Below are 121,896 nucleotides of genomic sequence, written 5' to 3'. Positions count from 1 at the left end.
TGTTTTGAGAAAATCTATCTAAAATGGTCTCTCCAGATTTAGGTAACTTCAAACTTTAGACTTTTTGCTAAATTAAGTCAAATGTTAGGGATTCATTGAATACCCAGGTCATTTCCAAATAAGATGCTGGATTGTTAATTACTGAACATAGGCTTCTTTACAGAAAAGCTAAAGATATTTGAGGCTATTAATAAATACGTTTGGTGCCACACTAAGACATTTTCTGCCAAAAAAAAAGGCATATGTTTTCTAGAAACCATAAATAGTATTTATAAGTTTCCTAACTTATGGAATGCTAGTGTAAAAGACAGTTCATAATTGCTTATTTCTTAGTTTTTGCTAGAAACTAGATTTTTAAGGTTAAGAATTATAATACCTGTCTAACTAAAGCTACTAAAATAATAGGAAACATTTCAGTATGCAAGGAAAGTGGATTGAATGATTAGCCACCAACTGTAGGTAAGCAGAATGAAAACACATAGTTATGTGACGATTGTTGAGACATACATTCATAAATCCTATATTATGACACAAGTAACCACTAGAGCAAGCATATTTTAATAAAATGTAAATATCTATATTTAAATAAGATATTCTTCTAGATCTGAGTTATTTTTATATAATATGGGCCTTCTCTCTTATTCTTTCCTTACTTCAGTTTTATTGGCAAAACCAGAGTTCTACTGACATCTTAAGCTAGGCATTACGAGTCGCCTTTTTTCCTAAAAGTAAAGAGCAAGTAGTTTGGGCTAAAGGGCCTCCTTTTTGCATGTGTATATTACAATGTATAACGTGTAAATTTTCATAAGCATTTGAAGAAAGCATTTAGGCCCCACCCAATCTAGAAAAAGTAGCGTCTGAAATATTTATTTACAAGTGAGCTCTTTGAAACTTAGCACATGTTTTCACAAAGAAAGGGTGAGGTAAATAATGGCTCAGTTCCTGGACTAACCTACAAATGTTATTTGATTTATGATGTCATTCAAATAATGTGCATTTGCAATGAAAACTATACTTGAAAGCCATACTTTTGCAGTACTTTATAATTTTTAAAAATGAGAAGGAAAATCTCTTACTACTGAGTGAATAATTTTTTATGAGTGCTGGTACTTAAAGAAAGGTAGGTTTTAAGGGACAAGAACTAAGAGTTGGATGGAAGTTGTGGGGCTCTGGAGCGCAGAGTGGAAAGGAGCGCTCCCTCCAGCCTTGTTGGAGACGGAGCAACGGGAAAAACTTACGCCCTTATATGTTCACAGATCAAAATATCCTTCCGTATATTTTAATCAGTTGGAAAAAGTTATTAAAAGCCCTATAATTGGGAAAAACATAACCAGCTAGCTAGAAAAAGACCCCGTGTTGCCAATCTGTTCGCACACCATGCCAGTCAACCCGCATCAACCCGCCCAGCCCGACGAGTGGGGCGAAGGGTGGGTGGGTAAGGCAGCCACCCGGAGGGAACGAAGGGTTAATTGGAAACGTCTCTTCCCTTAGCTCAGAGACGTGAGGTCGTAAACAAACAAGCAGCAGCCTGTCTTTGTTTACAATGTTAATACTGTATTTTGTTCATCGTGAAATTTTTGCGTTAATTTTTATTTTTATTAAAAATTTTTTTTGATATTAAAAAATGCCTCAAAAATATTGCAACAAGATTGTTTATCATTGTGATTTGTCTTGATTACTGGGGGGTTTGGGTTTTGGTTTTGGTGCCCTGCTGATGCCTCATCTCCGTCAGGGCACTGGTGGGAAGCAAGGAGACAGGAAGCTCCAGGGGCTCCCCAAGGTTAGACTTTCCTTCCTTCCTTTCTCTCTGTTTCTCTCTGTCCCCCTCCCCCCTCCCTCTTTCCTTCTTCCTTCTCTCCCTCTCCTCCTCCCTTTCCCCACTTCCTACTTTTCTTTCTAATTTTTAAAATACTTTTCTTACTTTTGATTTCCAGCGCACCAGCTCTCCCTGGCTGTTACCGAGGCTCTGCTGTGGCCAAGTCCTAACTGGTTTCTAGGGGCTGATAGCTGGGCAGGACTCAGTATTTCTGAGGGGAAGAGGTCTAATCAATTTGCACAGGAATTTAAATGCTTAATTTTTTTATTATTTTATTTTATTTTTTGGTGCCAAAACCCAGGAATGCTTAATTTCTTAAAAGGTTGTTAAACCCTCTAAATTTCAGAAACTTGGGGCCAAGTTTGGTTTGCCCTCCCCTAGCAACTGCTAAGCTTATGTACGTGATAAAGGCAGTTGAAAAGAATGAGAAAAACTTACAAAGTAACTGGGTGAGGAGAAGAAAAACAGATTTTTAAAAAAGGATGTGTGTAGATTTGAGAAAGAGATGACCTGAAGTGGAATCACCTTGGCTGTGAGTGGCAAAGTCCAAAGAAAATTAAGGTAAGTGTGGTAGGAGAGGTTGGAGTTTGGGGGGGGCATTCTCTTGAGGAAAAAAAGTCTGGAGGGAAGAAAAGTTGATTTGGCCAGTTCTCCATCTGGCCACTTAGTGGTGCTGTCGATACAAGGCTGACTGCTTTCTGGAATGAGGGACCAAAGGGGTTCAGGCATCCTAGGGTGGAGATGGGGAGAGAGTCTGACAGAGTCGGCCACAGTTTGTGGGTATCAGAAATTTACAAGTTCAGTTGTGTAAGTTGAGTTCATTTGTATTTACATACCCACAGTATATGCATAGCATGAAAAAGGACGGGTTTCCAGGCTAGACCATTTTACTCTGACAGAGCAAGAAACTTTAGGGCAATGTTAAAGAAGGTTATGAGAGCATTTTAATCCATTTCACAGAAATTAACAATGATGAGTTGTAAAGAGGTACTATTATTCTCTAGTCACCAGCCTGAGCACTTATACAGAAGTGCTTGTACTGGACTAACTGTTCTGATTGTACACTGGCCATGAAAGGCTGCTGGAAAGAAATGCAGGTGGAGTTGAAGACTGCAGATGGAGGACACTCATCTCAGCCTCTACTTTCAGGGCTGCATGCTTCCTATCAGAGAGGAATTTCTTTCATGTGGGTTAGGGTACCATCCTGGGTACCAAGAAATAAAATTCCCATCCATGTACAAGAGAACAGTGTGCTGATTTCAGGGACCCCCTATGTGTTGGGGGCAAAGGTGCTCACAGCACCTGGCTGCTCATTGTGTGGAGCCATGGTTAGGAGCATAGATCCTAGAATTAATACCAGTGGGTTTAAATTCTAATTCTGACACACTCTAAGAAACTTGGAGCAATCTTCAGTCTCCTCATCTAAAATTAGGGGAATAAATATGCCACAGAATTAAATGAGATAATGTATATGAAGTCCTTGATTAGAATAGATCAAAAAATAGTAGCCATATTAGATAGTGAAATGAAAGAAGGGAGGACCCAGAACTGGCATGGAGAGTCTTTGGTATGACATTATCTCCCAACCTTTGATCTATATAAAGAAGGAAAATCGTCAGGTAAGTTTAAAGTTTGGACATTGGAGCTGTACTGCTTTGGTTTAAATCCTGGTTCCACCCCTTTTTTCTTAAGTGTCCTTGAGCAAATTATTTAATGCTTCTGACCACAGAATTGTTATGAGTAAATACAAGTAAACCATGTGTTTGCCTTATTACTATTGTCATTTTTTTTTCGACGTATATCCAGAAGACTTGGACTAAATATGTGACAGGCTGCCTCACCATGAAACCTAATTATGCTATAAATACAAATCTATTCTTTATAAAAAGAACATTAAATCAGTCTTTTTAAAAAAATCATATTATATTGAAAGTCAAAACTTAAATATAAAACTAGTGTCCCCCATTTCATTGAGCACCAGATCATCAGTTCAAGTCATTTCTGAAATTTTCCCTTAATATATTCAGACTTGAGAAATTAAAACAATCATACAAATGCAAATAACAGTTAGTCTGTAGAAGTGTAATTTATTTTTCACTTATACTAGAAGTAGCATCTTTATACTTTCCCTACGTCTACAGATATCCCAAAGATTCCTACAGTTTTAAACAAAGGGTCATTTTTAGGTATGGTGTCAGTATAATTGTATGGTTTCATAAGCTAAGCCAGTTCTGTTACAGGAACAACCTGCAGTTGGATTTCCTTACCTGCTTGTGAAATCGCTTTTAACCTGTTATTGCTTTCCAGTGGTTTTAGAATGTAGACCCACACATATGGAATCACTCAGCATTCTTCAGTGTTCCATCTGTAGTTCACCATTTTGATCCACACCAGGTAAGGCCAGGATGTGAGGAGAGCCTGAATGTGAGTCAGAGTCTAGTATCAGAGCCAGGAGCACAGAATTTAAGGCTTGAAAAGTGTAACTGGGGCATTTGGCATTTCTGAGCAGAAATTCCCAGGCCTCCAATATTGTCCTCTTAAATCAATGAGAATTTGTGCAATTTGGAAATATGGCCATCTTGCTCCACATACTTCTTCAATAACTTAACAGTTTTGAATTTTATTCTTTTTTGAAGGCAGTAGAAATAAAAAATATAACACTGGGATTTACACCATCAACTTCATTGTGAAAACTGATTATAAGTAAACGAATAGCATAGTAACAGACAATAATAATACGATGCAAATAAAGACCACAAGTGCATGTAAAGGTGCAAAAGAGACCCAGATGCCATGTGCTTGCAGTTCTGCTTATTGTCAGCAGACAGCACTCTCAGCATGTGAAACTGTCAAGTTTAAGAACTCCAGGAAGAAGGAAGGCATGGGATTTAAGAATTGTACTCTGTCGTTTTTATTTGGATTGAAGATGATGTCACATTCCTCCAATCAACAAACCAGTGTCACTTACCTATTACTGGTTCATCCTAAATATAATAACTAAATTAAATCTAGGCTTAATAATTAGTAAACAATGAGACCAAACAGAGTTTTTTGTGCTCTTTGTGCAAATGCAATTATCAATGTGTCCTTATTAAATAAAATCTGGGGAATTTAGTAATCTTTGAGCAGCTTTATAAATATTTTCTACTATTTGCTAGTTCAGTAATATTGAGAAAGTTACTTAAACTCTCTAAGATTCAGTTCCCTCATGATTAAGTGGGGATAATAATGGCACTTACTTATTCGTGGAGTTGGAGAGTCAGCATGGAGTCTGGCATGGAGCAAGAACTGACATGGTAGCTGTTACTATGACTATTACTACTGTCCTTTTATCTAAAGCCCCCCCTCCCCACCTTTTTGGAAATAGGCAGGGATATAAATAAACAAACAAATAAATAAATAAATAAATAATCACACTATATGGATTTCATGTGAATGTGTTTTTAAAACTTATTCTTTTTCTACTTTCTTGTTTAGAAAATTCTTAAACACACAAAAATGAACCTTCATATAGCCATCACTCAGCTTACCCAATCATCAGCATTTTTACCAATTTTGTTTCTTTTAACCCCCAACATTATTTTTCTAGAATATTTTAAAGCAAGGATATTAAGTCATTGCATTTGCAAATACTTTAATATTCATCTTTAATCATAGGATTGTTTTAAAAACATAATCATCATGCAAAATTAAAAATGAACTCTTAAGGTCATCTAATATCATATTTAAATGTCCATACTTGTCTCAGAAATGTCACTCTGTAGTTGTTACCAGGGGTTGGGGAGTGGGGGAAATGGGGAAATGTTGGTCAAAGGGTACAAAGTTTGAGATATGCAGGATGAATAAATTCTGGAGCTCTAACGTACAACAGTGTGACTATAGTTAATAATATTGTACTGTATACTTGAAATTTACTAAGAGTAGATCTTAATTGTTCTCACACACACACACAAGTTAACTATGTGAAGGGATAGATGTGTTGATTAGCTTGCTTGTGGTGAACATTTCAAAATACCTTGTACATCTTAAATGTATGCAGTTTTTATTTATCAATTATGTCTCAGCAAAGTTGGGGGGAAAATGTTGTTTTACAGTTAGTTTATTCAGATCAGGGTTCAAACAAGGTCTACATATTGCATTTGTCTGTTGTGTCTCTCAACTTTTTCTTTTCTTTTCTTTTTTTAAATGCCATTGGTTTCTTTAGATAAATCAGGTTATTTGTCCTTACTGATTTATCTGTTTACTTCCTTGTGGTGTTATTTAACTTCTCTGTCCTCTGTATTTCTTGTAATTTGGATTTAGATGTAGATACTTTATTAGATTCAGATTAAATTTTTTTTTCCCTTAGTCAAAAATACATCACAGGTGGTACTGTGCTCTTTCTGTTGTATCCACATCAGGAGGCACATGATGTCTGGATACCCCAAATTTAGTGAAGCTAAGATTGATCAGAAGACTCAACCTTTCACTGCAAAATTCCTTATCAATCTTTCACCTAATCATGTTAGTATCCATTGATGATTGTTGCTTAGATCTATTATTGTATTACAGATTGCATAATAGTGAACTTTCGACTACTGTCATTTCTTCTGCATTTATTAGCTGGAATTCTTCCATGAAGAAGAATTTCCGCCTCATTAACTACTTGATAACCCTGGAAAAATAATTTGTATAGAAAGACAAAATAAATACTTGATTTTTCCCCTTTATCAATATTCCAAGTAATGAATTGCTACATAAGAAACCTTCAAGTGGTTATTTTTATTTACAACCACTATAAAGCTATGGATTTTATGTATTTGGTGTGTTTTATTAATTTGTTGCAGTCATCACTCTTTTTGTATTCAAATTGTCCCATCTTAAGCCAAATGGGAGTCCCTTCAAGTTGGCTCCTGTGTCTTTTTTGACATGACTCCCATTGATTTAAGATGAACCTTGGACAAGTTTCTTCGTAACTTTCTAGATTTCATGCTCCAAATATTCAGCCACCACTTCTCCATGGATCGTTGGTTCTTTTTAATGGAAAATGATATTTAGAGACCACAAGCTAAGCACCAGGATTGCTCATTGCTATTGAGTTGTCATTGTTTCTAGGTCGTTTTGGTTAACAGAGTTTTTTTTTTTTTTTTTAAGGAAAAAGATTATAATCATAAAAAAAATTTATGCCAATATTTTCCAATCAAATTTAAGATCATATAATTTTTACTTGATTTCATCAATTTGGTATTTATGTTTATTTTCTTTTAAGCTGAAACGATTGGTTTCTAATGGCAATAGCATAATTACTTACTTGTTTAATCCTAAAATACACAAATAACAGTTTCAAAATAATAATAATAATATTGCTACTATTGGGAAAACTACTGACTACACACTATTTCCCTTCATTTCTTTGCCACAAAAGGTAACACATTTTGCTTTTTTCACTTAACAATAATTTTGGTGATCCCTGCATGTCATTATATAGAGTTTTTTTTTCACAGCTGCACTTCATTATGTGGATACATATGGACTATTTTTAATGTTTCTGACACAGACTTCACATTTTTTTCTTATGTAATTATCTGTTGAATGTTTGTGATAATCTACATATTCTAGAAAGGTTAAAATTAGACCAAAATTCCTAATAATCTCGTTAGATGAAATAAAGACAGAATGCAAGATTAGAAAAAGTGCAAACTCTCTACTAAACATAACAGTTTGAATACACACCAACTGAAAAAGAAAAAAGGACCACAAAATTGTAGGGTGGGAGAATCTAGTCTGAAATTATTAATAACCTATAATTTTACTGCTAATTTAAAAAAATGGCTACCATTTGTCAATACAGATTCCCTGGAAACAGAGCTTCAAGCAAAAGCTTACATGCAAACACTTAATTTTGGGGTGGAGGGGTTATGTGCAATCCCAGGGAAGTAGAAATGAAGGAGAAAGGAAGTAAAGGAGAGAAGAAGGGAGAGCATAAGTGGCACGTGTTTCTGAGCTGGTTTTAGTTCCGCAACAAACATTGCTGGTTTCATGGTGGAAGTGCATGCCATGGGACTCCCTGCTTTCCTCACTTGTGTCCCTTGGTCCTTGCAGGTAGTTGCTGGAGAAGCCAGAGCCTCTGTTGGTCCATTCAGGCTGGTGGCCAGACACAGGGGTCTCTCCTTGTCAGCTTCTTGTGTGGGGGCTCTTTGGTCTATGAGAGCAGGAGGTGGCAGTAACAGTGGCCGTGCTTCAAGACAGCATAGTGGGTTTCTCCCACTAAGAAGCCAGCCAGGCCCTGAGGTAGGTCTGGCCAACCTGGAGTGGCACATAAACTGGTTCTGATTCACAATTCAAAATGAAATCATCGGCGTTGGTGGAATAGTGGTGAGCATAGCTACCTTCCAAAATGAAATCATCTAAGTCTTCTGTCCTTATTCAAAAATATTTGATAACAAAAATCATTTTGGACAGGGTTTTCTAGCTCCTAAATCATCTAATATTTTTCCTTGACTTTAAACAAGACCATAAATTATTTTATTTTTGAAAATTCTGAGGAGTATTTCACAGTTTCCCCCAGTAGCCCATTCTAGGATCTAAACATAACATTTTAAACCTTAAAGAAATCAGGCTATTCTATTTTAGCAACTCGAGACTTAAATGAATTACCCCCGAGGCTAACGAAAATGCTAACCATTTAAAAACTCTAAAATTATGATAATTAGAGGATGATGAAGAAAAACCGTCTCAAACCTGGTCTGGGATATAACTTTTGTATAATGGAATTCACAATCTTTTAGAAAGAAATCAACATTTCTGATAAAATGTATTATAATCAAATTATGATAAATTCTAATGGAATTAAACATTTTGAGAAACTAGCTTATCTTACTCTCTGCTGATTATTAGTCAAAAGCTTAATACTTTAAGCAAATATTCTTTGAATTGCTAGTCTTTTTTTTTTTTTAACTAAATGTCTCTAATTTGGGTGAATCTCTGAATTGAGCTGTTTTAGGTCTCTTATGGCAATTTTGAAATGAAACTTCATACATGCTCATAATTAAATTATCTGAAAGGTTTTTCTTAAAACAGTGTAAGATTCAGATATCACATATTAATACTGTGATAATAGACATCGCTCATTTTTTTCCTTAATGATTGTGTGTGTGTGTGTGTGTGTCTGGAATATATTCCGTCTCACTCTAATTAGCACATTATCGTGGCAGTAACCTTAGGATTCTATGAGAGAAAGAAGTTCTGTTCAAAGACTGCAAATTAGCTTGAAGTAATTCCTTAACATGTCATGCTATTAATGTAGTAAACATTAATTACATTTATTTGGAAGGAAGGAGGCAAGGAGAAGGAAGGCGAGAGGGAGAGAAGATATTTCATGCAAACTCCTCTCTCTCCACCACTGGGTCACGTTGTTATCTGTTTAGTAATAAGAACAACACAGGCGCTCACTAGATAGTTTTTCAATCAGTGAATGAATGAGCTCCAAGGCAAAGAGATGGAATAGATATCTTCAGCATTCTTCCTGTTCTATGGTTCTGTGGTTTCTCTGACTACTAAAAGTTGGCTAGGTTGCAAATTTATTTTGAAGTCTGAAAAACAAAATACTTTCAGGTGAAAGGCAGGGAGAAAATACTCCTCAATATGTCCACTTTAGCACCAGGAAAGCCTAGTAAATATCGTCATTAATTTGGATAAGTAATTTGGATAATGTAAATTCATAAAACTATGTACACCAGTAGCCCTAACACATGGCTGGAATAAGAACTGTAATTGTATCAAATTTTATTCTATCCAATATTAGGTGTCCTGGTTTCCGTTGTGCATACATGAATGCAGGCAGCCGTCTTTCTGATGTATAGTTTCTTGCACTGAAAAAGAAAAACTGCTGAAGTCATGAGGCTGCTCCAGGCAGAGCCCTCATGTGAGTCATATGAAAGCTCCAGCATTGCTGACCTCTGGCAAAAAGAGAGTGAACAAGGACAGGAGAGGCAGAGGGAGAGAGGTTCAAGTGCGGGTTTTCTCCTTGAACCTAGAAGATTATGGGTCAGGAGCTGTGTGCAAAGACTCTCCAGCCTGGATGCAGCTGCCATCGCTGTTGGGAGGGAGGCGATGCACACAGCTGTCAGAGGAGTGCGCCTGTGACGATGGAGGCTGCGATCGAGGTATTTGTATCCCAGGAGCAGCATCTTCCTCTGTTGATAAACCGAGGAGTTCAGAGGCTCCTCTTTCGTAGCAGGGTCTGATTTTTCTGCCGCAGGTCTAAACCAATAAAAAGAAAATTACTATTAAAGTCACAGAGAATTGGTGGCTCTTGCCATCAAATTTGGGGATTTTCTTTTAAGCCAAAAGGGAAAATAATCCTATCTATGGTTTGGGCTGCACAAAACTCACTTGATTGAAGTCGAGGAAGTTATTCTCTTGAAATCTCTGAAGTACTAAAGAGCTGAACCTTGAAAAGCAAACTGCAGTATTGGTATCCTATGGATTAAAAAATTTCAGTGATTAACTCATGGTTATTAGCAGTGCTGTACTGGAAATTTTTTCCCCTGAAGAGGTAAATCAATGGGACACACACAGAAAAGTCTAGGTTTAACAGAGAAAAATTGGAAACCACCCATCAGAGAAATTTAGGTTAACCTGAGTGTTTAAAGACATATTTTTAGGTGCATGAAGAATGTAGTATTTCAGCAGTTGATATCATTATGGTGTGTTTTTGCTTTTTTATTTTATTTTATTTTTTTAAGGATCTAATGTTCAGGAAAGGTGCCTTTGCAGGTGTAGGAAGCTTAGAAGACATTTGAAGAGTTAACATCAGGCAGATAAAGAAAAAATGGTTTATGCTAGCCATTGAGTTTTGACTTTGCATAAATTTTATTACTGCACTTTCCTTTTTTTCTAGCTAACAGACCTAAAAGAAGCATCATGTTCCATGACTTCATTTCACCCCAGGGGACTTCAGGCTGTCCGTGCCCGGAAGTTCAAGAGTAAAAGGCCACGGAGTAATAGCGATTCTTTTCAGGAAGAGGATCTGAGGCAGGGTTTTCAGTGGGTGAGTGAGCAGCTGATTGTTGATCAGGGAGATTTAATGTGTGCTTGTCTAGGGAGGCTGGCCTTATTTCTAGGACAATTACTGAGCAGACCTTCCCAAGTACACTCTGCAATGCTGTCTAATTTCTCTGTGAAAAAGAAAATCAACACTAAAAAAAAAATGCTGTTTTCTTTCCCACCTCTCATTCCTCCTCATTCCCCTTATGCAGAGGAAAAGCCTTCCCTTTGGGGCAGCCTCATCTTACTTGAACTTGGAGAAGCTGGGTGAAGGCTCTTATGCTACAGTTTACAAGGGGATTAGCAGGTGAGTGACTCATTAGCAGGGAGAGACTTTAGAAAAGAAGATCCCACCCCCCAATTTGACATTACAAAGCCAGGTGACTTATGGCAGAAGCTCAGGACCTGTGCAAGACCCCACAGTCAATAGGGAAAGACATGATGACTGAACTAGCCTTGAAAGAAAACAAATTTCCCCTGCCCCAATTAAAATCAGCCCACTAAGATGTTTATCAGCTTTTCCTCTTTTTGATTCAATTCGAAGTAGACTTCTTCAACTTCTCCCGCAAAGAGCAATTACTGCTCTTCACCTGCTGGGAAGTGCAGTTGGTGAGGCATCATATTCCCCCTAAAATGCAAAGACAGAGGTTTGCAAAGGCAGCCTTGAGTTTGCTCCTTCCTTCTTCCACCTTGCCTTTATAGAAGAAACTGAAGTTGGTTTCTACGAAGTATGACATGGTATGCAAAAAATGATTAATCCTGGCTTTTCTACACTTGCAAATTACACAAAATGGCTAGAGAATAGAAATCTAGAAAGCAAGTGCCCATTTTGGCTAATAAAAACTTTGTTGAACATATTTGAAAGATTCATGAACTCCACTGCATTTAGTCAAGTCAGAAGATTTGATTTCTTTAATTTATGTTACTCCAATGGAGAAAAATAAAGGCTCAAAAGTGGTTAAATGTTAATTTCAAAATTTTAATATAAATACTGTAAGACTAAATATTTTTTATCTTAGTACTTGTGTTATTATTTTTACTTGTTAAACAGGATTTTAGGGGAACTATCATTTTAAACATATTATGTAGAAACAAGATTTAATTAGCTTCCATAAACTATCTTAGGAACTGGAAGTATAAGAGATTTCCTTCAAGGGATTTAGCCTAGTAATAGAACAAAAAATACATTAGAAATAAACACTCTGTCCAAGTGCACAGAAATACATGTAAAAGTATACTAATTGCACCAAGTTTGTAATAGAAAAAGTAAAAACCTTGTCACAAATATCCATTAATGGAGGAGAGGCTAAATAATCACCATATAATGAAATAGTATTCAGCCATCTAAAGTATGAGACAGATGTAGGAAAAGGTGCCCAATATTTTAAAAGACACAAGCAAGTTACAGAATAATCCTTACCCTATGATCTATTTAGAAATAAAACGCTATATACATATAAATTTGTATGTGTTTAGAGGAATCTAGAAAAATACACAAGGGATTGTTAAAAGTAGCTACTTCTAGTGGTTGAAACTGGAGTGGGGAAAGATCACTCAAACTTTTCACTATATTCCTTAACACAAAGGCATGACATTTATAATTTAAAGACAAGTTAAAACATATCATAGAGATAGATGCCAAAAAGGCATTTGGTAAATTCAACATCAATTACTAATTTTTAAAACTCTAAGCAAAATAGGAATCAATGATAATTTCTCATTATGATGTAGAAAAAGTTCAAATAAACAGCCTACATATTTTTTCTTTGTTAAACACTGGAGACATCACCATTAAGCTAGAGACAGGGTGAGACTGCCCGTTATTCTCTGTTGTTAAAGATTATCATAAGCATTCTAGCCAATGCAACGAGGAAAAAGAAGACAGAATACTGTTTTTGTGGATTATAGAATTGTCTACCTAAAAAGCCCAAGAGAATCTAACCTAAGAAACTAGTAGAAGTAGTAAGAACAATAAGGAGATCAGTTACAAAATCAAAATATACCTATCTAAAGTTGTCTTACGTATGAGCAATAACCATTTAATAGGAAATGCAGCAGGGGAATTCTTCTCAAAATAGCAACAACAAAAATAATTAGCATCAAAAATGAGCAGGATTTATGTAAAGATTTACCAAGGCGCATAACAGACTTTAAAAAAAGCCAAGTAGTCATTCATTCATTCTACTCATATTTATTAAGCACCTGCTATGTGCCAGGCACTGTTTTAGCCACTAAGGAGTCATCGGAGAACAAAAGAGACGGAAGTCCCTGCTCTTGTGGAGTGTATCTTCTAGTGGGGTTGAGACAGGCAATAAACAAGTAAATTCCTTGATCAAGTTTGTCAAAAAGTGAAAATGCTTTGTTTGGAAAAGGATAAAACAAGGCAGAGGCATAGTGAGTGCCAGAGTAGGGTAGGGAATTGCTATTTTAAATAGAGTGATGAGAGGAAGGCCTCACTGAGAAGGGAAAACTTGAACAGAGACTCTGACTAAGGTGGGGTGTGAACTGCGTGCATGTATAGTGGAAGAGAGCTTCAGGCAGAGGGAACAGCAAGTAAGAAATCCCTGAGGCAGGAGCAGGGCTGGCATTGGACGGGGAGAGTGGAAGGACGTGAGGACAGGCAGGAGTTGCAGCTGCAGCAGGGCCATTGTATAGGGTCTTGTAGATCATTCCAGAGACCGCTGTAAGGATATTTGGATTAGAAAATCTAACAAGCAAAGATGTCAATGATTTTGTAATTTAGATTTTTAATGTATTCTAAATATGTTCATAAACTGTAATAATTAAAATGGTGTAGCACAAGTATAAGAAAAGATAGGTCAAAGAAATATGATTTGTAAATGTCCAGAACAGTCACAAATCCACGTATTAGTACGATCTAATGTATAATCATGGTGGCATATCTAATCAGCAGGGAAAAGAAGATAGTCCAATAAATGGAACTGGGATGATTGTTAGCAATTTGGAAAAGGCAAATATCACTATAAATTACCAGTGGATTAAAGAATTAAATGAAATACAAGACCTAGAAGAATAGATAAGGGAAATCTGTGCAACGTTTGGGCTGGGAAGCTCTGTTTATACGTAACACTTAAATCAGAACCCGTAAGGGAAGATTGGAAGTGTCCATGGTGTCCCATCTATCCAAGTATGTTCTAAGGACCCCTGATTCTGAGACACCTATTTTAATAGAGGTTTAGTGAAACAATTACCATTGTCAAGTTGACACGGGGAACCCTAGAACAAAATACAATGTGATCCTTTATTGTAAGTGCTCTTGGTATCTTTATAATGTTGACATGTACCATGACTATGTAAAAATGATTAAGGAAAGTTTTAAAGTATAAAGTATTTTCTAAACATACTTGACCCAAAACTTTTGGGATCGAGGATATGGAGAATTTCACAGAGCTATCCTCTGAGTAAAACATTTTGAAAAATACTGAGCATCATAAAAAATTTTAAGTTCAAAATTTCAAAGACATGATAAGGCAAACGAAAGAAATTGGTGAAAAGTGTATGTAAAATATTTCAATAAAAAATGGGCAAATAGGTAAACCACAAATGAACAGAAAAGACCAATAAACTTAATAAAATTCAGTTCTACAGGTAGTTAAAGGAATAGAAGTTAAAATATGATAATCCTTTTTACCTATTAAATAGGCCAAAAAAGGAAAATAAAAACATACTCTCCCAAAACAAACCCCACATTTATGGGGACATGTCAAAGGGAACCAAGAGCCAACTGAAAAAGCTCCTAAAAAACAAAACTGGAAAAAATTTGAGCAACAAAATAAATAAAATAGTACTGGATTATAACCCAAACTATAAAATGAATATCTATGAGTCCATAGTGCTATAAGTGGTTCAGTTAATTAATAAACAGGAGAAAAGAGACGAATTTCCCATGCATAAGAATTCCAAATAATTTATGTAGGTAACCCACCCTCAGTGTGATGGAGCACTCCCCGCTCCTGAAGTGTGGGCTACTCATAGTGACATCCTCCCTAAAGCACTGAATGGAAAGGAGTGGTGGAGGGAGGATAACTTTACAGTGAAGAGACCCAACAAACACTACCTCAGCCAGGTGATTAAGGCTGCATCAAAAGTCATGAATTGTGATGGCCATATATACCTTTAATATGATGTGATGGAAATGACACTTTACTTCCCCCAAACCCGTATCTGCAGTCTAATCATAAGAAAAACACCAGAAAAATTCCGATAGAGAGCAATCCTGCAAAATACTTGACAAGTACTCCTCAAAACTGTCAGTGTCATCAAAAACAAGGAAAGCCTGGGAAACTGTCACAGCCAAGAGGAGTCTTAAGAGATATGACAAATACATGCAGTGTGGTGTCCTGGATGGAATCCTGGAATAGAAAAAGGGCATTCATTGGGTGAAAATTAAGGAAATTCTGATAATCATATTGCAATATATAAATGTATCACATCAACCTGTTGTACACCTTAAACTTAGAGTGTTTTATATATATGCTATACAAATATTCAATGTTATATATCTCAACTTTTTAAAAAAACTAAGATAAATTGATTTTCATGAATTTATACATGTCTGGAAAAAAGTTACTGTAAGAAAGCATTTTGAAATAAGATTGGAAAGCCATTATAAACTTATAAATACTGTAAAAACAAAAAAGGCAATACAGAATAGCAAATGAATTTTTTAAACTTTAAAATCATCTACTGTATAATCAAACCATCACTTTAGCGTAGCAACTTGCACCCGCATATTTTGTCTTCCATACGCACACAGATTGTTTAGTTACAAACATGATATGCTTGCTATTTTGTGTTCTATTTTTCATATTATCATAAATCTTTTCCATGGTTCTTTCTGCATGTCTCTGGACTTTAGTTATGAATGTATGTATATATGTATTGATGTACCACAAATTTTCAAAGTGTTCCTCTAACGCTGAGCACTTCAGTAATTTTTATTTTTTTCTATTATAACTGACACAGTAGACAATATCTTTCATGCATTTGGAATTATTAAAATCTTTGTTAAGTAACTTCATTGGGAAAATTCCTGAATTTGGTACTTTTATAGCTCTTCCTATGTATGATCATGTACTCCCCCAAATTTTACCAGCTTACAATGCAACTGACAACAAATAGTACAATTCTACTGAAAAAAAAAAAAAAGAAAACTAACTAAAGAATTCCTAATAAACTATGGGCTTTAGTTAACGTATCATAAGTGATTCATTAATTCTAGCAAATGTGATACTAATATAAGATGTTAACAATAGAAGAAACTAGATATGAGGTATATAGGAACTTTCTATACTACCTTCTCAACTTTTCTGTAAAACTAAAACTGTTCTGAAAAATGAAATCTTAAAACAACAACAGAAAACACGCAACGCTGGCCGGTGTTAGTCAGGGAGTGCTGGAATGGCCACTCTCACAATCAGTTAGCAGTATGATCACTGTGGCACAACTTGGGAACATGCGTTCAAGACAATAAAAAACATGTGCACTGCATACTCTTTGATTTAGCAATTCCACCTCGACCCTAAGAATATAATAGGGGCTTTGTGTAGAGATTTATCTACAAATATGATCATCAGAATATTTTTATAATAGCCAAAAGTTAGAAACAATGTTAAAATATTTGGAATTGGCAAAACCCACTGTAGCATACTTTCATGATTAAAATGTTATTATTAAATATCACATAATATCAGAATGAATAAGAGAATAAGTTAAATGGAGGAAAAACAGGTTACTAATAATGTGATATGAATCCCACTGTATAAAAAACTATATCTATACTTGCATTAAAACCTCTGTTCTCTGGCACTTAGTTGTATCAGCAAACAGAACAATGAATAAGGGTAGAGTAGGAGGAGATGAAGAGAGAGGGAGAATGCTGAGCTGGGCAGATCAGGTAGCACCTAGGCGGTGATTACAAGAATTTGGCTTTTATTTCGAATGAAATATGGAGATAATGGTGGGTTTTGAGCACAGAAGTGACTTGTTTTGATTTTCACTTTAAAAAGATGCCCTGGGCTACACTGTTGCGAGTAGACAGTAGGGGTACAAATGTACAAGGAGAGAGACTATTAGGAGGTTACTACAATAATTCAGGTGAAAAATAAGGATGACTGGGAGTGGGGATGGTATAGCTCAGTGGTAGAGTGCATGCACGAGGTCCTGGGTTCAATCCTCAGTACCTCTACCTTAAAAACAAACACACAAACAAACTACCTCCTCCCCTAGATAAGGATGAGTCAAATAAGTGTACAAAGGGAAATAAAAGGAACAATATGTATCAAAATATTGTGAGGATGGATTTGTTAGGGTCTTTTTTTCTTTATTTTCCTATATTCTCCATATTTTCCACAATGAATGTATGTCATTTTGGTAAAGAGAAAGAAATGGTTTGATATATACACCTGACTTTTGAAACTTTTTATTTTGAGAAAATTGTAGATTCACATACTGGAATATACTTTGAAGGAAAACTCTCTTTGTTAAGCTATCCTTAGCATGAATTGTTTAGAATAAATCAATGATTTCAACAAATGTGTGCCCTTTTCTTCGACTCTTCTAGGATAAACGGACAACTAGTGGCTTTAAAAGTCATCAGCATGAATGCAGAGGAGGGAGTCCCATTTACAGCCATCCGGGAAGGTAAGAACAATAAAATGGACCCAAGAGATGCATCGAGCCTATCTACTCAGCATCTTGCTTTTGGTATTTATAGAAGTAAAATTATAATTGTAATTTTATTCTTCGTATCAGTTTCCTAAATCATTTTGCTATTTATTCTTGAGGGAATTAGTATTAAAATCTGCTATATTAGTTGACCAAAACTATGAACTCTGTGAGTATTTACTAAACACCTTCTGTGTGTTGGGTCCCACACTAAGGCTGTATCTATATAAGCCTAGAAAAATCCATATAAAAGAGAAAATAAATAATACAATCACACAAATTATCAGTAAGCAGTTTGCCTGAAGCTAACAAGTTGTGTAGATAGCATTTGAAAAACTCCTTGGGAAAGCGTGCATTTTGAGTGCTGTGCCTATATTTTCTCTGAATCCTGGGCAGTAGAGCAAGTGGGTGAGGAGTCTGGTGTCAGATGGGCTTGGGTTTGGGTCTTAGATCTACTAGTTACTACTGGTGTACCGTGGGTAGATTACTTTTCCTATTTAAGACTCAGCTTACTGCAGAGACAGGATAATAGTACTTACTTTGTTGAGTAGTTTTTAAGATTGAATGAGACTGTTCATATAAACACTAATTGCAGAGTTCAAAGTTCAACAAATGTTGGCTATTATTATTGTTATTCCATTTTTGTCTCTTTTCCTTAGTGCTGTCTTATTCACCATCAAGATAACTAATAATTTATAGTTTAAAAATCAATAATTTATAATTTAAAAATCAAGAAGCCATTACAGTGAAAATAAATCATTACAATGCAATTTATTAGCATTTTCACATGAGCCATTTGAAATAAAATGATGATAGGATTGCTCTCCATTTCATCAAAAATGCAGAAAAATGGCTCCTCCCTGGTCTTTCTTTCTCCCCTTTTAGCTACTTCAGCTTCCCTTCTTTATGGAGCGTACCCTGCACACCAGACATATTGCTGGGTGTTGTGAAGGATGAGAAGAAGAAGCCTGACCCTTGTTCTGTATCTTTTCAGTCGTAACCGAGCAGATGATTCACGTTACAACCAGCATTAAGATGGAAGTAAAAGAGACCTTGTGAACTAAGATGAGAACCAGTTAGTCTCAGGGTGGCTAATAGAATCAGTAGATTTTGAACTGAGCTTGGAAAGATAGGTTATGCAAACAGGCATAGAAAAAGCAATTCAGAAAATGAATTTATAACTGAATTTGATGCTATTTTCAAAAGTCTTCCAGGGCCCCTGGGAAATATGGCATTTTGAATTTCCGTAGCAGAGCCAAATGGCTATCAGGTTAGCAGGGATTCCGCCTTGTGGATCAGGTGCATTCCGGAGGAAAGCATGGCTTTAAGTGTTTACCATAATGGAAGTTGCATTTACTAATATACTTATTAGTGGTCCCCATGAAAGGATGATCAGATTTAGAAAGAAATGTGTGGACAGGCTAAGGCATATTTCTGAGCACAATAGACATCCCCAGGTCACTAGCATAAGGGGAGGGTCTTTAGGCCCGGGTTCACCCCATTCTCACGGTGTTTCCTTTGTGAGCTGAGCTCGCCCATTGCTTCAGGCCTTCCTTGCTCAGATTTTGCCCATATCCAACTTTTTCAGATCAACATTTGACTAACAGTGAAACCTTTTGCCTGTTTTGCTAACAGATGGTTCTCAGCATGGTTCAGAAAAGCTGGATCTGTATTGTTCTGTAGGCTAAATGTTTTTTTATTGCATATTTACCGAGGAATTGCCTCTCCCTCACAGGTGTTTGCAATTACACTTAGTATTCAACTGTGGACTTTCTTGGTTTGTTTTATGGACTTACCTTACTGAATGCTTTGCTTGTATAATATGAAAAACCACAAAAGGATTTTTTTTGACACATTGGAGGTTGTTAGGCATCCAGTTTCCAACAATGGATGTTTCCTTTTCCACCAGTGTAAAAGCCAGGAGCCCTTGATAGAGGAGCCCTCTCCCCTCAAGAAGACATGAGGCCTCATTTGAAAACTTTGGCACTGTCCCATTTTTCCCGTAAGAACTTAAAGGATATGAGACCAGGGAGACAGGAGGTTAAATGAGAAGGGCTGGAAGGCAAAATAAGAACAGCTGGAGTTCATTAGTTACAATCCAGGGTCACTAGCTAAAAAGGCAACCAAAATGCCACGTGCAGAAAAACTAAATGAGCAATGCAGACTTCTCTAAAAAGCCTTGAAGTAGGAATGACTTTTCCTGAACAGTTTGGCTGCTCTAATGGTATAGCAGCCAAAGATTTATTGAGTAGGATTTTACATGTATGTTTCTCTGTATAGAGGTAGAAAACACGTGGCAGTTTATTAATCTGATCATTTGGAGTACCATTTGATTGTAACATGTAATATGAAATTAGCAAAAGTATGGACAACACTAGGGGAAACATATCTTAATGTGTGTGCCAGATACTTTTCATGTGTTACCTCTTTCAATCCTCTTAGCAACCTTTGGAGATAGATACTATTATGATTCTAGTACAGAGCTATGATTCAAACCAAATCTCTCTGATTCAAAAATCCATACATTCTCTGTGTGTTCATTCCACGGGAGTTTATGGAGCACCTGCTATGTCCAGGTACTCTGCTGGTTGCTAGAGACACAGCAGTGGTATAGTAGGCATGTTCCTTACCCTCGTTCCTCTGCTAATTAGCCACCTTCACAGCAACTTAGAAAAATTTTCATAACTGGCTCTGTAATTATATTTAAAGTGTTTATTTTTACAATTAGGAGAGAAAGCTTTCATTTGAATATGCTAATATTATAAGTTTTTATATAAGAACACGTTACCTAGTTTTATTAAACTAGGTATCAATGTCTTAATAATGTGCATTGTTTTAAATATCTTTCTATAAAAATATAAACTAGTTTTAAAACAACTTTCCAGGACTTTCATCCTGTTAGCAGCATTTGTTAGGGAGCAGTCAGAGAACTAATCTTTTCTGAGGACTAGGCATATGCCATAATCTTCCCCACTCCTCAATCATTTATATTTTTTGAACCCTCACATCAATTCTAGTTGGTAAAGTGTTATTTTTGTCGTAGTGAATGAAGGAATCTGAACCTCAGAGAAGTTAGGCGACTTGTCTGAAGTCACAGAGCTAGTAATCAGAGCCATTAGGTATTAAAATACATTCTATCTATTCAAAATCCTTTCTACTTTATTATGATAAATTTAGAAATCTTTAATTCAGGCATATTTCCATTAGCAACAGAAAAAATAAAATTAGAACTCTATTTTCATGATACATTTTGTATAAATGTTAAGCAAAATTCAGGAGAAACATTTTCAAGAAAATAATATATAATATTATATATTTGTCAATTCTGAGTCTTTCATCTCTTTCAGTCTTTCAGTCATTCACTCTACAGCTCTGTAATTGCAAGTCTTTAGAAACAGTTTCAGCTGAGAATCTTTTAAGATCATTCTCTAGTAGAAAACATTACAAAGTAATTATTCCCAGTCCACATATGAGAAAACTGAGCCAAAAAAAGAGGAAGGTACAGTGAGGTGGAAGATACAATCACCCTCAACTGATGGTCCGAAGTCAATGTTGGAAATGTGGAAAGTGTGGAAAACTCTAGCAGAAACATGACATAAACAAAATTTAAAATGTTAATCTGGGAGTGGGTTTTAGTGAGGTTCAAAGTGAAAAGGAGGTGAAGAAGCTGATGGCTGGGATATCAATTCTAATTTGCCTTACATTTACCAAGGATTCTACATCCTCATGTTGACCCTGTGAAGTCAGGTCAGGAAAGGGCTTATCTCCTTTTCACAAGGGGTGAGTGGAGACTTGGGTTGAGTTCCTCTCCTGAGCTTCGCTTGGATAGAAAGCTGCAGGGCCAGGATTCACATTAGAGCTTCTGGCTCCACAGTCCATCCTCCGTTAAGACACTCAATAAATGTATATGAAAAATTAAGTGCTTCCTCTCGGCTGAGCATTGTACTAGGCGGTGTGGCAGCATCCGAAAGAGGGGGAGAGTCGCTCCCTCTGTGTCAGGTAGTCTTCGGTCTGGGACTAGGGACAGTAAACAGATGCCTGTGAAAGTGTTTACTAGATTTACAAAGCAGCGTACTTATAAAAGTGAAATAATGAATTTAGCTCGTAAGGATTCAGGAGAAAAAAGTAGAATTAGAGCATTCGTCATCCAAGCAGAGTAGGTCTAGCAGGGGTTGTAGGGACTCCTTTAGAGGTAAGGGGCTCCCAGCTCATACCGACATAACTAATGAAGGAAGTTCACTGGCTCACAGGTCTGATTACGGGCTTGCACGATGCAGAGGACGTCACCAGGAATCCGGGGCTGTCCATCACCCAACACTGTTTTTCTCTGCCTTAGGTTTAGTCTCAGGCATGCTCTCACCAGGCATTGGTAATCTGGCCACAGCAGCTCCTGGCTAAACTCTGCCAACTCAGCCCTCACAGTGGAAACAAGCATGTCTTTCCTCATAGCTCCAGCAAAGTTAGAGCTCTCTCAGGCTTGCATTTTGGAGGGTGCTGTGCTCTAATTGGCTAGACCTGGGTCACATGCCCACTCTTGGGTAGGGGTGGGGTCAGCCCCATCAGAATAGTATGGGGGGAGAAGGGAAATGGATTGTTCCCCAGAGGAAATGGCGGTGTCCCCACTAGAAGGGAGAATGGCCTCCAGGAGGACAAAACCACAAAAGATCATTACAACAGGATAAGCTTCCTGAAGGAAGTAACTGTGTTCCAAAATTTGAGTATTTGAGTTAGTTCATTTATAATTATATGGAATTCTGGGAGAGAGTTTGTGGTAGAGATTTATGATATGCAGGCACACCCTGCAGAATTCTCCTTTCCATAGGTTTGAGGTTCTCCCCTCCACTCTCTATATGACTGCTTCAACAATCTTTCATCCCATACTCTTATCCCTGCCTTCTACCAATCATGTCCACGGGCCCTGCCGACCCCCTGTGGGACTTGGAATTTTACAGAATGGTCATATGTGGCAAAGGCAGAACGCTCCTCCTCTTCCTGCTCCTTCCACTCCTTTGTCTCTCCAGGCCTCCTCTCCTGTAGCTCTGAAGGAGAGATAAGCTTCCCAAAGGAAGGCATTTGCAAAGTGCTCTGAGTGCTTTGATGAAATTGATTGGGTAAATGGAAACATAGTTTTTGCAACTGTTCTAGCCTGTCAGAAAAATAAGTTATGTAAATAGAGTGATTCACCATTTAACAAATAATGAATTTTTTATAGTTTTAAATATTATTTCACAACAAGAGATTCTTTTCCAGCATTAAAAAAAAAACAGAATGCTCGATTTGAACTGTTAAAAAAATAAATACTGCTTGATATACTGCTTGATATCTTAAAGCAGTACTTTCATGATCAATGATTGAATTAACATTTTGTTTAATTTTTCTAGCTTCTCTCCTGAAGGTTTGAAACATGCTAATATTGTGCTCCTGCATGACATAATCCACACCAGAGAGACACTGACATTCGTTTTTGAATACATGGTGAGTTTCTGCAGCATTTCACAAAGCATAAGGGAAAAGCCTGGTGCTTGTATAATGAATCTGTTAATATTTTATGGGATGATAAAACTTCCATTACAATGTGGAAAGTGTCGTGCAAATTTTCATTATTGTGATTGGTGGAGCCTAATGTTCTTATGGTCATTCTTTAGTCCTGCTCCTTTACCTACTATATTTGCTGCCTTTTCCCCCCTCACCAGCAATAATAAATAAACGCTTCAAGTTTCCCTCCTAAATAAAACTTTTGCACTTATTTTTAATCTATTTTTAATCACCATCTAAGCAGAACCCAACGTTTTTTTCCATTGACAATAAAGACATCAATTACAAGGTTTTAAAAAATTGTGTACAAGTTTGTTAAAGAACTCATTTTATATTTAAGAATAAAGAAAAAACTGACACTTCAGGTATTAACAGAAAGAAATCATAAGGTGTGTGTACTTTACTTGCCTCCAAGGACACTTGGAGAGTAAAAAATCGCCATGTCATTGTGTTCAGTGGCAGTCATTTAAAATGAGCCTCTCTTGTGCTGAGAAATAGGCTTCCTTCTAAGAGCAGCCAGTTAGGAAGACACACCGTGTATGACTTTAACAGTGGTGTCTCAGGAAACCTGGTTATGTACCTTTTGCTCCTTATTCTCAAAAATTCTGAACTTTGTAATACTTTGAGAGTCAAGTCTATGGTCTGCTCTGCAACGCTGGCCAAGCCCCACTAACGTCACTCTCTCCACCGCTTTGTGTAGCACACAGACCTGGCCCAGTATATGTCTCAGCACCCAGGAGGGCTTCATCCTTACAACGTCAGGGTGAGTACTTTGAGGGTCAGGACTCTCCTCTGGCTTGCCCACAGCAGAAGAATTTTGAAACAGACTGCCATTGCAAACCAAAGTCCTATGGTCCCATGATACTAAATAAAAAGATGGACATCACTGATATTCTAGAGAGAGGTTTAAAAAAAATAATTGCCCCTCAAGATAATGGAGCAATGTCAAGCTGTTTTCTGTGCAGCCTAGCCCTGTCAGTCATTGCCATCATGCAAATGTATCTTTAGAAGTATAAACCAATTAAAGAGAATTGCATTGAAAGGGAAGAAGTGATGTTAGGCCAGCATAAGATAAATCTTTATAGCAGACTACTGTGGTCTTTGATAAAGTCTGTGTTGTACTTACAGTTCCCCACTAGACCTAGCAAACAGACTATCTTTGTTGGCTCTTCATCAGTTATCTTTTTGCCTGTTCTGTCAGATTCTATCATATATGGGACCGACTTCCATTTTTCCAGTCATTGGAATATACATAATAAAATCTTAACTAGCTATATAATTCTATGTCTGTTAAAAATTTTAGAAACCATTTGTATCTCATACTTTGCATTCCCTAAGGTTTTATTGGCATTAATTAATTGATTGGCCCTCAATATAACCATATGAGATTTGTATCTGATATACTCATTCATTTAACTAATACTTATTTATTGGTTTATTCATTTATTTAATAAATATTTATTGAGTACTTAGTACCATATTAAATCCTAAGGTTTCAATAATGAATAACTTGTGTTTCTTATTTTCAATGAGCTAAAGCTCAGTAGAATGTATGGACTTAAATAGGTAGTGAGAAGCAAAGTAATGAGGGCTATGGCCATGTTAACCAGGAACACTATGAGAACTCATAAGGGGACCGAATCCAGTCTTGGAGGCAAGGGGGAAAGGAAGGTTTTGAGGACAGGGCTTTGAAGAGAGTGAAAATACTAAAAAAAAAAAAAAAGGGGGGGGTGGTGGTAGGAAAATGAGAAGGAATGTCTAGTAATGTGTTAGGGCTCTGGTGAGGACGAAAAGCATCAAATTATCTGCATGATGATGGGATTTCCTTTTTTTTTTTTTTAATGGAAGTGCTTAGCAATTCAAATAGAGGAACAGAGAAAGTAGACAGTGGGATTGATTCAGAGCTGGGGTTTTTTTTGCCAGACGTATGACAGGAAAAGACAGCTGAGCAAGAGATTTGGAGATTGTCAAGAGAGGTGAAAGTGATGGTCAGGCACTTCTAAACTGAGTCCGGTGTGAGGGAAGGAAGTGAAGATAGGCAGGTTGCTGATAGTTAGGAGAGGGCAGAAGGGTCAGGGAGCTAGAGGTGCTGATTGCATAGAAGAGCAGTTGGAAAAAGAGTAACCGTGAGAAAGAGGGAACATTTTCAGGCTTGAGTGACTCTCATACCAAGCATTGTGCTAAGTGCTTAGCAGGATAGAAAGATGTAGAAGATATAATTCCTGCCCTCAAGGGACTTAGAGCCAAAACCAGGAGATAAGACATACACACCAGTACTATTACAGGACATCTATGAATAATATCAGGTAAGAAATAAGGCCTAATGTTGCAGACATGCAAAGAAGTAAAAGTTATCTCCTCATTTTATGAGGTTTAATAAGCCAGACCTTAAAAGATTGCAAGAGGCTGGATAGAGGAAGATGTTTTTGGCAAAGGTACAGACCAGGGAAATAGATGATGTATTCAAGGAAGAGGATCCCCAGGGTCATGGACTGTTAGGGTTGAAGGGACCACAGTATTTTTCACTCTTCCAGTTCTGACCCATTAGGGCTATTGAATCAATTGGTGACTAGCAATTAGCATTTTAGAAAATGAAATGGAATGGATGAGAAGAGAATAGAAAATATTATAGTATATTATACTTAATAAGAATGAGTATTATTTTGTGCAGTTGTTTTTCCAGTTGAAACTATACTTTTATCTACGTATAAATGTGAAAACTGGAAACATGTATATTTCTTACTGTGGGTTGCAGAAAAAAAAAAAGCCTTAAAAACATTAGGTTGGTCTAACTTCCTTATTTTACAGAATCAGAATCCAAAGTTTGAAAGGACAAATAATATTTTTCCTGAAGTTTTAGAACCAAATTTTGCCGTTGATGAAAGAGATTCTTCGTTAAGATTCTTTTCCATGAGTGCCTTGCTACATCTCTGGTCCCGTTGGCCTGAAATATAAACTGTATTAGTGAAATGGGGTACATTAATCTAGGGAAACAGATTGGTTAGGTGGCTGAGAGCCTTACATTCTAAGATGTGGACTTTATTCCTTAGACAGTTGAGTCTTTAAAGAGGTTTGATTGAAAAAGAATGACACGATCAGAAGGAAGTTTATGTAATTGTGGTCTGTGGGATGGATGAAAGAGAGGAGACTGGAGTCAGGGATTCCAGTTAGGAGTTTATTGATGTGGGCTAGCCCAGTGGTTCTCAAGCTTCGACCAGCAGACAAATGACCCAGGAATCTGATTCAGTAAGTCTAGGGGGAGGCCTGAGCTCCGCATTTCTAACATGCGCCAAGGTGATACAGACACTGCTTGGTCAAGGACCAAACTTTGAGTAGCAAGATTTCTAGATTAGAAGTGATAAAAGCCTAAATTATTATTTTTTTATTAATAGACTTTATTTTTTTTAGAGCAGTTTCAGGTTCACAGCAGAATTGAGCAGAAAATACAGAGAGTTCACACATATCCCTCCCCACCCATACATATATACTCCCCTACCCTCAACATCCCTCAGCAGTGTGGCATGTTTGGTACAATTGATGAACCAACATGGACACATTATTATCAACCAAAGTCCATAGTTTACATTAGGGTTTACTCTTGATGTTGTACATTCTATGGGTTTTGACAAATGCATAATGACATGTAACCACTACTGTAGTATCATACAGAATAATTTCATTGCCCTAAAAATCCCTTGTACTCTATCTATTCATTCCTCCCTCCCTCCCTTTCCCCAAACCCTTGAAAACCGCAATCTTTTTATTATTTCTGTAGCTGTGCCTTTTCCAGAATTTCATTCGGTTGGAATCATACAGTTTGTAAAGGCCTAAATTATGATAGCAAAGGTACGAATGGAAAGGAATGTGAAAAACAGAAACAAAGAAGAGTCCAGCCAGGACATGGTGACTACGTGGGCATGAGGAGGGAAAGGAGGAGGCCAAACGTGACTGATTTTGAGTGTGACTGAGCAGGAGAATTCTAGCTCTATGAACTGAAATAAAAGAAGCTGACTTAGGGAGGAGGGGTCGGAGTCCTGTTTCAGGACATGATGAGCTCCTCACTGAGATGGGGTGGCCGAAGGAGATGAGCAGCAGGCAACTGAAGACGAGACTGGTTCTCAGGAGGATGATACAAACTGGAGACGTAGATCTGAGGGTAATTGGCACATGGAGTTTGTAGTTAAATACAAGTGAGTGGATGATCAAAAGAGCAAATACACAAAAAGAAAAGGACTGATGATAGAACTTTTGCCTTTAGGGGACAAGCAATAGGATAAGAGTAATGGAACAGCAAGGGACAAAGGGAAGCGGCTTTTAGGAATGTAGAAGATCCAGAAAAATGCATTTTTCTGGAAGCCAAGGAAAGAGAGTTTTTCAAGGAGGGCATGATTGAGAGTGCCACGAGGACCAGGAATACAGTTAAAAATCATACCTGACTGCAAGGACTTTGTGGATTTGTAGGGGATGCACTAATAAATAGAGGAATTTATTGGGAGTATTTATTTGGAAGCACAAAGGAAGATACTATGCAATCAAAGCAGGTAGGAGTAGGGATGAGATCCCCATGGTAGAGGCCGCAGTGAAAATGCTGGGATGCCAGGGAGGGTATAGTATATTCCAAGAACTGCAGATAATTCAATAAAGCTGGAGTTTAGAATTAACAGAATTGGGGGTGGTTAGAGATGAGACTTGAGAGGTGAGTAGGAGCCAGAGCATGAAGGGCCCAGCTGTGTCATGCTGTGCAACATGAGGAGCTGTTTAATGGTTTCGCTGAGTTTGAGGTGATTATGGGATGTCCAGGTAAACTTCAGGCTACATGGGTCTAAAAGTTCAGGAAAGAGATCTGAGGTGGAGCTAACTATTTTGAAATAATCAGAATACAGTTGTTTATCAAAGCGATGTCAATGGATAAGATGGCTAAGGGAGAGGGTAAGGTGATGAAAGAAGAAGGTCAGGGATGGAGTCCTAAGGAATCTCAATATATTAAATGTCAGTAGAGAAAATGGGACCTAGAAAAAGAAGAGGAGAAAAATTAAGAGATTGAGGCACCAAGGGGGTGGGAGCTTTCAGGAAGGAAGACAGGATCAGTAATGCCGGATGCTGCAAAGAGAAGGAGTGAAAGGTTTCTATTGGGTTTTTGTCACCAAAGGCATTGGTGACCACGGGAAAAACATTATGGATAAAGTGATCACGGCAGAAGCCATTTTTGTAGGGGGATGAATTTCACATTTCAGAGGACAAACAGTTCCATATGATGGCAAGACCCAGTGTGTGACCGTGGGAGTGAGGGGCTAAAGTGGATTGGAGAAGCACATCAGTGGAGGCAGAGGTTGGCTGGAGATGTCCACACGGGTGCTGATGTCAAGGAAGCAATAGCTGTGATCCAGGTACCCAAGTCTTGTGTGGATGATGGAGAGTGGTGGGGAGTTGAGTAGAAGACAGTGAAAAGACGGGGAGAGGAAGGTGTAGCTGGATGGCATGAAAGTCCAAAGGACAAGGGTTTTTACTTTAGGGTGGAGAAACAGTGATTTTGAAGTGGTATTGGGGAGTCAGGAGGTAGCTGGCCCCACCTCTCAGCGATCAAAGGTATGAGTGAGTTGTAGAAAAGCTAACATCCAGTTGAGAATGCCGTAGGGAAGAGGTGAACTCAAGGTCTCATTTATGGAAAAGGAGACAGAAGGAAATTCATCAGAAGCTGGGTTTTAGGAAGTTTTTAAACCAGGATTGAAGAGTGAACTGTGGAAAGGTTTGAGAGAGAGAGAAACAATGGATGCTGGGTTACATGAGAGCAGTATGGAGATGAGCTTTAGGGAGGAAAGAGGAGTAGTCCCAGAGGCTCTGTTTTTTGTGACTGCAGAAGATAGGGTGGGAATCATAGTGAGATCAGCCTGTGTCAGATTTCTAATAGAACAAGTCCTAGAGATCCCTGGTAAGTGGAAGGACTGGGGCTTCCCTGGAAGAGTTGGCTGACTGATCTGATTGTGTTTTTGAGGGACTCCTAGCCCAGATGGCACTAGCCCAATGGAATTATTTTGTCCCCAAGAGCCTCATTGCGTTGGAAACAGGACTAACCCCTGGGGATTGGGGAATCTCAGGAGTTACCCGCAACCTGGCTTGACAGTGACTGAGGAAATATCACCAGAGTGGGTCATATCACTGCTACGTTCTGGCAGTGTGGAAGCAGGAATCCACGTTGTAAGGGGTAAAGAGCAAGTGGGTGGTGCGGCTACTCCGCACACACTGCAGCTTTGACAGGGGTGGCTGTGGAATACCACACCTTAAGGCCACAGTGTTTCACCGTTTACAAATGAGTGTAGACATTAGCGGAGCCAGGGAGGGAAGGGGCTGAAGAACAAGAAGGTGGGCGGTGGGTGTGACTAATTATCGAGGACAGTCTATACCTGGGACATGAAAGGGACTTCAGGCTGGCCCACCAAGACGCTCTGCCTCTGACTCAGCCGGCCTTCCCTGTCTGGCTTTAATCTTCTGTCTTTTCTCTGGTTTCTCAGGATGGTGTAGTGGTGTCAGGCAGGTCTGGATTTGAGACCTGGACTTGACTCTTTCTATACATGTTTTTAACGTTTCCCTGAGTCCTGTTTTTCTCATCTGTGAATCAAAGACAAGCATATCTTCCTCACAGGGTTGTTTTGAGAATTAAAAAGGTGCTGTGTATTCAACAAGTGTTATCTTCCCTCCCTTCCTCTGTCTCTGTCCCTTGCTGATCACCATCTCTCTGTCTTCTGTCTGTCACCTGTCTCCATCTCCCTGTTTCCTTAGTACTATCACATTGGAAAACACATTCTTAAGCACCTACTATGGCATCTTATCTTTTACCTGGAATTTAAGTTGGTCCTTTATATTGTCTTTTCTATGAACACTTATGTTTATAACCGATTGAGGGGTTTAAATGTTGCTATAGGACTTTTGTGCTTTGGCCGCTGAGTGATATGATGGATGGTAGAATGAACAGAGTGTGTTTGAAGCACCAGGAAGAGAAAGCACTGGGAAGATGCATAGAACCAGCAAGCATTTGAAGTAGGAGTCTCAAGAAAATGTTGGCATTCTTAAATGGCTTGGGCCCCTGGTGTGCTGTGGGAGGTAAACTCCCCAGGCTCCTGCTTCTATCAGTCCGCAGCGCAGCGCTCGTCAGCTTAACTCCAGAATCGCCAAGTCATTGTTAGGTCATTAAAGAGTCTAACATCTCTGAAGTTCTTAGTTTGCAAGATGTGTTGGGAAAAGTGGCTTTATCCACACAGCTCTGCATCTGCTCTTTTGCCCATGTCCCCAAGAATGCTAGGGGCTGATCCTTTCTTTTCAAAACTGCCAGAACATGTTCTCCGTTGGCATAGGACTTTGTAAATACTACTGTTGGTGTTTGGATTCTCGCTTGTCAGTGGCACTGGAAAACAGGAAAAGACACTCGGAATACTAAGCATTCTCCCCCATCCCCTCTAAGGTGCTATATTGATGGGAACTGAAGAAGCCTTTGGTTTCTGGGCCTTGTAACCACGTGCAACATTTTAAAATTTGGGCCCAGAATATATTTTTCCTTTTGTTTTTCTCCCCCCTTTTTTCTTCTCTTTACTTTTTTTTTTCTTTCTTCAAATCAAACAAGTGTCTTTCTTCATGTTTTGTACAAAAAGAGGGTAGGAGATTCTCTTTACTATGTGTTCCTTATTCTCTTTTGAATTTTTTTGGTTTAATTTATTTTGGTATCTTTTCCCTTTTAATCTGTACTATATATTTCCCTTGTTTTCACTTTGAACTCAAGACTTTAAAAATAGGTTTAAAAAGATAATGGTTCCTTTATTTCCCAATACCATCTAAGGATATATTTCCCAGTCTGGTCTCCCTGTGTTCTGTTTTTAAAAGGGTTTTATATCAGAGAGCCTGGAAAACTTAAGCAGTTGTAAACCCTAGAATATCATTTCCAGGTCAACTTTGATCTTATACGCCAAGTTCATCAGTGGGGGAAAAAATTAAATCTTTCACATCTAAATCAATAACTAGTGTTCCAAAGGAAACTTCAAAGTTTCAGTTTAGATTTTTAAGGAAGAGTAATTCCTTCAGTATCAAAGAAATGAGATGTCAGGAAAAGCCACAATCCCTTTGTTTAGGACATAGTCTACTTACTTGACTTTCCTTGTCCTTCCCACCCCTCCTTTGAATGTAAAACCTTCATTTTTCGTCTCTCCAGAGACACTTTTACTATATTCTTCTTTACTACTAAACAGATGACTGTTTCTGATTTAGAGGAGAAATCAACACATAGTGGCTCAAATCTGCCTAGTTAAGGTGTTCATTCCTTGCAGCTTTTCATGTTTCAACTTTTGCGGGGCCTGGCGTACATCCACCACCAACACGTTCTTCACAGGGACCTGAAACCTCAGAACTTACTCATCAGTCACCTGGGAGAGCTCAAGCTGGCTGATTTTGGTAAGCCGCCCCCCAGTCTCGTTCTGGGCTGTGAGCAGTGATACTTTTGTGTGCACATGTTTAAAGCATGGACTTAGGCCTGGCCTTTGAAAAGTGGAGACTGGGGAACATGATGCTTTGTGATGATATCTAACGACCAAATAGGAAGAGTGAGGCAAGAAATAGGGTGAGATTGGTGGCTTTTTAGGTTTCCACCCAGCCAAGTCTAAGCAGATCCTAAAACTTGGGCACCCCTATGCCCTCACTGCTATTTTTGATGTAGAGAGTTTTGTAGAGTGAAAGGTACTTAGTAGGTTTCCCTGAATCTAGGTGGGTGTATATAAATTCTATGAGACTTGATAAAAGTCGTCCCAGGATGGCAGGATAAAGAGGTTAACCCCAGGCTGTAGGATGGACTCCTGCTGGAATGGAGGCTCCAGGACACTTGTTCCTGCTCACCCAGGTCTCTATATAGGTGGGACTGTGTGGGTACCTGATGCTTTTGTTCCATCTAAGTGATGCAGTTTCCCCTGAGTATTACTGTATCTTTCCGTTTTAGCACTTACAAGAGTTCATAGTTAAACACACACACATGTATTTATCTGATGCTTTTGTCTCCTCCACTAGACTGTAAGCATTATGAGGGCAGCCTGGCTCCATTTTTGCTTATCATTATATCCCTAGTACCTGGCAGCGTAATAGGTGCTCTGTAAATTTTTGTTGAAGAACTAGTTCCATCTGAGCTGAGGATCTGCTCTCCTCTGTTTGGCAGATGTCCAGTGGTGCTACTGTAGCTGCAGAAAGCATTTAACAGACATTCATTCATTGGTTCCCCACCGCAGTGAACTCGTCTATTGAGGTTTCTCATGTGATTCTGTGAGCTAAGTAGCTAACTAACAAGAGTACTCTCATTTTGCTGAAAAACACTTGGGAATAACTCATCTAAGTTCCTACTAAGCTAATCTGGACTAACAGTCTCCACCCTTTATCTACTAAATGAGGGATTCCCGGACTGCAGAAGTGGAGGGTGGCCATGTTAGTCGTGAACTGATGTTTCACTGCTGTTGGAAACCCCAAATTACAGAGGTGTAAATGTGCTTACACTTTCTCTCACCTAACAGTCTGACCTAAGCAGTCAGGCTATGTGGTGGCCTCCTGGTGTCTGGACCCATGGTCCCTCTGCCATGTGGCCCCGCCACCCCTAGGTGTTTCCCAGCTGCACATTTCAGGATGGCTGACACCTCCTCACCATAGCCTGGAGGAAGGAGAAGAGGGACCGACACTCAGCCCCCCATTTAGTGCACCATCTGGAAGTTCACACATCACTTCTGTTCATATCATATAGGCAAACATTCAGTTACCTTTCTATACTTAGCTGCGAGGAAGGCCACATCCAGCTGCAAAGTAGGCCAAAATTGGAGAAATTTGCTTGGTGAAGTAATACCCAAGAATCAAGATAGTTGAGTACTTCCATTAAAAGTATCAGAGCTTGTGTATTATTTTTTAAATGTTGTTTACTCTGCCAGTTCTACTCTCCTTGGCAGACTATGTCCCTGTGGCTCTCCAGGAAGTCCCAGGACAATGAGTTCTGTGCTTTCCCCCTTCCATCAGGTCTTGCTCGGGCCAAGTCCATTCCCAGCCAGACATACTCTTCAGAAGTTGTGACTCTCTGGTACCGCCCTCCTGATGCCTTGCTGGGAGCCACTGAATATTCCTCTGAACTGGACATATGGTAAGAGCTAGTGCCAGGAAAATGTGAGTCATCCTACCCGTGAAGTTTGCTTTATTATCTGTATTACATTGTAAGTAATAATTCTAATAATGATCATCACATTTGTATATGGAAACACAAAGCACTTTCAAATACATGTCTCATTTGATTTTTTGCAATCATTCTATGAGTTTTTGCAATTAAAGAAGTTGAGACTCAAGGAGACATCTTCTGGATCCTGTGCTCTTTCTACCATGCCCCTCCTCCTAGCTCTTCTCTTCAATCCTTTGTCTTTTCCCTTCTTTCAGAGAAACATACTTATACTCTCAAACCACAGATACACACACACACGCTTGTCTGCACATGCTCAAACACAGTTCAGAGTCTGGTGAAAAAAAACATAAATACTAAGATTCTGTAGACTTGGTTTTCATGCCAGTTCTGCTCCTAATCAGTTACTCTGGATCGTCATCTTGAAAAAGCCATGTATCCTCTTTGTGTCTATGTTTCTTCGTTTTAAAAATAAGGGTAATAAATTCTCCCCATGACAGATTAAGTAAGCCTATAGTGCAAGTTTAAGAACCAGATGGATGCTACCAAGTAACCACATCCTTGGAGAGGCTCTTGGGTAACTGGGTGCCGGGGTGTGTGTGGAATCCCAGCCCTTCATCAACCTGCAGCAGCAGTGTTATGTTATCAGGATCTGAGTCCAGGAAATGTACAAATGATTTGTGTGGTGACCTGCAGTCACAGCCACCTCCTCAAAGGTAACAAAATATATGGACTTCTTTCAGTTCCTTAGAAGGTCTTATATAAACAAAAGGCTCTATTTAAAAAAAAAAAAAAAAACTCTAAAAGGCTAAACTAAGCTTTTGGATTTCCTGAAGAATTGAGAAGAGTTGAAGAAAATTTCCTCCAGTGTATCTGGAGTCACTGATTTCCTGATACTGGGTACCATTTCTAGAAGCGCCGCCTGCTAGTTGCCACCCCCATGAAGCCATCAGCTCTCACTGCTCTGCTGTGTCACGTCAAGGACCCTCGATGGGGCCTGGCTTTCTCACCTCTTAATGATCACCTCCTAGTTGTGCTTCACAGACAGTGAAACTTCTGCTTATCACTTTTAAATTTTGTTTTATCATGGAACATTCAAAACATGGAAATACATACATCAGTGCGTCTCAACCAGGATCAATTTTGTTTCCCAGGGACCTTCGTAATGTCTGGAGACATTTATTGTCACAGCTGGGTGAGGGGTGCTCCCGGCACCTAGGATAGAGTCAGGGATGCTACTAAATATCTTATAATGCACAGGACAGCTCCCTACAGCAAAGATGCATCCAGTCCAAAATGTCAGTAGTGTCAAGACTGAGAAACTCAACATCGATTAAGAATCATAATAAGGTGAACTCCATGAACCCACTGCCCAGTGTGACAACAGACACCATCAGTACTGCCACGTCCACTTGTGTCCCTTTCCCACCTGAAGCTCCTCCCATAGGGGCTCCTACCCTGAATTATTTTTCTTGTTATCATCCCCTTACCCTTTTTTAAAATATTTTTACATTTTTTAATGTATTTTCAAAATATTATTTGATTTTACCACCTTCTTTTTAGTTTTTATGAGAATGGTATTACATTGTTTTTAGTCTTCTGTGACTTGCTTTTTTTCACTCAGTGTGTTTCTAAGATTCATCCATGTTGATCTAGATGGCTACGCTTTATTTTCTGTTGATGAACACTTGTTATTTAGTTTTGTTTTTTGTTTTGTTTGTTTTTGCTATTTTGAATCTCCTTGGTACTTATATTTAAGGTTTTCCCTAGAGCACTTACTTAAGAGTAGATTTGCTGTGTCACAGGGTGTATGAATATTCAATTTAATGAAATAGCGTCAAATTGTTCTCCAAGTGGTTGCAACAATTAATATACCAGTAGTGTATTATAGCCCCTTATTGACCTCTGCACTTTATATTATCGGATTTCTTAATTTTTGCTAGTCTAGTGGGTAAAATGGTAGCATGTGGTAATCAATTGCATTTCCCTAATTACTAATGAGGTTGGATGTCTTTTCATGGATTATTTGCCATCTGTGTTTTTCCTCCCATGAAATACCTGTTGTGTGTCTTTTGCTTATTTCCTTTTTGGTCTCTCTGTCTCTCTGTCCCTGTCTCTGACTGTCTCTCCCTTTCTCTCCCTCACTCCCTTTCTTTATTGACTTATAGGTGTTCTTATACTCTAAATACTAATTTTTTTTAATTGAAGTATAGTTGATTTACAATGTGTTAGTTTCAGGTGTACAGTAAAGTGATTCAGGTGTGTGTGTGTGTGTGTGTATAGATATAGATATAGATATATGTATAGATATTCTTTTTCAGATTCTTTTCCATTATAGGTTATTACAAGGTATTGAATACAGTTCCCTGTGCTATAAAGTAGGTCCTTGTTGGTTATCTATTTTATATATAGTAATATGTGTATGTTAATCTCAAACTCCTAATTTATCTTCTCCTTCTTTCCCTTTGGTAACCATAAGTTTGATTTCTATGTCTATTAGTCTGTTTCTGTTTTATAAATAATTTCATTTGTATTGCTTTTCTAGATTCCACATACAAATGATATCATATGATATTTACCTTTCTCTATCTGACTTACTTCTCTTAATATGATAATCTCTGGGTCCATCCATGTTGCTGCAAATGGCATTATTTCATTCTTTTTTATGGCTGAGTAATAGTATTGAATTGAGGATAATCTTTTATCAGTTATGTGTGTTGCAAGTAGCCTCCCCAGTTCATGGCTTGTGTTTTCCTATCTCTATGTTGTCTTCTTAAACAAAAATTTTTTATTTTAATACTGCTGATCTCTTCAGTCTTTTCTTTTATGGTTAGCCCTTTTATTTCTTATTTTTAAAAAATCTTTCCCTCTCTGAGGTCAGAATATTATCTAATACATTTTTTTTAAAGTTGTAAAATGTTCCCTTTCACTTTAAATCTTTAATACACTGGAAATTCACTTTTTCTATGCTAACCAATTGTCTCACCCTAATTTATTCAGTGGGCTGCCATGCCAAATCTCTCATTTATCTAATTTCTGTAAATGCATAGGTCTGTTCTGGGCTCTCCACTCTGTTCCACTGGGCTCAGTTCATCCGTCCCTGTACCAGTGTCCCACTTTATTAATTTCTGAAGCTCTACAATAGTACTTGATATCTGCTAGGACAGGTCTCACCACTTGCTTTATCTTCTTCCTCAGGAGTGTCTTGGCTATTTTTCCCCTTGAATTTTCCATATAAATTTTAGATTCAGTGTTTCGAGTTTCATGAAAAATCCTAGTGGAATTTTCATTGGAATTGCATTGAAATTACAGAATATTTTGAGGATAATTAACACCTTTGTAATATTGTCTTCCAATTTTTAAACACAGTATATCTTTTCATCTGTTTAGTTCATCTTTGATGCCTTTTAGTGAAGTTTTATCATTTTCTCCCTGAGCTCTTACATATCTAGAGTAAAGGTCCTTGTAAGTCCATTTCTGTTGTTTTTTATTTATTGTGGTTCTCGCATATGGTATCTTTTTTCCATGCATATTTAGTTGTTTTTGACAATGATATGCTAATTCTCCTTGGAATTTTATTTGTGAGATTTTTTTTCTTTTTCTTTCTCTTTTTTTTTTTTTTTTTTTTTTGAGGCACTGAATGAGGTGTGTTCTCTCAGGGAGGATTTGCATTTGATTCTGCTAGATACACTTTTTTTTTTTAATGTATTATTTTACTTAAGTGTTGGTCTGCTACTCAGATATTGATTTCTTAATACCATTCCCTACTGAAAAGAGCTAGGACTTTTTGGAGAAGTGGCCAATACTAAGGCTGGGAAAGGGAAAGTACAAGATGAGCCAGGAACATCCTGTTAGGCCAGAACATTTTTCAACAAAGTGATCAAAAAATGATGGGAATATGTCAAAAGGACGTGGGAAGCAGCTTGAAGAGACTGCCACTGACCAAAGCTGGTACATTCTGCACATCCTAGTAAATAGGGAGAGTAATGTATTGTATGTAACATCGAACAGCATAAGAATACATAAGTCCATACTGAAGGTAGGTAGATAGGTAGGTAGGTAGATAGGTAGGTAGGTAGGTAGGTAGGTAGGTAGGTAGGTAGGTGGATGGATGGATAGATAGATAGATAGATAGATAGATAGATAGATAGATAGATAGGAAGGCAAGTTCCTTTTTACAGAAGAATACCAGTTAATAACTGGAGAAGAAATGATGGAATTAGAAAATCACTATTTTGCATGTAGTAGTAATTGGTTCAAACAAGAATCATCAGTGCTAAACTAGAGGGGAAGGTTTGATGAGGAATAAAATATTTATTTATAGTTTCAAAGTACCTCTCTACAACTTAGTTATTAATTACAAGAGAAAAAATATTAACTTCATAGTAGCAAAACTTGGCAGACATCACCTTACCCAAGTGATTAGATTTAGAATTATTAATAATGGGACTGACTGACATTGTGTGCCTCCTAATATGATGCACCAAGAAGGAGACAGTATTACCTATGTGGTTTTTCTGCAAAAAAAAGAAAAAAAAAAGCACAACTTGAGTCAAATCATGAGGAAGCATCAGATAAACTCAATTTGAGGAACATTCTAACTAGACTGTACTCTTTAAAGGGGTTGTAGGGGAGGAAAAAATTTCCTCTATCTTCTTAGGTTCAGCAGATGGGTCTGTGAAATAAATTGACAAAAGACAGATTCGCAGGAGGAAAGCATATACGTTTTATTTGATTTTAGAAGTTTTATGCTACACAGGGGAAGTGCCTACATAGAAAGAGAAAATCCTCAAAGAAACAGCTTGGCTTGGAGGGTTTTTTGTTTTTGTTTTACCATTCTGACAAAGGACGATACACTTGTAGGGAAGTAACAAGACAAGTAGCAAGACAAAGGAAACGGGTTTCTGGGCTCTGTAGGGGTGATAATTGTGGGAAATATATATATGGGGGACCCTAATGGTAGATAATAGGTTATTTAGCAAGGTTTATTTATGTGGATTCTTCTTGGTGCCATCTCTGCATCTGGTGATAAGGCTGTTCTCCCCTCCTGGGCTGGGAAGTGGAGAGACATCTTCACAAGGGGATTTTATGCCCTCTTTTCGGGCAGATAGGGAGAGGCAAAGAGCTCATCTTGTGTTTGCTTTTTCTCAGTTGCCTTGAGCTCAGAATAATCCTTATGCCAGAATGGCATATTTTAGGATGGTATTTTCTGTTCCCCTTCTGAGTCAAGGTTTTAAAAGGCAAAGAAACATCCCAGATTAAAAAAGGCTAGAGACATGCCAGCTAAACATAATGCATGGTCCTCGTTTGGATGCTGGGGGATATGGAGCTGAAGAGAACTACTGGGGTAATAAGTCAAATTTAAATATGGGCTGTAGGGCTGTATTTGTTCAATGTTCAATTTCCTGATTTTGATAACTGCACTGTTTTTATGTAAAAGAACATTTTTGTTCTCAGAAAATATGTTTGGAAGTATTTAAGGGTGAAGAATCATGGTATCTTCAACTTACTCTCCACTGCTTCAGAAAAAAATAGGTGATAGATAGATAATAGATAGATAGATAGATAGATAGATAGATAGATAGATAGATAGATAGATAGATAGATAGATAATAGATAATAAAATGATAAAACCAAAGAGGCAAAATGTTGGCATTTGGTGGATCTGTTTGAAGGGTATAAGAGAGTTCTTTCTACTATTCTTGCAACTTTAAATTTGAAATTATTTCAAAGTTAAGTTAGCAAAAAAATTGAGAAAAGCCTGACATTTTACCAAAGACAGTGAAGTAGCACTGGCCTTGTAAGAAGCACTGGCCCAGTACATGATTACAGTTTGCAGTCATTTCCTGTGTGTTTGAGAAAAATGTGTATTTCTGAATTGTTGGGTATGAGTTTTTACATATGTTTAAAACTTTTAAGGTTGTTTATTAATTGTGTTATTCACATCTTCTTTATATCATTTTTGTCAGTTTAAACTATCAGTGAAAGATGTATTGAAATTGTTCAATATATTGTTGATTTGTCATACTTCTATCCATTTTTGCTTTATACATTTTGAATCTTTTCATTAAGTGCAAATAAATTTAAAACTGTTTATCATTTCTTCATGCACTTTAAATCTTACTTTTAGCATAATTTTCCTTTATTTTGACATAAATCTTTTAGAATTTTCTTTAGTGTTGGCCAGTTGGTAGCAAACTCAGTTTTTGTTTCTTAAGATAAAGTCTCATTTGTTGAAAGGTAGTCTTGCTGGGGATGCAACTCTAGATTGGCAGTTACTTTCTCTCAGTACTGGGGGACATCATTTCCCCTTTGTCTTCCATTGCTGTTCTTGTGAACATTGCTTTCAGCCTACTTGTAGAGAAGTTTGCTTTTAGCTTTATTGCCTTTCCCTTTTGCAGGTGATCTCTCATTTTCTCTGAATGTTTTAATGAATTCTTTTCTTTGCCTTTGTTATTATTTACAGTTTTCACTATAAGATTTCTTTTTACTTATCCTGCTTGGTGTATATGGTGCTTCTTCCAGTGATGAATTCATCTTTTTCATCAGCCATTTTCTTATTTGAGTGTTGCCTCTCTTCCATCCTCTCTTTCCGGAGCTCCAGTGAAAGATTCTTAGACTGTGTCTTTCTGTCATTCACAGCTCTTATCCTCTCTTTGAAAATTTCATTCTCCTTAAATTTCTGTGCTGCATTTGGATAATTTCTTCAGCTTGTCTACCAGTTCTTGAGATCAGTCTTAAACTATATGTCCCTTACTTTTCATTGCATATACAAAAATGTCTGTTATTCCATTGATTAGTGTTTCATTAACTTAACCACAGATAATGATGATACAGAAAAAATTCAATTGTCAGTTAAAATTATTGTCATTACTCTTATTGATTTTATTATTATTGTTGTTTGTCCAGTAAAACTCAAAAAGTAATGCAGAAATAGAATAATAGGCATATTCCACTGTTTATCATATTTCTTCATGCTCTACATAACTGTTAGATATTGGGTGTTTACATTGGAATATCCTCTTCCCCCATTTTTTTTTTTTCTTTTCAGGGTGATGAGAGAAATGAGCAGGGAAAAGATCTCCAGTTCAGAAGGAAAGGAAAAAAAATTCTATTCTCCTAGGCCATGCAACCCTATAGGGTACAAACTGACTGCCTTTGTAGGAGGCAGATGACAGTAGGTGATCATTAGAGCCTTTGTCTTTTTTTTTTTTTTTTTTTTTGATGCGAATTGCCTTGTGTAATAAATGCTTAATGATTTTTTTTTTTTGGTGGGGAGAGATTTATTTATTTATTAGGCTTAATTAATTTGTATATTTTTAATGGAAGTACTAGAGATTGAACCTAGGACCTCATGCATGCTAGGCATGCACTCTACCACTGAGCCATACCCTCCCTCCAATTTTTTTGTGTGTGTGTGGGGAGGTAATTAGGTTTTCTATTTATTTGTTTAATGGAGGTACCAGGGATTGAACCCAGGACTTCGTGCATGCTAAGCATGCGCTCTACCACTTGAGCTATTCCCCCTAGAGCCTTTGTCTTAATGAAACTAATTATAACATGTAGTGCAAGAGCCTCTCATTCACAATAAACCCTGGTAGCAGCAGTGTCAGTGGGAGGCCTAGAGCAAATAGTTAGATTATGGAAAATATACAAGACATATTGGTTATTCCCAGCACTGACAACCAGCGTTCTCTAATCTCCCATCATCTTTTCTTCTCTTTCTGCTACTTTTTCAGAACTTCAATAAGAAAAACTCAATGTTTTAGGAAGATTACACTTATTTTTTGTTTTTACTTTTTCGTATTATGTTAAAATATACATAACATAACATACAGGTTACCATTTTAATGATTTTCAAAGGTACAATTCAGTGGCATCAAGTATACTCACAGTGTTGTGCAACCATCACCACTATCCATCTCCAGAACTTTTCATCATCCCACAGTGAATCTCTGTGCCCATCAAACAGTCACTCCCTATTACTCCCTCCCCTCAGCCCCTGGTAATCACTCTTCTATTTTCTGTCTCTCTGAATTTGGCTACTCTAGTACCTCATGTAAGTGAAATCATATGATATTTATCCTTCTGTGTCTGTCTTATTTCACTTAATATAATGTTTTCAAGGTTATTCATGCTGTGATAAACTGGGTTTTGAAGAAGGATTTACTTTGGTAGACAAATTCTCTTTTCAAAACTAACTGCAGGCAGCTGCTGGATATAGGACTACGGAGAGTTGGTCAGTACTCGAGAGATTCTTTCTGGTCAGATTTCTTGCTGTAAACTTCCAAATATAAAGAGTGGCCCAGGGAAAAGCAAATGGAACTGTCATGTCACTGCCATACATCATGTTGTTCTGAATTAACTTTAATAGTGAAAAATAAAATAGTGATTCACAGTATTTTCTCCTTCTCCCAGCAACGTTCTTATATACTCCTTGCACCTCCCAAAACCTAAAACTCCTGAGATGGTTTATTTCTCCAGAGATTGCCTAAGGAATTTGAGGAATCTTTTTCTCTCTTATGGAAGAATTTGTTCATGCTCAGAATAGAGAAAAGGCTAGGAAGAGAGCCAGAAAAAGCAGAAAACATGTAAGCTGTTTCCTCTAACTTGACTGAAGAACCACAGTTGGAGCAATAATATGACCCAGTGTATCTCTCCCTTCTGGGAGGATTTACTGTTTGATGTCACCAGGTCTTTTTTTCCCCCTGTGTGTGAAGTTCCCCTTCATCTACATGGGCTGCCCCAAGGGTATCTCCAACAGAGCCGAAATCCTCTGAGAAGCCTAAAGATATGTAGTGTGAGAAGAGCCACAGGAATGAAGATTTAAGAACAAAACAGAGGAATAAAAGGAAACAGGAGCTGGTTCCCTATCTGGACCTGAATGGTTCAGAATATTTTAAATGTTTGCTTTAAGGCTAGTCTGGGCTGGGCAAAATAGATGGTAGCCACACAGCTTGTTTAAGAAGCAAATAAAAAAATATGAAGTCACATGACTTGTTTACAAAGAAAAAACAGTTCTAAAGAATAAATGAAAATAAAAGGGAGATGAATTGTATAGCCTTTAAAGAACAATGCTTATGCCTAAAAACCTCTTTCGTCTTTCAAATTTAAGGTGCACAGACTTATTTTCTTACTAACGCACTGGTATTTTTGGTACTTATGGGTAGTCCAGGTCCTGAAACGGAACTGATTTAGGAATTTTGCTTGTCTTGTAAGTGTTCCTAAGTGCACTGCATATATGCACATGTGTGCATGCACATGACACACACACACTATATATATAGTTTGTGTATGTGTATATATATAGTATGTGTGTGTGTGTGTGTGTGTGTGTGTAGTGTGTGTGTGTATACTGTGTATGTGTATATTAAATCTTAGAATCTAAGATTGCTAGGTAAGGAAGGTTTTAACCTACCCCTCAGTGAAGCTTAAAAAGAAAGACTCAAACGAATGCCTATATGGCACCAACTACACAAATGCAAGTGGGAATTTCAACCAAATATTAGCATTTTATTCTTTAATACAAGCATCTTGTGTAACTTTGTAGTACTTACATAATGGCCTTAATGTCCAGATTTCTCCAGCGTATTTTACATAATTGTACACTGTCCTAGTGGTGTAGAAGATAAAGGGCATTAAGAAATTGTTTAACAAAAAGGACTTCCTTCTTGGTTCCCAACAGCAACCAGGATAAAAAGACATGAAAAGGCAACAAGCTTTTTCTAAGCAATAAAAGCCTTTTGAGGGGATGGGAAAAAAAGTGGACTACAGGTTTAAACTAGCAATGTCTACGGTTTGAACCTTATTTAAAATGTCTTCGGGCCTTCTAGTGACTTGTGAGCCCCTTGGGTTTCTGGAAGGTGTTGGTACTGGATGGATGGTTGGTGCAAGTATTCAAAACCCAGTACATTTACGTTTCTATTTTGTGTCAGTTAATAACAATTACATATGTTTTATATGCACAGATACATAAGTATACATGTGTATGTGTGTGTATATGTATATATTTTCCACTTCAAAATGAAATGATTTGAGACCTTTCAAGTACATACGGAGAAAGTGGGAGGAGTGGTGGGTGGAGACCATCTGATGGTATCACCACCCCAGTTTTTTTTCAGCTGGCTTATCTCATGGTTGACCACTACTAGCAACCAGGAGGTTTTTTGGGTTTTTTTTTTACTTTATTTACGTATGCATTTATTTTACAATATCATATTTTTTAAATTGAAGTACAGTTAATGTACAACATTGTATGTTACAGGTATACAATATAATGATTCACAATTTTAAAGGTTATAGTCCATTTGTAGTTATTATAAAATATTGGCTATATTCCCCATGTTGTACAATACAACCTTGCAGTTTATTTTGTACCTGATAGAGCAACCAGGATTTTTTTAACCATTTGACAGTTTTCTATTACTTTTATTATTCTCCATGTATTGTTTAATTTATACCTTTTGTATCTGTTGCTTTAAAGACAAGAAGCAAAAAGAACATGGATGTTTAAAGTCCAAGCTAATAAGGAGCCTTAAAATGGCCATTTTAATTCTAAAAATTCACCTCAGGATACTATTCGCCAGATTTTTAAGTTGTATTTATCTATTATATATCAAGTTATATATCAAGATGTCTCTTGTATGTGAAAAATCAGTAAAAAGAAAATATGGTGGCCATTATATCCAAATTCACCTTTAACAATTGAGGATAAAGACAACCTGTTGTTTGAAGGGAAGAAAAAAAAAACTGCTGGGCAAACTCAGTCTGATATCTCTTATTTGTATATGTACAAAAGTCTAAGAATAAGCCAGTTGATTATTTTACATGCAAACTAAATATTAGGTCATTAAAATAGTTTTTGCCTCTTTTGAGATGATAAGATACAGTTAAATTTCAGTCTTTCTAAAACCAGACACAAGATAAAAATTATTCTTGTTTATCAAAAAACCTGCTTTCTCCTGTACAAAGTAAATTAAGTAGCGTGTGTCCACAGACAGGTGGAAAAATAAAAATTTATCATATGTAAAAAATATATATGAACCATATTAGGGACCACTTTAAAACAGAACTTTATAGTGAATCTTTAATGATACGATGATCTGTAATAAAATGTTTTACTTAAATTTCCTTCTTTATCATGCCACACAAAAATGTCTAGATGATTAAGACAGTTTGCAAAGTTATGGTGAAAGAGGTGTGGAGTCAAAATATTGGGAAGTATTAGACCTTGGGGACCAAATCTATAATCAGTCACCTCAACCATTTTTATCACTCAAAGATTTGTAAGAGTAAGAATGTGCATTACTAGCAAAATAAATCTTACTCCTTACTGTTCCAGTTATCCTCCAGTTTGACTAAGCAGGAAACAAGTTTTATATTTCACTTTGTTGAATCTATTTTAAGATGCACATCTGTTAATCAGGATGCGTCTTACAATCAGTACCATCTTACCATAGCCATCAGCCATGCTGCTGTGGTGACTGTAGTTACCATTGTACATGTGTGAACATCAAACACGCCAGCGTCAAAACTTGCAGGATGGATGTCAGTGGCTTGGAAGACAGGAGAGCTTTTTTTGCCTCCTTTTTTAACCTCTAGGAACTAAATGGTTGTGGAAAGGGAGTGAATCAGATGTGTTCAGCAACATTCTTTAAGCTGGAGTGAAAAGTAGGCTAATTATGTAATTGCAAGGTCAGCATAGGAACCCAGCACCAATGACTCTTAGTTCTTTTATGGATTATTTTAAGAAATACTGCATCATCCAACTCCTGGATGATACCATCAAAGGGTGATACCATGGATAAACACAGACATCAAAGAGTCTGAGTCAAATGCTGAATGTGAAAAAGTTTTACCTAAACCAATTTCTTTCATTTAATATTCCATTTTTTAACATGGATATATAATGAGATATAATGAAATAATGTCTAATTAAATTTGTAACAGCCCTTTCAATAAGTGTAAGAGAAACATTCTGATCATGATATAGTTTAACTTTTTTTGTTGTTTCTTAAAAGTACATACAATAATGATGCTTCTTACAATGATAGCATCTTAGAGTCAGTGAAAGAGGGTGTTCAGTTTGGAGGTTCCATACTTCCCCCTCTTCTCATAAAAGGTATTGTTAATGAGCTTGAATGATCTAAAATGTTTGCTATCTATTACTGTGTTCCTAAATGCTGGTTGCATTCCATTTTAACAAAAAGTGGCAGACTCTTCTTATATTTGTTTAATATAGGGACTTTTTTTTGCCCAAGACTTTTCATAGTATGTAGCCCCTATTTAATTGTCCTTAAAATATTTCTTGGGAGGAGAAATGTTAGTAGTTCAGTTTTGCATTATGGTTTCCTTGAAAATATCAGTTTGACTCTTATTTCCTTTGTTAGGGGTGCAGGCTGCATCTTTATTGAAATGTTCCAGGGTCAGCCCTTGTTTCCTGGAGTTTCCAACATCCTTGAACAGCTGGAGAAGATCTGGGAGGTAAGAGAAGAATTCCTCTTAGGAAGAAAAAATATAGTATTTCAAACTTTGAACCAAATTTGCCTTAGAGACGAGCGAAGCAGTCCATCTGCTTTGAAGGATTAAGCCATATATTAAGGTTGTGGAAACTGTGATATTTGCCAGGGGCATAAGCACCTTGGGAATGAGTGGTCAGGAAACCCCCATTGTCCCGTGGCAGCCCACAAACCCACCTGCTCCCTGGTTTTACTGTCTTAGGGCGGTTTCTGCCATTACTACATAAACATGTCCCTGCCTTGCCACCCCCAGCTCTAATTCTACCGTGTATTTGGCCCTGGATCTTTGTCAACCAAAGACAAGACACTAAATTTTCATAGAACTCTGGTAAAACAAAAGGCTTTCCATGTTAGTGTGAAAGAAATATACTATTTATCATGCTCCCCCCAGACCGAATTCCTAAGGCGCTTTTGTGTGTGTGGTTCATTTCTTTATTCATTATTAATCCCTCTCTCATTTGTGCCGTTATGTATTTCGTGTTTATGCCCCTCATAGCTTATATGCCATGTATTATAGTCATTTACATGTTACTCTCTCTTTGTGATGATTTTTAAATTGTGGTTAAGCATATATAGCATTAAATTTACCATTCTAACCATTTTTAGTACAGTTCATAGCATTAAATACATTCTCATTGCTGTGCAGCCATCACCTCCATCCGTTTCCAAAGCTTTTTCATCATCCCGAACAGAAGCTCTGTATCCATTCAACCTGCTCCCCATCTTCCCTTCCCCCAGCCCCTAGTAACCTCTCATCTACCTTCTGTCTCTATGAATTTGCCTATTCTAGGTTCTCACATAAGTGGAATCATACAGTATTTGTCCTTCATGTCTGACTTATTTCACTTAGATCCCGTCCATATTGTATAGCACGTGTCATAGTGCTTTAAACTGGGGGAGGCGGGTATCACATGTATCCTGGGCTCTGCTCCCTTTCAAGTTCCCTTGCTTCAAGCAGGCACCTAGAGCATTCTTGCTAACAGCCTCCCAATCAGGTATCTTGCAGAAACATTTTATAGGGAAATATTGCAGAGTGGGGTTTTGTGTGGAAGTGAGAAGACTTGTCTTTTCTTGAACTCTTTTATGATTTTGATTTAGTGGCCCCAACCATTTTGCCTTTCCGGGAATGATATAAAATTTTTATTTTTGAATTGTATTTCCACTGTGGAGTCCTTCATTTACTTAAAAAAAAAAAAGTCGAGTTTATCTTTAATATACACATGAAGGTGCAGAAAATCCTTAGGGAACATTTAGGAAAAGGAGAGAGTTAGTTGCTAGTATAGAGGGTCATTGGCTCACCTTTATGAAGACATTCTGTGCAAACCAGTCTAGTGCTATAGATTCGTGACCCAGAAACACTGTGCTTGGTAAATGTCAAAGTAAAATAAAATATGCTTTGTGAAATTTAGACATTTTTTAATAGAGATTAATCAATGCCATTAAGCTTTGGAAACATGGCAAATATCAAGGGGAAACATAGGGAAAACTGGGAAGCATTCACAAACTAAAAAAACATTCTTCAAGACAAAAGATTTTTTTCTCAAAACTCCCCTGCAAGACAGATAAATGCTACCTTCAAAAAGCATCACTGGGTGCTGTAACATCTAAGCTGGAGGCGGCATAATGTAATTGATGGCTTTAGAGTCGTAAGACCAGGATTCGAATTCTAGCCACTTTTTAGTTAAATGAATGTGTACAAGTTATACAGACCCTCTGAGCTTCAGTTTCCTTGTTTGTTAACTGGGGTTGGCGACAATGACTTTTCTAACCTTGCTGTGAGAATTTCATGAGATCAAATGCATAACAGCTCCAGGTGCCATACGTGCTTGATAAATGTTTGCTGTCTTTCTCTCTCATAGAAATTGTCACCGTAGAGATGCTTCAGTGACCCAGCTGGTAACAGGCGTTCCCTAATATTTAACCTAATCGTTCTGTGCCCCACTTAGTAGTGCTTCTTGTCCCCAACAGAGGAAGCACAATTAGCGCTGCCTCGTCCTGACCCTGCAGGGCTCTTTTACACATTTGAAAAGTTTGTTCTAGTCATTTAACACTTTAACAATACTTATTGGACACCCACCATATAAAATACACTACAAGGTCTTGTAAGACATTACAAGGCATGGAAAAAAGGGAAGAATAGGAAAAATGCATGATCTGTGCTTTTTTCATTTTTTATTTTTGAGGGGGATGTAATTAGGTTTACTTATTTATTTATTTTTAGAGGAGATACTGGGGATTGAACCCAGGACCTTGTGTATGCTAAACATGCGCTCTACCACTTGAGCTATAGCCTCCCCTGATTTGTGCTTTCAGGTGTTGTTCATTCTAGGTGGGGTGATGGGTGAAATATAAGTAAATACATGTAAAACAAACATGAACTCCATAGAGATATAAAATGATGTATGTATATGGAGATAGTTAATAAAAATTGTAATATTGAGATAAGGTATGCTATTAGGATATTTGAAAAGCTATATATAAACTGATTTTTTTACATGATCATGTCCTTAAATCATTTTACAGTTCTTTGCATTTAGCACAGCACTTAGAAATCATAGAACAGAAATCATAGAACATTTCCCAGGACCTGATGGCTCTCTAGCTGTTGGCTCAAGTTTCCGAGACAGGACTTGGTGACTGACACTGGCCATCTGAAGGATGTTTTAGGTAAATTCAGTAAGTGAAAATTTTGGACTTGTGTCTAGACATAAAATATTAAAACATGAGTGAAGCAGCCAAAACAAACATGTCTTAACAAATCAGTCCAACAAGTCCTGCCCAGGAAGCCATGTTCGTGCCCACCATTATTCTTACCACACTGCAATAAATCAGAAAGACTTTATTTTGACATTTATGATAACTCGTTACAAATTTAAAACAAGTAAATATATTAGAAATGACACTGGCTTGGAGTCAGGAGTCTGAACCCAGCTCTAACTTCAGGTTAAGAGGTAAAGCAAGTCTCATAACCTACCTCCCTGGGTCTCCAGTGTCTTCAGGTGTATTTGGTTTTCTGACTTCATGAACTTGTGACTTCTTTGAACAAAGTGTAAAGAGAGTATTGTAGCTCCTATTATTTTTAATTATAATACTCTCCTCTGTTTATTGTTCCCCCTCACCCCTGCAGTTATTTCTCAAGTTTATCGACTTGTGTAGCTCATTGTTGACTTTCAATCTGTACTGATCAGGAGATAGTTCCACATTGCTTAGCTATCCTTTATGGGCACCTAGAGGTCAGATTCATTACAGCTCATTTTCCCCCTGGTTCTGTGCAAGTAGTTAGAGACCACAGTTTGTTATCCCATCTGTAGTTCCATACTCTGAGGACAAAGAAAGTCACCGAATTCAGCAGTACGTTGTCTTTTATACTGCTACACCCCAAGCAACTTGGAAATTCAGACATTACAAATGGCTCCTGAATTTGTGTTTTAATAAATGTGGTCTACAAAGACAAAAAAGGAAAGATATTTCAGATTCTATGATATTTGACGTAGGAATTGCTTCTTTGAAAGCAATAGGAAGCACTACATCTCCCAACCTCTAACCACAACTTTTCTTTACATTTATCCTGAGATCTCACTCTTAGGAATAGAGACATGCTGAGAAATCCTGAATCTTTATTTTACCATCTTTCTGAAATGCATCTGTGTGTGTGTTTACATCTGAACAACTGTCATTACTTTTTTGATCAATTTTTAAGAAATCTAATTCTTTCAGTAAGTATTTTTAGCAAATAATCCTGGATGTGGTCTTAAAATCAGAATAAAATAAACTATGCAGACTTTAAATCCATTAATCAACATGCCTTCAGTTTCCATCCCAACAAAGGCAGAAAGCAGCCCCAGCAGCCCACTGTGGTTTCAATCATAGCACTCACTAGCTGCCTTTTAAGAGCCTACAGGGAGGGAGTAAATAACAATTTTTGGTTTTCAGTTTCCCAGTCACTGAAGTGGAGATTTAGTAATTTTCTCAAGTGAAAATGAATTCAGTAACCTTCAAATAGAAACCGAGCATCAAATTTCCTAAGTAAAGGATGTTGAATTTTTGTTTAAACTTTTAAAATCTCAAGCTTAAAGCTGTTAGCGTAATATTTTTTAAAGTTTGGTATCCATTTTGTTGGCTTTAATTACACATAATGCAAAGTAACCAACAATTCTGGTAACTTTCACATTAGAGAAAATATGGATGTGGTTGTAATTTATTTCCCTTATTGCTTTCTCTTCAATCTTTGCTTTCTTTTCGTTGTGCTTTGCCAGGCAACAGAAGTTATAGGGGTATGTGTGAATCATCCCACCCACATGTTTACATGCACATCTGTACAAATACATAAGATGGTAGATTAACAAAGAAGAGCTAGCTTCCCATCCTCTGGCCCTCTCCCACAAAAGAAGACCTAGTCCAGTGGGTTTTTCAAAATGGATTCCAGAATTCTTAGTGTTCCTTCAGGCTCAGGGTGGCTGATAGGAAAAGCCTGTAATCCTCTCAGTAGCTTTTCAGTTTGTTTAGAGAAAGGATCAAAGAAAGATTCTACTGGGTGGCTTAATTTTTTTTTATTATACAAGGAAAAATGGCACTTCAGTGTCTTTTGTTCGAGGACAAGCTTGGTAGGCACCACAAAGTATAATTCTGAGCCAGAATCCTAGTCAGCAAGCTAGCAGATATTAAGAGCCTTCTGGATTCCTCATTGATTATTATCTGTCATTGTTGGGCAGGTGACTTGCTGCCATAACAATTGGGCCAGCATCTGTATTCAGCATTTTACAAATGGATTCACTAGGCTCTTTCTGTGAGAAATGCTTCTAAAAAGACTTATACTGAGGGTACGCTTCTAGAAGAGCTATGTTGTAGTGGTGTATGAAAGCCACTGCTGTTTTACTAATATTTCACAAAAACAATCTTATTCTCGTTCCCAGAAATAACTGATGTTGGGCTTTTGCAATTTTATCTTGAAAGAATGGTGGGATTATGCCTACGAGAGTAACAGCACCATCCAAAATCTGATGTGTTTTGAATCTATGTTCCAAAACACGTTTCTTTTCAAAGTAATTAAAAACTAGAGCTTCAATTTGGTGATCCAAAGCATAAGTGAGCTCTTTTTCAAGTAATGTTGTTATTATTATGATCCAGTAAAAACCAAATACCATAGTCCAAGCTGCTAAGCTGCAGAGAAAACAAGCAGATGAGATGAATTTGGTAGAAAAGACTAGAGGTAGATTTGGGATCATTTTTAGGCAACATTCCATTTCCTAAAGGTCAGTAATCTGAGTCCTTTTTAATTTGAGCACATCAGGGAACAGCTGAATGCCCATGCTGAGGCATAACTTAAACTGTCAAGTGTCTCCTGTGTGTGTGTGTGTATATATATAAATACAGTCATCTGATGTAAGGCAAAGGGACTCTTTGCGAGTTCTGCTGTTTTATATTCTTGACTTTCAGCATAGCATCCTCGTGTATGGTGATCACGCAGTACAGGCGTACTCGTTTTGCTGTGCTTCACTTTATTGCACTTTGCAGATATTGCTTTTTTTTTTTTTTTTACAAATTGAAGGTTTGTGGCAACCCTGTGTTGTCAGATGATGGTTAACATTTTTTATTTTTAGCAAGGAAACATTTTTAAATTAAGGCATGTACATTGTTGTTTTTTTTTAAATTAAGATATGTACATCGGTCTATTGCACACTTAATAGATCACAGTATAGTGTACACATAACTTTTATATGCACTGGGAAACCAAAAAAATTTGCGTGACTCACTTTATGGCAATATTTGCTTTATTTCAGTGTTCTGGAACCAAACCCATAATATCTCCGAGATATGCCTGTAGAATTTTAGAGATAAGAATCTGATTTTAAGCAAGGTTATAGGGTCTGCCTAAGAATAACAAGTGAGTTAGTGAAGACACAGGCTTAGGATCTGTATTAATCACGATTCTCCAGAGAAACAGAACCATATACATCTCCTGTAATAGGAGACCCAAGGAAGCTGGTGGTATAATTCAGTCTGAGAGAGGCCGCTGGTATATGTCCCAGAATCTGGCCAGAGAACTAGGAGCTCCCATATCCAAAGACAAGAGAAGATGGATGTCCCAGCTCAAGAAGACAGAGAGAAAATTTGCCCTTCCTCCACCCTTTTGTTCTATTCAGGTCCTCTACCTGATTAGATGATGCCGCCCACATTGGTGAGGGCCAGTCTCTTTATTCGGTCTACTGATTCAAATACTGATCTCTTCCACAAACACCATTGCAGACACACCCGGAAATAAAGTTTTACCAGCTGTCTGGGCATCCTTTAGCCCAGTCAAGTTGACACATACAATTAACCATCACAGGACCATAGGAACACACTCCAGTTTCACCCATGAAACTATAAATGTTGGAAGCGCAAAAGTTTCTTTCTGTACACATCAGCTGGCATAATGTGATATACATGGAATTCTTCCCTGTTCCTCCCTGATGTGTCCTTCGTGTCTTTGTACCTGCTCCATCCACTTCATTTCCCCTTCACCTCTCTTTGTCTTTCTTTGTCTTTCTGTAGGTGCTGGGAGTCCCTACGGAGGATACCTGGCCAGGAGTTTCCAAGCTACCTAACTACAATCCAGGTAATATTGATTTGAGCTTCCAGATGCTCTGAGAACTAGCAGTGTGAGAGCACTGGCCACAAAAACAGACTCTCCTTCTTTAATTGTTAACTCAACAGTGTAGATAGGTCTAGAAAGAGTTTTAGATTGACTAATCTTTTTACAAGGAGGACATTAAAATAGTAGTTGAGGTTAGATCAGTTCTCCAACTCTGTAAAACTCAACTAACAAACTGAATAAGAATTTGGAATGACTGTTACTATGGATTCCACATCCACTTCTGAATACCCAATGGCTTAAAAGGACAACTTAAAAGATGGTCTCATTTTTTAGCCCTGTCAGTGACTATCATTGAGTCTATCTGCTAGGTTATTGTACCTCATATGGTATAAAAAGAAAGCTAATACCACAGAGGGGAAGTAAAGGCTCGCTAGGCCTACAGCAGGCCAAGGACGATATCTCTAGATTATACAAGAGTTCATCCAGTGTCTCTCGACCTGACACAGTGGTCATTTCCTGTCACATATTTGGTCCTCCGAGACCGGCTCCTGGGGTGGATTTGGAAGTGCTGGAAGTTTTGCCATGGGGGATTTCTTTGAGAAATTCTCTCAAGGACATGCCAGAGAGGTCAGATTACCCAGCAGTCACTTGAAGGATGCTGAGACAGAAGAGAGGAGATAAGCAGTGAGCTATACAATGAAGGACCAGAGCAGATGATGAGAAACAAGTAATGACCATACCAGAGCTGGCCTCTGGCAGGCAGGATTAAAGGGGAGACAGAGATGTATAAGATAAGGGAGAATGTGGCCCAAGTCTGATATTCTAGTCTTTATATTCTTACACTTTCCCATAACTAAAAATGGAATTTCCCTATACTGTTGTCATTGCTAACTTTGGTATGAGGTTGTCCAGGAAGGGTTTTATGAGAACAGAAATTATAGGGAGATTTAAAAGGCAGTTAAGGTGGAAGACAAAAGACATAGGAGGTTGGAAATTTTTTTTTTTTCTCCAGCATCTAATACTTTTGCTCAAACAGCTGTACAGTTCAGGCATCTTGAACTGACCAGGATTATGGAAAACCTACCACAGCTAAAGACTAACTGTAAAGTCATTTCAGCTGCTTTGTGAACGATCCTGTGCATTGCTAAATGGTGTTAGGATCATTATTTACAAATAGTTTAGCATTTCAAAGGATTTTGCTTGAGTTTAGCGCTTGAGAAAAATGCCACTCTCTGGCCACAGGGCTTGGAATAATGCCTTTTCCCTTTGGTCTGGGACAGAAAGAAAAAAGAACAGGCTTTTTGTAGAGACCATGGTCCAATCTGCAATAAATTCTATCTCCAGTTGCTACAGTTTCTAGGAGAACCTGGGTCTCATCCTTTTCTACCCTGCCTATACCTCTCCCTACCTACTCTCCTCTCCAGGTGAAAATGGGGACTCCTCAGCTTCCTAACATGGAAGCAAGCAGAAGTTTAGGGTCACAGATGGGTTGTAGAAAACAGTTTGGATGATATCAATACAGAGCTGCCATGGTGAGCAGAAGCTGTTCCCCCAAACTTCAAACATTTGGGTTTCAGGTTGATTCAGGCAATAAACAGTGATACTTGGTGAGAACAATAATGATAGAAACTTGTCCAAAATGCTTCCCTGCCAGATTCTGTACCAAATAAGATAACTGGGTTCCAATAAAACAGTGAGAAATACGTTGCATTTTTCATTTTGCTGTCATTTCAAAGTAATGTGCAATTTTTTATTTATGAAGAGAATTCTCCAAGCCCAACATCAATAGGGTTCATACTTTGCATTGTTTTTCTAGTAAGGATTCAATTTAATTTAAATCAGCCAAAAATTTCAGAGCATCTACTGTCTGCCAGGCACTGTGTTATGTGCTGGGTCTGCATAGATGAACACGGCACATTCTTGGCCCTCTAAGAGTTTGGGTGTATATTCATTCATCTACACTTTTTCACCAGCTCTCTTTATCAGGGGGTGCTCATTTGTGAGCCCCGCTTCTTCGGGCTTGGGAAAGTGTGTAGCTGTGAGCCAGACTAGGCTTACAGAAGGAAGGGAGTTGTAACCTTAGTTACAGCCAGGATGTCTAAACTTGTATTTGTAAATCTTAAAAGTCCAGCAGCATATCTTGGGCATGGGGGGTCATACTATTGATAACTCCATCACAAGGACTATGTTTTAAAACCATCACCCACATCTATGTTCCAGGAACGTCCCCTTATGTGAATTAAGAAGTCCCTTTGAGCCACCCAACCCCCCACCCCCACCCCTGAGCTGTTGCTCCTGCTTCCACAGACTTAAACTCCAGTGATCGAGGGAACAGAAGAGGGGATGGGAGCCAGAAAAATGTCACAGAGGAGAACTGTTAACACCATTCTTGATGAGATTTCCATTCTTTTCCTTTCCTTTCCTTTCCAAGTAGCAGTAAGAGCCCCCAAACTTTGAATTGAGCCACACGACAACTATGGGAGAGCTCAGAACTTGAGACGATCATCCGGTGTCGGTCTGTGCCCACTCTGCCCTTTCCAGACCTTTGTATAAATAATACAGTTTCTGTTTGTACAGGGTTTAAAAAAAAAACACCTGGTGCTGACCTAGCTGGGCAGGTTTCTCTGACCAGGTGACTGTTTTCCTGGGGCGCTGATGAGCAGGGCTGTAGGGTTTCTCGCTGTCATTTCAGACTCTTGTGCCTGATTAAATCCAGGCAAGGGAAGAAAGGTATATAATTTTAGGTGCTGCTCTTTCTTTTTCTTTCTTTCTTCTTTATTTTCTTTCTTTTTTGCTTTCTCTTCCTTTCTTTCTTTCTTTCCTTCCTTTTCTTCCTTCCTTCCTTCTCTCCCCCCCAATTTTAAGCAAGCTGCCTGAGAACTCTGTGTCTTCCACTTCAAAGGGCCAGTTGTCTTATTTTGATGTGGGCAGATTGAGAAGTAGGCTTTGAAAAGTAGGCTTTTTTTTGTTTAATCTTTTCTCCTGGGATAGCTTTCAGAGCAATATATCCAAGTGTCAGTGAGGGGGTTCTGACGAGCGCGGATTCCCAGACTCTCAGCAGGATCATTCTCTAACAGAAATATAAAAGTGAAATATTAAAAACCCTGGAACGTGAACTCCATCTGCAGAGTAGCCAGTGTCTTGCCTTGCTTGTACCATGGGAAAAAAAGATCTCCTTGAAAAAAGAGGGAGGAGAAAAAAAGTGCTTTGAGTAAGAGGTTTACAGGTTTAGTAGAGCATAGTAACATCCCCTCAAAGAAGTGGGTGTTGCTCTGTGACCCCCCAAAATGCTCCTCCTTTGACTCAGCCGCCAGAACACTCACCCTCCCTGACAACACACCCCCTTTTCACATGCTAACCGAGGCGCCTGTGATTGGCTGAACAATAAACTGGTCACACTTGCTAAAGGCCTGCCATCTTGCACACAATTAGCCAAGACACATTAATCAAACTGGCGGGAACGGGGCTGTGCTGGCCTCCTGCAGTGGGGGAGGGGAGAAGTGTGGGGATCCTTAGCAAGAGTCCACAGGAAGCAGTAATAAAGAAGGCATGCTGGAGGGGATTCTGCTATCAGAAAGTCTAAAAAGGTTAAAGCCCCAATTGATGCCATATCTGGGATGTACTGGGTTTGTGACACACAGGATCTCAGAAGCTTAGAGCAAACTGAATATTGGTCTTGGCTAAAATCTGCTAATGCAGGATGGTAGTGTGAATTTAAAGGGTGGACCCCTGTAGACATTTTTACAAAGTTCCCTCAGCCTTCTTAGATTCCCCTCCAGCTCCCAGGAAAATGCACTCAGGAGTCCCTCCCGTTTCCAGCCTGAAGCACTTCGGACCTACCTGGAGCCAATGAGAATAAAGTGTATGTAAGAGGTAGAGAACCATTTAGGATTAATTAAGAGAAAGTATTCACTGGCAAGGTGTTGGTCGTAAACTAAATATTTGGAAGACATCAAAAATAGTTAATTTTGAGAGAAAAAGATAAGTTAACATTTGTACTTTCACTAGTAATATCTTCTGACTTTTCCAAATTCCTTTTAAATAGCTTTCCCAATGGCAGTTTACAGCCAATAAGATCATACCTTAGAGACCAGTTTGCTACAGAATCGTGTAAGGCTTTTAAGAGAATCAACTAAATATTTAGACATTTCTCAGCTAAAGTAAACAGAGGCCTCACTCCTCTGGAGGTTGTCCAGTCACCATCTCATTAGATGCAAAGATCCTGTGATAAAGAAAGACTTTTTTCCCCCTACCCACATGATTGCAGCCCAGTTGTGGTTTTTAATGTGTCATTGATTGTTTCATCCAACGCCTTTTGCTCCCCTGAAAGGGTCTGTCGTGGCTCTGTTTGCTTCCTTAAACATGGTTTTTTGAAAGCGCTCATGCTGTGTGAGCTCAAATCCTAGCATTAATGTACTGCTGGGTTCATTTCACCACACTCAAAAGCGCCGAGTTTAAATCCCTCTCAATTCCATTTGAGGCACCAGAAGACTTTATCCTTCTCCACTAATGGTTCCAAGTTTACATCTAGATACTGGGGGTCAAGGACAGGAGAGGATTTAGAAATAACAGTGCATGACATTAGTCAATGCATTTGCCAAATTGGCAATTAGTTCCTGATGTGCGTGCAAAGCATTTTATTCCTGCCTCTTTGATGCTCGTTCCCGTTGAGCAGGGAATAGAGTCCACAGAGGCCTTCAAACTTTTAAAGAAATATCTGCTGAAAATCATGCCTGATTTGTGACATGAGCTCAGCTGCAGGGAAGCATCCGGGATTATCCTGGTTCTTTCAGCCCCAGGAAAGAACACTGCACATGGAAAGATTTTTCCACTGGAGGAACTTAGTAGAAATCAAAAGGCAGGAAAGCGGTACTAAAAGCCCTGCAGGGATCCAGATTCAGATGTCCTATAAACGATAGGCAAATGGATCCTGTTGACACCTAGTTGTTTTCAGTACGCCTGCTTTTGCAACTTTTGACCACCAGGTGGAAGCAAGAAATAACGGGGACGGAATACTGGCATCAGCATGACAGCACAGCAATCTAGCTTTACTCTTGGAATGTTTTATTTCGACCTGAAATCCACTATGAGAGCTTCACTTCATCTGACACCACGATGGGACAGAGGATGATTAAAGTCTAAGATGATCCTTGTTCACGTTGGTATGACAGAGTTACCACGCTTTGGGCTCAAAGTGTTCTGAGTAGGTCTTTGTGTATTTGCTGAGAACACAAAGGTCTGCATCTGTGTCCACTTAGTCCAATGAGCTACTAGCCGAGGGAGTTATTCAGTGGACTGAACTAAGAGGAAGGATATTGATAAGAGAGATTTTAATTGTCGACATCAATTCAGGGAGCAGCAAATCCATTTCCATCTTGCACTCTCTGGGGGCACTTGAGGAAGTTACTTATTTCCCAGTTCCCTAATCTGCAAAATGGGAGCAATCTTATCATTTAAGAAGTGTCCCCTATGTGCCAGGCACATAATTGCTTGTCTTTATACAGTCTGCCTGAGTCCCTGCTGGTCAGACTAGCACGATTTTACACATGAGGAAACAGGCTTTCTCCCAGGTCCACATAGAGGCATTTCCTAGGTTGGAGATGGGTCAGTCCACAGCCAAACCGGGTTCTCCTTCTGTTAACCGTGTTATGTCCCCCTGTCTCACTTTGCAAACATAATGACTTGATATTTGTATATATTGCAAAATGATTGCCACCATAAGTTTACTTACCATTCATGATGCCTGACTTCTAGGGGGTACTGTACAAAAATTAGTTCCTGTCTTTTTTTTTTAAAACACAGCGTGGAAGTTCATTCAGCTGCTCAGTGACTCACCAGAATTCAGACTCAATGACAGGTGTTGAGAACTGATGCTGTGCCTGTTTCTTTCTGTTTAGCTCCCTTAGGATTCTTGGCTTCCTTCTCGATGTCAGGCACACCTCCTAGGCCAGAACTGACTTAGGTTTTTGCTTGCTTGGGCCTGAGTACTGCCGGAATTCACACACCCTAAGCGCTAACCTGCAGCTTTCAAACACCTACCCGAGTCAGTTTGAGCACCTGTTAAGCTGTCCCTTCTGGTGAAGGCTCTTTTCTGCTCCCTGTCCTGAACTGCTGTGAGATGCCTGCCCATGCTGTGGCCATAGGGCTCTTCTGAGGGAGAATTCGTCCTACCTACATGCTACGTAATTGGTGTCCAGTAAGGGCTATGAAATCACAGACACATTCGTGTTGTCATTGTCAGTTTCACCCAAAGCATGATACAGCAGTACATGGTTTCCCACAAAGCAAACTTGACCACTTCCAGTGTTCACAGTATTTTACACCTGCCCCCGTAACCAGCACACAATAGTCAGTAAATATTTGTTAAATGAAATCAACGACCAGAAGTTAGAAAACCTGTGTTCTAGTTCCAACTGTACCCTTTGGACTAATCCTTGTTCTGCCTGCTTTGCCAAGAAAGTACCTGTAGGTTATTATTGTAGGTTATTATTCACCTTGTTGCCGGTAAAATAACTGCTGTTTATGAGCACTAACAATAAGCTGGGCACTTTACATACATCACTCTACTTGGATTCACAGCACCCCTGTTGGTTAGAGGCAATGTTGTCATTCCCACTTTATAGACGAGAGGGCTAAGGCTTGGGGGGGTATGTGTGTTGCCCGGGATGACCTCGCCCAGAGCGGGCTGACCCAGAATATCCACCCTGTTGCACTCCAAGTTGGTGCTCCTCAGTAATTTCACATTACCTTCCAAGGACAAATGTGATGATTTGGTAATAAAACAGTGCCCTAGACTGGGGAGCAGGCAATAACATTCTCCCAATGACTATGTCCTTTAACCCAGACTTGCTTTTAGAGTCTGTGAGCTTGGTGACATGATGACTTGTTTCTGGAGTGTGATGTGAGTGGAGCCCCTGCCCTGCAACTCCAGCAGCACCCCCCGCCCCCCACCCCCACCCCCCAGCAAATGAAGCCGCGATGTTCATGCAGTCTGTGAACCACCCTTAGGCTCATTCCTGTCACACTTCTGGAGCATGGCCACAAGCTCCTGGGAGTCACTATTAACATCTTCATTAACCCGTCCCCCAAATCAGGCAGTAAAATTCATTTAGATACACAGCCCACTTTGATCTTCATTAATAGTTTCTTCTAGCTTGTACATTTATTTTTAGTTTTCTCATCTTTAATTTATTTGGTGGCAATTATTAGTTTTTACTGAGGAGAACCAGATGATCTTAAAGTAGGTAAGATTAGGAAAATTTGTGAATGAGGGAAAGCAGGTTAAAAAAAGGTTTTTTTTTCACCTAAAATCCTGCTGTGTTTCTTCCCAGTTCAAGAAAAAGGCCTTAAGTTCACAAATATCATGGATCCGGTTCAAACCAGAGACTCCTTCCCCACCTTCATGGCCAGTGTCTGGCATCATCGGTCTCTGTAAGCTATAGAGCAGGAAACACAAGTGGGCTCTCCTGGGTTACTTTTACGGTTTAGCAAAATTATTTCATCTTCATTTTTCATCCAAGCATCAATTTTTCATTCATTCAACAAATATTCAGCGAATGCTAGGTGTTGTGACTGAGAGAGTAAAAAATAAATAAGACATTGATACCTGCCTTCAAGAAATACAGTCTAGAGAGGGAGATAAATAAATAATACAGTGTGGAAAGTATTATAGCAGGCTCCCCTGGGGACCCCTAGGAACACTAGGGAAGAGGCCCTGGTTTGGCTGGGGAATTTAGGGACTATTCAAGAGAAAGAGACATGAGCCAGGTTTCAAGGATGATGGAGTGGGCTTTCTCCAGATAAGCAAAAGGGGAAGGATGCTCCAGACAAAGGAACTTGATGCAGGAGTGGGAAGGCAGGTGTGTTTGGTAATATACCAGAAGGTGAGTTGCTCAGGGAAGCTAGAACGTTGGCTTTGTGTGGGCCACTGTTGGAGATTAACCTGGAAGGGAAGATGGGGTCCAGATTGGAAAGTGATTTGTAATCATCCTAAGGCTTTGGACTTGACCAATAAGCAAAGAGAAGGCACTGGATGATTGTTAGCAGGGAAGTCATATGGCAGATTCAAACTCTAGAATAACTGCTTGGAAGACTTTATGTAGAATTAACTTGGTGGTCGTCCAGACCAGAAGCAATGTGGCAGTGCTCTAGATTCTGGAAGATAAACAGGAAGTCTACCTGGAGCAGTGGCAATGGATAAGGAGTGCTGGGGCAAATCTAGAAAGCATGTAGGAGGTAGAATCAAGGGGAGGTTGTAACAGATTGAATTCGAATTGTGAAGGAGAAACCTAAATCCAGTGGGTAAGAAAACGATAGTACGCACCATTTACTGGCACAGGAAATAAAAGGAGAAAGGAACAGATTTGTGGGGAACGTAATGACTGTAAGATTTGAACATTTCAAGATTAATGTACCTGTGGGACCACCAAATGGAGATATCTAAAAAGCAATTAGAAATAGAAGCCTGTGATTACAGGGGTCTGACCTAGAAATACAAAATTGCAAGTCATCTGCTTGAAGTGGTACTTAAAGTTCCAGGAGTGAATTCAGTTGCCCAAGGGACAGTGTATAGAGGAAGAAGGCTCTGATGGAAACCAGGAGTGGGGGTGAGAAGGGAAACCAGTGCTAAGGGATCAGGTGGAGGGAAAGGGGGCTTTGGAAGCTGAGAACAGCCAGAGAGGCTGGAGAAGACCAGAAGATGATGATAATCATCACTGTCGTCCCATGGATCACATGGCTATAAACTTGGTGGGGAATACTGTGTATTTCCAGTGCTGAGCACAACACCTGCATGTGGTGGCCCTTAAACATTTGTAGAGACCATGGGGAGTGATACATGTCGTCAAATGACGCATCATTAAATACCAAAAACACCGAGTGGCAGGATCAAGCTATAGCTCAAATATTGTTTGTGGACAATTAACATGAATGGACAGACATTAAACACGGAGACTCCTGACTGTGCCTGTCCCCTCCACCTTCTCCATTCACCAACCAGGAGCCAGGCCTGGCTTCCCCTTCCTCTACAGAGAACATTATCTTAGGAAGAAGCTTGAGAGGATAGAATATTTTCTTAGAAACGAAAAGTTTTGGTGCAGGGTGGGAAAAGTGATAAGCCCCAAACGTGAGCGGTAGTGCTGGGGTGTTCGAGCACCGAGGGGCACCCTCCGAGAGAGCTTCGGCTTTTGGCATCCCCAGGACACCCAAATAGGAATCGAAAGCCTGGTAACGCAAAGCCAAGTTTAGGCTCCTTGAGGAGAAGACCAAGGAAACTTCCAAGCCAGCTACCTGAGGGAGAGGGAAGCGAGCAGCAGTGAGGGCGTGAGTGTGTGTATGTGAGGCTAGGGTGAGGTGGAGGTAGGGGAAGAGCTACAGATTCTTGCAAAGCCGCTTTAAAGTTCCTGCTGGAGATAGCGAAATAAGGCTAACAGCATTATCAACTCTCCAAATATATGGTCTCTCAGAATGCATTGTGTTCGGGAAATTCCAGAGGTGGAGTTCAGTAGACCGCGCTATAAGATAACCTTCGGGTGACTGTGGTTAAGACTATAGTAACTAGAAAATGTTTTACTTGAGCTAAGGCTTAAAATGGTCCTGGTGATATTTTATCATTCAACCAACAAATCTCTGTTGACTTGACTCAGTTGTGAAATGAGCTTTCTTAAAGGTTTATGGGAGAAATGTGCTATTTCACTATGGTAGCAACAGGCCCTCATTTTAATTTTACTCCGTTTGGAAGGGGGAGGGAATAGCTCAGTGGTAGAGTCCATGCTTAGCATACGCGAGGCCGTGGGTTCTATCCCCAGTACCTCCGTTAAATCTAAAAATTAAAAAATAATAAATTTACTCATTTAGTTGAGAAATTAAAGCGTTCAGCTTTTAAACTTGCCGTTTGCAACTTACTTTGCTTTTGCTGCCTTTAATTCCAATTGAGCTCAAATGAAAACTCTTTTAAAGAGAACTGCAGCAGGAGCAGGTGGAGAAGAATCTGGTCTTATGATTTACTATCATCTTTGGAAGGAGAAGGGAAATAAGCTACCTATAGACAAGCCAGAGAAACGGACTCCTCTTGAAATGGTGCTGTGTAAAATGCCTGTTCGTGGATCCTTCTCTCATTGATCGCTGGCAGTTAACTACTGGGAAAAATCAATGGGAGAGGCAAGGTCACTCAGCATTAGGTTATCTGCATAAGAGCGGGAGGACTGGCTGCAAACAGGGACTGGGCTTTGGCTTTGCTTCAAACAGCAACCTCACTGACCCTGGACACCTCAATCCCTAGATCTGGGCTAACGTGGCTACAAAACAGATGTGGGAGGAGAGTCAGGCACAGTCTACACAACGCATAGAACCTCAGTTTCACTGTTGTTGCATTGCCTCCTGGGGCCATTCTTACAGGTCATCCTTTACTGGTGGATTTTATGAGGACTGATTTTTTTTTTCCCTTGTCATGCTTCCTCTCACATCCTTGAAAAACATGCAGTATGCGTCAGACACAATGTCCTGCAATTTTTATAGACGCTGATTAATTGAATTTTCACAGGCCCACTTGAGGAAATGAGCCTCAGAGAAGCGTGTGGGAGTCGCCAGGTGAGTGGTCGACCCTGCCTGCCTTGCTAGACCAGCGTCCTGTCTCATTTAGCGCTACTCTAGAAACATCTGGAGACCATTAAAGATAATGATAACAACACAACAGCGGACCAATGCTGGGCATTCCCCAGCCTCATTGAATCAGACTCTGTAGGGTGGAGCCTTGCATTTCAGAACTCTCCCAGGTGATGCTAGTGTGGTGCTCAGCTTGAGGACCACTGTGTGAGACCATGCTTCCTCTCCAAAATGAGGTAGAAACAAGAAAAGAGAATAAGACTAACATTGACTGAGCACTTAACTACAGGCATAGTGCTTATTCTTAGCTAATCCTCCCAAGCAACTGGAAAAGTGTTCCCATTTTACAGATTTGGAAGCTTCTGAGTTACTTAACCAGAGAAGTGAAGTAATTTCTCCCAGATCCCAGAGCTCCTAAGAGGCAGAAAGGAGATATGAGCCCAGGCTTGTGTTCAGGTTACTACGCCACTCGGCTGGGACACACACCTCTGGCCCACATTGAAGGCTCAAGAGAAATTAAGCCAGGCTTGTAAAAACTCAAGCTTGGAACACATTAGAATTTCAAGAGAAGGAAACAGCAAGTTATGGGTTTCCAAGGAGAACAATAAGGCAGAAATACCTGAGAGGAGAGAGAAAGGCATAGTACATCACACAAGAGAAAGAGGCAGAAAGACAAGAGGCAAAGGGGGAGGAAACACATACCACACTCACTGCTCTGATTCTCACGACAGCCCTGTGCGGCAGGAGCTGTAAAGATCTCCCTTCAGCCGGTGGGAAGGCTGAGGCCCAGCGATGCTGAGCAACACCCTCACGTTACACAGCTGGTGAAGTGGCATAGCGTGGACTCAAAGCCCAGGTCCGGGGTCCTAACTACACTCTACACTGCCCACCGCTTTTCAAGGGAAGAGAAAGAAGGAGAAGCAAATAGGATTTATTTTGTTTAATGCTCGGAGGCAGGCACTTTACATTCATTATCTCGCCGAATCAATACATCCAACAAATTCCTTAGTCCTTGTGAGGTGAAAATAACCTCCAACTTGAGTTAAGGAAACAGGCTGGCCATGGTGACAGTGTCTTGCTTAAGGTCTCAGTGAACTGGAAGCAGCAGTTTTAAACTCTAGCTCCAGGGTTCAAACCCTAATTCAGCTAATTTCAAACCCACCTTCCACAAGAAATAGAAATAGTATATATTTTAATACTATTTCTAGAGTATTAGAAAGGCTAGAAACCCCAGCACAGAGAGCTCTAGCAAGGGCGGAAACAAAACACGGGACAGCAGTGAAATGGATTTCACTCTATTGATTGGAAATGGGGATATGACTGAATGAGGAAATATTTTAATTTTGTGTGGCCAGGGAAAATTGTCAATGGGCAGCAGAAAGTGGCTTGGAAATAAACATTCTGAACAAATGCCAGGTATTCTTATCTTTACTGGTTATTTGAATTTAGGCACAATCACCCGAAGGGAGGGTAAATAACCGGTCCACACAAGTGCGTCCCCGAGTGCCCACCTGGGACTATAAAACGCCAGCAGGGCGGTTCACGTTTGATGGCACCTGACCTTGAAAACTCAGCTTAAATCACTTTCTTTGATCACGCCTTTCACTCTACAACTCTTAGCACCATAAAGTCCATCTTTAATTGAACTTACTTTTGAAGTTCCAAAGTTTTTTATTTAAAAAAATAAATTTAAGAAAATAGGTATAGACATGAAAAGGGTAAGCCGCAGTAACCATTATCATGATCAGGGGAGAGTGGTTCTGCAGGGCTTTCCTATGCACATACAGACTTGAATAGGTCAGTATTATCAAAATCATTTTTTGCCCAACTACGATTGAATTCTTTGTTGGATAAACAGTCTTGGTGTATTCTATGCCCGTAGGAGCTGGAGGAAGAGAGCGTTTAAAACTAAAACAACTACATTTCAGGCCCAAGGAAAGTATAAAACAGAAACACCCTTTTAAATGAGAGCGGAAACACTCTTTTCTCACTGTGGAGTGGGAAATAGGATTTGAGAAGCAGCATCAGCTTATGTTTTCTTCAGCCCCTTTCATCACTGTTACATAGAGTAAGCATTAGATTAGTATTTCTTGAGTGAATGAGAAATTGTCTTCTTTTATAGTGGCTTTACTTTGGGTTAAATACTGTCAATATCAAAAAAGTTATAGAAACACATGTATCCACATGGAAATGTTATAAAGAGTGCTCCAAAGAAGATTATAAATCTTATTATCATCCATTTTGGATTATTCAAGCCAGGATTCACTTCTGTTTTTACTGTAACTGACATATGAAATTAGCCCTGTTGCTTTTTGCCACTTTGGAGTTTTTGAGACTTTGCCCCCTCATTCTGTGACATGAATTTTCATGTGTGCACGTGTGCACACGTGTGTATGTGTATGCGTGTGTATGCAAGCTTGTTTTGTTCTCTGAAGTGAATTGTAAGCTCTGTAAGAGTGGGGAAGTTTCTTTTGATTACTTTTGTATTCTCCCAGCACTTGGCACATGTTCTGCACACTGTAGACGTTAAATTAAAGTTCGTTGACTTTACGGAGTATTCTGACTGTATTAGTTTAGTTTGCTAGGGAGGCCGAAACAAAGTAGCACAAACTGGGTGGCTTAAGCCACAGAAATGTATTGTCTCACTGTTCTGGAGGCCAGATCTGAAGTTGAGGTGTTGGCAGGACTGGTTCCTTCTGAGGGCTCTGAGGGAAGGATTGTTCCAGGCCTGTCTCCTTGGATTGCAGATAGCTGTCTTCTTCTGTCTCTTCACATCATCTTCATCTTCCCTTAGACATATCCGTCTGTGTCCACATTTTCCCTTTTTATGCAGACACCAGCTGGATTAGGGCCCATCCCAATCACCTCATTTTAACTAATTATACCTGCAACGGCCCTTTTTCCAAATAAGGTCAAATTCCTGAGGTACTTGGGGTTAGGACTTTGATATATAAATTTGGGAGAAGGACACAATTCACAGGTAGTGACCTTCCGCAGAATCTTAAAAATTCAGAGTGAGAAGAGGCTTTTAAATTTTAAACATCACTGAGTTTGCCTACCTGATACCTGAATTCTCTCTTCCCCCAAGCCAAGAAGAGCATTTAGAATTTTAATATTTTTGGCAACAGGATTTTAGGGTTGTTTTTGTCTTTTAACGTGTCTGCGTTTGCTTTCCAGAATGGTTCCCACTGCCGAAGCCTCAGAGCCTTCAGAATGTCTGCAACAGGTACGCACCACCTTGGAAAGCCTATCTTTCAGCAGAGTTGAAGGGACATTTCCCCCAGACCTCAGTCTGCTGAACACCCCACCCCTGAGCACCTTGAGCAGGGGGGCCCTCAGCACCAGGAAGATGCCTCTGGGAGAGGCAGCCACCTGTGAGTCTGTTAGTTTTTCTCTATGAACCATTTTACTTTCAGTGAGTTTGGTCATTAAAATTGTTTTGTGCCCCTCAACCATGCCCAAGGCTCTGAGAGCGAGGGAGTGTTGGCCTGTAAGAAAACCTAGTGGGTTTATTATTCTCCAACACAGAGAAACCAAATAACATCATTGAGTGGCTATTGGAGGTGGGGGACAACGTGATTCATGGAGGTCATGCTTTCCCAGGCCCTCTCTACGCAGTCTCGGCTCAGACCAGGGCAGACTTTTATTACCAGCTTTCAACAAATCCCTAGTTTCTTTTGCAAAGTAAAACAGATAATAGAGACATTCCCGGAATAGTTCGCTAACTAAGCCGTGCCAGGCAACCTCAGGGCTAAGAAGAACTCAGTGTTTTCGGACAATGACCAATTACAATAACCAGTATTATTTGATCTGAGAGTAATTAGCCGAGGCTCTGTTCTTTTTGCTTCAGTGAGGAGGCAAAAAGGGCAGTGAGGAAAACATCAGAGACAGGGGAAAGGAGCTCAAATGTCAAAGAAAAACACACTCTCGCAGGTGGGGAGAAGGGAAAGAGATCCTAACGGAACGTTTGAACGTTGTTCTGCCCTGAAAAATGTGGTAGGGTTTAACCCAACCGAATTTTGTTTGATTTTCTCCCTACTTACTGTTCATGGGCTTTAAAAAGCCTCCATGGAGAGTGAATGTCAGAGCACAAAGAGTAAGATAGGTCGGAACAGAGAACTGTAGACTAGCAAAGGATCTTTTTCGGGAGGAACAATTTTCCCCAGGGTGTCCACACCCTCCACTCTTATTTTCAAATGCACTGTGTCACCTGAAACTCCCCACTGTTTTGGAGACAGGTTCCAGGGAACTGTTTATCTTCTCGTTCAAGATGTGCAGACTTCATCTCGCCAGCATAGTCAGGCTCCCTAACCCCTCACTAGAGAGATTTGGATTTTAGCGCTCTCCTGTGGCTTTCTTCCGTTTCACCATTAGCTTCCAAAATAAATGGTAACTCCAAACCTGCAGACCACTTTAATACCCACTGCTGCTGTCGTTGGCGCTGCCCCCCGGCAGAAGAAAGCACCATGAGCCCCTTGCAGTCACCTTACTGGCCCTTCCTTCCAGGCTGAGCAGGACTTGGATTCACTGAATGTCCCTCTGGCTTTTCTGATCCACACAACACGCACTCTGCCTTCACTCAGACTTCTGGCTTCTCTCTGCTCAAATTCTCAAAGCAAGGAGTCATGTCTAGAGATGTGCTGCCTAATATAGTAGCCACTAACCATGTGCGGCTATTCTAATTTAAACTAGCTTAAATTTAATTTAAAATTCAGTTACTCCAAGGATTTACTATGTCGCACAAGGAATTACATTCAATGTCTTGTAATAACCTATAATGGAATATAATCTGCAACAGAAAACCCCCAAAACTGAATCGCTATGCTGTACACTTGAAACGAATGCAAAATTGTAAATCAACTATACTTCAATTAAAAAAAAAAAACTTAGTTGCTCAATTGCACTAGCCACATTTCAAGGGCTCGATAGCCACATGTGAGTAGAGGCTATCGTATGGGACATGGCAGAAATAGAATATGCTCGTCATCAAGGAAAGTTCTGTTAGACAGCATGGGCCTACATTATCACGAGAGAAAATTCTTGGCTCTGAGAAGGGCTTTGTCATTGAAAGAGGACTAAGGTTAGGTGGGATGTTTGCTCTGAGCCTAACAGGGGGCTACATGTATTATTTTATTCCTCACAAATCTCCCCCTCGTTTTAAAGAGGAGGAAACTGAAGCGCAAGGAAGTTCAGTAACTTGGCCAAAGTCATCAAGCTAGGTAAGCAGCAGGGGCTGGGATTCATCTGGTCGCAGGTCTCTGTGGCTTTGTCAATTGAGTCAGGTTGCAAGTGTGATGAGTAAAGAGCAACCTAGTTGTCACTGGCTTTTTTACAAGATTTCTGCAGAGGGACTGTGCCCAGGCCTGGAAATGCACCTTGGGGCCTTGTCTGGGGTTTGATGGTGACCCGATTAACGTGGGCCTAGGAAGTGCACACTCACTCATTAGATTGATTGGAAAATTATCAGGCAGCTTCTCTGATGGTGTTTCCCCCTAGTGTTGAGTACAGTTCTTATCTGCAGATATCTTCTTTACCATATCTTTAACTGACAACTTTGAAAAAGTACCCAGTCTCCTGAAAAAACAACAGAAAGGTCATTACTGAAGAAAAAAAAAAAGATGACATTTGAGTAAAGAATAAAGCCCACAGTTTACTTAATAGTATTGTGGCAATATTAATGACTCAGTTTTGAGAATTTTATTCTGACTGTGTAAAATCTTAACATGAGGGGAAACTAGGGAAACATAAAAGATAACTCTCTGCATTACTCCTAAACCTCTTCTGCAAACCTAAAATTACTTCAAAATAAAAACAATTTGAAAAATGAGGGGGGAAAATGCCTACTCTATCCCTGCCCTTTTTCTCTTTCTATAGATCTAGAGAAAAACAACAAAGAACTCAGCTGAACTCACAGTGACTAGTCTTGTGCTGCAGATAAAGCCCTTCCACCGTCACCCTGGTGGCAGCAGTGGCAGTGGGAGACTTTCATGCTCAGAGCCAGGCTGTGCTAAGAAATCAAGGCTGTTGCCTCAGGCCCCTGAGAACCACCAAATTCCAAATGTGTTGAGTGACAGGCTGGTTGATGGTGCTTTACACAACCACAGAGCCTCATTTTCATTTTTTCTTATTGTTTGTGTGTCCAATCTGGACTTCTAAAATTAAATGTGGATGTCCTTACACCCAGGACAACTTTTAGGGGTGACTGACAATTGTAATCCTTTTTACCATTTTTATAAGCAGTAGGGCCCCTGGCAATTCAGGTTGGGTGGAATGAATTTGTTTCCTTTGCACGCACAGACAGGAACTCTCCTGGGCTTCTGGTGGACATGGAAATTGGCACAACTAGCCGATATTCTTAATCAAGAAGTTTAACATGTGTAGTATCCTTCTACCTGGGAGTTTCAACTTTCAGAATTACTACTAAGGAAATCATTGCACAAGTACACAGAGGTTTCTCTTTGAAGATATTTGTTGCAGCATGATTTTAGTAGTAGCCCCTCACACGCCAACAGGAAAGGAAACAACTTCGGTAAGGGTTTGGCTATGTGGATTATGGTATATCTACATAAAGGAATGCTATGTAGTCATTAAAACTATGTCCTAGAAGGCTCTTCAAAGTCCTGGGAATATGAGCAAGATAGTCAAGTGCATAAAGTGGGTTAGCACAGCATGTAGAGGATGATCCCATTGGTTTGTTTCCTTTTTGTAAAACAAAAAATATATCTGCATAAAAATAAAGAGATAAAGAAGAATAAGCAGTAAAGCTGATGGTGATTATCTTTGTGGGAAGGAGGGTACCTCAGAGTGATGGGATAGTTCTCATCTTCATTCTCTGCATTTTCTAAGTGTCCTACAAAAAACACATATTATTTTGGTAATGGAACACTTCTCACTTCTGGAAATGTTACTAGAAGGAGAGGTTCATGAGAGGATGCTTTGTCTTTGTTAACAGACTCATTGATTGGGTGGGTGGGTTCTCACTTTGCAAGGTACTCCTGGCGTGTTCTGTAGCTAACATCACAATTCTAACGAATGAAATCGATTAACATTTAGCGTACATGGAAGGTGCCAGTGGCCGGTAGGCAAGTTAATTCTGTGATACTTGCTTTTTGTGCCAACTTTCATTTCCAAAGTAGGGATTGTAACCAGTGAAGACTATTCCGATAGGAGTTAGAGGAGGTGGCCAGCTGTAGAAATGTGACAATAAAGGCAGTGGATAGTAAGGAAGACTACAGATGGCAGGAAGAAGCAGAATGATACAAACATGGAAGTAAATTAATGTTTATGCCTGGAGAGGCAACATCTGTATTCCTGAGGCTCTTTTCTCAGCTCCCAATAAGAGTGCATTGTGCTAATAGCAAGGTAGAGAGTCTGGACGCTTGTCTAGATCAGGTGGTGCTACTATGAGTGCCGCTCCTCAAGGCTTATGGCCAGGAGGGAGCGTATTTGGTTTACACAGGGAAGACCAAAGTGAAATTGGCTCACAGGAAGAAAAGCCTTCATTTGTGTACTTTACTCCAGTCACTGCCTCTGCCAGTTAAGGAACAGAGGCAGGCAGTGGCAGTCATGGTTTGAAGGCCATGAGGCTGAAATAAATCCCAGCACCTCTAAAAGCCTTGATACAACCTTGTGGGGAGGGCCGGGGGAGGGCTGTTCAGTTGAAGAGGAAAATCCTAAAAAGGAAGTCCTCATGTTACTGACAGATTCCTACTCTCCTTTCTCTCATTTGTCTGGCAAAAGTGGCCTGTTCTTCTTATATGTGTCCCTACTACCCTGGTAAGCTCCATTCGCCTTTCCTGGCTTCCCCAGCCACCCAACATAAATACAGTCTAAATAAAACCAGTATGTATGCTGTGCTAACATGAGATCAAAACAGGTCCCCTAGCCTTCCTTGTCCAATCAGATTGCAGCTCCTTAATGGGTGGGTGTGCTCAGAGGGAACAAATCTGTTGGGGGTGGGGAGTGTGGAGGTGGACGCTGATAGAGGCATTGCTCCCCCCTCACTGTAACCGCCTATGCACCCACCCACCCCCTAGGAAGTTCAGAGAGTGGGTTCAGGCCCGAATTTTGGCACACATCCCACCCTACCACCTTGATAGTGAGAATGAACTGGTTAAAATTTTTTTCACAAGGTTTTTCATGAATCTCCTTCCAGATGGATACCAGGTCCTAGGGATTTGTACCAGCTTCCCCACTCCAGACTCCTATCTCACTGGCCCTGAAAACCTGCACCCGGGCAGGGCATCCTGGTTGGAGAACATATCCGCCAGCTCTTCAGGTTACAAACTACCAAGCAGGACTCCACCCCAGGTTCCCTTCTCTCCTAACTGGCCTGGGAATTTGCAAATTTCTTCTCTACCTTAAGTCTATGAAGCAATTACTCTTGAGTTTGAGGGTAAAGTTACATGTTTGTAGAAACAATTTTATGTCATGGGAATCAGATACCTAAAAGTTTTTTAATGTAAATCTTATGCAAAAGTCAGGCAAATTACACCTCTGGGCCAGGACTTCCAGCATCACTGCATCATGGCACCTGAGAAGGAAAAGGATATCTGTTTGTCACTTCAGGTGGCTGCATACCAACATTATGTCCATCTATTTTTGCTTAATTGGGCAGTTGCATGGACATGCAACTTAATTCTGAATGTCAGGCATCAGTTCTGTAGATAATTGCTTCTCAAGATCTGCACAGTTTTCTGCCTTGTGATTTCCACTGGTAAACCTGTCCATGGGCTCTAGAGATGGATGTGCTTAAATGATGGACACTAGATTAGCAAAGCTTTTCAGACATTGTCCATAAATAGGAAGCATAAACACCTACAGGGCCAGCAGGACCAGCCTCAGTCCCTCCCCAGCTTCATATCAGGCCCCGCTCCTCTTCTTAGTCCCAGGCAGCCAACTGGCCTTTCTTCCCTTCTTTAAAATCGCTCTGCAACACCTGCCCCTCCCCTGCCCCAGTTCAGCTCTCAGCTCAAATGCTGCTTCCTCGGGGAAGTCCTCCCTGATCACCTCCTAAGTTAGAAATCTGGACCTTTTTCTTCACAGTTGTACTTATGCATTTGTATGATCATTTGGTTAGTGCCTGAACTCCTCTACTAGATTACGCTACCAGAAGGCAGTCTTTCCTGTAGCACCCAGATCCAACTACCTACATAATGGTTGCTCAGCTAATGGATTTGCTCATCTCCAAATTTGTAATTCAACATAAAGTCAACTTGAGGATTTGTTTCCATTGTAATTTGGATACTTAACTGTCTTTGTTTCCTATGTTCCATCTCAAGGGAAACCAATAGAGCTTCTTAGAGAATAACCCTGGGGACACTGTAAATAAGGGTGTTTTCCACCCAAGTTTCACCCTCCAGAGTCTCCTCTCTCCCTCTTCCCCTTCCAGGATTCTATGCTTGCAGTTCTTGGAGCGTATTTCCAACCGGGCTTTTCTGCTTGCTAGGGGCTGCTGTGTTCCTCAAGGAAAAATCCTTAATTATATATTTCTGTTTCTATAATTACAATTCCAGGTCCTTTATGCATACATGGTACCCAGAACCATAGTGGAGGGGGTCGGGTAGGGGATGAATGATAGAATCCTGAAATTACCCCTTCATCTTAGTAACAGGACAAGGTGAGGGTTTTGGTGTGGGGGTTGTTTTCCCACTTGCCATCAACTTCACTAATCCCAGGAAAATTCTATCTGAAGCTCTTCTCACCATCTCCTTTTCTTTACTTTTCTTCTTTCCTATTTTTCAGAAGGGAGGCCTCTGGAGAAACTCTTTTTCTCTTTCACTTTTCCAGGTTGGGCAGGGCTCCGGAAGCCGAAGACCTGGCCTCCCAAATGCTGAAAGGCTTTCCGAGAGACCGCGTCTCCGCCCAGGAAGCACTGGTTCACAGTTATTTCAGTGCCCTGCCGGCTCAGCTGCACCAGCTGCCTGATGGTGAGCGAGGGTGTGTGTGTGTGTGTGTGTGTATGTGTGTGTGTGTGTGTGTGTGTGTGTGTGTGTGTGTGTGTGTGTGTGTGCGCGCACATACACATATAAGTCTCAGTGCCTACGTGTTTTCTCTGAGCATTGAAGAAGCATAGACTTTGCAACCAGAAGTGAGCTTAGATCTGGGAGAAGCAAGATGGGACCAAATCTTGCCTGAGTTTTGTTTGAGATTTTCTAAAACTCAGAAGTTGAGGGTTGAGGTGACACAGACCTCCTTGTAATGATCCAAATATTTCCCACCTACACACATGTAGAAATTGGATGAGATGAAAGTTGCCTCTGAGTTTGCTTTCACTCGCATCTGCCAGGAGAGGCAAAACCAAAGTTTCTAACAATCCCTTTTTCCCTTTCCGTGGAGAGTAAGATGACAGGAGACACTGGTGTATCGGGAGAGGAGAGCTGGGCCTGTCTTGATTGGTAACCTGACGCCGCCGAAGGAAGTCCGGGCAGGGCGGGGCGCGGGGAGAGGGGAGCGCCCTCTCAGGCTGGCTGCCCACGGGAAACACAAGTTACCCTGAAATCAGCTTTGCTGCCTGGGCCTGAAGTCATCCTCCAAATCTGAAAACTGCTGAGGGATCATGTGGCTGGAGCACTCCTCGTGTTTCTCAGAACGTGGCCAGGAAGGGCTGTGCGGAGGATGTGGGCAGTGCAGTCACGGCCCCGGCTGTTGGCGGGGGACTGTCAGGAAGGTCTAGGGACTCAGACTGGAAACAGGGTACTGGGATGGGGTGGGGAGCTACCGTCCAGGAGGCTTGGACATACGGTCTGGCCAAAGTCCCCAGGGTTTGCAAACACAGCTCCACTGTATCTGGGACATTGCCCTGCTTCAGTCCAGAGCTCCTAGTTTGGGACTTCTTGAGGTATTTTATTATTAAAGTAGCCATTTAGGATCTCCAAAAATAACCATAATCATACAACTGGGGTTAATGTCTTACTTAACCCTGTAAGAGGAGTCAGTCATCAGTATTTATTAAGTTGCTATTAAGTGTCAAGAACATATTAAGTGCTATAAAATTTGAGGCAAAAAGGAGGCTTGTCCTTGACCTCAAGGATCCTATGAAGTGGGAGGAAAAGAGGGTGAAGAAGAGGAAACAGGACACCCTCATACACATATTAGCACAAATCATATCTAAACAGCTGAAGTCTGTGCATAATCAGCTGCAGATGTTCAGAGAATATGTGTGTGCTAAAGGCAATTCTTTGGAGGAACTAGAATAACTCAAGTAATATGGATTAAACTGGAGGTGACTCTGGATTGGAATTTGGAAGGAGGGGAGGGACATGGCTTGGCATATGAGTAGAATAACAGACATTCCAGGGGACCTACAAGTCTTACTCCCTTCCTGGTACCTCACCCCCAGCTTCCTCCTCATCGCCGCCCCCACTCCCATCTCAATACTCTTCCCAGTCCCAACCCCTAGATCCCTTCTTCTTAGCTTTCTTCTCTTGGGCTTGGGGTTTCTAACTACCACTTCACGAACGTGTACGCACTGAGGGTGTACATAGCCACCCACCAACCCACACACACACTCACATCCCCTTTCTCCACTTAAAGAAATTTCTCCCACAGGCCCCCTCCCAGGATCTATCATTCTATGTACTGAGAACCACTGGGGATCCTCAGAGTTTTCTGGGCACCAGCTTTTCCTTGATGAAGAGTAATTAGGAGGAAACAATCACTGTGCACACTGATGTGTTGTTAGAAACTTGAGTTTTGATTCCTCCTGGTCGTCTGAAACAGATATGCTGTCTCTACTTGTGTGTGTGTGTGAGAGAGAGAGAGAGAGAGAGAGCGCATGTGCGCGTGTGGGTGTACCATGAGAGGGACCGATCTGTATTCCTTCTCTGTTCACCCAGCCACAGAGCCCAAATCTACTTTGACACTTTTAGAAAAATGAAAAGATGGACTCTTGCAGGAGCCTGCCTGTGCTGGGGGGAGACGAGGAGTGCTCACAGCAGGAGGGAAGTTGACTTTTCTTTATACATATAGGGGTTTTTCCATGCAGAGTTTAAATTATGCCTGATAAAAGGAGTTTCGTGGATGTTTCAGTTCTTTCAAATTCTCCTGGCTTCCTCCCAATTAAATGAGGTTTGTCAAAGCCACGGGGCTCTGCTGCTGCTGCCTCGGCCGACAAGCACTTCCTGCAGCGACATCTCAAATCCCCGAGGGAGAAGATGAAAGGGCCAGCACCAAGAGACGGGGAAGGGGGGCAGATCAGGGATGTGTGTGTGTGTGCGCGTGTGCACGTGCGCGCGCGTGCATGTGGGGGGGTGCAGAAATAGGTTTAGAGACAGATCGATAGATAGGATGTGGACAAGAAGACAGGGAAAGCAAAGCTACTGAGAAAATTGGAAAGGAAAATAGAGGAAGAAAGAGCAGCCCCTGGGGCCAGTTTGTGCACCTTGGGAACAGTGGCCCTCACCAAGGGCACATCTTCTAAGGGTGCACTCCCTTGGCCTGGCAGTGCCAGCCTACTTTTCCATTGTCCATGGCAATGAGCCTTTATTAACAGCCTCCTTTGCATACGGGGAGCACCAGCCAGTTATCACAGTTCCCAGCCCACAGGGACACAGACTTTCCATCCCCGGGGTGGGTGGCCCCAGGCATAAAAATTGTGCAAAAAAACGACTTGCTATTGTGAATGGCTTGTAAGGAGAGTTTCCCTGCTGTAATTATACAAGAAATTTTGCTCTCTGGTGGCAGTATGGAATCACTTAGGGGGTTGTATTTGTATCATTTTATTATTCCAGTTTTACTCTGGTTGCAGGATAACAAAGTTGACACTTTAAAATATCTTCTATTTCCCCTTTGATCTGGGAGATGCCAGCTCTCATTGTCTGCCCTCTGAGGAAGACAATTTAAGCTTGAAACCTGAGGCTGGGAACTGTATGAAGAGTGGAAGGACAGCTTAAACCCAGCAGAAGAGTGGCACAGAAACTGCTCCCAAATGCAAGGGTAGCTCCCATCCATCCATGTCTATTTCCATGGAGCCGAGAGGTCCCGAACAACACTGTCTCTAGGTTGTGGCAGTAAGCTTATGGCCAGAGGAAATCAAGGGGTCACTTGCCACGAAAATCCAGGAATTCTAGGGTTAGTTCCCTTTCGGAGACCATTTTAAGTGGAGTAGCATGAATACTAGAATGGCAAACGTGTGGGAATTTCTGCCAAGTGCTGACATTTTCCCTTATTGACTCTTGAACACCTGAAGAAACATTTGTTGAAGGAGAAATTATTGGTAGTCTCTCTTAAAAACACACCCAACAGCAAGCTAATTGCTTTTGCAGATGGCCGGGGAGACTCTCGTCCCGCTCAGTCATCGGCTTATGGCCACACTTGCCGGCCTCGTGGCTGAGCCAGCAGCGCAGGACGTCAGCTGGGGCAGCTAGGACCTAAAATTAGGCCCTTGGCAACTCTCTAATCTTAGCTGCAGGTTCAGCGTCTTCGTTTAATTCCCTTTGCCCTCAACATGAACTTGGGCTCTCGGAAAAGAACGCCACTTAATGATTTGGGAGTGGGGGGAGCAGAAAATCATTAAGCTGCCCCTTCAAGAAACTGGCTCCACTCTGTTCTTGCAGGGAGCCTTCCAAATGTTACCCTTGCAGAGTTAAGACTGATTTTGGAACCCTGCCATTTTGAACCACAGACACTGATCCACAAAAGTATTTTTTCATCTCGGGCAGTCAGTGCCACGTGATTTAAGAGTCTGGTCCTTAAGCCATGGTTCTTGGTCGTCAGGACATCAAAGGCTGTCTCTCTCTGTGGGTTGGTCCCATTTTACTTTCCAAATTCTGGACTTGAGTCTCTCCCGTTCCTTCCTAGACTAAATCCCCCTTCTCCTTTAAAACAGGTTTCAGCATCTTAAGAAAAAATCCAAAAACTTAAAAGCTCGCAATTGTTTCACAAGTAATTTTGCAGAAACAATTTGCCAAAGTCCTTCTTGTCGTCATAGACTTTGGTACCTGTGGGAATGGAAGAAAGTGCGCCATTTACCTCTACCCTTCATCACATCATCCTAGTGTTTACACTTGGTGGTTCTTCAACAGGCCTTATTCATACTGCCCCATTAATATATGAGTAATTTTTTGTCTCATGCCTTCTCTTTTTTATAATATTTTATTTTTCTAAATTTCTTTTGAGGGGAGGTAAGTAGGCTTTTATTCATTTATTTATTTCAATGGAGGTACTAGGGATTGAACCCAGGAACCAGGACTTTATGCATGCTAAGCATGTGCTCTACCACTGAGCTATACCTTCCCCTGCTGTCTCAGGCCTTCGCTTAATATTATCTCTCTAATATATTTGAAGTTCCCTTGCTATCACTTTCCAAAGGCTGAGTTCCTTTGACCACCACCCCCAACGCACCCATTATAGATTCTATTTCTTTTACCTTTAAATTATTTTGTTTCATTATTCTATTGTGAACCTATTCCAATTATTTTGCTTATCTCTGAGACCATGGACCCATCCTAGACTCATGTTTCCAACATAGTTGGATAATTACATTCCAGTTCATTCATGGAAGATTTACTGAGGGCTTGTTAGATAAGAGACTGAGGGAGGCAGAAATGAATTAGTCATGGACTCTGTCCTCAAAGAGCTTACAGTCCTTAAGGAAATGAGACAAGTATATAAAAAATGTGAAGTGCTCTGGGAGTCCAAAGGATGTGAGATTAAACTCCAGCTGTGGGGATCCAGGATGGCATTGTGAGTGGGTCTTGAAAGCTGATGGTCGCTGGGTGGTTGGGAGGAAGGATATCCAGGGAGAGGAATGACATCCTCCTCTTAATGCCAGCTACTATCATCGAAGGTGTTTTCTCTTTAATATGAATAGTTCATTCCTGACTCATATTCCATCCTAGGTTTCCATCCACTCCTTACCATTGTCTGCCTTCTTGCAACAATTTAAACATTCTTTAACATGTAATAGTAAAGCTTAGTTTAGCTCTTTGTGTGCTGATGATTTCAAATCTACTCTGTTTATTGCTTTTATTGTCTAGTCTATTCAAAGTTTAACCAGAATATTTTGTCATTCTACAGGCCAGGTTTCCAAGGTTGGGTTTGGTGGGGAAGAGGGGAGAAGGATTCTGAGCCAGGTGTCTTGACCCTATTCTGCTTCTAAGAGTTTATAACCTAACTCAGACCACTCTCTCTGCCTTTTAAATCCTCCATTAATCAATACTTAAGAAGCAAGTTAGGAAGTGTCCTCCATAACACACTTCTTCATCTTCCATGTTCAGTGTTGTCCTCAACCCACTCTAACACATTAGAACACAGATGTTGGGTTGAGACATGGCTGATGCTGCTGCATAGAGTCATGTTGGTAGGAGAAGTCTGAGTAAACCAAGTCCCTCAGCCCTACCAGGCTCTTAAGTTGGTTGAAGTTGTTAGCATCATGGTCTGAAAGAATCTCCAAATAAAGATAAGTGCTTCGGGAAAGAGTTAGAGACTCTGTGAGTAGAAAAGGGTCTTGAGACTCCCTATTCTATATCTTCATTATATAGATGAGTCCCTGACAGCCAGGGAAGAATAATCGTGGCTGCTCTTTATTGGGTAGCTAGTACATTACATAAATTCTCATTCAATCTATATGCCAACTGACAAGGCTCAGTTATTATCCTTATTACATATTAGAAAGCTGGGACCAAGAGAGGCGCTAAGTAAATTGCTCAAAGTCATACAGCTGGTAAGTAGGAGAGCCACGATTTGACTGCTGGTCAGACTCCACAAGCCACTTTCTCCTCTGTCTTCATTGCTGCTTGACAAAGATCACATGAGAATTTAGTAGCAAAACAGGGATTAGAACCAAGATCTTGATTCCCAGTCCTGTGACCTTTCTACTGTCTCATGCTCTGTGTTTAATTTAAAGCCTTCCCAGGGAAGATTCCCCATGTCCCCAGGTAACATGTTTAATATCTCACAATTGAGAGGGCTCAATTTTATGTTTAATAAAGACTCATGCCTTTGACCTCTTCCTTAATACTCAATGTCATCTTGTCTTTGGTTGTTTTTTTTTTTAAAGACAGTCACCCTTGGGTTTTAGAATTTCTTAATCAGTGGTGGCTATTATTTTTTCTTACTCTCACTCAATTTTGTAAGAAAAACATCAAGAATCCAATGGAAAATTGGGCAAAGGCATAAAATAGCAATTTGCACAAAGGAAACCAAAAGAACATACCAACACATGGAATAAATAGTCTTAGTAGTGATTAAATAAATACAAATAACTGTTAAAGTAGTTATTTTTCCCCCTCAACTTAATGACTCCCAGTGCTGGGGAGGTTGTGGTAAATTGATTCTCTGCAGATGGTGGTATATGCGGGGACAACCTTTACAAAGCATTCTGCCATACCTATTAGGAGCCATAAAAGTGGTCACAACATTCAACCCTATACTTTGGTTCCTGGAAATTATCCAAAGAAACAACTGAACAGGAGAAAAAAAAAAAAAACTCTAGATGCATAAAAATATTCATTGCAGTGTTGTCTGCAATTTTAAAAATTCTAAAATAAGGATAAAAGAAACGATCCTAAGTATTCAACACAAGAGAACTGATTGAATAAATGCTGTGATATTGACTGAGCATACAGTACTATGTAACCATGCAAAACGATAATTCCCAGGAGCATGGGCTAATATGGAAACATTTATGCTATGACACAAGTTCAAAGAACGTCGAGTATGAAAATTGCATATTATAATGCACCTGTGAAAACGTATTATGCACATCAACAAAACAGAAAGGTAGAGTACAAAAATAAAATGCTCTCCTAGTTGATGGGGATTGTGGGTAATTTTTCCCCTTTTTTCAAAGTTTTCTTTAATGTTGATGTTATACTGCCTTCATTGTTTAAGGGAATGAGGTAAGACCCATGGTACAGGAAGTCAAGCTCTGGATTAAGAATTAAAGAACCTGTGTTTTCTTTTTTTTTCCCCCAGCATCACATGCGTTATTGGTCTTCATAAACCTCAATTTCTCGATCTGCACAATGGGTTAACACTAGTTTCCTGTACCCCAGATTGACAGAATGTTTATTTTATAAAGCTTTTAACTCACTGAATTCAAGGGTTCGTATAAATGCGGTCCTGGGAGGATGAGAGGAGGGAGGGAGAGGAAAAGATAAATAGGCACTAATTAATTTTAAAAGGAAAGATCATCTGCTTTAATCGGAAATGCATATGTGCTGTGCCCCTAGTCAGAGTTTTAAGTGCACTCCATGTTAGTTAGCAACTTCAATTTAAAGTACTGTGTGATCCTTTGGGCTTTGAAGATATGAAGCGTGTATACATACACATGAGCTAAAATTACCACGTAGTCACGGAGGCTGTGTGCACTCTGCATAATTAAATGCACTAAGCAACTCCAGCTGATGGATTGATGATGTGTAAGAGTAGCAGAGAAACCACGTGACGAGGGAAATTATAAGACATTTTGAAATGACGGTTTAATTTCCAAGCTTTCTTTTCAACTTGTGCTTTCTCTTTCAGCCATTACAGGCAAGTGGAAGAGATTTGATTATCTTGTTTCCTGTGAAGGGTTATTTAGCTCCTCAATCCCATTCAGTCACTTTCTGCACTCGAGTGCACCAAGCCTTCACCAGGTTATCAGCCCAGGAAGAGTAAATGGAGACACCAGGATCAGATTTCTAAAGGGAGGAAAGTTAAAGCAGAGTTGGAAAGCGGTGACAGCCAACAGCCAGAAGCGCAGGAACTCAATTAGACTGAAAGACAACTATCTCATTATCTCATTCCGAAATGATCTAAATACATAAGAATCTAAAAGTTTTAAATAAACTTGTCCTACTGACTGTCTAGATGCCTGAATTTCCCTTCTCAAAATATTTTTTAAACACCTACTTTTGTATTTATTTATTCTAAGCACAAAGCAGCTGCGATAATTATGCTGTCAGATTCAGTAAGCTAATGAGGAGTCAGCGAATGGAAGGTTTTGCATTTGTGAGATTGCTGTGGGAGAACCACTCGGCTGCTTTTTTCCTCCTTTTTTTTTTTTTCCTCTTGTTTTCCTTTTCTTTTTCTATGAGTTGGGGAGGAGAGTCGGGCAGTCCACGGCCAAATTGGAATCTCTTTGATTAACTGGTTGCTTTCCCAGCACGGTTCTGCCACACAATGTTCCTCCCTCTCTCTTTCCTTTTCTCTCCCTCCCTCCTTTTTTCTCTCTCCCTCTGTCTCCCCCCTTCTCTCTTCTCCCTCCCTCCTTGCTATTGAGGAGCTGCTGCTTTTGAGGGAAGTCTTCCTGTCACTGTCCCCAAGACAAGAGGACACTTCTCCCTGAGGGAAGTTCTCAAGATGGTTTGGACTTGAGTCAATTCAAGAGTAATCTAAGGTTTAACATGCACTGTTTATTTGAACTGTTTGACTGTTTAGGCTGTGACATGAGCTAAAAGAAAGTTGAATACAAAATTGTGCATTAAAATGCACCTGGGAAAATACATTAGCACATCAACCAAACTTGATGTCTCCCCTTTCCAGTCTAGCAAATGCATAATTCCAAACCGACCGCAGAGTCAGGACCACAGATTACCCAAGGCAGTGAAGACAGAGCCGGTGTTGTAGGTCTATTTCTTCCCCTAGGGTGTGAGCAGCTTCGAGCAAACAATATTATGAAGGCATTTTCTGGTGCACGAAAGCTGGAGCTTCTCTTATTGTTAAATTGTGCGATATTTAGAGCAACCCTGGTTTGTACAGCTTGTGAGCCTTAGAAAAGCAATGCCTGAGTACAAGGATGTCCTGAACTGGTTTTGTGGATGTGCTTTGCTGACAATGTGGCTGTTGATTCTTGATGTTTTTCTCAAGTGGTATCTATGCTGAAGCTTGTAACGGTGGCTACTAGTTATTAAAAATATATTGTGCTTCAAGAACAACCCAGGATGCTTAGCATAGATTATCTTCTTTAAACTTAGAGCAGCCTGCCTGGAAGTTTTATTATCCTTATTTTGCAGATGAGCCCCTTAAAATGTTAACTTTCGGAGGACTTGGGCCATAACTTTAGCATAGTAAGCACCCAGGGACAACACACATTTAACAAACACAGGCACTTATAAAAATGCAAACTGTCAGCATTCTGAGCTAACCAAATACATGGGTCAGAGGCACAGGCAGTATACATATATTTCAAAATATTTTTCTTAATTTACAAAAATTGTACCTTTGAGTCTATTTAAATAGATTGCCACATGTACTAATGTAACAGAATTTGAAACTTCCCAAAACATAGTATCCCAGCACGATGCTCATGACCTGTCATCACTGGGACTCACGTCCAGACTCCTTGGCTTGATACTAACTTCCTTCCATTTTCCCAACTTTATCTTCTAGTCTGTCTTGCCCTAACCTTGCAAGACGACTTGCAGTTCTCTCGAACGCTTTCTTTCCTCTATGCCTTTGTTCGCACTGATCCCTCAGCCAGGAGTACTCTCCCTGGAAGTCCTTGAACGTTGAGAGCATCGTCATCCTTCAAGGTTCAGAAGGCACTTGTCCCTGCTTTTCCTGTGCTCCTTGGGAGACTTAGGACAAGGGCTGCCATTAGTCTTTGTTTGCACCTCTCTTTTGGCCCTTGTTATTGTGTGTGTGTGGCTCCCAGTTCTATTCCTATTTTTACCATCTTCAACATCAAGCATAATGCCTTACCCAAGCGTTCATTCGGTAAATATGCATTGAACTGAATTGAATGGGAGGCACTTGACAGCTGTTCAGTAAAGTGAGTTTTCCATGAGTCAGTATAAATTATTGGTGGCTAAGTCTGGCTCACATTTTGACATCTCTTCGGGTGACAAATATTGAAACAGACATGAAAAATACACCATGAAAGATCCCAGGAAATAATATGTTGGTGCTTTTCTCTCTTCTTCCCTACAGAAGAGTCTTTGTTTACAGTTTCGGGAGTGAGGCTAAAGCCAGAAATGTGTGACCTTTTGGCCTCCTACCGGAAAGGTCACCACCCAGCTGGGTTTAGCAAATGCTGGTGAAAAGAAAAGGCGAGATCACCAAGATCCTTGCAGGTAAGTGGTTCCACCAGTGAGGCTCCTCATGGATGGAAATGAAGATCCATCACTGTCGGGTGAAGACCTGATCCACGGGTTCAGAGCCCCTCTTCTGTGCCCACCTCTTCATTCCCACTCTGGGGACCGGGGCCTTGGGTTTGCAGGCTGTGAAAAAGGGATGGCAGCGTGCACCACCTCCCACTCCCAGAGGAGTGATAAGACTTCTGAGACAGCATTTACAGGTCACCCACCGTAAGGCCTTCAACTGATCTATGTGGAATACTTGACTTCACTGGCATGTTAATTCCCTTAACTACAGAGTTCTGCTGTCAGCTGATAAGACAAAAATCAGAGGTCAGGGTGACCAGCTGTCCCCATTTGCTCGACTCAGCGGTGTCCCAGGATTTGGGATGTTCAGTGCTAAAACTGACACAGTCCCAAGTAAACTAGGATGGTTGGTCACCATAGTGGTGCAAATTACCACCTGGCCTGCCACCAGGAGCCAAAGAAGACCTGGGTCAGAGTCTGGCTCCACCCAGAAGGTAGACCCAGTCATCACTGCTACAGGCTTCCTAGGCTACACCTTTTGTACCATCAGTTACAGGGAGTCGTCTCCAGGGTGAGTTCTGGGAACCACAAAGACCTGGTAGGGAGGCAGGAGCCACCCACAATGTCACAGACTCAGCTGCCCTTGGGAGTCTCCTCTGTCAGCCCAGGGCAGCCAGTCTTCTGAAGTGGAGGAGGGGACGGGGTGCTGTGGAGGATTTTCCCAAAGCAACCACACCCTAAAGAGTTCTGCTGCTGGGCACAGAAAGCCAGGTGGGGTGACTCCAAAAGCCACCGTCGTACAGACATCCCTAGAAGTTACAAAAACACTTCTCATCCTGGGGATTCCATGGTGGGTAGAGGGGACAGAAGTCTAGATAGAGGAATCAAAGTGGAACCCATGCACAGAGCCAGCCAGCCCTAGAGGTGATTTGGCTGAGCATCTGGCAGCCATAGCTCACCGTGCTTCCTAACAGGACTTTTGGGGCCTGGATGGTAACAACTGGCATGCTCCCTGCACCACCCCTGCCCCAATGTTACATGGCAGGATTCAGCTCTTTGCCAATTTCTCTATTAAAGGCACATACACATCAAGGATGTCTGCCTTTTGGATCTTCTAAGATCATTGTGTTTAGAAATTTGGAAAGATCGAGGAAGTTTAGAATTATAGCTGTTCCTCAGAGCATTTTGTGAAATACTGAAGTTTGTATTTTGACAATATACAATTGGAATTACAACAGGCAATACAATAATAATGTGGAATTTCCCAAGTAAAATATTTTCTAGAGCAGAGATTTTACTGTGTAATTATGCCCTTTAAAACCCACTAGTTATGAGGATAGACTGTACTTGAGCTACAATCTATAACATGAAGGATTTGCCCTTCATAAAATTATCAAAGACATTGATGGAAATGGTCCCAGATGGTGGAACTCCATAAGCAGTGACAGTGATTTCTCTTGGTGTTGTTATTTTGTTTTACTAAGCAGCCAGAAGGCAGGGAGATAACCCTGCCTCTCTGATCTATAGTCACTTTCCACAAAGAATCATTACCTGTAGGTATAAATTGGTCACAATTGAAAATCAATTAAATGCAGTGTGACAAACTTGGTGCCTGTGCCGCAGTTGAAGAAGGGAGGCGGGAGATTTAGCCTCTGTTGGAGCAATCTCCTGATGTCCCTAGGCCTGGGTGCTAATGTAAGGAGATAAAACCCATGGGAGATGAACCACAATAGGGAAAAGCTGGAGCAATTAAACTGTTTAATAAACGGCTTGGGATCAGCGAAATCTGGGAGTGCTGGAGTCAGGGACTAAGAGTGGTAATCACAGGGACACTTGGGGCCTGTAAATCTTTTCCACTAAATTGAATTTATGTTAAAATATTCACTTTCCAGGAGATTCAAAATGTCAATTGGGATATTAGGACTTATAACTAGCAGCAATGGCTCAAAATTAGGACTCTCAAAAGAGCCTCAAAAATGTAAGCTTCAGGTATATGGGGAAAAAAATGGATACTAATGTCTACAATAGAGAAATGAATCTAAAATTTACTGGGTAAATACCACGTGCCGAGCCCTTTATACACATATTACTTCAAAGCTGGGTGTGTTTTGAGCAGAGTGTGGTGAGGTACAACTGTAGTTTGTATATCTGGAGATAGATTTTGACTATTTTTAAAGAGGCTGCCTCTGTTAAAATCTATTATCACCTTTTCTACCCATATCTATATATAATTCCATTAATAACTTTGCAATAGTACTTAAGAGGATTCTTTACTCAATCTGTAAAATGTTATTCATTATTTTGATTTTTTAAAATAACTTTTCATTCACTTTCAGGGCTACCTTACTGCTGTTTCCGTTTTAATTTGCTTCATCTTCCTAAGAAACTCCAAATCTAACTCTACACTGGACCAAGGGTTTTATACCATCATCTTCAGTATGATGTCCAAGGCAACAGTACATAATACTTGAAGAAAAAGCAATGAAAGGTTGTTGCTGTTGCCATTTGCCTAGAATTTAATTGAGTGATTGGCTCAAAAATTAGATATAGACTGAAATCACCTGAAAAGAGGACTTCTGAATAATTTCATCCATTTCATTATTTGATAGATCCCTGGGCCAGAAGAGAACAGGACAGATGGGAAGCTGACAGTTGAAAGAATTTGGAGACAGAGCTGGTGCTTACAGAGGCCTGTCACTCTTGTGTTCACTTACAATTTTCCCCCAACAAAAGGACTTCTGTGGCAAGGGCAGGATTAGCCTAAAGTTTAGAAAAGTCTCCAGGGAAGGTGGTGTCTTGGATAAAGTTGCCAACAAAAGGACCTGCTTAAGACTCTTTGTTATGACTTCCTAGGGGCGCTTCTTTCAATAACTAGATTATCAAACACATTGCCACCCCACCCCAGCCAAATTTCAGGAGTTTGGATTGACCTGCTGGTTAGAATTACATTTCAGCCCATCTCCTTCTACTGAACCCTAATTGTCTGTGATGATAGCAAAAGTGATGAGAAATCTCAGCTCTGATTTGATGGTAGAGATACTGAATAGATAGGAGCAAAGAGTTCCAAAGCTGTAATTCCAGTCCTCTTGCACCATCAGACACACACGTGTGTGTGCACACACATGAGTCTCAAACAAAATGAGAGATCTGTCTCAGCTAACACGTGCTCATTTTCTACAATGGGTCCTTCTGAAAGAAGCCAGGGAGACTCAAATTACTTCATCTAGGGATCATCTACTCAGGAGATCAGAAATCTAGTAGCCTAGAAACCAGAGACTCTATATTTCCTTCCAAAGAACAAGGAGGATCTAATTAAGAGAGGATTTTAAAAAATAGTGCCTATGCACTCAAAGTCTGAGATGGAAGAAGGAAAAATGCATACAAATAGTCCAAAAAAATCTACCTTACTGACTACTGACTTTAGTAAGGCCTTTGCCGCAGCCTGCCCAGATATACCTGAAAGATGAAACTGGATGGGCTGGATGATGGGGCAGATATACGTGCTCCAAAAACAGTGGTCACACAACCTAGACAAAGGCCGGCAGTGCTGTGGTACAAGGTTCACTCCCGAGTCAAATGTTTTTATTAATCCCTTGAATAAAATCAGAGAAGGCACACAATTTATTCATATAATTCATTGAAGTCAGTATTGTTATTATTCATTTATTACTTCCATTTTACAAAAAAGGAAACTGAGGATCAGAGAAGTTAAACTCACTCCTCCATGATAGTACACCAGAGTTAAGGTGTGAACCTCATGTCTGGCTGTCTCCAACATCTGCGATCTTTCCAGTCATCACAAACCTATCAAATCTGTAGAATACATAACTCTTTAAGAGGCAGCTGACATTTAGCATTGAATCATTATTCCAGAGACTGAGATCTTACTAAGAGCTAATGTGTACCACTACACACCTATGAGAATGACCAAATTCCAGAACACTAACAACACCAAATGCTGCCAGGGATGTGGAGCAACAGGAAATCTTACTGCTGGTGGGAATGCAAAATGGTGCAGCCACTTTGGAAGACAGTTTGGCTTATAAAACTAAGCACACTCTTACCATAGTTCTAGCAGTTGTGCACTTTGGTATTCACCCAGAGGAGCTGAAAAATTACGTTCCCACAAAAACCTATACACAGTTGTTTATAGCAGCTTTATTCATAATCACCAAAACTTCAAAACAACCAAGATGTCCTTCAGTAGGTGAGTGGATAAATAAACTGTGGTACTTCCAGACAATAGAATATTATTCAACACTAAAAGAAATGGAAAAAAAAAAAAAAAAGAATGGTGCTATCAAACCATAAAAAGACTTGCAGGAACTTTAAACGTGTATTACTGAGTGAAAGAGGCCAGACTGAAAAGGCTACATACTACATGATTACAACGATTTGACATTCTGGAAAAGGCAAAATTATAGACACAGTAAAAAGACCAGTGTTTGCTTAGGGGTTAGGAGGGAGAGAGTGATGAACAGATGGAGCACAGAGGATTTTTAGGACAGTGAAACTATGCATGATAGTATAACGGTGCCTCCGTGTCATTATAAATTTGTCCAGACCCATAGAATGTACAACACCAAGAGTGCACTCTAATGTAAACTACAGCCTTTGGATAATGATAATGATGAGTCAGTGTAGGTTCATAGAGTGTAACAAAGGTAGCACTCTGTGGGGGATGTTGATAATGCGGGAGGCTGTGCACGTGTGGGGGAAGAGGGTATATGGGAAATCTCTGTACCTTCTGCTGAATATTGCCGTGAATCTAAAATTGCTTGAAAAAATAGTCTGTAAAATAAACCAAAAAACCGCCCCCAGCAAACTAAAAAAGCTAATGAGCAACAAGTCAATACAACATTTATTCCTATCAAATTTCATCTGGTTTAATTTCTTACTCTTTAGGCTTAATGTGTCAACAAGTTAAGTAAGGCTGTGACTTCGTGGAAATTGGCACTTTTAAGTATAATATTTATTAATAGTATGCCTGGCTGCCCACAAAAGATAATGCTAATACTTGTAGGCGATATAAATGAAGGAATAAGATAAGGTCCCAGAGAAGGGAATTAGATCACATCTAAACAATTGTTAAGTTTAACTCTACCCATCACACTTGAAAAGAAACATCATATTGAAGTAAATATTTATTGTGCATCTATTAGTTTACAGATCTAATCCTGTTTAATCCTCTTAACAAGATAAGAGGTAGATGTAATTATTCCCTACCTTACAGAGAAGAACACAGAATCCAAATTAAGCAGCTAGGATTTGATGCTCAGGCTCTGTCTCCGAAGTCTGTGCTTTCCCCACCCCCAGCTCTGGGCTGCGTGCTCCAAGGAGGGCTGCCAGGAGAATAGAGGGCATGGAGACCGGGGCACAAGGAGGAATCATCCAAAAAGAGAAAACCCAGGGGCAGAGAAATTCTCTTCAAGGAACTAAGGGTTCTCACAGAGCAAGGGCTGACGCTCCGCAGGGCAGCCTTAGTGCCAGTTACAGACACACACATTGAAAGCTCAGGGGTGCTACTTTTGATACAGCTAGAAGAGTTCAACAATTTCACCTCCTCACCAGTGAAATGAGCTCCCACAACAGCAGCAGACTTCCTTTGTGCCCTGGAAGACATGAGAGTTTCCCATATTGGAAATTAGAATAGCTGACCCCTAGGGTCCCATCTAATTCCAAGATTGTCTAATAAGGGCTTTTAAACAGCTGTGGACTTGGAATTATATTCAGTAAGATCCTATTGTTGCAAAAACAGCTAGGCTTGCTTTTTTTTTCTAAGGACTTTTTAAAAAGTAGAAATTGACAAAATTATTCTCTTTAATTATAATGAAAGATAAATCATGCTCATGCTTCCTTCTTTTTCTCCTTTAATGAATGGATTTGCCTATTCAAAAGCTTAATAAAAATTATATACGAAACACCAAAACGTCATTCCAGTCTTCCTCTCTTCCTTGATTTTGTAAAAGGAACATTCCTGGTGTTTGTGCATGTTCTTTCCCCTTATGTTTTTGTTGATTCTTTTGTATAGACATACACCTGACTTTTAAAAACATGATTTATTTTTGTTCAATTAGCTGTATGAGTTATTTTAGCGATACTTGCTTTTCCAGTCACTAGTGCTACTCTCCTATTATATCTGTCTTCCAATCTCCATAATGGAAGGCACTTCCTGGCCCTCTGGTGGGTGAATAGGGCTGTATGATTGCTGGTCAGTGACTTGTGAGCGGAAGTGATATGTGTCACTTCTCAGTCAAGCATTCAATTGATTGCTAGTGCAAGACCCTCCAGGTCTCTTTTTATTTTTCCTTCTGTTGTAGCAACCAGCGGTGTTCAAGATGATCCCAGACTGGGGAGATGTAGAACAGTCCCCAGATGACATATGATGACTATATAACAAGAAAGAGAAATAAAACTTCGTTTTAATCCATCAATATTTGGAAGTTGTTACTGCAGTATAACCGAGCCTATCCTGACTAGTACTGGGCCACATAAAACGTAGTCCTGCACTGTCCAACCTGGTAGTTACTAGCTTCGTGTGACTATTTATATTTAAATTTAAATTTAATTAAGGTAAAATTTAGTTCCTTGGTCACATTAACCACATTTAAAGGGCTCAATAGCCATGTATGGCTGCTGGCTACCACAATACAGGATGCAGATACAGAAGAACATATCCATTATTGCAGAAAATTTTGTTGATTGGTGCTGACATAGAGTGGTAGGATTTTTATGAGTTGGTAATGTTGTCTTCTAACATTTCTCTTTATTTTAAGTACACATCTAATGCCACGTTGGAGTTATTCTCAAAAAATTTTGCCTTTTTATAACAAAATCTCTGGAGCATCCAGTGGAGGTTGCCTTCTGGAAGAAAATAAATTACTCTGAGCAGTTACATTTCTTAGAACCAAAGTGCTCAGACTTTCCTGAAGGTTACATTGACTGACACCTTTTTGTTACTCTCCACACCTTCCATAAATGAATTCCTAGAGTGGTTTTACTTTAATCTATCCTTTCTGAACCTATTCACATTTTCTCCATTCCTAAGTATGTTAATAGGCACCTGGTATAAGATCTTAGGCACTTGGTAGTGAATTCACCCAAGTTTATTAGCATCCTTGTAAACAATTGTTTCTTTTGTAAGAAATGTCATTGGATATTACAAGAAAATCTTGTGGGAGCCCAAAACTGAACCAATAGATAAAATAATCCTTCCATCTGTTCATTAATACAAACATCCGGACAATAAATATAAAAATTAAAGTTCCCCTAAGGATCTGGTAGTCGAATGGTGCATTAGGTGAAAACAAATACAAGATTCAGTGACAGCATATCAGTCCCCCTGTCATAAAGGAGATGACAATCAATCTTTATCTTCAACTGAGAGTTTGACAGGCAGGCAGTTGTGGATGGGGTGAAAAGAAGACAGCCCTGTGTGAGGGAAAGAATGTTTTTGGTCATAAGGAATTGGAAGCCCCCATTCAGTGGCTTAATCCATAAGGATATCAGTTCACATAGGAAGTCCAGAAGTAGGTGGTTCCAGGATTGATTAACTTGATGAGTCAATGACATCGTCAACAACCCAGGTTCCTTCCATCTTTCTTCACTGTATATTCATTGTCCTTTGTCGTCTTCATTCTCAGACTGGCTCCCATCGTGGTCACAAGATGCTGCCACTGTTCCAGGTATCCCATGCAGGTATGACACTGTCCAGTTGAAGAAGAGGGTGTCTCTTCCTGTGTGCTTCCTTTTCAAAGAAAGCATAGTTGTTTTCACATCTTACTGATCAGACTGTCACATATCCATTCCTAGGGAAATTAGATGACTGCTTAGAATGGTCAGGATTAGCTACTGATCTGAAGCCAGAATCGCCTTTCCTGAGGGGCAAATTCCTGAATAATCAGTTTTCTTTTAACTGGGGAAGAAGTGGGGATTGACTGTTGGACAGTCAACCAAAGAATTTGCCACAGCATATAATTGACTATGGGGTCTATTTGTGCAGGGAGTTGAAGAATGGCTGTAAGGTTTCCAGTCTAGGGGCCTGGATGACTTGTTATATTATTTTTAATCAAGCAATTAGTTCCAGAAAGGAGGTTATGAGCTCATTTCTAGACAGCTTGAGTTGGAGGTGTGCATCAGAAAAGTGGAACTGCTGACCTGGGGCTAGGAAATGAAGACCGGCTCTATGCGGGCATCACTTCCATAAATGTCCCAGAAGTCCCTGAGGTGTGATTGCCCAAGAGGATGTAAAGAAAGAGAAGAAGCACAAGGATGGGAGAAGGAAGAATCTGCAAAGGAGACAAAGTGTTAATGGCTAGAGAGTTGGGGCAGAAAACTAGAATCATTCTGGGTGACAAAAGTTCAGGATAGTGTTCCAAGACTGGCCTACAGAGAAAATATCAGGAGGGTAAAGATTAAAGCAGGCCATGGACTTTGGTGGCTACTGGTCAGGGGTGACCTCTAAGGGAGCAGTTTCCATGGAACGGTGGTCATAGTAAAATACAATGGGTCAAAGAGAGAGTGAGTGATAAGAAAGTAGAGGCAGGAATTATCCTTCAGAAACTCTGTCATAAAAGGTGGAAAAGGTGGAAGAGTGTGGAAGCACCAAGAGAGTTCCTTACTTTTTTTTTTTTTTTTCAGTTTTTAGTTTTTAGTTTTTTTTTAAAGCAGAAGAGAGATTGAAGCATTTTATGGGCTGAAGGAAAAAGAAAGAAAGAAGTTGGGAGAATCAGTGGATAGTCTAAACACGCCAAGCATGCTCCCTCCTTGGGCTTCTGCCTGACTCTTTCCTCTGTCTGGAACACTTTTCTCCCAAAGAGCTACACAGCCAACTCCCTTGCCTACTTCAACCCTTTGTTCCAATATCAGTGAAACCTACCCCAGCCACCCTATTCAACAATCAAGCCTCCTGTGCACAAATCCCCCTTACCCTATTCAACTTTTCTAAAGCATGTTATTACTGAATTTCACACTCTATAATTTATGGTTTACACATTTATGATGTGAATTGTTTTTCTCACTTCTGCTAAAATGTAAGCTCCATGAGGACAGGAAACTTTGTCTTATTCACTGATGTATTTTAAGTACCTTGAACAGTCCATTGCACATAGTACGTGATTGATCATTGAATCAATGAACTCCTCTGCCTTTGCAGCCCAACACTCATTTACTCTGTTGACCTGATCTGGGTTTGTTGTGGTTTTCTTCATTTGTTTATATAAAACATACTGATGTTTTACCTTTGTTTACAGTTAACCCTTGAACAGCCCTGGGGGTTAGAAGCACCAACCCTCTGCACAGTCAAAAATTTGAATGTAACTTATAATCAGTCCTCCATATCAGTGTTCCTCCATATCCACATTTCTACATCCACAGATTCAACCAACTGAAGATTTTGTAGCACTGTAGTATTTACCTTTGAAAAAAAATCCACATATAAGTGGACCTATGTTCAAACTCATGTTGTTCAAGGGTCAACTGTATTTTCTCTCTTCCCCCACTAGAAAGTAAGCCCTGTAGGAAAAAGGATTTAGTATGTTCTGTTCACTGACGTATCAAAAGCATCTAGAATTGTGCATGACACATAGTGTTCAACAAATATTTGTGGAATATATAAATGAATGAATCAGTGAAGATTCAGAGATTGAAGAAAATGAGATTAAGAGCCCATGTTTGAGGTGAAGAGGATAAGAGACACATATTCTCTGTAACAGGAAAAAAGAGAAGTATGTAGGTAAAGATTTAGGAAAGTTCTGAAGAGTGCTCAGCTGGTGGGCAGGTGTGCAGAATCAGGAGCCAGACTGCTTTGGATCTGGCTCTGCACTAACTACCTTTGTGACCTTGGGCAAGTTACTTTACTTCTCTGTGCACTCATTTCATCCTTTGTAAAACAAGGATAATCATAATATCTGTCTCACAGAGTTGCTTCTGAGGATCAAATGAGTTAAGACATTTCAAGTATTTTAAACAGTGCCTGACGGATGGGAAGCACTATGAAAATCAGCTAACTTGTGCTAGTGGTGATGTTCAAGGGGGTGGTGGTTGTAGTGGTGGTGGTTGTGATGGTGGAGATGGTTGTGACGGTGGTGGTTGTTGTGATGGTGGTTGTGATGGTGGTGGTAGTGATGGTGGTGATGGCTGTGATGGTGGCGGTGGTTGTGATGGTGGTGGTAGTAGTCATAGGAAAGCAGAAGATAAAGGAACCAGGGAAATGAAAGTTTCAAAGCCATGGGATTCTAGGTAACCAGGTAAGGCAGGAGGACAATTAGAAACCAAGTTAAAGAGTAAAAGGGTTGGATTGGAGTTCAGTTTAGAACGAAGTTGGGGGAGGAAAAGCCACAACTGGTTCTGGTTGTTTGTGACCGTGGTGAGCCTGGCTAGTTAAAGTTGCAGGCACTCTTATAATGAAGTGTACTGGGGTTTTATTAACCTCCTGCTCTAATAACCATTCAAAAATTAAGATTGTGTTTTAAAAAATAGGTATTTTCTCTCCCAATTCCAATTCCTGCAAACTTGTATGACATATAATAATGGCACTGATTTTTTTTTTTTGTCCTCTCTGAGATTTTTTTGTTTGCTCTTTTTTTAAGTTTTGCAGGTGTTTTGTAATTTATTATGTTTAAACAATGTTTGAGGAGAGATCTAGGGGATTCGAGGCAGGAAATGCAAAAGGCCAGGCTAATGGCACTAACAGAACCCACAACAATGGCCACCACGGGCCACACATCTCTGGAAAAGACAATTCCCCACAAGGGCGGCTGGGGAAGGCAGATAAAAGACCGAAGTTGGGTCATGTGACAGGTGTCACTTGAGTAACGGTACTGGGGCTTGAGATAAAAGCCCACTCCTTCTGGTCATGTGACACAGCTTCATTACGCTCCCAGCGGGGGGTTAGAGAGTCTGTATGCCATTTTACTTATTTATTTATTTGTGTTTTTTCCCCCCATATTCTGTGATAATGAGAAAATGTTTAAACTCCCATCTCTGTGTTTAAACATTTCTCCCTGCTGACAGCAGCGGGATACCCCTTGATCAACTGTCAGATTGGAAAGTGCAATTTTTCTGGAAAGTAAACAGCATGTTAGCTGGTTGGAAATAATTTTCTGTTTATTGGTAGCTGTTAGTCCAGGAGTGATGGAACTCCATGACAGCACTTGTCAAGGGAGGAATAAGAAACAAGTTTGGAAATACCTTTAAGACTGAGCTCTGACAAGAGGGCCTTACTATTTTTTGAAAGAAATGTGCTCTAAAAAAGTTAAATTCAAATGTGGAAAAAAAAAACTTTTCCAGTGTTGCCAACTCCTGGAGATTCTTCTGGCAACAGTGATACCAAGTCAAAGGTAAACTCACAGAATGCTGGGATTGGAAGGGTCCTTGGCAGTTACTAAATCCAACCCACTGGGGAAACTGAGGCCCGGCCAAATGCCTTGGATTTTTCTCACAAATAAAAGGAAAACATAAGAATCACTAATATAAAGAAATAAAGATTATTTTTGCTTTTCAATTTCATGTATAAAGATAAATGGAAAAACCAAGGGGAGGCAGTTTAAACATTTGGCCTATGTGTACTTAACAACCAGGTTTAATAGCTTTTGTATAATTTAGATTATTTTTTTGCAGAGTGGTTAAAAAGGCATCACAATAGTCTTACTGATTAAGCAGATCAGAAAAAAAAAGGCTCCAATAGAAATAATATGTAGACTTTAAGCTATATGTAGTCATCAGTTCATATAGATCTGTTTTTTTTAAATTGAAGTATAGTCAGTTTACGATGTTGTGTCAATTTCTGGTGTATAACATGTTTCAGCTATACGTACACATACGTATATTCATTTTCATATTCTTATTCATTACAGGTTACTACAAGATATTGAATATAGTTCCTTGTGGTATACAGGAGAAACTTGCTGTTAATCTATTTCATATAGTTAATATTTATAGTTATTTATAATTAATATTTGCAAATTGATCTTGAATTAGGCTAAATCAGTTTCTGGTTTGCCCCAGATTTTGTAAATTTACAAATCACTTCTTCCCGATATCTAGAAAAGTATTTCCAGCTGCTGACTAGGTGCCTTCACCTAGGTCTCTCCAACAAATATATCTAGTACTGCACGTCCAAACATCTTCTCCCCCAAGTCATAAGCAACGTGAATAGGCCTTTCAGTTCCTGTTTTGGTTAATAGTCTTGCCTTGCCATTCACCCAGTTGCCTGATCCCCCCTCACCCTCCCTATTTTCTCTTCCCCATCCACTGCCCGGCCACACACCTGTGGTCCTCTGCAGGCTTGCACCAACAAAATCAGCATCACCTGGGAAATGGTCAGAAATACAGATTCTTGGCCATGCCCCAGACCTGCTGCATCGAAAGCTAGGGCTGGGGCCCAGCAAGTTAACAAGCCTTCCAGGGGATTCTGATGCACTGAAGTTTGAGAACCACTGCCCCAGAGGTGTTCTCCAGACCTTGTCCAGTGGTCCCCTGCCTGGCCTCCCAGTCCCAGTTTCTTTCTTTTCTGGAGTATGCTCCCCACCAGTGGCTCTCAACCTTGGCTGCACTTTGGCATCACCTGGAGAGTTTTATTTTTAAATACCAAATGCCTGAGTCCTGGGAATTCTTGTTTAATTGATCTGGTGTTGCAGCGTTAGATGTCAGAATTTTTAAAAGCTCCTCGTGTAATTCTGATGTGCAGCCAGGACTGATAATCACTGCTCCACAATGAAGCAAATCGATGATGTCACTAGTCCCCTTGTAAAGTCTCCATCGGTCAAGATAAATTCTGAACAGGACTCTCCAACACGGCCCCCACCCAAACTCTCCATCTGGCTTCACCATCCTCAAGGCTCATTCACTTCCTCTACTCTCAGCCACACGGAATGTCTCATCATCCCCCAAACGCAGTGTTCTGTTCATCCCATTAGACTTTTGTACTTCCTATTCCCTCTGCTTGGAGTATCCTCCTTCATTCTGCCTGATGAATTCTGGCCCATTCTTCAAAACTCAGCTCAAAAGTCACTTTCCCTGACTACTCCAGCCTCAAGTTAGCCATTCTCTCCTCTAGGACCCCAGAACACTCTGTCCCTACTATATCAGAGTATAGGTCCCATTTCAGTGTAATCATTGTCAACACTTTTTCTTTTTCGCTAAAACTGCATCAGGAACAAGTCAGAAGAATACTTAGCTTTTTAATTTTATGGACACTGAGAAGATACTCAATAAATGTTGGTTATGTGAGTGAACTAAAAATAAAGTCAACCACACTTGTTGCCTATCACTGAGATCGAATCATGGTGCCATTTGGCTTTTCTTTCCAGAAACAGTAAGGCTCATATAACTCCTGTGACATGTAAGGACGAGGAGTTAACCTGATCTAGGTTCTTGGCCTTCGTTTTTTAATCTTTAAAATAATATCAATAATACTACTTTGTAGAGTGAGTGTGAGGACTCGCTTCATAACACCCAGCAGAGTGCTTGACGCAGAGCAGGCACGAAATAAATTAAAGTTTTTGTTATCATAATAAGTAAAACTAACTGAAAACAAAGAAAGTCGAACTGAGCAGCACATCTGTTTACACATCTTGTCTCCCTCTTCAGAGCGTGAGCTCCTGACAGTCAGAAACTGTCTTATTATCTGCGTGTTCCCTGGGGCTGGGAACCCAGTGGGCATTCATTAATTGATTCAGTTCCTCACTCAACAGCATTTATTAAGCTAATAAATGAAACAAATACTATCTGGGTTAGAATGATGGCTTGCTGTTTGGGGGCACAGAAAGACTCACACATCTGCCCATCTTACAAAGCAGAATCACAGTCTTGGCAGCTGGAAGGTATCATGGAGATCACTTTAAAGCTCCTTATTTACAGATGAGGAAATGGAAATAACCCAACAGTAAAAGCCATTTTAATTTCAATATTCAATAAAGAATCCAGGTTACAAATTGATGCTGACCAAACAGGAATACAAGTCCATGTTTGTATAGGCTTGTTGAGTGAGCACTGTAACTGGGACAGCACCTGAGTTTTCAGTGGGTGAGAAATTGGCAGGTGGAGAAGAATCTCAGTGGGGAGAAAAATCACAAGTGGCACCCTTGAGTATCGTTAACTCCAGATCATATGGTTCCTTTCTTGGAAAAGAAAGCACCTTTTGCCCAATATGCATTTAAATTTATGTTACTCTGTCCTTTCAAAAGGCAGGTAGAAGGCACAGTTTGGTCATTTAACAGGTTCTTATTCAAGCAACAACAAAGAACAGATAAAAGCGTTTAGTAGATATGATCATGTATGTAAGCCTCCTTTTAAAAATGAATCACTTCAGTAGAGTGGCCTGTAGGTCTGAGTCACTTCCAAAAGGTCTGAAAGCCACTTTCAGCTTTCAGGGCAGTCTGGTGTGGAGTTTCCCGGTGAGCCAAAGTGAGGCGGTGCAAACGTGACAGCCAGGGGTATTGGTCACTGATGTGTGGGCGGAAAATCCGGGAGGCTCTTTGTGCCAAACATCCAGCGTCACTTGGCCTTGGTGCCCTCATGTCCAGGAAGCATCTCAGTGCAGAGCTCTCCCTGGGGGGCATCCACACCTTCCCCTAACCCTTGCGCACAAGTTTGAAAATGAAACCAAGGTGTCCGCAGGGTTGGTTTCTTCTGAGGCCTCCCCTTGGCTTGCAGAGGATGCCTTCTCATTGTGTCCTCTTATAGTTCCTCAGTCTGTCATCTGTGTAAGGACACCAGACATGTTAGATTAGGGCCTACCCATGTGACTTCATTTTACCTTAATTACCTCTTTAAAGGCTTATCTCCAAATGCAGTCAAATTCTGCAGTGTTGGAGGTTAGGACTTCAACATAGAATTTTGGGGGGGACACAGTCCAGCCATAATAAGCCTCTTAGCTGCAAGACTAGTTGCTGACTTCTCTCCTGCAGAAGACGAGTGAAGGAAGGAGGGAAGACAGGCAGGCAGGCAGGCAGGCAGGCAGGCGGGCAGGCTCTAGACCAGCCAGACACTAAGCTGCAAGCAATGCCATGTTTCCTCCGGCCACTCAGGGATTGTCGTAAGTCACGATGTGAGAAGGGACTGTGAGGGGAGGTGGGGGGCCGTTCCAGGCAGGAGTTGGGGTGGGCAGGCAGCCCCCAACCCAGATAACAAGCGGCTCTCCAGGAACACGTGTTAGGAAAAGTGCTTGATCAGAGTGTCAACTCGGGGGCCGAGTAGGAATACTAAGTGGTTTTGTCTGTCACCTCCTCCGCCCACTGGAATTCGGCCATAATCTGATGGAAACACTTTGTGCCCACTTTCAGGAGAAGTCTCTGCTATCAGTAAGGCTGGCTTTCATACTCAGGCTATCACCAGAAGCTTTCAGAGCCTCGATACTGCTCTTCCCAGCAGGCGTGTGAATCTCAAGTGTAGAGGGTGTGTCACCAAAAGCCACTCTGTGCAGAATGTTCCGTTAATTGGGGTTTTCGTTCGCATTTAATTCTGAGCACCAACTCTGCCCCAGACACTACTCCTGCAGCGTCTCTTCATTGGTCTCACGTTACAGTGGAGAAAACTGATCAGGGCCGCATGACAGATCAGTGGGTGAGCTGGGATTCAAACTCAAATCCAGTCCATGTGGCTCCAAAGCCCAGGCTTGAAGCCCTACTCATGCTGTCCTCACGTCACAGAGAAGAGGACCCACGGACCTTCATAAACAGCTGTGTGAGAAAGGGTTAAAATGCCGGTGTGGGAGTCCAGGTGTCCTGACTCTGCAGCTTTGTAGCTGAATGCTTCAGGGCAAGTTGCTTAACTCATTAGGCTTCCATTTCCTCATCTGTTAAAATGGGTCCGACAATAGTATCTACTTCTAAGAGGGTTCTAGTGAGGCTTGAAAGGGTTTTATCCCCTACGGGTGTTTAATAAATGATAGTTACTAGTACTATCATAAATGCAATCAATATTTTGAATGTGCTCCCACCTAGAGGTGAAGAGGCCTGGATGTTTTTGTGCCCCTGATGTGTTGATGAAGAAAAACAATAGCCGTTATTAATTGAGCACCTACAACGTATAATATACATGACCTTGTGTTTTATGTATATGACCTGATTTATTCCTTGTAGCCATCCTCTGAGTTAGTTTACAGGATAAGTCTCCTATTCAGATGAAGAAAATGAAGCTCAGAGAGGGTGAGTGACTTGCTGGAAGTCACACTGCTAAAAAATTATGGAGCTGATTGTTAGTTCCAGGACTGACTTCAGTACCCATGCTTTTAATCACTAAGATACAATATCTCTGAAGTAGTAAACTTAAAAAAAAAATTCCAGAAATTACTACTCTCAACTGCATGTAATCTTTTAAAAAGATCACTTTGAAAGGTGCCAGCTAATACCATCAATGCAGCCATTGTTCTTACTCTTTGGCCCTCAGAACCATCCAAAACCCTCAGGGGAAAACTAGTCTCATTCAATTATATCAGACTCATCTTTTAATCTAAAATGGTAGTACTTAATTTGATTATTCACCTTATTCCCCAGACTTTGATACAAATGAATCTTGGCTGTTGGTAAAAATCAAATCCACCTTTAAAGGATAAATATTTGTCCCCATCAAGATACTCCAAAGTATGCACTTAAGTGTCTGAAGAGAAATGATCCAGACTGTTTTTAACAGTATCTTTGGAATAAGTGATTTATCTTCCAAGAAGACTGCTTTAAAGGGGAGACTCATGTGGGATGCATAAGCTCTGGTATGTTTATTTAAAACATACCTGAAATTTCCTTATATATAGTCACAAGTAACTTGCCTGGAAGCCCCAGACACTCAACTCTGCTAAGGCAGAGGAAACTGATCAGGTCATGAGTCCTTTTCAGTTGTGTCTTGCTTGGACTTTTAAACTTTTACTCAGTGGATTATAAACATGTGCAAAGGGTTCACTTAGGGAAGGGACACCCCCACACATACACCATGAACCAGCTCTCTGCTCTGCAATGCTAAGCCCTCAACCAGAGGTGGTAGTTAGTAAGTAGTGGGAGAGTCTTGGGCTCTAAAGTGACAAATGAGAGTATTGTGTACAGCTTTTTTGATAGGAAGTCAGCAATTCTGTCATTCATGGAGCTACCCTGAGCTTAAATGCCTCCCAGTTGCTAGAAACCTGGTGTTGCATCTGATTCCGGACAGTGCTGGTTAACTTTAGACAAAATTCCTCCATGTGATTTTTATGTGGCCAGCCATTTGACAGTGTTTCATGTCGGGCACATGGGATCATCCTTCTGTAGCCTTTCTCGGTCTCCAACACTTGATGAGTCAGGGTGGCTGATGCAGCCCAAAGACGTTCTAATTGGGTTTAGTTATTACATCAGACCCTACTTAAATCCCTCCTTTCAAAAGCACTCAAAGCACAGCCCTTCTACTTTCTGCATTGCATAAGTTAGATTTCTTTAAGCTCTTGTCCCTTTTAGTTTTGCCTGCACTGCTGCCCAGTTCCTCCCAAAGCTCCCCCTCTCACCAGACTGTGCGTCCAGCTGTTTGCAACCCTGAAACATCCCAGATGACAAAATGTATACACATTGTAATTGTCCAAGTAAGTCCCTTTTCACTTACTTGGCTCTGATTCCTATTTGTCTTTTCAAGTTAAATAGTAAAACTTTGATTCATATGGTAGGCGGAATAATGACCCCCTAAAGATGTCCACATCCTAATCCAGGAATCTTGTGAATATGTTACATTACATGGCAAAGGGGAATTAAAGTTGCAGATGGAATTAAGGTTGCTAATCAGCTGACCTTAAAACAGGGAGATAATCCTGGATTAACCAGACAAGCCTAATGTTATCCCAAAGTACTTAAAAGTATAAGACAGGGTTCTAGAAGGGGAGGTCAGCATGATATAATATTTAACTGGACCCACTATTGCTGGCTTTGAAGATAGAGGAAGAAAGCTGTGAGCCAAGGAGCTTGGGCAGCTTCAAGAAGCTGGAGAGGGCAAGGAAACAGACTGTCCCCTAGAACCTCTGAAAGGGAGCATAGTCCTGCTGAGACCTTGATTTTAGTCCAGTGAGACCCACTTCAGACTTACGGATTACAGAATTTAAGATAATGAATTTGTGTTTTCTTAAGCCTCTAGATCTATGATTATATGATTTGTTACAGCAGCAATAGGAAACAAATACAGTTAGCTGGGACCTAAGTAACCAGAAAATACAATTCACTGACATTTTTTCTGCTTACCATTTTCAGGAGAAATAACCAAATCTCAAGAAAAGTTTAAATCAACAATTTACATTTAAGCAAGATCTTTGATTGAGACAGACCTCACAGGGAAAAGTTGGGGGTGCAGTTTACTGGGGAGAGCTCTCAGGAGATGCACCTGTAAGAGGGGAGGACCCAGCAGAGGGAGACGCTAGCCGGCACCACAACTGCATCTGAGGCCTTAGCTGATCCTACAGGCAACTCTGGAGCTGGGGCGGCCCTTCAAAATTGTCCAAATTGAAGCGATGTGGCTGAACTTTTGTCTCCACATCATCCAGCCTGGGAGGGAGTATAACCTTGTGCGAGGTGGTTCCTGATGGCTGAGGGCCATGCCTGGCTAGGAACACAGGTGTGAGTTGTCAGCAGCTGATCTTCCCAGCTGCCAGGGGACAGGTGAGTTGGCCCTGAGGAGGGGATCTGGGCAGGCATAACAGTATTCACTCCAGCAATCGATATTTCTAGGGTGTGTGAGATCAGCTGAGATCTAGCTACATTCCATCTCGTCTTGACACAACAGACAAGAAGAACTCATATTTATTTGATGCTTCTTAAGCACCAAAGCAGACACTATGATGCTTAAGGACTTTACACTCATCTTCTCTAATCCTAGCAAAGGAACTACTGTTAGTTCCATTTTACAGATGAGAACACTAAGAAGCTCAGGCTGGTGAACAACTTGTCCCAGGCACCCCAGCCCGTTAAGAGGCAGAGCCAGATTCTGACATCAAAGCCGGCTCCCTTAATCCCCAGTCCGCCACGAGCTCACGGAGCAAATGAACATTTACAAACATCAATCTGACACCGCAAGATTCTTGGCCATCAAAGAAAGATAAGATTATATTCAGTAAACTCTGCTTCCCAGATAGGAAAAGGGGCCCAAGACGGATTGATAAGATATTAAACAAAGATTGAAACAAAAAAGGACTTCTGGTGGCCCAGAAGGGTTGAATAGATCAAGGCTTGTACTACATGCTATAAATCAAAGTTAATTACATTTTTGCTCCACACTGTACATGGTGAATTGGGTCATATGCCTCTGTGTTCACTTTCCAAATGGGAGCTCCTAGGGGAAAAGCATCAAGACGGTCTACCTTTCCTTGTATGGCCCCTGGCACCACATCAACACAGGACCGCACATCATAAATACCGGTCGATGATTTTCTTCCCCGCCGCCGTGGCCCAGACCCCATGGAACAGCCTCTAGTGCAATATCACTCCCTGTAGCACTCTCCCTGTGGGCTGGGTCTAGAAAATATGGTGCTCTGGAAAACGCTGTAAAAGCTCTCTTCTTTAATAAGGATCCTGGTGTCCCGTGATGGATGCTATAAAATCATGGACCGGCTGGTGTGTTCATAGCCGTGTGGGCCCATTAACGGCGTCTGGTTCTGTGGTAACAGACTTCATATCCTGGGAAGGAGAAGGTGGTCAGCAGAGAGCAAAAGCGAAAGCATTTATTATAAATAACACGAGGTGACCCTGGAGTAAACACAGCTGTGCCCTCACGGTGTCTTGTCAGCGCTGCTCCCTCAGTAGATTAAAGAAATCCATGTTTTATGGGGCCATCACTTATTCTGTATATACACCACAAAAGGCAGCTTTTCCCTCAAACCCTGCTTGCTGCGTATAAGGTTTCAAGCCCCGGAATTGCACGGAGTGGAGATGCTTCACAAAAACACTTACTCTTAAATGTTCTAATATTTTCAAAGGGAAATAAGGATCAGTTCCTATTTGTTCCTAAGTGATTTACACAGTATTTCTGGCTCTGTGCAACTTGTAGCTGCCCTTCTGATTTCTTACATTCTTCTCAAGCGCCACCTCCCCAGCCCCACCACCGGGCCCTCCCCTGCAGCGGGGCAATGGGGTGTGCAGGAAACTTTATCTAGAAGGGCTGGGGGCCTGGCTGTGTCATCTACCATCTGTGGGCCTCCGACGACTCCTTCAACTCACTGAGCCTTATTTTTCTCATCCGTGAGTGGGACAGTGGGCTCTACTTCCTGGCGTTGGGTCGTTCAGTGAGTTCTATGAGTTCAATGATTCGTCCCGAAATTGGTGGGCAGTATGGGAAGGGAGTAGCAACACAGAGGAAGGCTTTTTAAGCTGCTGGGGGAAAAACTTAGAATACATATGAATATTATTACATTTATATCATATAACATTATTATATTATTATACACATGCTAATAAATATGTTTATTAAGACAAATATTTAAAATCACACAAGGGTTATATAGATATTTTATATATGTGTGCATGTGTATAAAATCCTCAAGTGATGTCACCTGTGTGCAATCAGCACAGCAGGACACACATAACATAACCACATGTGCTGGGGGACCACAGGGCCACCGCACAGCACAGATAGGGCTGCAGACTTAGCTGCCCTGGGTGGTGATGAGCCGTCGGCCATGTGGTAAGTTTCTCTCCAGGTTTCCATCGCCTCTCCAACCACTTCCTCCTCATTGGTCAGAATTAGACCCAGAGAAACTGGCCCTTTCTTTGTCTTCTCTACCTTCAACAAACTGAGGCGATCAAGAATTTTCCTCAACATTGAGGAGGGTTGTCCTGAGTCAAAGGAGGAGACAGCCCTAATTAAGTGGGTGGTGTGTCTGTAATTCCACACGACAACTGGATTTTTACAGAAAGTTATTAGCCATCGCTGTAATGAAAACAGACTATCGAAGGTTCTGTTCATACTGAACTTGGTTGCCTCTCCACTGTTCCAAAAGAAACATGGCGTATCACCTACTCAAACAATGCTGTTTTACTGTCACAAGCTCAGAGCCACTGAGTGTTACTTATTCACTTGTGTTCCCAGGCCCCGCTGTGTGTCAGGTGTGCTGCTCCGTCCCAGGATTGCAGAAGCTTCCATGACACCACCTCTGCCCTTGCTGAGGGGAGATGGACAAGTCCTCAACGCATGTGTCAGAGATGAGATCCGTACAGAGTTATGGGCACAAGTCACTTGCCTGGGGATCCAGAGCTGGCTTCCCATGGGCTTCAGCTTCCTAAGGAGTGAGTTGGATTTTGCCAGATAAGGAAGAGTAGAGTAGACGGAGCAAGGCATAAAGGACAGTGGGAACCGCACATCCGAAGGCATGGAGTTGTGGAATTGCTCAGGATGACCGTGCAGCAGGGGTGCACCATTCTGAGTGACCAGAGAGCAAAAGGGGTTAGCGGCAGTGTCAGGAGATGACCTAGTAAATTAAGGGAGGGCAGCTTGTGAAGACTTGTACGTGTCCTGACCTTGTCTTATGTGCAGAGAAGAGGGATTGCAGGCTTGCAAGGAGGAGACAGCATGATAGTACAATGGGTTCCCCTACTGAGGATTAAACATATTTTCCCCTTTTCTTCAGCAAGTTAACTGGGACACATTAGTCAAATCTTTAAAAATCAGATCAGTGTTTGGTCATGTTAATCATCAGGCGATCATAGGACACTGTAGGATGCTATTCTTTCGTCACTGTTAGGGCACACAGACACACAAACACACAAACGCAACATCACGGCTAGCTTGCCACATTAAGATTTCCTCAAAACTGAAAAAGAACCTACTCATCTTATTTTTTTTTAATTTTTTAATATAACAGTTTTGCTTTTTAATGGCTTTCTTCAGATATAATTCACATATAGTACAATTCACCTGTTTAAAGTATACAATTCAACGGCTTTTGGTACATTCACAGAGTTGTGCAACCAACATCACAGTCAATTTTAGAACATTTTTATCCTCCCAAAAGCCGTGCAGCCCTTACCCATCAGTCCCCAGCTCTCCAAGTCCCTCAGCTCTAGGCAACCACCAATCTCTCTGTCTTTATAGATTTGCCTGTTCTGGACATTTCATGTAAATGAAATCAGACACTGTGTGATCTTTTGTGAATGGCTTCTTTCACTTAGTATAAGGTTTTCAAGGTTTATGCATGCATGTAACAGTACTCTATTCCTTTTTATGGTTGAATAATATTCCATTGTATGGATATAGCACATTTTATTTATCTGTTCATCAATTGATGGACATTTTGATTGTTTCTACTTTTTGGCTGTTTAATTGACAATGCTACTATGAACACTCACGTACAAGTTTTTATGTGGACACGTGTGTTTATTTCTCTTGGGTATACACCTAGGAGTAGAATTGCTGGGTCATATGATAACTTTATATTTAACATTTTGAGGAACAGCCAGACAGTTTTCCAAAGCAGTAGCACCATTTCACATTCCCACCAGCAGTGAATGAGAGGAACCTATTCATTTTAATGCCAAATTCTCATTAGCTCCTACAGGAATTCCCCTTTGGATAGAAGGATCTGGCTCCCAGCCCTCAATGCTGAAGGAAGAAATAGGAAGAATTTGTCGAGGATGCCTTTGCTCTCAGTCCTGCTTGGAACTTGTTTTAGAGTGTCTAGGCCACCCCCTTTGTTTCAGGCAGACTCAACCTCTGGGACGGTTGGAATGGAATGCTTATTTTCCTATTTCTCAGGAGTATTTTGAGGAGGGAAATTCTGTGTGATCCTTGGAATGAAATAGCACAATTTTATTAAGACTGTTGGTGGTGGTTGCTACAACAAAAGGAATAGCTGTAATACTTAACATTATTGAACGTTAGGTTTGGAAGGGCATGGTCAACAAGCGGCAGCTCACAAGGCAATCTGATCCATTGTAGGCACATGGGATTATGGAACTCGTTCCAGGTTCAGCAAAGGGGCTGGGATTGATTAACAATGTCTGCCCTGGTGACAGGAGGGCATCAGTGGTGGCACATATGCTACCTATTTGCTTTCCCTGATTGAAGCCATAGTACAGCTGAGGCTGCAGCCAAGGTCACACAGCTGGTGAATGACAGAGTTGGAACAAGAATCAATTCAGTGTTTTTTTCATCTGTGCCATACTGCCCCCAGTTCTGAAAAGTGCCTCATAAAGGGACCTGTTTAGGGACAGGACTATGGTTACCAAGTTAGCAGATCAATTTCCATCCTGCTATGTTTCGACAATTCTCATCAGTGCCCATGGGAATTACTCCATCAGGGTAACTAGTTAATGATTAGAAAGTCTTAGTAAATGCTAACTAATAAAGAGGGGCCGTTGCCACCTCCTGAACCCCCATATCTCCAGCACTCAAGTGGAACGCCGTTTGAAGTCTACGAACTTGATGCTTTTGTACACAGGGAGTGTTGAGGGGGATGGGTTTGGACCAAAGAAAAGAAGTTAAGCCTCTTCTGATTTGAAAGGCAACGACTACATGTGTGCTTTCCACTTGAACAAAGAGAAAGAAACTCCATATTCAGCCCTTAGGTCAATCAAACCCCATTTTCCTGGAAACAGGAAAGATCAAGGTCATTCTGGGGGGAGAAAAATGATTTTTCTGTAGGGGAGAAATGAATATTGGCTATAAAAAAATAACTTATTTTTTAACTCTCAAATCTATTTGAGTTTTACTAGAATGTAAAATGTGCCTGAGTTTCTCCTTTTTCACCTTATTAATGAATTAAATTAGACATCAATAAAAAATTACATAGAAGAATTCAGAGACCTTTTGTAAGTAATTCCTTTTCTTCTTAACTGTTATTATATACAAATAGAAATAATATAAAAATGATCTCCCTTTTTCTTCAGTCCCTCTACCTCTTTATTTTTTTCTTTCCATCATCATTTGAGCACAGACCAAATGTCCTGCATTCCACCAGGATCCAGGGGAGTGAGCCACAGTCCATGCCCCTGAAGAGCTGAGTCCCAGGGGGCCTGTGCCTGTTCCCTACTCAGGAGGAGGCAGAGACCAACTGCTTCCAGGGAAAGGCTCTGGAAGACCAGGAGGTGGTCCATGGGCAGAGACACAGCAGAAAAGCATTGCGTGGTCCGGATGCAAGAAGGCATGGAAGGCTTCCAGAACTGCACAAAGTTGAAGCTACTGAAGCAGAAGATGAATGTGGAGGAGGGACATTAGAGGAGCAGCAGGAGGTGACGCTGGGAGAAGGGACCTCTCTTCTCATGCTCCTTGCTGAACCTGGCTCCAAACCCCTTGTATGGAGAAGACTGGTTTTTTCATCAACCTGCTGAAACTAAATCCTGAATGCAGGCAGGGGTGTGTGTGTGTGTGTGTGTGTGTGTGTGTGTGTGTGTGTGTGTGTGTGTGTGTCTGAGAGAGAGACAGAGCACATTTTATTTATCCATTCGTTCTTTGATGGGCATTTGGGTTGTTTTCACTTTTTGGCTACTGTGAATAATGCCACTATGAACTTTCACGTATAAGTTTTCACGTGGCCCTGCGTTTCATTTCCTTAAGTTATAGCTGTAGGAGTGGAATTGCTGGGTCATACAGAACTCTTTGAAATGTGGAGACATTACCAAAGAACCCAGATATCTTTTAAATCTGAATTTAAAAGGTAACTTTAAACCTTCAAAATATATGACTTCCCTCTAACAATTATACACAGCAACTCATGCTCCTCAAGGATTATGTGTATATTGTTGTCAAATGACAAAACTAAAGCAACTTCATAATGAGTTTGATGCCCTTTATGTTTCCATGGAAAACAATCTGTGGATTGGGGGAATACAGCCCCTAAAAAACAGTGGCGCACTCTTCCTGAGGGATTTTGGTCAAGAGTGGGTTTTATAGTGTGTATGTTAGAGGCAACAAGGGGCACCTTGTAACTAGGGCGTGATTGGCTAGGAGGCTGGGGCTCCCTTCTAAGGCTCCAGGTCCTGTTTTCTAGAGTAAGCTGAGCCACCTGAAGTGGAGTTGGGGGTTGTGATTGGTGTTAGTTTTCCTTGACAGAGAGGCGTTTCCTGTAAGTGCAGGCTGACTTAGGTTTAGCTTTGTGACAGAGGCTGGGCCCTGGGGAAGCCTCCATGTTGTGGGTCCCGATATATGGATTAACTTTATCATTCTATAAATGCCTGCAGTTCAGGGCTGGAGCATCCTGGGACTCAGGGGGGCGATGCCTAAAGAGATCTCCATCCTCCCAGGAAAGCCCAGGTTAGTGCCTCCAACTCATGGAGGAGGAGTTTTCTTCCTGCCTGGCCTACAATTTTTTTCTTGGTTTTATATCAAAATATTGGCTTCGATCAACGCTCACATACCTCAGATTCTCCCTCCCCCCTATAATTGACTGATGTCTATGGATCAATTAGGTGGAAGGCAAAAGCCTAGATAGTTCCAGGGCTTCTGAATTCCCACAGCATTGCAGGAAATGAAATACCAAGTGAGACCTCCATCATGGCCAGAAGATCTGGGCTGTACTTCCTTGACTGGTTGGGTCCCAGTCCCCAAATTGGGAAGGCCAATGGGTTGAAGAAAGGGGTCATTGAGCCAGACAGCAAGCGTGGGGTGGGGAAGGCCCAGCCTGCAGAGCTGACTGCTCACCTACTACACCAGGTGCTCTGGGTCCAGCTCCTAATTTATCCCCATTTTTATAGAGAAGAAAACCAAGAGCTCGGATGCCCCACAGCAGTAAAAGGCAAAACTGAATTGAAAACAGGTTAGGTCAGTGTCCCCAGATTGGCCTCCCAGCTGGAGCCTAGAGGCTGGAACAGGAGCGTGGACTGGGCTCCATTTGCCCCAGCATCCACTCCACATCATTCAGGGCACCTGGTCCTGCCCAGCGAAGCGGCTGCCACTCAATTTTGGAGGCAATCATATATTTTTAATGACCTGCAAAATCTCCCTGTGAGAAGGGAGGGAGAGTTGAAATTACAGCCAACAATTTGCATTGCGAATCAAGTTATCCTCCCTCCTGCTCTCCAAGAATATGCAGAAATAAATGCCTTCTAATGAACCCTGGGGGGTTGAGGCTTTGATATGAATTCTGCTGGAAGGGTAAAGAGTTCTAGCCAGACTGAAACCCAGCGTGAAGTTGGAGCAGGAGGGCCAGGGCAGTCCCCTTCAGAGCAAGGGAGAAAGGAAATTGGATTATCTTGCTAGCAGTTGGTGTTTTTCTATCTCTTAGAACCACAGATTAGAGCTCTCCTCCTTCAGATGGGGTGGGGGTGGTGTGGGAGGGTGGGGGGAAGGGGGGAATTCAATTGAGCTCTATTTAACCAGCCGGCTCCTCACTCAAATTCAACACTTCTACCCTGGCCTCACTCACTAATCCTCAAGCTCCCTCTAGACTCCCTGGGCCTATGAGACCAGGAGCTCCAAAGCCTTTGCCTTTTCCAGAACTAAAGAAGACCTATTAAAGATAGATGATAGATAGATAGATGGATAGATAGATAGAAATACAAGCTTTCTAACTGAAGTCAGATAGCCTTTGGTTCTGGCTGCTCCCAGGGAAACTCTGGCCCTCCTCCCCCAGCCCCACCACCTCCAGGGTCTGTGTTTATTTCACACAATGAGGTGCGTGTGCAGGCAAGTATGTGCTTGTAGGACTGAGCTGTGTGGGGGCTGGCCTGTGAGCGAGTGGTGTGGGTCTGAGGGCATGTGGATGTGGTAGTTGTGTGGGCTTGAGTGTGTGGTAATGATGGTTTGTGTGGACTTGTGAGAGGGCGGGGGTGGGGAGGCCTGTTCACAGTCTCCCTGGGGGAACTGGTGGGGACATGAACAAGCCCAGCTTGGACAAAAGGAGTCGACAGTGGATCCGGAGCTCTGGGCCCGCTCTGCCTCTCTGCTGCCTCCTTGCCCCAGTCTCTCCCTAGAGCTGCAGGCACATCCTCATGATGCCGATTCTCATCTCTCCCCTCTGGCCCTGCCTGAGCCAAGCCAGTGAATCCCCTGGTGGGAAATGAGACTTGAACTTCGAGGCAAGAAGTGGGCATGTCCACCAGACAAGTTGAGTTCAAACCCCTTATCCACTGGTTAGCAAGTCGAGAACAGATTATTCTATCCCTGTGTCCTCATCTGGGAAAATAGGGATGGTAAAGGACCAATCATGGTGGGTTGTGGTGAACACTTATGTGCTAATAAACATGAGCTATTATTGGGGCAAATGGGTTGGTAACTGCTCAGCACTCTAGGATCCCAATATTGCAACCAGTATTGGGGTAAGATGATTTAACCTTCTTTTTTTAATTAAATGAATGAGTCTTTCAATTCTATAGTGCTTTACAATTTTCAAAAGTTTCACAAGCATGATTTCATATAACCCAATAACCCTTTTTTTCCCTATTCCTCTATTGCCCCTCCCCCTTCTTTATCGCCACTGGTAACCACTAGTTTGTTCTCTATGTCTGAGTCTGTTTCTGTTCTGTTGTATACATCTGTTTGTTTTATTTTTTAGATTCCACATATAAATGCCATCATAGAGTATTTGTCTTTCTCTGACTTATTTCACTTAGCAAAATGCTCTCCAAGTCCATGCATGTTGCTGCAAATGACAAAATTTTCATTCTTTTTTATGGCTGAGTAGTATTCCATTGTATATACAAACAACCTCTTCTTCATCCATTCATCCATTGATAGACACTTAGGTTGCTTCTATATCTTGGCAATTTCAGTAATGCTGCTATGAGCATTGGGGTGTATATATCTTTTCAAATTAGTGTTTTTGTTTTTTTCAGACACATACCCAGGAGTGGAATTGCTGGGTCAGAGGCTAGTTCTATTTTTAGCTTTTTGAGAAAACTCCATACTGTTTTCCACAGTGGCTGCACCAGTTTACATTCCCACCAACAGTGTACAAGTGTCCCCTTTTCCCCACATCCTCACCAACATTTGTTATTTGTGTTCTTTTTGATGATGGCTATTCTGACAGGTGCGAGGTGGTATCTCATTGTGGTCTTGATTTGCATTTCCCTGATGAGTAGCAATGTTGAGTTTGTTTTTTTTTTTTTTTTTTCAAGTCTAATTCAACCTTGTTAAGGTGCTCTGAGGGACGATAGGCAGAGGCCTGGGGGTTAGGACCATACTCAAGGACATAAATAACTTAACCCAAGGTATAAGGAAGGTCTGTGCTGACAAGGGTGCTTTTAGGATTTCCTTGCCGGTGATGGCACAGTGTACATATATTTTGGGAACTTGTCTACATCAAGAAGTCCTTGAAAAGTAAAAAAAAAAAAAAAAAAGAGGAGAGGAATTGTTATAGATTAAAAAGAAATTTGAGTCATATTAAATCAAATGCAGTTGGGAACACTGATAAGATCCTGTTTTAAATGAATCAGATATTTTAAAATTATAATACAAGAAAATTTGAACATTGAATAGATACTAGATAATATTAAAGAATTATTGTGACTATTTTCAGATATGTTCATGGCATTGTGGTTACAGTTAAAAGGCCAGATAGTCTTTATCTCTTAGAAAATATACTGATATGGGTGAAATGATAAAATGTTTGGGATTTAATTTAAAATAATCTAGCTGGTGGGGCTAGCTTGGGAAACAAATATAACAAAATTGGCAAGGGGCTCCATTACATTATTGTCTCTAATTTTGTGTGTCTGACAATTTCCAAAATTAAAATATTAAGAAGAAAAGAAAAGAAAAAGCCCCCTCTAAGCTGCCACTTGGAGGGTGGCTTCTGCCCTCCCATGGTGTCACCAGGACACGATGCTTCAGTCAGGCCCGGGGACCGATGGGGAGGGGCACGCTGAGCAGCACTTTCTAAGCCCTATAAATCAACAAGCACAGCTGAAGCCATTTAGTAGGAAGCTTGTTAATAAGAAAAATCTGGTTTAAATGGGTCATTTTATTGGGGCGAGGGAGCAGAGGATGATGGAGAACAGGGCCGCCCTGGCAATGAGGAGGTTTATAACTAGTGCCAAGCTCTTCCTCACAGGCAAGGGTTGGATTGCATTAACTCTATCGCCACCTCCAGTCTTTCCTAGGAGGACGGTGAGCCCAAGGTGGGAGCAACAGGCGTGGGGGATGGGCCTGGAGCACGTGCCGGGGAGGGTGCTGTTGGGTGGTCTATGTCATCATGGGCGTGGGGCCTCCACGAGGGTGCTGGGAGTTTTCGTGTTCCAGGGAGGACATGTCTGGGGTCTATATACACTCCTAGACCCGGGGCAGAAAAGTGAAGGGGAAAACAGTCAGCTCCACAGGCAAGAAGGTTTTAAGTAGAATAACCTGAGCCAAAGAGAGAAGGAAGGCCTCCTGCAGAAGTGGGACTTTGAGGGAAAACCTTAATGAAGGACCCTGAGAAATAAATCATGCAGCCAAACTCAGGTGAGGACGCTTGTGGTTCAATTGCACTGCAAAGTGGTTTTTAATGAAAGGGGCTTTGGAGGGTCACATGACTTCACTTGCTCAGCCCAAGGGCTAAGAAGTCCCAGGCACCTGAGTCAGGGTCTGGGGAGTGACAGGTCAGGGCAAGGGGCCCTGCGGGCACTATGAACTCAGCTTTCTCTCTTTTCTTTGTTTGCCAGTGACCCCAGGCTGCTGCAAGGGTCAGTGGGATAGCACTGAATTTGGAGTAAAGAAACTCAAGTCTCAGTCCCAGCTTTGCTGTTTCCTACTGGTAAAACGCTGGGTAGTCAATCACTTGCTCTGCCTCAGCCTCAGATTCCCTGTTGGCAATGGAATGAACAATACCTGTTTTACAGGTTGCTGTAGAGGAGTATTTGTGCAGTAAAGAGTGTGTAGGATCTGGAGACAAGGCTATGGAGGCTCACGTACTGGCCTCACCAACTTTGAGCTGTGTTCCTTCAAGCCAGTCAGTTGATGCCTCTGAACCCCTATTTCCTCCTCTGAAAAATGGGAGAATACCAGCTTCATAGGAAGACATAAAGGGAAAACATAAGTAAAGGGGCTTATTGCAGTGCCCAGTACAGGAAAACGCTCAATAATGCTAGAAATCAGAATTAATGATATAAAATCAAAGAACATAAATGAGGTTAAACATGGGGAATCTCTAAGAATGACACAGAGAAAGCACCCTGGGCTGAGAGAAGGGAGCTCAGCTCTCCCCAGACTTCTGGCCATCTCAGCATTGACATCTTGGACCTTGTTTTTATCTTTTCAGTTGGAGTGCGGGGACCACCTGGATTTAATGCAGGCACCCTTCTGCTTTGACACGCGAAAGACTTGGTGGTATATCTATTAGATCAATAAAGGCACTCAATTGATTGGGATCATTCTCCACAGGAAGAAAATGTACAGTAACTGTAGCCTGGACATGATCGAGATTTAAGAGAAGAGAAAGGGAGCTTAGAAATCGGGAAAATAAAGGCAGAATATGGTTGTTTTAATCTTGAGTTGAACTGGGTGGCTGCAGAAGAATCTTTAACATGAACAGTGATTTGTAAGTCAAAACTCTTAGGAAAAAAAGAGGAGTCCTGTTGGCATTATTAATACTCATGGGGATATATACGGATCTTTAAATAAGGGTGTGCAGTCATCTTTCCCAGAGTTTGTACCTTGTGGTTACTAAAGAGACAGTTATGACACTTCCTTTGCTAAATTAAACCTCATCCACTTCACCCACATTTGTTCCTGGCTCCTGCCACACAGTAACACCCCTCCCTGTCCTGGCTCAGACCGCTGCCCTGGCTGGTCCCCAACCCTCCCACAGAGCAGGAGGCAACCCCCGGCGATCGCGGGATGTTTTCCTTCCCGTCTGCCCTATGGTCCCCTGATGGTAGGCGCCCGGGGTGTGAAAGTGCACACCTCCAAAGTCGGCCTCCTAGTCCGAGAGGCCTCCGGAGGAAACCAGCAGTCCCTCCACTTCCTGTGGATGAAGGATTATGTGATTGAAACAGATCGCGCCCTCATTCCTGTTCCCAAGTCACACGCCCAGCCCAGCGCCTGAGAGTTAACAAGCATGTGACATCAAATTACGACTGGGCTGAGACCCCAGAATTTAAAAATAGGTGTTTGGACTTCCAGATGCTTGTGTGTCTCCTTCCGGCTCCATGTCCACACTCTCTCCCTGCTGGTAACTTCTCTGTAGGAAGACAGAGAGCTGGGACCACCCCCTGTGTGCAGAAAGGGTTAATCCCCTCTTGGGGGGATTCTACTGCCCCCACTGGCTTGCTTGCTGCTGTGTTCCTGTTGCTTTTTTTCCATTTTCTTCTCTCTTGCAGGCTCATTAAAACCTCTGAGTTTGAAGGGGTTTGTGTCACACAGCTCTGCACAGCCAGCTGGGCACCAGGCAGGGATTATGCACCCTGTTGACATGGACAGCACAGGCCAGGGGGCCCCAAGGACCCAGAGCACTTTTTACACAGAGATGAGCTGCCACTTGGCTCCTTCTGTAACTAATCACCACTGTTGTTGAAATATTACTTCTTCTGTTACAACCACTAATACCCCAAATGAGGAACAGGTGCTTTGGGGTAACATCAAACACGATGGTCACTTCTCATTTGGGATCTCCCAGCCGGCCCAGTGAACATCCGGAAAACCCGTTTAATTGCAGGGCTGCGTTGCTGCCTCTGTTGGCAGAGTTGGAACTGTGCTGGGATTTGCCTGTATCCTGTTTAAACCAAGGCTTCCCTGAGGAAGGTTTTGGTACAGAATCTCAAAAACAGACTTATGAGGGAGCGAGTGCAAAGAGCATGAGACTCGGAGTTCACTCAGCCTGAGGTTGAGTCTTGGCTTCAGCCCTCACTAGTTGTGTGACCTTGGATAGTTAATTGCCCTCACTGGGCTAGGTGTTTCATCAAAAAAACAGAAACCTTAATAATATTAATAATATCGGGATTGTTATGAGGGCTCAAAGTAATGTAGACAGTGGTTAGCACAGTGCCCGGCATCCAGTAGAGGCTCCATCATGAAAGCCATTGCAGTTATGTTGATCTCGGCGTCTGATGCCTTTCGCAGACACCACCCGCTTCCACACACACACACCATGCCTGACACACCCAGTGTCCCTAGCAAAGCAGCTAACTTGTGGTTTACACTTCCCTCCATGCTGGCCCTGCATCCTGGGAAACCAGATGGAGATCACAGTAATGACAACAATATTTGCATTTCCTTTCTTGGTTTATAAAGCACAAACACCCATGCCTTACGGCTTCATCCTCAGAACTGCCTTGTAGGGTACACGTGCATCCTTACTTTTTTCCAGAAGAGAAAGCTAAGGCCCAAGGGGTTAAGCGAGGCACCCAAGGTCGCACATTTCACAAGTGGCAGATCCAGGACGGAAGTCCGTGCTCTTTCTCCCACAGCCATCTCCTTGTTGCCCAGCACCCTGCCCATGCTCATCCCCCCAGACAACACCTCCTGTCTCCCGGGGGCCATCTGCTAAGGATTTAACTAACTTACCTGTGAGGACGCACCAACAGCTGTCAGCGGGTTACATATCTGTACCTGATGGGGATCTTCTGTTGACTAGGCCTTGACCCAAAGGACTTACTTTCAGTCTTACGCAGTGAATTATATGAAACCTGTAGGTGATTGCCTCTTCCTTCTATATGGAAGATTTGTTACAGGCACCAAGGCTATGACCACATGAAATAAAGGGGAGATATCATACAATTGTAAAGTTGTCAGCAACCTTTAACTCAGTAGAGCATAGCCCAATATCCTAGACTTAAGTCCATCTTCTCACCCAACTAGACTCAGCCCCCGGGTTCTGGCCAGAGGAGGCCAGCTTAGCCTTTCTGGCCTGAGCTGAGGGAACCATGAGCTTTTCAATGACGTCCACATCTCTGATCTTTATACTACCCTGTGAGGTCGTGTGAGGTCTTGTGAGGTAGATGCCATTGTCCCTTACATAGATAAGGAAACAGAGAGGTTCAGAAGGCTTGGCTAGGGTGCCCAAGGCCCCGGGCCAGCATGCAGTGGTGTCCAGACCAGTCCAGCCCTTTCAGAATGGTGCCTCTCCCACTGCTTCCTGCAGACCCTGTACTTCCTGGGTGTTTATGGAATGAAGCAAGCATAAGTTTGTCCTCCCATAACACTAGGCACAGGCCAACCCTTGACTCTGCACATGAAACAGTGAATCATGAAGACTGGTAGAACCCACGGAGACCACCCTGTACACCGCCACATTATGTCCGGGTGTGGACACTGGAACTCCACTGTGATGTGGGTTTGGAGAGGGCTCAGAGACAGCTCCCTCCCCAAAAGGAAGCACTGAGAAGTAAGCCCTGACTGTCTTGGCAGCTGGAGGGGGAGGTTAGGGGTTGACCCAGTTATACTCTCTAAGAATGTGAAGGGTTAGCTGTATCTGTCATTCTCCTAGGACAAGGCAAGAAGTTGAGGGTTTAAATCACGGCACAAAGAGTTGAGGTAGATGTTAGAAAGAACCTTCTGACCTTGGAGGCCACTGAAGCAAATTCATACAAGGGAGGAGAGGAAGCTGCTTCTATGGAGATTTGTAGGAAATTGGTTAGCTGCTGGGTAGGGTAGCATACCCACCATGGAGAAGAGGAGATTAAAGTCCAGGATTACTAGATTTCCCTTTGAGCCTCATGGCTAAAAACTGCTAGAAGACATCGTATAAAGAGAAAGTGTAACGACACATTTTTAATTGAATAATCATTGCTTCTAATTTGGGTGATTTCAACAATGCTCCTTCTTGTATTTCTATTTTGGCTCTCTAGGGGAAATTTGAAGTTTCCTGGTAATTTATAATTTTAACCACAGTTTTCCTGAGGCAGTAAGTTTATATGGGAAAATAGTTTACTCTGAATCTTAAAATTTTTTCCTATGGTATAATTTGCCATCACACTAAACACACATGTCATTATCTCATAAGTTCATAATTGCTGACTCCTCTAGACTTGACATCTCCAGAACAGGTAGTTCTCCTTCAAAGAACATATCATTTCAGTACCAAGGCAAAATTCAGGTGTCCCTGCATGACAGATGGGAAGGTTTTTTAACAATGAAAGTTACCCCCAAGAAATAGAGAAATAAAGGATGCTCTGTGACTCTGACCCTGAGGCTTTCTCTTCCATGGATTGGAAGGTCCTGCCTTTCATATATGCAGATGAGAATGCTGACCTGTGTCCAGAGGACATGTGTTCCACAGCCCTTCTGGGGGGTAATAGGTTTACACAGATCCAGACATAGTCTTGCCCTCTCACCCTTGTGTTTATGAGGTGGTTCCCAGGGGAGCTAATGGCATCTAGGGGATTAAATCACCAGCCTGGGGGGCTAGCCCTGTGGCCTTATTTTATCCTGAGCTAACCAAACAGCATGAACTATATAGAAATGAACTGAATCATTCATTGAGACTATGTAACAGAACAGAACAGAGCTTCCCAACCTTTCTAACATGGAGGCACATGGAGGCACACGGAGACAATAATACAATATAACAATTACACAATAATAATAATTCCAGGTAAACAGACAAGGTTGTTTGTAACCAACCAGGTGGCTCCTGCCACTCCAAGGTTTGCCTGGACACCCACTGGCTAAAAGGCCATTATTTTGTGCCATCTATTGGAGGGAGCAAAATGGTTAGGGCAGAATGGCGCCAGGTGGGAGAGGGCTGTTCAGTTAGATGGCTTGGATTTGAGTCCTGACTCAGTCATTCATGGCCTTAGGTGTGTTATTTAATCTCTCTTTGCCTCAGTTTTCTCACAGGTAATAGGGTTAATAATAGTGTGTACTTCATGACTATTCTAAGGACTGTTCTAAGAATTAAATGAGTTGATCCATACAGAGTGCTTAAAGGAGTGTCTGGCATAGAGCAAGCCCTGGATAAATGGCGTCTGCTGCTGTTACTGCTGTGTTTGTTCCAGAATCCCAGGGTCTGCTTCCCAGCAGAGAAGAGTGAGATGTAAACAGTAACGTGCTCCAAATGCACTTAGAAATCAAAGTAGATGACTCACTGCTTTCTCAAAATCTGTGCCTCTTCTCTCTTCCCTCTCACCCTCTTTCTTTCTCCCCCTCTCTAATGTGTCTGTAGATGCCCTAGAGATAGCAGCAAAAGAGGAAAGAGAATTGACCTGGGAGCAGGAAATTCATATCCCAATCCTGGTTCTTCTGCCCACTTGTGGGCTCCTGCTGGGTAAATCACCTCACCTTTCTGGCCCTCAGACTCCTCATGGACTGAGAGATGGCGGTTGACCAGATGACCACAGAGCTCTCTTTCTACTGCAAGACATCATGACTGTTTTGTGGTATAGATTTATAGAGACTGGGGGGTGTGTGTGTGGTAGCTGGTGCCTAAATCTGCACCACTGATGTTTACAGAGATTAATACAAAATGAGTTAGTGTTTTCTCTGAATTAAAACATCTAACACATCCCCACCTGCCTTGAGAACATACCTTCAACTTGCCATGGTTGCCCTCCCAGTAGCAGAATTCTAAATTGGAGCATTTTTTTTACCTTAAGAAAGGTAAAATGTAAAAAAAAAAAAAAAAGAAAGGTAAAATGTAAATGTGTCTCCTAGGTAACATCTTGTTAGCTTCATTGCTCAAAGCTCTTGAACATAATAAAGCTGCATTTCTTTTTAAAAACAGTAATTCAGACATCTCACTCAGGCCTCCCAACCAATTAGTCTGAATTAGTAAAGTGTGTTCATTTCTGGCCAGATGAGGACGTTGGATACATATATGCAGACTTGTATTCACCCATATACATATACAACATGATTTCCCAGCGTCTAAGGTTATTCTTTCCTAGCTCTGTTTTATTTAGAGGTGGTTGTAACATGTACATCCTTCTTGCTATTAAAAATTAATACTTTAGCCCAAACAGTCACTCAGAAATATCAGCCAGAGCAACATCTCAATTTAATCATGATCCTGATGAGAATTATCTCCTGCTGTCAGAGTTTGAGGAGAATGTTCTCTCCCCTTCTCTTTCCTGCATCCTCTAGAGAGGATGGTCTTCTGAAGCCACGTCTTGTACCTCCTGGAAACCAGCTGTACTGTTCTTGCAAAGTCATGTCAGAGTGTCTGAGAACAGTGAGGGGGGAGCTGGGACAGAGCTGTGTGGCCTGAAGGATTTGGCAGAACAAAGCCCCACTAAGCAGGGCCCCGTGGTTTCACTTTGTTTTCACTGACATAAATGCCTTCCTCCGTGAAGCCCAGCCCAGGCCTGTGTGAGAAAGACTTTCCTGGAGTTTGGACACCCACCACCAGCTCAAGACTGCCTGTCTCATCCAATGAGTAGAACAATGTTTTTGGAGCCTTGGCGAGAGCTCGAAGGATGGAGCTGGGCTGGTGACCTGAAGCAGAGCCAGGCCCCACAGCTGGTCATCCTCACAGGCTTCAAGTGGGGGTGTGTGTTGGGGGGGGGGTGCTCAGGGCCAGCAGGGTGGCATTCAAGGACTGGCATGCTGGGGGGTGGGGGAGGAGTAAGATGAATGTGACCGGGACGTTTATTGCCTGCTACCTTTGACAAATGACGATGGTTAGCAGAATGAGTTCACCAGCAAAGAAAACACAGCTCACAGGGCAGCCGCAGAGCCCTTTAGGACATGCATTTTGTCTCCCCTAGCAGCATGGCCAGCACCAAGGCAGAGACAGCAGGTCCCTGTGTGTGGCTTCCCCGTGGTTTGTTTCCTGTAGTAGAGGCTGAAGGATGGCCCCCAAAGATATCCAGGGCCAAATCCTGGAACCTGTGAGTGTTACCTTATACGGCAAAAGGGAATTTGCAGATGTGATTAAGTTAAGGCTCTTGAGATGGGAAGATTATCCTGGATTATCTGGGTGGACCGTAAATGTAATCACAAGTGTCGTTAAAGAGGCAGAGGGAGATTTGACTGCAGGGGAAGAGAAGGCACCATGAGGACTGAAGCAGAGATTGGAGTGATGCTCTTTGAGAATGGAGGAAGGGCCACAGGCTGAGGAGTAAGGCAGCTGCTGGAAACCAAAAGGGTCAAGAACTCCTCTAAACCCTCCAGAAGGGACCAGCCCTGCTAACAGCTTGACTTCAGCCCAGTGAAACTGATTTCTGACTTCTGTCCTCCAGTAAGTACTGTAATAGTGTAAATTCGTGTTGTTTTAAGCTATTCAGTTTGTGGCCATTTGTTTCAGCAACAATAGGAAACTGCAGAAGTTCCCAAGTGTGGGGGATGCCCAAGTGGCAGGGCCTCCCTTGATGCAGAGAAACCCTTGAAAGACACAAAGAAGCATCAGTGCACCTCTGGGCAGATACGCCCCCACCCTAATACTGTGCGTTGTGGCCAATATGGGGAGTGCTCAGGGCAGGGGTGGTGGAAGGGAATTGGCACTTACTGAGCATCTACTTTGTGCCTCACTGTCCTTGTATTTTCATATTTAACCCTCACAGCAGCCTTGTAAGGTAGGTGTTAGGACTCCACTTTCTGGTGAAGAACATTGAGCTGACATTCTGGTCATTTGCTCAAGGTCACAGATGATTAGCAGCAGGTCCCCAGGGAAGTCTGCTTGTGGCTTTCCTGCTCCCCTGCTCTGTGTACCCCTTCCTTAAGGATCTTCCAAGGTGAGAGATTGGGTGAGGCAGTTGCTATGGCTACAGTTTCAAGGAATTCATTCATTCATTCATTCATTTATTCATTCACTAAACACTCAGCCAGCACCTCCCAAGTATTAGGTCCTGTGCTGGGGGCAAAGAAGCAACCTTCTGCTTCAGGCTGCTTACAAGCCAGGAGCAGATTTTACAACACAAATTATGGTGGCATTTCCCTCTAAAAAAGCCCACAGCCCATCTCAGGCAAGGACCATTGACCCAGAGGATCATGCACGGTCCACAATGAGAGTCCTTTTATCTTACCAAGAGGGAGCTGCAGCTTGGCCTTAGTGGTGACTTGTCAGAACAGAGGGAAGAGGGACTGGGATTCTTCATGCAGAGAGGATGCCTCTGATTTGCACTCAAAGCATTTTCCTGGAGGCACACACACGCATTTGCATTGGGTCCTAGCACTCCCTGTCCACCAGGGGTGAGTTCTGGTTAATGCTGGCCAGTTTAGGGGTACAGGCTATGGTGTACGAAACGGTTCTGCTAAACTTGATGCAGAGTTTCTCCTGGACTTATTCTATTGCATCAGGCTCTGCGTGAGGCAAGAACAGGGCCTAAGGCTTGCAGCCGCATCAGCTGCTCTGTACCTGGGCTGGACCAGGAAGGCTCTACTGGATTTGACTGGGTGTCCCTCTCCTTGTGTCCTCTTCCAGCACCGATGCTGACTTTGTGTCCCATTGGTCTTCTGCTGTTAGACGTTTCACATAGGATGCTTTCTGTTGCAAATAACAAAGTCTAATCCAAACTACCTTAAATACTCAAGGTATTTTATTTGCTCCATTTAACTAAAGTAGGGCTGGTTTCTAGGGAGGCTTGTTTTAGTGCCTCAAACAACGCAACCAGGCCTTTTGTTTTCTCTCCATTTCTCAGCTTTGTTTCCTCATCAGACTCTACCCATATAAGGTTCTCTTCTCATGATTCCCCAGAATGGCTGGCAGTACCCAAGCGAGTCTGGTTGGCCATTATGGGCAGGCTAGGGTGATGTTCCCAACTGGAAGCCAATCAAGGCCTGGGGGAATGTAATGCACTGGTGGTTTAGAGCAGATCACGTGATCCCGACGTGGCACTGGGGGTGGAATCACTGGGGAGAACACAGCTTAGGAGGAGGGGGTAGGGTGATTTCCTATAGGAAATTGGGGGTGTTACTAAGAAGGGGAAGGGGAGAAAGGATGATACTGGGGATCCAACCTGAAAAATGTCTATGAAATATCTACAAAACTGATACGGTTTTGTTGTTGTTTTGATCTTAAATGAGCAAATTTTCTACCCTTCTGAATACTTCCTCAAAGTAAATAATCTTGCAAGTCTTCCTTAATTGGGTACTTATAATATCACATACTCCTTAACACTCCGATGAACAGATTTCCTCTTCGTTAAGGCTACAGGACTTTTAGATGCCAGCTCTTCCCTCTGTTCCCTCTCTGTGCTTCCTCTAAAAGAAGC

The 121,896-nt window shown here is 41.0% G+C and overlaps 1 protein-coding gene across 1 annotated transcript; it reads left to right on the top strand.

Moving 5' to 3' along the window:
* The first annotated feature begins 1,634 nt into the window (after nt 1-1,634).
* CDK15 (cyclin dependent kinase 15) lies at nt 1,635-88,870 on the top strand. The gene is made up of 18 exons (XM_032479170.1): nt 1,635-2,377; nt 4,124-4,210; nt 7,898-8,086; nt 9,600-9,960; nt 10,698-10,847; nt 11,056-11,150; nt 17,427-17,506; nt 19,166-19,199; nt 22,912-23,005; nt 23,766-23,828; nt 31,378-31,501; nt 33,092-33,212; nt 45,632-45,725; nt 52,295-52,358; nt 66,117-66,165; nt 72,729-72,868; nt 82,794-82,936; nt 85,576-88,870. Exons 4-17 carry the CDS (start codon nt 9,838-9,840, stop codon nt 82,901-82,903), a joined length of 1,341 nt encoding a protein of 446 aa, XP_032335061.1. The 5' UTR covers nt 1,635-2,377; nt 4,124-4,210; nt 7,898-8,086; nt 9,600-9,837; the 3' UTR covers nt 82,904-82,936; nt 85,576-88,870.
* Nucleotides 88,871-121,896: the final 33,026 nt, after the last annotated feature.

This window comes from Camelus ferus, chromosome 5 (assembly GCF_009834535.1).
Source record: "Camelus ferus isolate YT-003-E chromosome 5, BCGSAC_Cfer_1.0, whole genome shotgun sequence".
In the NCBI taxonomy this organism is placed as follows: Eukaryota; Metazoa; Chordata; class Mammalia; order Artiodactyla; family Camelidae; genus Camelus; species Camelus ferus.
The sequence above is the reverse complement of the archived record's forward strand: the minus strand, read 5'-3'. Positions and strand labels throughout refer to the sequence as shown.

Coding starts and splice junctions, on each gene's coding strand:
- CDK15 (XM_032479170.1), top strand. CDS start 9,838: ATGGGTCAGGAGCTGTGTGCAAAGACTCTCCAGCCTGGATGCAGCTGC. Junction 10,848..11,055: donor TGAGGCAGGGTTTTCAGTGG/GTGAGTGAGCAG, acceptor CCCCTTATGCAG/AGGAAAAGCCTTCCCTTTGG. Junction 72,869..82,793: donor GCTGCACCAGCTGCCTGATG/GTGAGCGAGGGT, acceptor TCTTCCCTACAG/AAGAGTCTTTGTTTACAGTT.